This window comes from Chiloscyllium punctatum, chromosome 28 (genome assembly GCF_047496795.1).
Source record: "Chiloscyllium punctatum isolate Juve2018m chromosome 28, sChiPun1.3, whole genome shotgun sequence".
NCBI classification, from domain to species: domain Eukaryota; kingdom Metazoa; phylum Chordata; class Chondrichthyes; order Orectolobiformes; family Hemiscylliidae; genus Chiloscyllium; species Chiloscyllium punctatum.
In genome coordinates this window covers 92,680-228,904 of record NC_092766.1, presented here as the reverse complement: position 1 = coordinate 228,904, position 136,225 = coordinate 92,680, and positions in this window count along the sequence as shown.

Below are 136,225 nucleotides of genomic sequence, written 5' to 3'. Positions count from 1 at the left end.
GTCGGTGTGAGTATCTGTGTGTGTGAGTGTGAATGTGAGTGTGTCTCTGTCTGTGTCACTGTGAGTATCTGTGTGTGTGAGTGTGAATGTGAGTGTGTCTCTGTGTCAATGTGAGTATCTGTGTGTGTGTGAGTGTGAATGTGAGTGTGTCTCTGTCTGTGTCAATGTGAGTATCTGTGTGTGTGAGTGTGAATGTGAGTGTGTCTCTGTCTGTGTCAATGTGAGTATCTGCGTGTGTGAGTGTGAATGTGAGTGTGTCTCTGTGTGTGTCAACGTGAGTATCTGTGTGTGTGAGTGTGAATGTGAGTGTGTCACTGTCTGTGTCGGTGTGAGTATCTGTGTGTGTGTGAGTGAGAATGTGAGTGTGTCTCTGTGTCAATGTGAGTATCTGTGTGTGTGTGAGTGTGAATGTGAGTGTGTCTCTGTCTGTCTGTGTCAATGTGAGTATCTGTGTGTGTGAGTGTGAATGTGAGTGTGTCTCTGTCCGTTTCGATGTGAGTATCTGTGTGAGTGAGCGTGAATGTGAGTGTGTCTCTGTCTGTGTCGATGTGAGTATCTGTGTGTGTGTGAGTGTGAATGTGAGTGTGTCTCTGTCGGTGTCAATGTGAGTATCTGTGTGTGTGAGTGTGAATGTGAGTGTGTCTCTGTCTGTCTATGTCAATGTGAGTATCTGTGTGTGTGAGTGTGAATGTGAGTGTGTCTCTGTCTGTGTCGATGTGAGTATCTGTGTGTGTGTGAGTGTGAATGTGAGTGTGTCTCTGTCTGTGCCGGTGTGAGTATCTGTGTGTGAGTGTGAATGTGAGTGTGTCTCTGTCTGTGTCGGTGTGAGTATCTGTGTGTGTGAGTGTGAATGTGAGTGTGTCTCTGCCTGTGTCGGTGTGAGTATCTGTGTGTGTGAGTGTGAATGTGAGTGTGTCTCTGTCTGTCTGTGTCAATGTGAGTGTCTGTGTGTGTGAGTGTGAATGTGAGTGTTTTTCTGTCTGTGTCAATGTGAGTATCTGTGTGTGTGAGTGTGAATGTGAGTGTGTTTCTGTCTGTGTCAATGTGAGTATCTGTGTGTGTGAGTGTGAATGTGAGTGAGTCTCTGTCTGTCTGTGTCAATGTGAGTATCTGTGTGTGTGAGTGTGAATGTGAGTGTGTCTCTGTCTGTGTCAATGTGAGTATCTGTGTGTGTGAGTGTGAATGTGAGTGTGTCTCTGTCTGTGTCAATGTGAGTATCTGTGTGTGTGAGTGTGAATGTGAGTGTGTCTCTGTCTGTGTCAACGTGAGTATCTGTGTGTGTGAGTGTGAATGTGAGTGTGTCTCTGTCTTGTGTCGGTGTGAGTATCTGTGTGTGTGAGTGTGAATGTGAGTGTGTCTCTGTCTGTCTGTGTCGGTGTGAGTATCTGTGTGTGTGAGTGTGAATGTGAGTGTGTCTCTGTCTGTGTCAATGTGAGTATCTGTGTGTGTGAGTGTGAATGTGAGTGTGTCTCTGTATCAATGTGAGTATCTGTGTGTGTGAGTGTGAATGTGAGTGTGTCTCTGTCTGTCTGTGTCAATGTGAGTATCTGTGTGTGTGAGTGTGAATGTGAGTGTGTCTCTGTCTGTGTCAATGTGAGTATCTGTGTGTGTGAGTGTGAATGTGAGTGTGTCTCTGTCTGTGTCGATGTGAGTATCTGTGTGTGTGAGTGTGAACGTGAGTGTCTCTGTCTGTGTCAATGTGAGTATCTGTGTGTGTGTGAGTGTGAATGTGAGTGTGTCTCTGTCTGTGTCGGTGTGAGTATCTGTGTGTGTGAGTGTGAATGTGAGTGTGTCTCTGTCTGTGTCAATGTGAGTATCTGTGTGTGTGAGTGTGAATGTGAGTGTGTCTCTGTGTCAATGTGAGTATCTGTGTGTGTGTGAGTGTGAATGTGAGTGTGTCTCTGTCTGTGTCAATGTGAGTATCTGTGTCTGTGAGTGTGAATGTGAGTGTGTCTCTGTCTGTGTCAATGTGAGTATCTGTGTGTGTGAGTGTGAATGTGAGTGTGTCTCTGTCTGTGTCAACGTGAGTATCTGTGTGTGTGAGTGTGAATGTGAGTGTGTCTCTGTCTGTATCGGTGTGAGTATCTGTGTGTGTGTGAGTGTGAATGTGAGTGTGTCTCTGTGTCAATGTGAGTATCTGTGTGTGTGAGTGTGAATGTGAGTGTGTCTCTGTCTGTCTGTGTCAATGTGAGTATCTGTGTGTGTGAGTGTGAATGTGAGTGTGTCTCTGTCCGTTTCGATGTGAGTATATGTGTGAGTGAGCGTGAATGTGAGTGTGTCTCTGTCTGTGTCGATGTGAGTATCTGTGTGTGTGTGAGTGTGAATGTGAGTGTGTCTCTGTGTCAATGTGAGTATCTGTGTGTGTGAGTGTGAATGTGAGTGTGTCTCTGTCTGTGTCAATGTGAGTATCTGTGTGTGTGAGTGTGTCTCTGTCTGTGTCGATGTGAGTATCTGTGTGTGTGTGAGTGTGAATGTGAGTGTGTCTCTGTCTGTGCCGGTGTGAGTATCTGTGTGTGAGTGTGAATGTGAGTGTGTCTCTGTCTGTGTCGGTGTGAGTATCTGTGTGTGTGAGTGTGAATGTGAGTGTGTCTCTGCCTGTGTCGGTGTGAGTATCTGTGTGTGTGAGTTTGAATGTGAGTGTGTCTCTGTCTGTCTGTGTCAATGTGAGTGTCTGTGTGTGTGAGTGTGAATGTGAGTGTGTTTCTGTCTGTGTCAATGTGAGTATCTGTGTGTGTGAGTGTGAATGTGAGTGTGTCTCTGTCTGTGTCAATGTGAGTATCTGTGTGTGTGAGAGTGAATGTGAGTGTGTCTCTCTCTGTCTGTGTCAATGTGAGTATCTGTGTGTGTGAGTGTGAATGTGAGTGTGTCTCTGTCTGTGTCAATGTGAGTATCTGTGTGTGTGAGTGTGAATGTGAGTGTGTCTCTGTCTGTGTCGATGTGAGTATCTGTGTGTGTGAGTGTGAATGTGAGTGTCTCTGTCTGTGTCAATGTGAGTATCTGTGTGTGTGTGAGTGTGAATGTGAGTGTGTCTCTGTCTGTGTCGGTGTGAGTATCTGTGTGTGTGAGTGTGAATGTGAGTGTGTCTCTGTCTGTGTCAATGTGAGTATCTGTGTGTGTGTGAGTGTGAATGTGAGTGTGTCTCTGTGTCAATGTGAGTATCTGTGTGTGTGTGAGTGTGAATGTGAGTGTGTCTCTGTCTGTGTCAATGTGAGTATCTGTGTGTGTGAGTGTGAATGTGAGTGTGTCTCTGTCGGTGTCAATGTGAGTATCTGTGTGTGTGAGTGTGAATGTGAGTGTGTCTCTGTGTGTCTGTGTCAATGTGAGTATCTGTGTGTGTGAGTGTGAATGTGAGTGTGTCTCTGTCTGTGTCAATGTGAGTATCTGTGTGTGTGTGAGTGTGAATGTGAGTGTGTCTCTGTCTGTGTCGATGTGAGTATCTGTGTGTGTGAGTGTGAACGTGAGTGTCTCTGTCTGTGTCAATGTGAGTATCTGTGTGTGTGTGAGTGTGAATGTGAGTGTGTCTCTGTCTGTGTCAATGTGAGTATCTGTGTGTGTGAGTGTGAATGTGAGTGTGTCTCTGTCTGTGTCACTGAGTATCTGTGTGTGTGAGTGTGAATGTGAGTGTGTCTCTGTGTCAATGTGAGTATCTGTGTGTGTGTGAGTGTGAATGTGAGTGTGTCTCTGTCTGTGTCAATGTGAGTATCTGTGTGTGTGAGTGTGAATGTGAGTGTGTCTCTGTCTGTGTCAATGTGAGTATCTGTGTGTGTGAGTGTGAATGTGAGTGTGTCTCTGTCTGTGTCAACGTGAGTATCTGTGTGTGTGAGTGTGAATGTGAGTGTGTCACTGTCTGTGTCAGTGTGAGTATCTGTGTGTGTGTGAGTGTGAATGTGAGTGTGTCTCTGTGTCAATGTGAGTATCTGTGTGTGTGAGTGTGAATGTGAGTGTGTCTCTGTCTGTCTGTGTCAATGTGAGTATCTGTGTGTGTGAGTGTGAATGTGAGTGTGTCTCTGTCCGTTTCGATGTGAGTATCTGTGTGAGTGAGCGTGAATGTGAGTGTGTCTCTGTCTGTGTCGATGTGAGTATCTGTGTGTGTGTGAGTGTGAATGTGAGTGTGTCTCTGTCGGTGTCAATGTGAGTATCTGTGTGTGTGAGTGTGAATGTGAGTGTGTCTCTGTCTGTGTCAATGTGAGTATCTGTGTGTGTGAGTGTGAATGTGAGTGTGTCTCTGTCTGTGTCGATGTGAGTATCTGTGTGTGTGTGAGTGTGAATGTGAGTGTGTCTCTGTCTGTGCCGGTGTGAGTATCTGTGTGTGAGTGTGAATGTGAGTGTGTCTCTGTCTGTGTCGGTGTGAGTATCTGTGTGTGTGAGTGTGAATGTGAGTGTGTCTCTGCCTGTGTCGGTGTGAGTATCTGTGTGTGTGAGTGTGAATGTGAGTGTGTCTCTGTCTGTCTGTGTCAATGTGAGTATCTGTGTGTGTGAGTGTGAATGTGAGTGTGTCTCTGTCTGTGTCGATGTGAGTATCTGTGTGTGTGAGTGTGAACGTGAGTGTCTCTGTCTGTGTCAATGTGAGTATCTGTGTGTGTGTGAGTGTGAATGTGAGTGTGTCTCTGTCTGTGTCGGTGTGAGTATCTGTGTGTGTGAGTGTGAATGTGAGTGTGTCTCTGTCAGTGTCATTATGAGTATCTGTGTGTGTGAGTGTGAATGTGAGTGTGTCTCTGTGTCAATGTGAGTATCTGTGTGTGTGTGAGTGTGAATGTGAGTGTGTCTCTGTCTGTGTCAATGTGAGTATCTGTGTGTGTGAGTGTGAATGTGAGTGTGTCTCTGTCTGTGTCAATGTGAGTATCTGTGTGTGTGAGTGTGAATGTGAGTGTGTCTCTGTCTGTGTCAACGTGAGTATCTGTGTGTGTGAGTGTGAATGTGAGTGTGTCTCTGTCTGTATCGGTGTGAGTATCTGTGTGTGTGTGAGTGTGAATGTGAGTGTGTCTCTGTGTCAATGTGAGTATCTGTGTGTGTGAGTGTGAATGTGAGTGTGTCTCTGTCTGTCTGTGTCAATGTGAGTATCTGTGTGTGTGAGTGTGAATGTGAGTGTGTCTCTGTCCGTTTCGATGTGAGTATCTGTGTGAGTGAGCGTGAATGTGAGTGTGTCTCTGTCTGTGTCAATGTGAGTATCTGTGTGTGTGTGAGTGTGAATGTGAGTGTGTCTCTGTGTCAATGTGAGTATCTGTGTGTGTGAGTGTGAATGTGAGTGTGTCTCTGTCTGTGTCAATGTGAGTATCTGTGTGTGTGAGTGTGAATGTGAGTGTGTCTCTGTCTGTGTCGATGTGAGTATCTGTGTGTGTGTGAGTGTGAATGTGAGTGTGTCTCTGTCTGTGCCGGTGTGAGTATCTGTGTGTGAGTGTGAATGTGAGTGTGTCTCTGTCTGTGTCGGTGTGAGTATCTGTGTGTGTGAGTGTGAATGTGAGTGTGTCTCTGCCTGTGTCGGTGTGAGTATCTGTGTGTGTGAGTTTGAATGTGAGTGTGTCTCTGTCTGTCTGTGTCAATGTGAGTGTCTGTGTGTGTGAGTGTGAATGTGAGTGTGTTTCTGTCTGTGTCAATGTGAGTATCTGTGTGTGTGAGTGTGAATGTGAGTGTGTCTCTGTCTGTGTCAATGTGAGTATCTGTGTGTGTGAGAGTGAATGTGAGTGTGTCTCTCTCTGTCTGTGTCAATGTGAGTATCTGTGTGTGTGAGTGTGAATGTGAGTGTGTCTCTGTCTGTGTCAATGTGAGTATCTGTGTGTGTGACTGTGAATGTGAGTGTGTCTCTGTCTGTGTCGATGTGAGTATCTGTGTGTGTGAGTGTGAATGTGAGTGTCTCTGTCTGTGTCAATGTGAGTATCTGTGTGTGTGTGAGTGTGAATGTGAGTGTGTCTCTGTCTGTGTCGGTGTGAGTATCTGTGTGTGTGAGTGTGAATGTGAGTGTGTCTCTGTCTGTGTCATTGTGAGTATCTGTGTGTGTGTGAGTGTTAATGTGAGTGTGTCTCTGTGTCAATGTGAGTATCTGTGTGTGTGTGAGTGTGAATGTGAGTGTGTCTCTGTCTGTGTCAATGTGAGTATCTGTGTGTGTGAGTGTGAATGTGAGTGTGTCTCTGTCGGTGTCAATGTGAGTATCTGTGTGTGTGAGTGTGAATGTGAGTGTGTCTCTGTGTGTCTGTGTCAATGTGAGTATCTGTGTGTGTGAGTGTGAATGTGAGTGTGTCTCTGTCTGTGTCAATGTGAGTATCTGTGTGTGTGAGTGTGAATGTGCGTGTGTCTCTGTCTGTGTCAATGTGAGTATCTGTGTGTGTGAGTGTGAACGTGAGTGTCTCTGTCTGTGTCAATGTGAGTATCTGTGTGTGTGTGAGTGTGAATGTGAGTGTGTCTCTGTCTGTGTCGGTGTGAGTATCTGTGTGTGTGAGTGTGAATGTGAGTGTGTCTCTGTCTGTGTCACTGTGAGTATCTGTGTGTGTGAGTGTGAATGTGAGTGTGTCTCTGTGTCAATGTGAGTATCTGTGTGTGTGTGAGTGTGAATGTGAGTGTGTCTCTGTCTGTGTCAATGTGAGTATCTGTGTGTGTGAGTGTGAATGTGAGTGTGTCTCTGTCTGTGTCAATGTGAGTATCTGCGTGTGTGAGTGTGAATGTGAGTGTGTCTCTGTGTGTGTCAACGTGAGTATCTGTGTGTGTGAGTGTGAATGTAAGTGTGTCACTGTCTGTGTCGGTGTGAGTATCTGTGTGTGTGTGAGTGAGAATGTGAGTGTGTCTCTGTGTCAATGTGAGTATCTGTGTGTGTGTGAGTGTGAATGTGAGTGTGTCTCTGTCTGTCTGTGTCAATGTGAGTATCTGTGTGTGTGAGTGTGAATGTGAGTGTATCTCTGTCCGTTTCGATGTGAGTATCTGTGTGAGTGAGCGTGAATGTGAGTGTGTCTCTGTCTGTGTCGATGTGAGTATCTGTGTGTGTGTGAGTGTGAATGTGAGTGTGTCTCTGTCGGTGTCAATGTGAGTATCTGTGTGTGTGAGTGTGAATGTGAGTGTGTCTCTGTCTGTCTATGTCAATGTGAGTATCTGTGTGTGTGAGTGTGAATGTGAGTGTGTCTCTGTCTGTGTCGATGTGAGTATCTGTGTGTGTGTGAGTGTGAATGTGAGTGTGTCTCTGTCTGTGCCGGTGTGAGTATCTGTGTGTGAGTGTGAATGTGAGTGTGTCTCTGTCTGTGTCGGTGTGAGTATCTGTGTGTGTGAGTGTGAATGTGAGTGTGTCTCTGCCTGTGTCGGTGTGAGTATCTGTGTGTGTGAGTGTGAATGTGAGTGTGTCTCTGTCTGTCTGTGTCAATGTGAGTGTCTGTGTGTGTGAGTGTGAATGTGAGTGTTTTTCTGTCTGTGTCAATGTGAGTATCTGTGTGTGTGAGTGTGAATGTGAGTGTGTTTCTGTCTGTGTCAATGTGAGTATCTGTGTGTGTGAGTGTGAATGTGAGTGAGTCTCTGTCTGTCTGTGTCAATGTGAGTATCTGTGTGTGTGAGTGTGAATGTGAGTGTGTCTCTGTCTGTGTCGATGTGAGTATCTGTGTGTGTGAGTGTGAATGTGAGTGTGTCTCTGTCTGTGTCAATGTGAGTATCTGTGTGTGTGTGAGTGTGAATGTGAGTGTGTCTCTGTCTGTGTCGGTGTGAGTATCTGTGTGTGTGAGTGTGAATGTGAGTGTGTCTCTGTCTGTGTCAATGTGAGTATCTGTGTGTGTGTGAGTGTGAATGTGAGTGTGTCTCTGTGTCAATGTGAGTATCTGTGTGTGTGTGAGTGTGAATGTGAGTGTGTCTCTGTCTGTGTCAATGTGAGTATCTGTGTGTGTGAGTGTGAATGTGAGTGTGTCTCTGTCTGTGTCGATGTGAGTATCTGTGTGTGTGAGTGTGAATGTGAGTGTGTCTCTGTCTGTGTCAATGTCAGTATCTGTGTGTGAGAGTATGAATGTGAGTGTGTCTCTGTCTGTGTTGATGTGAGTATCTGTATGTGTGAGTGTGAATGTGAGTGTGTCTCTGTGTTGGTGTGAGTATCTGTGTGTGTGAGTGTGATGTGAGTGTGTCTCTGTGTGTGTCGATGTGAGTATCTGTGTGTGTGTCAGTGTGATGTGAGTGTGTCTCTGTCTGTGTCGATGTGAGTATCTGTGTGTGTGTGAGTGTGAATGTGAGTGTGTCTCTGTCTGTGTCGGTGTGAGTATCTGTGTGTGTGAGTGTGAATGTGAGTGTGTCTCTGTCTGTGTCGATGTGAGTATCTTTGTGTGTGAGTGTGAATGTGAGTGTGTCTCTGTCTGTGTCAATGTGAGTATCTGTGTGTGTGAGTGTGAATGTGAGTGTCTCTCTGTCTGTGTCGATGTGAGTATCTGTGTGTGTGATTGTGAATTTGAGTGTCTCTGTCTGTGTCAATGTGAGTATCTGTGTGTGTGTGAGTGTGAATGTGAGTGTGTCTCTGTCTGGGTCGGTGTGAGTATCTGTGTGTATGAGTGTGAATGTGAGTGTGTCTCTGTTTGTGTCAATGTGAGTATCTGTGTGTGTGAGTGTGAATGTGAGTGTGTCTCTGTGTCAATGTGAGTATCTGTGTGTGTGTGAGTGTGAATGTGAGTGTGTCTCTGTCTGTGTCAATGTGAGTATCTGTGTGTGTGAGTGTGAATGTGAGTGTGTCTCTGTCTGTGTCGATGTGAGTAGCTGTGTGTGTGAGTGTGAATGTGAGTGTGTCTCTGTCTGTGTCGATGTGAGTATCTGTGTGTGTGAGTGTGAATGTGAGTGTGTCACTGTCTGTGTTGATGTGAGTATCTGTATGTGTGAGTGTGAATGTGAGTGTGTCTCTGTGTCGGTGTGAGTATCTGTGTGTGTGAGTGTGAATGTGAGTGTGTCTCTGTCGGTGTCAATGTGAGTATCTGTGTGTGTGTGTGTGTGAATGTGAGTGTGTCTCGGTCTGTGTCAACGTGAGTATCTTGTGTGTGAGTGTGAATGTGAGTGTGTCTCTGTCTGTGTCGGTGTGAGTATCTGTGTGTGTGTGAGTGTGAATGTGAGTGTGTCTCTGTGTCAATGTGAGTATCTGTGTGTGTGAGTGTGAATGTGAGTGTGTCTCTGTCTGTCTGTGTGAATGTGAGTATCTGTGTGTGTGACTGTGATTGTGAGTGTGTCTCTGTCCGTTTCTATGTGAGTATCTGTGTGTGTGAGTGTGAATGTGAGTGTGTCTCTGTCTGTGTCAATGTGAGTATCTGTGTGTGTGAGTGTGAATGTGAGTGTGTCTCTGTCTGTGTCGATGTGAGTATCTGTGTGTGTGTGAGTGTGAATGTGAGTGTGTCTCTGTCTGTGCCGGTGTGAGTATCTGTGTGTGAGTGTGAATGTGAGTGTGTCTCTGTCTGTGTCGGTGTGAGTATCTGTGTGTGTGAGTGTGAATGTGAGTGTGTCTCTGCCTGTGTCGGTGTGAGTATCTGTGTGTGTGAGTGTGAATGTGAGTGTGTCTCTGTCTGTCTGTGTCAATGTGAGTGTCTGTGTGTGTGAGTGTGAATGTGAGTGTGTCTCTGTCGGTGTCAATGTGAGTATCTGTGTGTGTGTGTGTGAATGTGAGTGTGTCTCGGTCTGTGTCAACGTGAGTATCTTGTGTGTGAGTGTGAATGTGAGTGTGTCTCTGTCTGTGTCGGTGTGAGTATCTGTGTGTGTGTGAGTGTGAATGTGAGTGTGTCTCTGTGTCAATGTGAGTATCTGTGTGTGTGAGTGTGAATGTGAGTGTGTCTCTGTCTGTGTCAATGTGAGTATCTGTGTGTGTGAGTGTGAATGTGAGTGTGTCTCTGTCTGTGCCGGTGTGAGTATCTGTGTGTGAGTGTGAATGTGAGTGTGTCTCTGTCTGTGTCGGTGTGAGTATCTGTGTGTGTGAGTGTGAATGTGAGTGTGTCTCTGCCTGTGTCGGTGTGAGTATCTGTGTGTGTGAGTGTGAATGTGAGTGTGTCTCTGTCTGTCTGTGTCAATGTGAGTGTCTGTGTGTGTGAGTGTGAATGTGAGTGTGTTTCTGTCTGTGTCAATGTGAGTATCTGTGTGTGTGAGTGTGAATGTGAGTGTGTCTCTGTCTGTGTCAATGTGAGTATCTGTGTGTGTGAGTGTGAATGTGAGTGTGTCTCTGTCTGTCTGTGTCAATGTGAGTATCTGTGTGTGTGAGTGTGAATGTGAGTGTGTCTCTGTCTGTGTCAATGTGAGTATCTGTGTGTGTGAGTGTGAATGTGAGTGTGTCTCTGTCTGTCTGTGTCAATGTGAGTATCTGTGTGTGTGAGTGTGAATGTGAGTGTGTCTCTGTCTGTGTCAATGTGAGTATCTGTGTGTGTGAGTGTGAATGTGAGTGTGTCTCTGTCTGTGTCGATGTGAGTATCTGTGTGTGTGAGTGTGAATGTGAGTGTCTCTGTCTGTGTCAATGTGAGTATCTGTGTGTGTGTGAGTGTGAATGTGAGTGTTTCTCTGTCTGTGTCGATGTGAGTATCTGTGTGTATGAGTGTGAATGTGAGTGTGTCTCTGTCTGTGTCAATGTGAGTATCTGTGTGTGTGTGAGTGTGAATGTGAGTGTGTCTCTGTGTCAATGTGAGTATCTGTGTGTGTGAGTGTGAATGTGAGTGTGTCTCTGTCTGTCTGTGTCAATGTGAGTATCTGTGTGTGTGAGTGTGAATGTGAGTGTGTCTCTGTCTGTGTCAATGTGAGTATCTGTGTGTGTGAGTGTGAATGTGAGTGTGTCTCTGTCTGTGTCGATGTGAGTATCTGTGTGTGTGAGTGTGAACGTGAGTGTCTCTGTCTGTGTCAATGTGAGTATCTGCGTGTGTGTGAGTGTGAATGTGAGTGTGTCTCTGTCTGTGTCGGTGTGAGTATCTGTGTGTGTGAGTGTGAATGTGAGTGTGTCTCTGTCTGTGTCAATGTGAGTATCTGTGTGTGTGTGAGTGTGAATGTGAGTGTGTCTCTGTGTCAATGTGAGTATCTGTGTGTGCGTGAGTGTGAATGTGAGTGTGTCTCTGTCTGTGTCAATGTGAGTATCTGTGTGTGTGAGTGTGAATGTGAGTGTGTCTCTGTCTGTGTCAATGTGAGTATCTGTGTGTGTGAGTGTGAATGTGAGTGTGTCTCTGTCTGTGTCGGTGTGAGTATCTGTGTGTGTGAGTGTGAATGTGAGTGTGTCTCTGTCTGTGTCGGTGTGAGTATCTGTGTGTGTGTGAGTGTGAATGTGAGTGTGTCTCTGTGTCAATGTGAGTAACTGTGTGTGTGAGTGTGAATGTGAGTGTGTCTCTGTCTGTCTGTGTCAATGTCAGTATCTGTGTGTGTGAGTGTGAATGTGCGTGTGTCTCTGTCTGTTTCGATGTGAGTATCTGTGTGAGTGAGTGTGAATGTGAGTGTGTCTCTGTCTGTCTGTGTCAATGTGAGTATCTGTGTGTGTGAGTGTGAATGTGAGTGTGTCTCTGTCGGTGTCAATGTGAGTATCTGTGTGTGTGAGTGTGAATGTGAGTGTGTTTCTGTCTGTGTCAATGTGAGTATCTGTGTGTGTGAGTGTGAATGTGAGTGTGTCTCTGTCTGTGTCGATGTGAGTATCTGTGTGTGTGTGAGTGTGAATGTGAGTGTGTCTCTGTCTGTGCCGGTGTGAGTATCTGTGTGTGAGTGTGAATGTGAGTGTGTCTCTGTCTGTGTCGGTGTGAGTATCTGTGTGTGTGAGTGTGAATGTGAGTGTGTCTCTGCCTGTGTCGGTGTGAGTATCTGTGTGTGTGAGTGTGAATGTGAGTGTGTCTCTGTCTGTGTCAATGTGAGTGTCTGTGTGTGTGAGTGTGAATGTGAGTGTGTCTCTGTCTGTGTCAATGTGAGTATCTGTGTGTGTGAGTGTGAATGTGAGTGTGTCTCTGTCGGTGTCAATGTGAGTATCTGTGTGTGTGAGTGTGAATGTGAGTGTGTCTCTGTCTGTCTGTGTCAATGTGAGTGTCTGTGTGTGTGAGTGTGAATGTGAGTGTGTCTCTGTGTCAATGTGAGTATCTGTGTGTGTGAGTGTGAATGTGAGTGTGTCTCTGTCTGTGTCGATGTGAGTATCTGTGTGTGTGAGTGTGAATGTGAGTGTCTCTCTGTCTGTGTCGATGTGAGTATCTGTGTGTGTGATTGTGAATTTGAGTGTCTCTGTCTGTGTCAATGTGAGTATCTGTGTGTGTGTGAGTGTGAATGTGAGTGTGTCTCTGTCTGGGTCGGTGTGAGTATCTGTGTGTATGAGTGTGAATGTGAGTGTGTCTCTGTTTGTGTCAATGTGAGTATCTGTGTGTGTGAGTGTGAATGTGAGTGTGTCTCTGTGTCAATGTGAGTATCTGTGTGTGTGTGAGTGTGAATGTGAGTGTGTCTCTGTCTGTGTCAATGTGAGTATCTGTGTGTGTGAGTGTGAATGTGAGTGTGTCTCTGTCTGTGTCGATGTGAGTAGCTGTGTGTGTGAGTGTGAATGTGAGTGTGTCTCTGTCTGTGTCGATGTGAGTATCTGTGTGTGTGAGTGTGAATGTGAGTGTGTCACTGTCTGTGTTGATGTGAGTATCTGTATGTGTGAGTGTGAATGTGAGTGTGTCTCTGTGTCGGTGTGAGTATCTGTGTGTGTGAGTGTGAATGTGAGTGTGTCTCTGTCGGTGTCAATGTGAGTATCTGTGTGTGTGTGTGTGTGAATGTGAGTGTGTCTCGGTCTGTGTCAACGTGAGTATCTTGTGTGTGAGTGTGAATGTGAGTGTGTCTCTGTCTGTGTCGGTGTGAGTATCTGTGTGTGTGTGAGTGTGAATGTGAGTGTGTCTCTGTGTCAATGTGAGTATCTGTGTGTGTGAGTGTGAATGTGAGTGTGTCTCTGTCTGTCTGTGTGAATGTGAGTATCTGTGTGTGTGACTGTGATTGTGAGTGTGTCTCTGTCCGTTTCTATGTGAGTATCTGTGTGTGTGAGTGTGAATGTGAGTGTGTCTCTGTCTGTGTCAATGTGAGTATCTGTGTGTGTGAGTGTGAATGTGAGTGTGTCTCTGTCTGTGTCGATGTGAGTATCTGTGTGTGTGTGAGTGTGAATGTGAGTGTGTCTCTGTCTGTGCCGGTGTGAGTATCTGTGTGTGAGTGTGAATGTGAGTGTGTCTCTGTCTGTGTCGGTGTGAGTATCTGTGTGTGTGAGTGTGAATGTGAGTGTGTCTCTGCCTGTGTCGGTGTGAGTATCTGTGTGTGTGAGTGTGAATGTGAGTGTGTCTCTGTCTGTCTGTGTCAATGTGAGTGTCTGTGTGTGTGAGTGTGAATGTGAGTGTGTCTCTGTCGGTGTCAATGTGAGTATCTGTGTGTGTGTGTGTGAATGTGAGTGTGTCTCGGTCTGTGTCAACGTGAGTATCTTGTGTGTGAGTGTGAATGTGAGTGTGTCTCTGTCTGTGTCGGTGTGAGTATCTGTGTGTGTGTGAGTGTGAATGTGAGTGTGTCTCTGTGTCAATGTGAGTATCTGTGTGTGTGAGTGTGAATGTGAGTGTGTCTCTGTCTGTGTCAATGTGAGTATCTGTGTGTGTGAGTGTGAATGTGAGTGTGTCTCTGTCTGTGCCGGTGTGAGTATCTGTGTGTGAGTGTGAATGTGAGTGTGTCTCTGTCTGTGTCGGTGTGAGTATCTGTGTGTGTGAGTGTGAATGTGAGTGTGTCTCTGCCTGTGTCGGTGTGAGTATCTGTGTGTGTGAGTGTGAATGTGAGTGTGTCTCTGTCTGTCTGTGTCAATGTGAGTGTCTGTGTGTGTGAGTGTGAATGTGAGTGTGTTTCTGTCTGTGTCAATGTGAGTATCTGTGTGTGTGAGTGTGAATGTGAGTGTGTCTCTGTCTGTGTCAATGTGAGTATCTGTGTGTGTGAGTGTGAATGTGAGTGTGTCTCTGTCTGTCTGTGTCAATGTGAGTATCTGTGTGTGTGAGTGTGAATGTGAGTGTGTCTCTGTCTGTGTCAATGTGAGTATCTGTGTGTGTGAGTGTGAATGTGAGTGTGTCTCTGTCTGTCTGTGTCAATGTGAGTATCTGTGTGTGTGAGTGTGAATGTGAGTGTGTCTCTGTCTGTGTCAATGTGAGTATCTGTGTGTGTGAGTGTGAATGTGAGTGTGTCTCTGTCTGTGTCGATGTGAGTATCTGTGTGTGTGAGTGTGAATGTGAGTGTCTCTGTCTGTGTCAATGTGAGTATCTGTGTGTGTGTGAGTGTGAATGTGAGTGTTTCTCTGTCTGTGTCGATGTGAGTATCTGTGTGTATGAGTGTGAATGTGAGTGTGTCTCTGTCTGTGTCAATGTGAGTATCTGTGTGTGTGTGAGTGTGAATGTGAGTGTGTCTCTGTGTCAATGTGAGTATCTGTGTGTGTGAGTGTGAATGTGAGTGTGTCTCTGTCTGTCTGTGTCAATGTGAGTATCTGTGTGTGTGAGTGTGAATGTGAGTGTGTCTCTGTCTGTGTCAATGTGAGTATCTGTGTGTGTGAGTGTGAATGTGAGTGTGTCTCTGTCTGTGTCGATGTGAGTATCTGTGTGTGTGAGTGTGAACGTGAGTGTCTCTGTCTGTGTCAATGTGAGTATCTGCGTGTGTGTGAGTGTGAATGTGAGTGTGTCTCTGTCTGTGTCGGTGTGAGTATCTGTGTGTGTGAGTGTGAATGTGAGTGTGTCTCTGTCTGTGTCAATGTGAGTATCTGTGTGTGTGTGAGTGTGAATGTGAGTGTGTCTCTGTGTCAATGTGAGTATCTGTGTGTGCGTGAGTGTGAATGTGAGTGTGTCTCTGTCTGTGTCAATGTGAGTATCTGTGTGTGTGAGTGTGAATGTGAGTGTGTCTCTGTCTGTGTCAATGTGAGTATCTGTGTGTGTGAGTGTGAATGTGAGTGTGTCTCTGTCTGTGTCGGTGTGAGTATCTGTGTGTGTGAGTGTGAATGTGAGTGTGTCTCTGTCTGTGTCGGTGTGAGTATCTGTGTGTGTGTGAGTGTGAATGTGAGTGTGTCTCTGTGTCAATGTGAGTAACTGTGTGTGTGAGTGTGAATGTGAGTGTGTCTCTGTCTGTCTGTGTCAATGTCAGTATCTGTGTGTGTGAGTGTGAATGTGCGTGTGTCTCTGTCTGTTTCGATGTGAGTATCTGTGTGAGTGAGTGTGAATGTGAGTGTGTCTCTGTCTGTCTGTGTCAATGTGAGTATCTGTGTGTGTGAGTGTGAATGTGAGTGTGTCTCTGTCGGTGTCAATGTGAGTATCTGTGTGTGTGAGTGTGAATGTGAGTGTGTTTCTGTCTGTGTCAATGTGAGTATCTGTGTGTGTGAGTGTGAATGTGAGTGTGTCTCTGTCTGTGTCGATGTGAGTATCTGTGTGTGTGTGAGTGTGAATGTGAGTGTGTCTCTGTCTGTGCCGGTGTGAGTATCTGTGTGTGAGTGTGAATGTGAGTGTGTCTCTGTCTGTGTCGGTGTGAGTATCTGTGTGTGTGAGTGTGAATGTGAGTGTGTCTCTGCCTGTGTCGGTGTGAGTATCTGTGTGTGTGAGTGTGAATGTGAGTGTGTCTCTGTCTGTGTCAATGTGAGTGTCTGTGTGTGTGAGTGTGAATGTGAGTGTGTCTCTGTCTGTGTCAATGTGAGTATCTGTGTGTGTGAGTGTGAATGTGAGTGTGTCTCTGTCGGTGTCAATGTGAGTATCTGTGTGTGTGAGTGTGAATGTGAGTGTGTCTCTGTCTGTCTGTGTCAATGTGAGTGTCTGTGTGTGTGAGTGTGAATGTGAGTGTGTCTCTGTGTCAATGTGAGTATCTGTGTGTGTGAGTGTGAATGTGAGTGTGTCTCTGTCTGTGTCGATGTGAGTATCTGTGTGTGTGAGTGTGAATGTGAGTGTCTCTGTCTGTGTCAATGTGAGTATCTGTGTGTGTGTGAGTGTGAATGTGAGTGTGTCTCTGTCTGCTTCGGTGTGAGTATCTGTGTGTGTGAGTGTGAATGTGAGTGTGTCTCTGTCTGTGTCAATGTGAGTATCTGTGTGTGTGTGAGTGTGAATGTGAGTGTGTCTCTGTGTCAATGTGAGTATCTGTGTGTGTGTGAGTGTGAATGTGAGTGTGTCTCTGTCTGTGTCGGTGTGAGTATCTGTGTGTGTGAGTGTGAATGTGAGTGTGTCTCTGTCTGTGTCGATGTGAGTATCTGTGTGTGTGAGTGTGAATGTGAGTGTGTCTCTGTCTGTGTCAATGTGAGTATCTGTGTGTGAGAGTATGAATGTGAGTGTGTCTCTGTCTGTGTTGATGTGAGTATCTGTATGTGTGAGTGTGAATGTGAGTGTGTCTCTGTGTTGGTGTGAGTATCTGTGTGTGTGAGTGTGATGTGAGTGTGTCTCTGTGTGTGTCGATGTGAGTATCTGTGTGTGTGTGAGTGTGATGTGAGTGTGTCTCTGTCTGTGTCGATGTGAGTATCTGTGTGTGTGTGAGTGTGAATGTGAGTGTGTCTCTGTCTGTGTCGGTGTGAGTATCTGTGTGTGTGAGTGTGAATGTGAGTGTGTCTCTGTCTGTGTCGATGTGAGTATCTTTGTGTGTGAGTGTGAATGTGAGTGTGTCTCTGTCTGTCTGTGTCAATCTGAGTGTCTGTGTGTTTGAGTGTGAATGTGAGTGTGTCTCTGTCTGTGTCAATGTGAGTATCTGTGTGTGTGAGTATGAATGTGAGTGTGTCTCTGTCTGTGTCAATGTGAGTATCTGTGTGTGTGAGTGTGAATGTGAGTGTGTCTCTGTCTGTCTGTGTCAATGTGAGTATCTGTGTGTGTGAGTGTGTCTCTGTCTGTGTCAATGTGAGTATCTGTGTGTGTGAGTGTGAATGTGAGTGTCTCTCTTTCTGTGTCGATGTGAGTATCTGTGTGTGTGATTGTGAATTTGAGTGTCTCTGTCTGTGTCAATGTGTGTATCTGTGTGTGTGTGAGTGTGAATGTGAGTGTGTCTCTGTCTGGGTCGGTGTGAGTATCTGTGTGTATGAGTGTGAATGTGAGTGTGTCTCTGTTTGTGTCAATGTGAGTATCTGTGTGTGTGAGTGTGAATGTGAGTGTGTCTCTGTGTCAATGTGAGTATCTGTGTGTGTGTGAGTGTGAATGTGAGTGTCTCTCTGTCTGTGTCAATGTGAGTATCTGTGTGTGTGAGTGTGAATGTGAGTGTGTCTCTGTCTGTCTGTGTCAATGTGAGTATCTGTGTGTGTGAGTGTGAATGTGAGTGTGTCTCTGTCCGTTTCGATGTGAGTATCTGTGTGAGTGAGCGTGAATGTGAGTGTGTCACTGTCTGTGTCGATGTGAGTATCTGTGTGTGTGTGAGTGTGAATGTGAGTGTGTCTCTGTCGGTGTCAATGTGAGTATCTGTGTGTGTGAGTGTGAATGTGAGTGTGTCTCTGTCTGTGTCAATGTGAGTATCTGTGTGTGTGAGTGTGAATGTGAGTGTGTCTCTGTCTGTGTCGATGTGAGTATCTGTGTGTGTGTGAGTGTGAATGTGAGTGTGTCTCTGTCTGTGCCGGTGTGAGTATCTGTGTGTGAGTGTGAATGTGAGTGTGTCCCTGTCTGTGTCGGTGTGAGTATCTGTGTGTGTGAGTGTGAATGTGAGTGTGTCTCTGCCTGTGTCGGTGTGAGTATCTGTGTGTGTGAGTGTGAATGTGAGTGTGTCTCTGTCTGTCTGTGTCAATGTGAGTATCTGTGTGTGTGAGTGTGAATGTGAGTGTGTCTCTGTCTGTGTCGATGTGAGTATCTGTGTGTGTGAGTGTGAACGTGAGTGTCTCTGTCTGTGTCAATGTGAGTATCTGTGTGTGTGTGAGTGTGAATGTGAGTGTGTCTCTGTCTGTGTCGGTGTGAGTATCTGTGTGTGTGAGTGTGAATGTGAGTGTGTCTCTGTCTGTGTCAATGTGAGTATCTGTGTGTGTGAGTGTGAATGTGAGTGTGTCTCTGTGTCAATGTGAGTATCTGTGTGTGTGTGAGTGTGAATGTGAGTGTGTCTCTGTCTGTGTCAATGTGAGTATCTGTGTGTGTGAGTGTGAATGTGAGTGTGTCTCTGTCTGTGTCAATGTGAGTATCTGTGTGTGTGAGTGTGAATGTGAGTGTGTCTCTGTCTGTGTCAACGTGAGTATCTGTGTGTGTGAGTGTGAATGTGAGTGTGTCTCTGTCTGTATCGGTGTGAGTATCTGTGTGTGTGTGAGTGTGAATGTGAGTGTGTATCTGTGTCAATGTGAGTATCTGTGTGTGTGAGTGTGAATGTGAGTGTGTCTCTGTCTGTCTGTGTCAATGTGAGTATCTGTGTGTGTGAGTGTGAATGTGAGTGTGTCTCTGTCCGTTTCGATGTGAGTATCTGTGTGAGTGAGCGTGAATGTGAGTGTGTCTCTGTCTGTGTCGATGTGAGTATCTGTGTGTGTGTGAGTGTGAATGTGAGTGTGTCTCTGTGTCAATGTGAGTATCTGTGTGTGTGAGTGTGAATGTGAGTGTGTCTCTGTCTGTGTCAATGTGAGTATCTGTGTGTGTGAGTGTGAATGTGAGTGTGTCTCTGTCTGTGTCGATGTGAGTATCTGTGTGTGTGTGAGTGTGAATGTGAGTGTGTCTCTGTCTGTGCCGGTGTGAGTATCTGTGTGTGAGTGTGAATGTGAGTGTGTCTCTGTCTGTGTCGGTGTGAGTATCTGTGTGTGTGAGTGTGAATGTGAGTGTGTCTCTGCCTGTGTCGGTGTGAGTATCTGTGTGTGTGAGTTTGAATGTGAGTGTGTCTCTGTCTGTCTGTGTCAATGTGAGTGTCTGTGTGTGTGAGTGTGAATGTGAGTGTGTTTCTGTCTGTGTCAATGTGAGTATCTGTGTGTGTGAGTGTGAATGTGAGTGTGTCTCTGTCTGTGTCAATGTGAGTATCTGTGTGTGTGAGAGTGAATGTGAGTGTGTCTCTCTCTGTCTGTGTCAATGTGAGTATCTGTGTGTGTGAGTGTGAATGTGAGTGTGTCTCTGTCTGTGTCAATGTGAGTATCTGTGTGTGTGAGTGTGAATGTGAGTGTGTCTCTGTCTGTGTCGATGTGAGTATCTGTGTGTGTGAGTGTGAATGTGAGTGTCTCTGTCTGTGTCAATGTGAGTATCTGTGTGTGTGTGAGTGTGAATGTGAGTGTGTCTCTGTCTGTGTCGGTGTGAGTATCTGTGTGTGTGAGTGTGAATGTGAGTGTGTCTCTGTCTGTGTCATTGTGAGTATCTGTGTGTGTGTGAGTGTGAATGTGAGTGTGTCTCTGTGTCAATGTGAGTATCTGTGTGTGTGTGAGTGTGAATGTGAGTGTGTCTCTGTCTGTGTCAATGTGAGTATCTGTGTGTGTGAGTGTGAATGTGAGTGTGTCTCTGTCGGTGTCAATGTGAGTATCTGTGTGTGTGAGTGTGAATGTGAGTGTGTCTCTGTGTGTCTGTGTCAATGTGAGTATCTGTGTGTGTGAGTGTGAATGTGAGTGTGTCTCTGTCTGTGTCAATGTGAATATCTGTGTGTGTGAGTGTGAATGTGCGTGTGTCTCTGTCTGTGTCAATGTGAGTATCTGTGTGTGTGAGTGTGAACGTGAGTGTCTCTGTCTGTGTCAATGTGAGTATCTGTGTGTGTGTGAGTGTGAATGTGAGTGTGTCTCTGTCTGTGTCGGTGTGAGTATCTGTGTGTGTGAGTGTGAATGTGAGTGTGTCTCTGTCTGTGTCACTGTGAGTATCTGTGTGTGTGAGTGTGAATGTGAGTGTGTCTCTGTGTCAATGTGAGTATCTGTGTGTGTGTGAGTGTGAATGTGAGTGTGTCTCTGTCTGTGTCAATGTGAGTATCTGTGTGTGTGAGTGTGAATGTGAGTGTGTCTCTGTCTGTGTCAATGTGAGTATCTGCGTGTGTGAGTGTGAATGTGAGTGTGTCTCTGTGTGTGTCAACGTGAGTATCTGTGTGTGTGAGTGTGAATGTGAGTGTGTCACTGTCTGTGTCGGTGTGAGTATCTGTGTGTGTGTGAGTGTGAATGTGAGTGTGTCTCTGTGTCAATGTGAGTACCTGTGTGTGTGTGAGTGTGAATGTGAGTGTGTCTCTGTCTGTCTGTGTCAATGTGAGTATCTGTGTGTGTGAGTGTGAGTGTGAGTGTGACTCTGTCCGTTTCGATGTGAGTATCTGTGTGAGTGAGCGTGAATGTGAGTGTGTCTCTGTCTGTGTCGATGTGAGTATCTGTGTGTGTGTGAGTGTGAATGTGAGTGTGTCTCTGTCGGTGTCAATGTGAGTATCTGTGTGTGTGAGTGTGAATGTGAGTGTGTCTCTGTCTGTGTCAATGTGAGTATCTGTGTGTGTGAGTGTGAATGTGAGTGTGTCTCTGTCTGTGTCGATGTGAGTATCTGTGTGTGTGTGAGTGTGAATGTGAGTGTGTCTCTGTCTGTGCCGGTGTAGTATCTGTGTGTGAGTGTGAATGTGAGTGTGTCTCTGTCTGTGTCGGTGTGAGTATCTGTGTGTGTGAGTGTGAATGTGAGTGTGTCTCTGCCTGTGTCGGTGTGAGTATCTGTGTGTGTGAGTGTGAATGTGAGTGTGTATCTGTCTGTCTGTGTCAATGTGAGTGTCTGTGTGTGTGAGTGTGAATGTGAGTGTTTTTCTGTCTGTGTCAATGTGAGTATCTGTGTGTGTGAGTGTGAATGTGAGTGTGTTTCTGTCTGTGTCAATGTGAGTATCTGTGTGTGTGAGTGTGAATGTGAGTGAGTCTCTGTCTGTCTGTGTCAATGTGAGTATCTGTGTGTGTGTGAGTGTGAATGTGAGTGTGTCTCTGTCTGTGTCAATGTGAGTATCTGTGTGTGTGAGTGTGAATGTGAGTGTGTCTCTGTCTGTGTCGATGTGAGTATCTGTGTGTGTGAGTGTGAATGTGAGTGTGTCTCTGTCTGTCTGTGTCAATGTGAGTATCTGTGTGTGAGAGTATGAATGTGAGTGTGTCTCTGTCTGTGTTGATGTGAGTATCTGTATGTGTGAGTGTGAATGTGAGTGTGTCTCTGTGTCAATGTTAGTATCTGTGTGTGTGAGTGTGATGTGAGTGTGTCTCTGTGTGTGTCGATGTGAGTATCTGTGTGTGTGTCAGTGTGATGTGAGTGTGTCTCTGTCTGTGTCGATGTGAGTATCTGTGTGTGTGTGAGTGTGAATGTGAGTGTGTCTCTGTCTGTGTCGGTGTGAGTATCTGTGTGTGTGAGTGTGAATGTGAGTGTGTCTCTGTCTGTGTCGATGTGAGTATCTTTGTGTGTGAGTGTGAATGTGAGTGTGTCTATGTCTGTGTCAATGTGAGTATCTGTGTGTGTGAGTGTGAATGTGAGTGTCTCTCTGTCTGTGTCGATGTGAGTATCTGTGTGTGTGAGTGTGAATTTGAGTGTCTCTGTCTGTGTCAATGTGAGTATCTGTGTGTGTGTGAGTGTGAATGTGAGTGTGTCTCTGTCTGGGTCGGTGTGAGTATCTGTGTGTATGAGTGTGAATGTGAGTGTGTCTCTGTTTGTGTCAATGTGAGTATCTGTGTGTGTGAGTGTGAATGTGAGTGTGTCTCTGTGTCAATGTGAGTATCTGTGTGTGTGTGAGTGTGAATGTGAGTGTGTCTCTGTCTGTGTCAATGTGAGTATCTGTGTGTGTGAGTGTGAATGTGAGTGTGTCTCTGTCTGTGTCGATGTGAGTAGCTGTGTGTGTGAGTGTGAATGTGAGTGTGTCTCTGTCTGTGTCGATGTGAGTATCTGTGTGTGTGAGTGTGAATGTGAGTGTGTCACTGTCTGTGTTGATGTGAGTATCTGTATGTGTGAGTGTGAATGTGAGTGTGTCTCTGTGTCGGTGTGAGTATCTGTGTGTGTGAGTGTGAATGTGAGTGTGTCTCTGTCGGTGTCAATGTGAGTATCTGTGTGTGTGTGTGTGAATGTGAGTGTGTCTCGGTCTGTGTCAACGTGAGTATCTTGTGTGTGAGTGTGAATGTGAGTGTGTCTCTGTCTGTGTCGGTGTGAGTATCTGTGTGTGTGTGAGTGTGAATGTGAGTGTGTCTCTGTGTCAATGTGAGTATCTGTGTGTGTGAGTGTGAATGTGAGTGTGTCTCTGTCTGTCTGTGTGAATGTGAGTATCTGTGTGTGTGACTGTGATTGTGAATGTGTCTCTGTCCGTTTCGATGTGAGTATCTGTGTGTGTGAGTGTGAATGTGAGTGTGTCTCTGTCTGTGTCAATGTGAGTATCTGTGTGTGTGAGTGTGAATGTGAGTGTGTCTCTGTCTGTGTCGATGTGAGTATCTGTGTGTGTGTGAGTGTGAATGTGAGTGTGTCTCTGTCGGTGCCGGTGTGAGTATCTGTGTGTGAGTGTGAATGTGAGTGTGTCTCTGTCTGTGTCGGTGTGAGTATCTGTGTGTGTGAGTGTGAATGTGAGTGTGTCTCTGCCTGTGTTGGTGTGAGTATCTGTGTGTGTGAGTGTGAATGTGAGTGTGTCTCTGTCTGTCTGTGTCAATGTGAGTGTCTGTGTGTGTGAGTGTGAATGTGAGTGTGTCTCTGTCGGTGTCAATGTGAGTATCTGTGTGTGTGTGTGTGAATGTGAGTGTGTCTCGGTCTGTGTCAACGTGAGTATCTTGTGTGTGAGTGTGAATGTGAGTGTGTCTCTGTCTGTGTCGGTGTGAGTATCTGTGTGTGTGTGAGTGTGAATGTGAGTGTGTCTCTGTGTCAATGTGAGTATCTGTGTGTGTGAGTGTGAATGTGAGTGTGTCTCTGTCTGTGTCAATGTGAGTATCTGTGTGTGTGAGTGTGAATGTGAGTGTGTCTCTGTCTGTGCCGGTGTGAGTATCTGTGTGTGAGTGTGAATGTGAGTGTGTCTCTGTCTGTGTCGGTGTGAGTATCTGTGTGTGTGAGTGTGAATGTGAGTGTGTCTCTGCCTGTGTCGGTGTGAGTATCTGTGTGTGTGAGTGTGAATGTGAGTGTGTCTCTGTCTGTCTGTGTCAATGTGAGTGTCTGTGTGTGTGAGTGTGAATGTGAGTGTGTTTCTGTCTGTGTCAATGTGAGTATCTGTGTGTGTGAGTGTGAATGTGAGTGTGTCTCTGTCTGTGTCAATGTGAGTATCTGTGTGTGTGAGTGTGAATGTGAGTGTGTCTCTGTCTGTCTGTGTCAATGTGAGTATCTGTGTGTGTGAGTGTGAATGTGAGTGTGTCTCTGTCTGTGTCAATGTGAGTATCTGTGTGTGTGAGTGTGAATGTGAGTGTGTCTCTGTCTGTGTCGATGTGAGTATCTGTGTGTGTGAGTGTGAATGTGAGTGTCTCTGTCTGTGTCAATGTGAGTATCTGTGTGTGTGTGAGTGTGAATGTGAGTGTTTCTCTGTCTGTGTCGATGTGAGTATCTGTGTGTATGAGTGTGAATGTGAGTGTGTCTCTGTCTGTGTCAATGTGAGTATCTGTGTGTGTGTGAGTGTGAATGTGAGTGTGTCTCTGTGTCAATGTGAGTATCTGTGTGTGTGAGTGTGAATGTGAGTGTGTCTCTGTCTGTCTGTGTCAATGTGAGTATCTGTGTGTGTGAGTGTGAATGTGAGTGTGTCTCTGTCTGTGTCAATGTGAGTATCTGTGTGTGTGAGTGTGAATGTGAGTGTGTCTCTGTCTGTGTCGATGTGAGTATCTGTGTGTGTGAGTGTGAACGTGAGTGTCTCTGTCTGTGTCAATGTGAGTATCTGCGTGTGTGTGAGTGTGAATGTGAGTCTGTCTCTGTCTGTGTCGGTGTGAGTATCTGTGTGTGTGAGTGTGAATGTGAGTGTGTCTCTGTCTGTGTCAATGTGAGTATCTGTGTGTGTGTGAGTGTGAATGTGAGTGTGTCTCTGTGTCAATGTGAGTATCTGTGTGTGTGTGAGTGTGAATGTGAGTGCGTCTCTGTCTGTGTCAATGTGAGTATCTGTGTGTGTGAGTGTGAATGTGAGTGTGTCTCTGTCTGTGTCAATGTGAGTATCTGTGAGTGTGAGTGTGAATGTGAGTGTGTCTCTGTCTGTGTCGGTGTGAGTATCTGTGTGTGTGAGTGTGAATGTGAGTGTGTCTCTGTCTGTGTCGGTGTGAGTATCTGTGTGTGTGTGAGTGTGAATGTGAGTGTGTCTCTGTGTCAATGTGAGTAACTGTGTGTGTGAGTGTGAATGTGAGTGTGTCTCTGTCTGTCTGTGTCAATGTGAGTATCTGTGTGTGTGAGTGTGAATGTGAGTGTGTCTCTGTCTGTTTCGATGTGGGTATCTGTGTGAGTGAGTGTGAATGTGAGTGTGTCTCTGTCTGTCTGTGTCAATGTGAGTATCTGTGTGTGTGAGTGTGAATGTGAGTGTGTCTCTGTCGGTGTCAATGTGAGTATCTGTGTGTGTGAGTGTGAATGTGAGTGTGTCTCTGTCTGTGTCAATGTGTGTATCTGTGTGTGTGAGTGTGAATGTGAGTGTGTCTCTGTCTGTGTCGATGTGAGTATCAGTGTGTGTGTGAGTGTGAATGTGAGTGTGTCTCTGTCTGTGCCGGTGTGAGTATCTGTGTGTGAGTGTGAATGTGAGTGTGTCTCTGTCTGTGTCGGTGTGAGTATCTGTGTGTGTGAGTGTGAATGTGAGTGTGTCTCTGCCTGTGTCGGTGTGAGTATCTGTGTGTGTGAGTGTGAATGTGAGTGTGTCTCTGTCTGTGTCAATGTGAGTGTCTGTGTGTGTGAGTGTGAATGTGAGTGTGTCTCTGTCTGTGTCAATGTGAGTATCTGTGTGTGTGAGTGTGAATGTGAGTGTGTCTCTGTCCGTGTCAATGTGAGTATCTGTGTGTGTGAGTGTGAATGTGAGTGTGTCTCTGTCTGTCTGTGTCAATGTGAGTGTCTGTGTGTGTGAGTGTGAATGTGAGTGTGTCTCTGTGTCAATGTGAGTATCTGTGTGTGTGAGTGTGAATGTGAGTGTGTCTCTGTCTGTGTCGATGTGAGTATCTGTGTGTGTGAGTGTGAATGTGAGTGTCTCTGTCTGTGTCAATGTGAGTATCTGTGTGTGTGTGAGTGTGAATGTGAGTGTGTCTCTGTCTGTGTCGGTGTGAGTATCTGTGTGTGTGAGTGTGAATGTGAGTGTGTCTCTGCCTGTGTCGGTGTGAGTATCTGTGTGTGTGAGTGTGAATGTGAGTGTGTCTCTGTCTGTGTCAATGTGAGTATCTTGTGTGTGAGTGTGAATGTGAGTGTGTCTCTGTCTGGGTCGGTGTGAGTATCTGTGTGTGTGTGAGTGTGAATGTGAGTGTGTCTCTGTGTCAATGTGAGTATCTGTGTGTGTGAGTGTGAATGTGAGTGTGTCTCTGTCTGTCTGTGTGAATGTGAGTATCTGTGTGTGTGACTGTGATTGTGAATGTGTCTCTGTCCGTTTCGATGTGAGTATCTGTGTGTGTGAGTGTGAATGTGAGTGTGTCTCTGTCTGTGTCAATGTGAGTATCTGTGTGTGTGAGTGTGAATGTGAGTGTGTCTCTGTCTGTGTCGATGTGAGTATCTGTGTGTGTGTGAGTGTGAATGTGAGTGTGTCTCTGTCTGTGCCGGTGTGAGTATCTGTGTGTGAGTGTGAATGTGAGTGTGTCTCTGTCTGTGTCGGTGTGAGTATCTGTGTGTGTGAGTGTGAATGTGAGTGTGTCTCTGCCTGTGTCGGTGTGAGTATCTGTGTGTGTGAGTGTGAATGTGAGTGTGTCTCTGTCTGTCTGTGTCAATGTGAGTGTCTGTGTGTGTGAGTGTGAATGTGAGTGTGTCTCTGTCGGTGTCAATGTGAGTATCTGTGTGTGTGAGTGTGAATGTGAGTGTGTCTCGGTCTGTGTCAACGTGAGTATCTTGTGTGTGAGTGTGAATGTGAGTGTGTCTCTGTCTGTGTCGGTGTGAGTATCTGTGTGTGTGTGAGTGTGAATGTGAGTGTGTCTCTGTGTCAATGTGAGTATCTGTGTGTGTGAGTGTGAATGTGAGTGTGTCTCTGTCTGTCTGTGTGAATGTGAGTATCTGTGTGTGTGACTGTGATTGTGAATGTGTCTCTGTCCGTTTCGATGTGAGTATCTGTGTGTGTGAGTGTGAATGTGAGTGTGTCTCTGTCTGTGTCAATGTGAGTATCTGTGTGTGTGAGTGTGAATGTGAGTGTGTCTCTGTCTGTGTCGATGTGAGTATCTGTGTGTGTGTGAGTGTGAATGTGAGTGTGTCTCTGTCTGTGCCGGTGTGAGTATCTGTGTGTGAGTGTGAATGTGAGTGTGTCTCTGTCTGTGTCGGTGTGAGTATCTGTGTGTGTGAGTGTGAATGTGAGTGTGTCTCTGCCTGTGTCGGTGTGAGTATCTGTGTGTGTGAGTGTGAATGTGAGTGTGTCTCTGTCTGTCTGTGTCAATGTGAGTGTCTGTGTGTGTGAGTGTGAATGTGAGTGTGTTTCTGTCTGTGTCAATGTGAGTATCTGTGTGTGTGAGTGTGAATGTGAGTGTGTCTCTGTCTGTGTCAATGTGAGTATCTGTGTGTGTGAGTGTGAATGTGAGTGTGTCTCTGTCTGTCTGTGTCAATGTGAGTATCTGTGTGTGTGAGTGTGAATGTGAGTGTGTCTCTGTCTGTGTCAATGTGAGTATCTGTGTGTGTGAGTGTGAATGTGAGTGTGTCTCTGTCTGTGTCGATGTGAGTATCTGTGTGTGTGAGTGTGAATGTGAGTGTCTCTGTCTGTGTCAATGTGAGTATCTGTGTGTGTGTGAGTGTGAATGTGAGTGTTTCTCTGTCTGTGTCGGTGTGAGTATCTGTGTGTATGAGTGTGAATGTGAGTGTGTCTCTGTCTGTGTCAATGTGAGTATCTGTGTGTGTGTGAGTGTGAATGTGAGTGTGTCTCTGTGTCAATGTGAGTATCTGTGTGTGTGAGTGTGAATGTGAGTGTGTCTCTGTCTGTCTGTGTCAATGTGAGTATCTGTGTGTGAGTGTGAATGTGAGTGTGTCTCTGTCTGTGTCAATGTGAGTATCTGTGTGTGTGAGTGTGAATGTGACTGTGTCTCTGTCTGTGTCGATGTGAGTATCTGTGTGTGTGAGTGTGAACGTGAGTGTCTCTGTCTGTGTCAATGTGAGTATCTGCGTGTGTGTGAGTGTGAATGTGAGTGTGTCTCTGTCTGTGCCGGTGTGAGTATCTGTGTGTGAGTGTGAATGTGAGTGTGTCTCTGTCTGTGTCGGTGTGAGTATCTGTGTGTGTGAGTGTGAATGTGAGTGTGTCTCTGCCTGTGTCGGTGTGAGTATCTGTGTGTGTGAGTGTGAATGTGAGTGTGTCTCTGTCTGTGTCAATGTGAGTATCTTGTGTGTGAGTGTGAATGTGAGTGTGTCTCTGTCTGTGTCGGTGTGAGTATCTGTGTGTGTGTGAGTGTGAATGTGAGTGTGTCTCTGTGTCAATGTGAGTATCTGTGTGTGTGAGTGTGAATGTGAGTGTGTCTCTGTCTGTCTGTGTGAATGTGAGTATCTGTGTGTGTGACTGTGATTGTGAATGTGTCTCTGTCCGTTTCGATGTGAGTATCTGTGTGTGTGAGTGTGAATGTGAGTGTGTCTCTGTCTGTGTCAATGTGAGTATCTGTGTGTGTGAGTGTGAATGTGAGTGTGTCTCTGTCTGTGTCGATGTGAGTATCTGTGTGTGTGTGAGTGTGAATGTGAGTGTGTCTCTGTCTGTGCCGGTGTGAGTATCTGTGTGTGAGTGTGAATGTGAGTGTGTCTCTGTCTGTGTCGGTGTGAGTATCTGTGTGTGTGAGTGTGAATGTGAGTGTGTCTCTGCCTGTGTCGGTGTGAGTATCTGTGTGTGTGAGTGTGAATGTGAGTGTGTCTCTGTCTGTCTGTGTCAATGTGAGTGTCTGTGTGTGTGAGTGTGAATGTGAGTGTGTCTCTGTCGGTGTCAATGTGAGTATCTGTGTGTGTGTGTGTGAATGTGAGTGTGTCTCGGTCTGTGTCAACGTGAGTATCTTGTGTGTGAGTGTGAATGTGAGTGTGTCTCTGTCTGTGTCGGTGTGAGTATCTGTGTGTGTGTGAGTGTGAATGTGAGTGTGTCTCTGTGTCAATGTGAGTATCTGTGTGTGTGAGTGTGAATGTGAGTGTGTCTCTGTCTGTCTGTGTGAATGTGAGTATCTGTGTGTGTGACTGTGATTGTGAATGTGTCTCTGTCCGTTTCGATGTGAGTATCTGTGTGTGTGAGTGTGAATGTGAGTGTGTCTCTGTCTGTGTCAATGTGAGTATCTGTGTGTGTGAGTGTGAATGTGAGTGTGTCTCTGTCTGTGTCGATGTGAGTATCTGTGTGTGTGTGAGTGTGAATGTGAGTGTGTCTCTGTCTGTGCCGGTGTGAGTATCTGTGTGTGAGTGTGAATGTGAGTGTGTCTCTGTCTGTGTCGGTGTGAGTATCTGTGTGTGTGAGTGTGAATGTGAGTGTGTCTCTGCCTGTGTCGGTGTGAGTATCTGTGTGTGTGAGTGTGAATGTGAGTGTGTCTCTGTCTGTCTGTGTCAATGTGAGTGTCTGTGTGTGTGAGTGTGAATGTGAGTGTGTTTCTGTCTGTGTCAATGTGAGTATCTGTGTGTGTGAGTGTGAATGTGAGTGTGTCTCTGTCTGTGTCAATGTGAGTATCTGTGTGTGTGAGTGTGAATGTGAGTGTGTCTCTGTCTGTCTGTTTCAATGTGAGTATCTGTGTGTGTGAGTGTGAATGTGAGTGTGTCTCTGTCTGTGTCAATGTGAGTATCTGTGTGTGTGAGTGTGAATGTGAGTGTGTCTCTGTCTGTGTCGATGTGAGTATCTGTGTGTGTGAGTGTGAATGTGAGTGTCTCTGTCTGTGTCAATGTGAGTATCTGTGTGTGTGTGAGTATGAATGTGAGGGTTTCTCTGTCTGTGTCGGTGTGAGTATCTGTGTGTATGAGTGTGAATGTGAGTGTGTCTCTGTCTGTGTCAATGTGAGTATCTGTGTGTGTGTGAGTGTGAATGTGAGTGTGTCTCTGTGTCAATGTGAGTATCTGTGTGTGTGAGTGTGAATGTGAGTGTGTCTCTGTCTGTCTGTGTCAATGTGAGTATCTGTGTGTGAGTGTGAATGTGAGTGTGTCTCTGTCTGTGTCAATGTGAGTATCTGTGTGTGTGAGTGTGAATGTGAGTGTGTCTCTGTCTGTGTCGATGTGAGTATCTGTGTGTGTGAGTGTGAACGTGAGTGTCTCTGTCTGTGTCAATGTGAGTATCTGCGTGTGTGTGAGTGTGAATGTGAGTGTGTCTCTGTCTGTGTCGTTGTGAGTATCTGTGTGTGTGAGTGTGAATGTGAGTGTGTCTCTGTCTGTGTCAATGTGAGTATCTGTGTGTGTGAGTGTGAATGTGAGTGTGTCTCTGTCTGTCTGTGTCAATGTGAGTATCTGTGTGTGTGAGTGTGAATGTGAGTGTGTCTCTGTCTGTGTCAATGTGAGTATCTGTGTGTGTGAGTGTGAATGTGAGTGTGTCTCTGTGTCAATGTGAGTATCTGTGTGTGTGTGAGTGTGAATGTGAGTGTGTCTCTGTCTGTGTCAATGTGAGTATCTGTGTGTGTGAGTGTGAATGTGAGTGTGTCTCTGTCTGTGTCGGTGTGAGTATCTGTGTGTGTGAGTGTGAATGTGAGTGTGTCTCTGTCTGTGTCAATGTGAGTATCTGTGTGTGTGTGAGTGTGAATGTGAGTGTGTCTCTGTGTCAATGTGAGTATCTGTGTGTGTGTGAGTGTGAATGTGAGTGTGTCTCTGTCTGTGTCAATGTGAGTATCTGTGTGTGTGAGTGTGAATGTGAGTGTGTCTCTGTCTGTGTCAATGTGAGTATCTGTGTGTGTGAGTGTGAATGTGAGTGTGTCTCTGTCTGTGTCGGTGTGAGTATCTGTGTGTGTGAGTGTGAATGTGAGTGTGTCTCTGTCTGTGTCGGTGTGAGTATCTGTGTGTGTGTGAGTGTGAATGTGAGTGTGTCTCTGTGTCAATGTGAGTAACTGTGTGTGTGAGTGTGAATGTGAGTGTGTCTCTGTCTGTCTGTGTCAATGTGAGTATCTGTGTGTGTGAGTGTGAATGTGCGTGTGTCTCTGTCTGTTTCGATGTGAGTATCTGTGTGAGTGAGTGTGAATGTGAGTGTGTCTCTGTCTGTCTGTGTCAATGTGAGTATCTGTGTGTGTGAGTGTGAATGTGAGTGTGTCTCTGTCGGTGTCAATGTGAGTATCTGTGTGTGTGAGTGTGAATGTGAGTGTGTCTCTGTCTGTGTCAATGTGAGTATCTGTGTGTGTGAGTGTGAATGTGAGTGTGTCTCTGTCTGTGTCAATGTGAGTATCTGTGTGTGTGAGTGTGAATGTGAGTGTGTCTCTGTCTGTCTGTGTCAATGTGAGTATCTGTGTGTGTGAGTGTGAATGTGAGTGTGTCTCTGTCTGTGTCAATGTGAGTATCTGTGTGTGTGAGTGTGAATGTGAGTGTGTCTCTGTGTCAATGTGAGTATCTGTGTGTGTGTGAGTGTGAATGTGAGTGTGTCTCTGTCTGTGTCAATGTGAGTATCTGTGTGTGTGAGTGTGAATGTGAGTGTGTCTCTGTCTGTGTCGGTGTGAGTATCTGTGTGTGTGAGTGTGAATGTGAGTGTGTCTCTGTCTGTGTCAATGTGAGTATCTGTGTGTGTGTGAGTGTGAATGTGAGTGTGTCTCTGTGTCAATGTGAGTATCTGTGTGTGTGTGAGTGTGAATGTGAGTGTGTCTCTGTCTGTGTCAATGTGAGTATCTGTGTGTGTGAGTGTGAATGTGAGTGTGTCTCTGTCTGTGTCAATGTGAGTATCTGTGTGTGTGAGTGTGAATGTGAGTGTGTCTCTGTCTGTGTCGGTGTGAGTATCTGTGTGTGTGAGTGTGAATGTGAGTGTGTCTCTGTCTGTGTCGGTGTGAGTATCTGTGTGTGTGTGAGTGTGAATGTGAGTGTGTCTCTGTGTCAATGTGAGTAACTGTGTGTGTGAGTGTGAATGTGAGTGTGTCTCTGTCTGTCTGTGTCAATGTGAGTATCTGTGTGTGTGAGTGTGAATGTGCGTGTGTCTCTGTCTGTTTCGATGTGAGTATCTGTGTGTGAGAATATGAATGTGAGTGTGTCTCTGTCTGTGTTGATGTGAGTATCTGTATGTGTGAGTGTGAATGTGAGTGTGTCTCTGTGTTGGTGTGAGTATCTGTGTGTGTGAGTGTGATGTGAGTGTGTCTCTGTGTGTGTCGATGTGAGTATCTGTGTGTGTGTGAGTGTGATGTGAGTGTGTCTCTGTCTGTGTCGATGTGAGTATCTGTGTGTGTGTCAGTGTGAATGTGAGTGTGTCTCTGTCTGTGTCGGTGTGAGTATCTGTGTGTGTGAGTGTGAATGTGAGTGTGTCTCTGTCTGTGTCGATGTGAGTATCTTTGTGTGTGAGTGTGAATGTGAGTGTGTCTCTGTCTGTCTGTGTCAATGTGAGTGTCTGTGTGTTTGAGTGTGAATGTGAGTGTGTCTCTGTCTGTGTCAATGTGAGTATCTGTGTGTGTGAGTATGAATGTGAGTGTGTCTCTGTCTGTGTCAATGTGAGTATCTGTGTGTGTGAGTGTGAATGTGAGTGTGTCTCTGTCTGTCTGTGTCAATGTGAGTATCTGTGTGTGTGAGTGTGTCTCTGTCTGTGTCAATGTGAGTATCTGTGTGTGTGACTGTGAATGTGAGTGTCTCTCTGTCTGTGTCGATGTGAGTATCTGTGTGTGTGATTGTGAATTTGAGTGTCTCTGTCTGTGTCAATGTGAGTATCTGTGTGTGTGTGAGTGTGAATGTGAGTGTGTCTCTGTTTGTGTCAATGTGAGTATCTGTGTGTGTGAGTGTGAATGTGAGTGTGTCTCTGTGTCAATGTGAGTATCTGTGTGTGTGTGAGTGTGAATGTGAGTGTGTCTCTGTCTGTGTCAATGTGAGTATCTGTGTGTGTGAGTGTGAATGTGAGTGTGTCTCTGTCTGTGTCGATGTGAGTAGCTGTGTGTGTGAGTGTGAATGTGAGTGTGTCTCTGTGTCAATGTGAGTATCTGTGTGTGTGAGTGTGAATGTGAGTGTGTCTCTGTCTGTCTGTGTCAATGTGAGTATCTGTGTGTGAGTGTGAATGTGAGTGTGTCTCTGTCTGTGTCAATGTGAGTATCTGTGTGTGTGAGTGTGAATGTGAGTGTGTCTCTGTCTGTGTCGATGTGAGTATCTGTGTGTGTGAGTGTGAACGTGAGTGTCTCTGTCTGTGTCAATGTGAGTATCTGCGTGTGTGTGAGTGTGAATGTGAGTGTGTCTCTGTCTGTGTCGTTGTGAGTATCTGTGTGTGTGAGTGTGAATGTGAGTGTGTCTCTGTCTGTGTCAATGTGAGTATCTGTGTGTGTGAGTGTGAATGTGAGTGTGTCTCTGTGTCAATGTGAGTATCTGTGTGTGTGTGAGTGTGAATGTGAGTGTGTCTCTGTCTGTGTCAATGTGAGTATCTGTGTGTGTGAGTGTGAATGTGAGTGTGTCTCTGTCTGTGTCAATGTGAGTATCTGTGTGTGTGAGTGTGAATGTGAGTGTGTCTCTGTCTGTGTCGGTGTGAGTATCTGTGTGTGTGAGTGTGAATGTGAGTGTGTCTCTGTCTGTGTCGGTGTGAGTATCTGTGTGTGTGTGAGTGTGAATGTGAGTGTGTCTCTGTGTCAATGTGAGTAACTGTGTGTGTGAGTGTGAATGTGAGTGTGTCTCTGTCTGTCTGTGTCAATGTGAGTATCTGTGTGTGTGAGTGTGAATGTGCGTGTGTCTCTGTCTGTTTCGATGTGAGTATCTGTGTGAGTGAGTGTGAATGTGAGTGTGTCTCTGTCTGTCTGTGTCAATGTGAGTATCTGTGTGTGTGTGTGTGAATGTGAGTATGTCTCTGTCGGTGTCAATGTGAGTATCTGTGTGTGTGAGTGTGAATGTGAGTGTGTCTCTGTCTGTGTCAATGTGAGTATCTGTGTGTGTGAGTGTGAATGTGAGTGTGTCTCTGTCTGTGTCGATGTGAGTATCTGTGTGTGTGTGAGTGTGAATGTGAGTGTGTCTCTGTCTGTGCCGGTGTGAGTATCTGTGTGTGAGTGTGAATGTGAGTGTGTCTCTGTCTGTGTCGGTGTGAGTATCTGTGTGTGTGAGTGTGAATGTGAGTGTGTCTCTGCCTGTGTCGGTGTGAGTATCTGTGTGTGTGAGTGTGAATGTGAGTGTGTCTCTGTCTGTGTCAATGTGAGTGTCTGTGTGTGTGAGTGTGAATGTGAGTGTGCCTCTGTCTGTGTCAATGTGAGTATCTGTGTGTGTGAGTGTGAATGTGAGTGTGTCTCTGTCTGTGTCAATGTGAGTATCTGTGTGTGTGAGTGTGAATGTGAGTGTGTCTCTGTCTGTCTGTGTCAATGTGAGTGTCTGTGTGTGTGAGTGTGAATGTGAGTGTGTCTCTGTGTCAATGTGAGTATCTGTGTGTGTGTGAGTGTGAATGTGAGTGTGTCTCTGTCTGTGTCAATGTGAGTATCTGTGTGTGTGAGTGTGAATGTGAGTGTGTCTCTGTCTGTGTCGATGTGAGTATCTGTGTGTGTGAGTGTGAATGTGAGTGTGTCTCTGTGTCAATGTGAGTATCTGTGTGTGTGTGAGTGTGAATGTGAGTGTGTCTCTGTCTGTCTGTGTCAATGTGAGTATCTGTGTGTGTGAGTGTGAATGTGCGTGTGTCTCTGTCTGTGTCGTTGTGAGTAGCTGTGTGTGTGAGTGTGAATGTGAGTGTGTCTCTGTCTGTGTCAATGTGAGTATCTGTGTGTGTGAGTGTGAATGTGAGTGTGTCACTGTCTGTGTTGATGTGAGTATCTGTATGTGTGAGTGTGAATGTGAGTGTGTCTCTGTGTCGGTGTGAGTATCTGTGTGTGTGAGTGTGATGTGAGTGTGTCTCTGTGTGTGTCGATGTGAGTATCTGTGTGTGTGTGAGTGTGATGTGAGTGTATCTCTGTCTGTGTCGATGTGAGTATCTGTGTGTGTGTGAGTGTGAATGTGAGTGTGTCTCTGTCTGTGTCGGTGTGAGTATCTGTGTGTGTGAGTGTGAATGTGAGTGTGTCTCTGTGAGTGTCGATGTGAGTATCTGTGTGTGTGTGAGTGTGAATGTGAGTGTGTCTCTGTCTGTGTCGATGTGAGTATCTGTGTGTGTGAGTGTGAATGTGAGTGTGTCTCTGTCTGTGTCGGTGTGAGTATCTGTGTGTGTGAGTGTGAATGTGAGTGTGTCTCTGTCTGTGTCAATGTGAGTATCTGTGCGTGTGAGTGTGAATGAAAGTGTGTCCCTGTCTGTCTGTGTCAATGTGAGTATCTTTGTGTGTGTGAGTGTGAATGTGAGTGTGTCTCTGTCTGTGTCGGTGTGAGTATCTGTGTGTGTGTGAGTGTGAATGTGAGTGTGTCTCTGTGTCGGTGTGAGTATCTGTGTGTGTGAGTGTGAATGTGAGTGTGTCTCTGCCTGTGTCGGTGTGAGTATCTGTGTGTGTGAGTGTGAATGTGAGTGTGTCTCTGTCTGTGTCAATGTGAGTGTCTGTGTGTGTGAGTGGGAATGTGAGTGTGTCTCTGTCTGTGTCAATGTGAGTATCTGTGTGTGTGAGTGTGAATGTGAGTGTGTCTCTGTCTGTGTCAATGTGAGTATCTGTGTGTGTGAGTGTGAATGTGAGTGTGTCTCTGTCTGTCTGTGTCAATGTGAGTGTCTGTGTGTGTGAGTGTGAATGTGAGTGTGTCTCTGTGTCAATGTGAGTATCTGTGTGTGTGAGTGTGAATGTGAGTGTGTCTCTGTCTATGTCGATGTGAGTATCTGTGTGTGTGAGTGTGAATGTGAGAGTCTCTGTCTGTGTCAATGTGAGTATCTGTGTGTGTGTGAGTGTGAATGTGAGTGTGTCTCTGTCTGTGTCGGTGTGAGTATCTGTGTGTGTGAGTGTGAATGTGAGTGTGTCTCTGTCTGTGTCAATGTGAGTATCTGTGTGTGTGTGAGTGTGAATGTGAGTGTGTCTCTGTGTCAATGTGAGTATCTGTGTGTGTGTGAGTGTGAATGTGAGTGTGTCTCTGTCTGTGTCAATGTGAGTATCTGTGTGTGTGAGTGTGAATGTGAGTGTGTCTCTGTCTGTGTCGATGTGAGTATCTGTGTGTATGAGTGTGAATGTCAGTGTGTCTCTGTCTGTGTCAATGTGAGTATCTGTGTGTGAGAGTATGAATGTGAGTGTGTCTCTGTCTGTGTTGATGTGAGTATCTGTATGTGTGAGTGTGAATGTGAGTGTGTCTCTGTGTTGGTGTGAGTATCTGTGTGTGTGAGTGTGATGTGAGTGTGTCTCTGTGTGTGTCGATGTGAGTATCTGTGTGTATGTGAGTGTGATGTGAGTGTGTCTCTGTCTGTGTCGATGTGAGTATCTGTGTGTGTGTGAGTGTGAATGTGAGTGTGTCTCTGTCTGTCTGTGTCAATGTGAGTGTCTGTGTGTTTGAGTGTGAATGTGAGTGTGTCTCTGTCTGTGTCAATGTGAGTATCTGTGTGTGTGAGTATGAATGTGAGTGTGCCTCTGTCTGTGTCAATGTGAGTATCTGTGTGTGTGAGTATGAATGTGAGTGTGTCTCTGTCTGTGTCAATGTGAGTATCTGTGTGTGTGAGTGTGAATGTGAGTGTGTCTCTGTCTGTCTGTGTCAATGTGAGTATCTGTGTGTGTGAGTGTGTCTCTGTCTGTGTCAATGTGAGTATCTGTGTGTGTGAGTGTGAATGTGAGTGTCTCTCTGTCTGTGTCGATGTGAGTATCTGTGTGTGTGATTGTGAATTTGAGTGTCTCTGTCTGTGTCAATGTGAGTATCTGTGTGTGTGTGAGTGTGAATGTGAGTGTGTCTCTGTCTGGGTCGGTGTGAGATTCTGTGTGTATGAGTGTGAATGTGAGTGTGTCTCTGTTTGTGTCAATGTGAGTATCTGTGTGTGTGAGTGTGAATGTGAGTGTGTCTCTGTGTCAATGTGAGTATCTGTGTGTGTGTGAGTGTGAATGTGAGTGTGTCTCTGTCTGTGTCAATGTGAGTATCTGTGTGTGTGAGTGTGAATGTGAGTGTGTCTCTGTCTGTGTCGATGTGAGTAGCTGTGTGTGTGAGTGTGAATGTGAGTGTGTCTCTGTCTGTGTCGATGTGAGTATCTGTGTGTGTGAGTGTGAATGTGAGTGTGTCACTGTCTGTGTTGATGTGAGTTTCTGTATGTGTGAGTGTGAATGTGAGTGTGTCTCTGTGTCGGTGTGAGTATCTGTGTGTGTGAATGTGAGTGTGTCTCTGTCGGTGTCAATGTGAGTATCTGTGTGTGTGTGTGAATGTGAGTGTGTCTCGGTCTGTGTCAACGTGAGTATCTTGTGTGTGAGTGTGAATGTGAGTGTGTCTCTGTCTGTGTCGGTGTGAGTATCTGTGTGTGTGTGAGTGTGAATGTGAGTGTGTCTCTGTGTCAATGTGAGTATCTGTGTGTGTGAGTGTGAATGTGAGTGTGTCTCTGTCTGTCTGTGTGAATGTGAGTATCTGTGTGTGTGACTGTGATTGTGAATGTGTCTCTGTCCGTTTCGATGTGAGTATCTGTGTGTGTGAGTGTGAATGTGAGTGTGTCTCTGTCTGTGTCAATGTGAGTATCTGTGTGTGTGAGTGTGAATGTGAGTGTGTCTCTGTCTGTGTCGATGTGAGTATCTGTGTGTGTGTGAGTGTGAATGTGAGTGTGTCTCTGTCTGTGCCGGTGTGAGTATCTGTGTGTGAGTGTGAATGTGAGTGTGTCTCTGTCTGTGTCGGTGTGAGTATCTGTGTGTGTGAGTGTGAATGTGAGTGTGTCTCTGCCTGTGTCGGTGTGAGTATCTGTGTGTGTGAGTGTGAATGTGAGTGTGTCTCTGTCTGTCTGTGTCAATGTGAGTGTCTGTGTGTGTGAGTGTGAATGTGAGTGTGTCTCTGTCGGTGTCAATGTGAGTATCTGTGTGTGTGTGTGTGAATGTGAGTGTGTCTCGGTCTGTGTCAACGTGAGTATCTTGTGTGTGAGTGTGAATGTGAGTGTGTCTCTGTCTGTGTCGGTGTGAGTATCTGTGTGTGTGTGAGTGTGAATGTGAGTGTGTCTCTGTGTCAATGTGAGTATCTGTGTGTGTGAGTGTGAATGTGAGTGTGTCTCTGTCTGTCTGTGTGAATGTGAGTATCTGTGTGTGTGACTGTGATTGTGAATGTGTCTCTGTCCGTTTCGATGTGAGTATCTGTGTGTGTGAGTGTGAATGTGAGTGTGTCTCTGTCTGTGTCAATGTGAGTATCTGTGTGTGTGAGTGTGAATGTGAGTGTGTCTCTGTCTGTGTCGATGTGAGTATCTGTGTGTGTGTGAGTGTGAATGTGAGTGTGTCTCTGTCTGTGCCGGTGTGAGTATCTGTGTGTGAGTGTGAATGTGAGTGTGTCTCTGTCTGTGTCGGTGTGAGTATCTGTGTGTGTGAGTGTGAATGTGAGTGTGTCTCTGCCTGTGTCGGTGTGAGTATCTGTGTGTGTGAGTGTGAATGTGAGTGTGTCTCTGTCTGTCTGTGTCAATGTGAGTGTCTGTGTGTGTGAGTGTGAATGTGAGTGTGTTTCTGTCTGTGTCAATGTGAGTATCTGTGTGTGTGAGTGTGAATGTGAGTGTGTCTCTGTCTGTGTCAATGTGAGTATCTGTGTGTGTGAGTGTGAATGTGAGTGTGTCTCTGTCTGTCTGTGTCAATGTGGGTATCTGTGTGTGTGAGTGTGAATGTGAGTGTGTCTCTGTCTGTGTCAATGTGAGTATCTGTGTGTGTGAGTGTGAATGTGAGTGTGTCTCTGTCTGTGTCGATGTGAGTATCTGTGTGTGTGAGTGTGAATGTGAGTGTCTCTGTCTGTGTCAATGTGAGTATCTGTGTGTGTGTGAGTGTGAATGTGAGTGTTTCTCTGTCTGTGTCGGTGTGAGTATCTGTGTGTATGAGTGTGAATGTGAGTGTGTCTCTGTCTGTGTCAATGTGAGTATCTGTGTGTGTGTGAGTGTGAATGTGAGTGTGTCTCTGTATCAATGTGAGTACCTGTGTGTGTGAGTGTGAATGTGAGTGTGTCTCTGTCTGTCTGTGTCAATGTGAGTATCTGTGTGTGTGAGTGTGAATGTGAGTGTGTCTGTCTGTGTCAATGTGAGTATCTGTGTGTGTGAGTGTGAATGTGAGTGTGTCTCTGTCTGTGTCGATGTGAGTATCTGTGTGTGTGAGTGTGAACGTGAGTGTCTCTGTCTGTGTCAATGTGAGTATCTGCGTGTGTGTGAGTGTGAATGTGAGTGTGTCTCTGTCTGTGTCGTTGTGAGTATCTGTGTGTGTGAGTGTGAATGTGAGTGTGTCTCTGTCTGTGTCAATGTGAGTATCTGTGTGTGTGAGTGTGAATGTGAGTGTGTCTCTGTGTCAATGTGAGTATCTGTGTGTGTGTGAGTGTGAATGTGAGTGTGTCTCTGTCTGTGTCAATGTGAGTATCTGTGTGTGTGAGTGTGAATGTGAGTGTGTCTCTGTCTGTGTCAATGTGAGTATCTGTGTGTGTGAGTGTGAATGTGAGTGTGTCTCTGTCTGTGTCGGTGTGAGTATCTGTGTGTGTGAGTGTGAATGTGAGTGTGTCTCTGTCTGTGTCGGTGTGAGTATCTGTGTGTGTGTGAGTGTGAATGTGAGTGTGTCTCTGTGTCAATGTGAGTAACTGTGTGTGTGAGTGTGAATGTGAGTGTGTCTCTGTCTGTCTGTGTCAATGTGAGTATCTGTGTGTGTGAGTGTGAATGTGCGTGTGTCTCTGTCTGTTTCGATGTGAGTATCTGTGTGAGTGAGTGTGAATGTGAGTGTGTCTCTGTCTGTCTGTGTCAATGTGAGTATCTGTGTGTGTGAGTGTGAATGTGAGTGTGTCTCTGTCGGTGTCAATGTGAGTATCTGTGTGTGTGAGTGTGAATGTGAGTGTGTCTCTGTCTGTGTCAATGTGAGTATCTGTGTGTGTGAGTGTGAATGTGAGTGTGTCTCTGTCTGTGTCGATGTGAGTATCAGTGTGTGTGTGAGTGTGAATGTGAGTGTGTCTCTGTCTGTGCCGGTGTGAGTATCTGTGTGTGAGTGTGAATGTGAGTGTGTCTCTGTCTGTGTCGGTGTGAGTATCTGTGTGTGTGAGTGTGAATGTGAGTGTGTCTCTGCCTGTGTCGGTGTGAGTATCTGTGTGTGTGAGTGTGAATGTGAGTGTGTCTCTGTCTGTGTCAATGTGAGTGTCTGTGTGTGTGAGTGTGAATGTGAGTGTGTCTCTGTCTGTGTCAATGTGAGTATCTGTGTGTGTGAGTGTGAATGTGAGTGTGTCTCTGTCTGTGTCAATGTGAGTATCTGTGTGTGTGAGTGTGAATGTGAGTGTGTCTCTGTCTGTCTGTGTCAATGTGAGTGTCTGTGTGTGTGTGTGAATGTGAGTGTGTCTCTGTGTCAATGTGAGTATCTGTGTGTGTGTGAGTGTGAATGTGAGTGTGTCTCTGTCTGTGTCAATGTGAGTATCTGTGTGTGTGAGTGTGAATGTGAGTGTGTCTCTGTCTGTGTCGATGTGAGTATCTGTGTGTATGAGTGTGAATGTGAGTGTGTCTCTGTGTCAATGTGAGTATCTGTGTGTGTGTGAGTGTGAATGTGAGTGTGTCTCTGTCTGTGTCAAAGTGAGTATCTGTGTGTGTGAGTGTGAATGTGCGTGTGTCTCTGTCTGTGTCGTTGTGAGTAGCTGTGTGTGTGAGTGTGAATGTGAGTGTGTCTCTGTCTGTGTCAATGTGAGTATCTGTGTGTGTGAGTGTGAATGTGAGTGTGTCACTGTCTGTGTTGATGTGAGTATCTGTATGTGTGAGTGTGAATGTGAGTGTGCCTCTGTGTCGGTGTGAGTATCTGTGTGTGTGAGTGTGATGTGAGTGTGTCTCTGTCTGTGTCGATGTGAGTATCTGTGTGTGTGTGAGTGTGAATGTGAGTGTGTCTCTGTCTGTGTCGGTGTGAGTATCTGTGTGTGTGAGTGTGAATGTGAGTGTGTCTCTGTGAGTGTCGATGTGAGTATCTGTGTGTGTGTGAGTGTGAATGTGAGTGTGTCTCTGTCTGTGTCGGTGTGAGTATCTGTGTGTGTGAGTGTGAATGTGAGTGTGTCTCTGTCTGTGTCAATGTGAGTATCTGTGTGTGTGTGAGTGTGAATGTGAGTGTGTCTCTGTGTCAATGTGAGTATCTGTGTGTGTGTGAGTGTGAATGTGAGTGTGTCTCTGTCTGTGTCAATGTGAGTATCTGTGTGTGTGAGTGTGAATGTGAGTGTGTCTCTGTCTGTGTCGATGTGAGTATCTGTGTGTGTGAGTGTGAATGTGAGTGTGTCTCTGTCTGTGTCAATGTGAGTATCTGTGTGTGAGAGTATGAATGTGAGTGTGTCTCTGTCTGTGTTGATGTGAGTATCTGTATGTGTGAGTGTGAATGTGAGTGTGTCTCTGTGTTGGTGTGAGTATCTGTGTGTGTGAGTGTGATGTGAGTGTGTCTCTGTGTGTGTCGATGTGAGTATCTGTGTGTGTGTGAGTGTGATGTGAGTGTGTCTCTGTCTGTGTCGATGTGAGTATCTGTGTGTGTGTGAGTGTGAATGTGAGTGTGTCTCTGTCTGTGTCGGTGTGAGTATCTGTGTGTGTGAGTGTGAATGTGAGTGTGTCTCTGTCTGTGTCGATGTGAGTATCTTTGTGTGTGAGTGTGAATGTGAGTGTGTCTCTGTCTGTCTGTGTCAATGTGAGTGTCTGTGTGTTTGAGTGTGAATGTGAGTGTGTCTCTGTCTGTGTCAATGTGAGTATCTGTGTGTGTGAGTATGAATGTGAGTGTGTCTCTGTCTGTGTCAATGTGAGTATCTGTGTGTGTGTGTGTGTTTGTGAGTGTGTCTCTGTCTGTCTGTGTCAATGTGAGTATCTGTGTGTGTGAGTGTGTCTCTGTCTGTGTCAATGTGAGTATCTGTGTGTGTGAGTGTGAATGTGAGTGTCTCTCTGTCTGTGTCGATGTGAGTATCTGTGTGTGTGATTGTGAATTTGAGTGTCTCTGTCTGTGTCAATGTGAGTATCTGTGTGTGTGTGAGTGTGAATGTGAGTGTGTCTCTGTCTGGGTCGGTGTGAGTATCTGTGTGTATGAGTGTGAATGTGAGTGTGTCTCTGTTTGTGTCAATGTGAGTATCTGTGTGTGTGAGTGTGAATGTGAGTGTGTCTCTGTGTCAATGTGAGTATCTGTGTGTGTGTGAGTGTGAATGTGAGTGTGTCTCTGTCTGTGTCGATGTGAGTATCTGTGTGTGTGAGTGTGAATGTGAGTGTGTCTCTGTCTGTGTCGATGTGAGTAGCTGTGTGTGTGAGTGTGAATGTGAGTGTGTCTCTGTGTCAATGTGAGTATCTGTGTGAGTGAGTGTGAATGTGAGTGTGTCTCTGTCTGTCTGTGTCAATGTGAGTATCTGTGTGTGAGTGTGAATGTGAGTGTGTCTCTGTCTGTGTCAATGTGAGAATCTGTGTGTGTGAGTGTGAATGTGAGTGTGTCTCTGTCTGTGTCGATGTGAGTATCTGTGTGTGTGAGTGTGAACGTGAGTGTCTCTGTCTGTGTCAATGTGAGTATCTGCGTGTGTGTGAGTGTGAATGTGAGTGTGTCTCTGTCTGTGTCGTTGTGAGTATCTGTGTGTGTGAGTGTGAATGTGAGTGTGTCTCTGTCTGTGTCAATGTGAGTATCTGTGTGTGTGAGTGTGAATGTGAGTGTGTCTCTGTGTCAATGTGAGTATCTGTGTGTGTGTGAGTGTGAATGTGAGTGTGTCTCTGTGTCAATGTGAGTATCTGTGTGTGTGAGTGTGAATGTGAGTGTGTCTCTGTCTGTGTCAATGTGAGTATCTGTGTGTGTGAGTGTGAATGTGAGTGTGTCTCTGTCTGTGTCGATGTGAGTAGCTGTGTGTGTGAGTGTGAATGTGAGTGTGTCTCTGTGTCAATGTGAGTATCTGTGTGAGTGAGTGTGAATGTGAGTGTGTCTCTGTCTGTCTGTGTCAATGTGAGTATCTGTGTGTGAGTGTGAATGTGAGTGTGTCTCTGTCTGTGTCAATGTGAGAATCTGTGTGTGTGAGTGTGAATGTGAGTGTGTCTCTGTCTGTGTCGGTGTGAGTATCTGTGTGTGTGAGTGTGAATGTGAGTGTGTCTCTGTCTGTGTCGGTGTGAGTATCTGTGTGTGTGTGAGTGTGAATGTGAGTGTGTCTCTGTGTCAATGTGAGTAACTGTGTGTGTGAGTGTGAATGTGAGTGTGTCTCTGTCTGTCTGTGTCAATGTGAGTATCTGTGTGTGTGAGTGTGAATGTGCGTGTGTCTCTGTCTGTTTCGATGTGAGTATCTGTGTGAGTGAGTGTGAATGTGAGTGTGTCTCTGTCTGTCTGTGTCAATGTGAGTATCTGTGTGTGTGAGTGTGAATGTGAGTATGTCTCTGTCGGTGTCAATGTGAGTATCTGTGTGTGTGAGTGTGAATGTGAGTGTGTCTCTGTCTGTGTCAATGTGAGTATCTGTGTGTGTGAGTTTGAATGTGAGTGTGTCTCTGTCTGTGTCGATGTGAGTATCTGTGTGTGTGTGAGTGTGAATGTGAGTGTGTCTCTGTCTGTGCCGGTGTGAGTATCTGTGTGTGAGTGTGAATGTGAGTGTGTCTCTGTCTGTGTCGGTGTGAGTATCTGTGTGTGTGAGTGTGAATGTGAGTGTGTCTCTGCCTGTGTCGGTGTGAGTATCTGTGTGTGTGAGTGTGAATGTGAGTGTGTCTCTGTCTGTGTCAATGTGAGTGTCTGTGTGTGTGAGTGTGAATGTGAGTGTGTCTCTGTCTGTGTCAATGTGAGTATCTGTGTGTGTGAGTGTGAATGTGAGTGTGTCTCTGTCTGTGTCAATGTGAGTATCTGTGTGTGTGAGTGTGAATGTGAGTGTGTCTCTGTCTGTCTGTGTCAATGTGAGTGTCTGTGTGTGTGAGTGTGAATGTGAGTGTGTCTCTGTGTCAATGTGAGTATCTGTGTGTGTGTGAGTGTGAATGTGAGTGTGTCTCTGTCTGTGTCAATGTGAGTATCTGTGTGTGTGAGTGTGAATGTGAGTGTGTCTCTGTCTGTGTCGATGTGAGTATCTGTGTGTGTGAGTGTGAATGTGAGTGTGTCTCTGTGTCAATGTGAGTATCTGTGTGTGTGTGAGTGTGAATGTGAGTGTGTCTCTGTCTGTCTGTGTCAATGTGAGTATCTGTGTGTGTGAGTGTGAATGTGCGTGTGTCTCTGTCTGTGTCGTTGTGAGTAGCTGTGTGTGTGAGTGTGAATGTGAGTGTGTCTCTGTCTGTGTCAATGTGAGTATCTGTGTGTGTGAGTGTGAATGTGAGTGTGTCACTGTCTGTGTTGATGTGAGTATCTGTATGTGTGAGTGTGAATGTGAGTGTGTCTCTGTGTCGGTGTGAGTATCTGTGTGTGTGAGTGTGATGTGAGTGTGTCTCTGTGTGTGTCGATGTGAGTATCTGTGTGTGTGTGAGTGTGATGTGAGTGTGTCTCTGTCTGTGTCGATGTGAGTATCTGTGTGTGTGTGAGTGTGAATGTGAGTGTGTCTCTGTCTGTGTCGGTGTGAGTATCTGTGTGTGTGAGTGTGAATGTGAGTGTGTCTCTGTGAGTGTCGATGTGAGTATCTGTGTGTGTGTGAGTGTGAATGTGAGTGTGTCTCTGTCTGTGTCGATGTGAGTATCTGTGTGTGTGAGTGTGAATGTGAGTGTGTCTCTGTCTGTGTCGGTGTGAGTATCTGTGTGTGTGAGTGTGAATGTGAGTGTGTCTCTGTCTGTGTCAATGTGAGTATCTGTGTGTGTGAGTGTGAATGTAAGTGTGTCTCTGTCTGTCTGTGTCAATGTGAGTATCTGTGTGTGTGTGAGTGTGAATGTGAGTGTGTCTCTGTCTGTGTCGGTGTGAGTATCTGTGTGTGTGTGAGTGTGAATGTGAGTGTGTCTCTGTGTCGGTGTGAGTATCTGTGTGTGTGAGTGTGAATGTGAGTGTGTCTCTGCCTGTGTCGGTGTGAGTATCTGTGTGTGTGAGTGTGAATGTGAGTGTGTCTCTGTCTGTGTCAATGTGAGTGTCTGTGTGTGTGAGTGTGAATGTGAGTGTGTCTCTGTCTGTGTCAATGTGAGTATCTGTGTGTGTGAGTGTGAATGTGAGTGTGTCTCTGTCTGTGTCAATGTGAGTATCTGTGTGTGTGAGTGTGAATGTGAGTGTGTCTCTGTCTGTCTGTGTCAATGTGAGTGTCTGTGTGTGTGAGTGTGAATGTGAGTGTGTCTCTGTGTCAATGTGAGTATCTGTGTGTGTGAGTGTGAATGTGAGTGTGTCTCTGTCTGTGTCGATGTGAGTATCTGTGTGTGTGAGTGTGAATGTGAGAGTCTCTGTCTGTGTCAATGTGAGTATCTGTGTGTGTGTGAGTGTGAATGTGAGTGTGTCTCTGTCTGTGTCGGTGTGAGTATCTGTGTGTGTGAGTGTGAATGTGAGTGTGTCTCTGTCTGTGTCAATGTGAGTATCTGTGTGTGTGTGAGTGTGTCTCTGTGTCAATGTGAGTATCTGTGTGTGTGTGAGTGTGAATGTGAGTGTGTCTCTGTCTGTGTCAATGTGAGTATCTGTGTGTGTGAGTGTGAATGTGAGTGTGTCTCTGTCTGTGTCGATGTGAGTATCTGTGTGTATGAGTGTGAATGTGAGTGTGTCTCTGTCTGTGTCAATGTGAGTATCTGTGTGTGAGAGTATGAATGTGAGTGTGTCTCTGTCTGTGTTGATGTGAGTATCTGTATGTGTGAGTGTGAATGTGAGTGTGTCTCTGTGTTGGTGTGAGTATCTGTGTGTGTGAGTGTGATGTGAGTGTGTCTCTGTGTGTGTCGATGTGAGTATCTGTGTGTGTGTGAGTGTGATGTGAGTGTGTCTCTGTCTGTGTCGATGTGAGTATCTGTGTGTGTGTGAGTGTGAATGTGAGTGTGTCTCTGTCTGTCTGTGTCAATGTGAGTGTCTGTGTGTTTGAGTGTGAATGTGAGTGTGTCTCTGTCTGTGTCAATGTGAGTATCTGTGTGTGTGAGTATGAATGTGAGTGTGCCTCTGTCTGTGTCAATGTGAGTATCTGTGTGTGTGAGTATGAATGTGAGTGTGTCTCTGTCTGTGTCAATGTGAGTATCTGTGTGTGTGAGTGTGAATGTGAGTGTGTCTCTGTCTGTCTGTGTCAATGTGAGTATCTGTGTGTGTGAGTGTGTCTCTGTCTGTGTCAATGTGAGTATCTGTGTGTGTGAGTGTGAATGTGAGTGTCTCTCTGTCTGTGTCGATGTGAGTATCTGTGTGTGTGATTGTGAATTTGAGTGTCTCTGTCTGTGTTAATGTGAGTATCTGTGTGTGTGTGAGTGTGAATGTGAGTGTGTCTCTGTCTGGGTCGGTGTGAGATTCTGTGTGTATGAGTGTGAATGTGAGTGTGTCTCTGTTTGTGTCAATGTGAGTATCTGTGTGTGTGAGTGTGAATGTGAGTGTGTCTCTGTGTCAATGTGAGTATCTGTGTGTGTGTGAGTGTGAATGTGAGTGTGTCTCTGTCTGTGTCAATGTGAGTATCTGTGTGTGTGAGTGTGAATGTGAGTGTGTCTCTGTCTGTGTCGATGTGAGTAGCTGTGTGTGTGAGTGTGAATGTGAGTGTGTCTCTGTCTGTGTCGATGTGAGTATCTGTGTGTGTGAGTGTGAATGTGAGTGTGTCACTGTCTGTGTTGATGTGAGTTTCTGTATGCGTGAGTGTGAATGTGAGTGTGTCTCTGTGTCGGTGTGAGTATCTGTGTGTGTGAATGTGAGTGTGTCTCTGTCGGTGTCAATGTGAGTATCTGTGTGTGTGTGTGTGAATGTGAGTGTGTCTCGGAATGTGTCAACGTGAGTATCTTGTGTGTGAGTGTGAATGTGAGTGTGTCTCTGTCTGTGTCGGTGTGAGTATCTGTGTGTGTGTGAGTGTGAATGTGAGTGTGTCTCTGTGTCAATGTGAGTATCTGTGTGTGTGAGTGTGAATGTGAGTGTGTCTCTGTCTGTCTGTGTGAATGTGAGTATCTGTGTGTGTGACTGTGATTGTGAATGTGTCTCTGTCCGTTTCGATGTGAGTATCTGTGTGTGTGAGTGTGAATGTGAGTGTGTCTCTGTCTGTGTCAATGTGAGTATCTGTGTGTGTGAGTGTGAATGTGAGTGTGTCTCTGTCTGTGTCGATGTGAGTATCTGTGTGTGTGTGAGTGTGAATGTGAGTGTGTCTCTGTCTGTGCCGGTGTGAGTATCTGTGTGTGAGTGTGAATGTGAGTGTGTCTCTGTCTGTGTCGGTGTGAGTATCTGTGTGTGTGAGTGTGAATGTGAGTGTGTCTCTGCCTGTGTCGGTGTGAGTATCTGTGTGTGTGAGTGTGAATGTGAGTGTGTCTCTGTCTGTCTGTGTCAATGTGAGTGTCTGTGTGTGTGAGTGTGAATGTGAGTGTGTCTCTGTCGGTGTCAATGTGAGTATCTGTGTGTGTGTGTGTGAATGTGAGTGTGTCTCGGTCTGTGTCAACGTGAGTATCTTGTGTGTGAGTGTGAATGTGAGTGTGTCTCTGTCTGTGTCGGTGTGAGTATCTGTGTGTGTGTGAGTGTGAATGTGAGTGTGTCTCTGTGTCAATGTGAGTATCTGTGTGTGTGAGTGTGAATGTGAGTGTGTCTCTGTCTGTCTGTGTGAATGTGAGTATCTGTGTGTGTGACTGTGATTGTGAATGTGTCTCTGTCCGTTTCGATGTGAGTATCTGTGTGTGTGAGTGTGAATGTGAGTGTGTCTGTCTGTGTCAATGTGAGTATCTGTGTGTGTGAGTGTGAATGTGAGTGTGTCTCTGTCTGTGTCGATGTGAGTATCTGTGTGTGTGTGAGTGTGAATGTGAGTGTTTCTCTGTCTGTGTCGGTGTGAGTATCTGTGTGTATGAGTGTGAATGTGAGTGTGTCTCTGTCTGTGTCAATGTGAGTATCTGTGTGTGTGTGAGTGTGAATGTGAGTGTGTCTCTGTATCAATGTGAGTACCTGTGTGTGTGAGTGTGAATGTGAGTGTGTCTCTGTCTGTCTGTGTCAATGTGAGTATCTGTGTGTGTGAGTGTGAATGTGAGTGTGTCTGTCTGTGTCAATGTGAGTATCTGTGTGTGTGAGTGTGAATGTGAGTGTGTCTCTGTCTGTGTCGATGTGAGTATCTGTGTGTGTGAGTGTGAACGTGAGTGTCTCTGTCTGTGTCAATGTGAGTATCTGCGTGTGTGTGAGTGTGAATGTGAGTGTGTCTCTGTCTGTGTCGTTGTGAGTATCTGTGTGTGTGAGTGTGAATGTGAGTGTGTCTCTGTCTGTGTCAATGTGAGTATCTGTGTGTGTGAGTGTGAATGTGAGTGTGTCTCTGTGTCAATGTGAGTATCTGTGTGTGTGTGAGTGTGAATGTGAGTGTGTCTCTGTCTGTGTCAATGTGAGTATCTGTGTGTGTGAGTGTGAATGTGAGTGTGTCTCTGTCTGTGTCAATGTGAGTATCTGTGTGTGTGAGTGTGAATGTGAGTGTGTCTCTGTCTGTGTCGGTGTGAGTATCTGTGTGTGTGAGTGTGAATGTGAGTGTGTCTCTGTCTGTGTCGGTGTGAGTATCTGTGTGTGTGTGAGTGTGAATGTGAGTGTGTCTCTGTGTCAATGTGAGTAACTGTGTGTGTGAGTGTGAATGTGAGTGTGTCTCTGTCTGTCTGTGTCAATGTGAGTATCTGTGTGTGTGAGTGTGAATGTGCGTGTGTCTCTGTCTGTTTCGATGTGAGTATCTGTGTGAGTGAGTGTGAATGTGAGTGTGTCTCTGTCTGTCTGTGTCAATGTGAGTATCTGTGTGTGTGAGTGTGAATGTGAGTGTGTCTCTGTCGGTGTCAATGTGAGTATCTGTGTGTGTGAGTGTGAATGTGAGTGTGTCTCTGTCTGTGTCAATGTGAGTATCTGTGTGTGTGTGTGTGAATGTGAGTGTGTCTCTGTCTGTGTCGATGTGAGTATCAGTGTGTGTGTGAGTGTGAATGTGAGTGTGTCTCTGTCTGTGCCGGTGTGAGTATCTGTGTGTGAGTGTGAATGTGAGTGTGTCTCTGTCTGTGTCGGTGTGAGTATCTGTGTGTGTGAGTGTGAATGTGAGTGTGTCTCTGCCTGTGTCGGTGTGAGTATCTGTGTGTGTGAGTGTGAATGTGAGTGTGTCTCTGTCTGTGTCAATGTGAGTGTCTGTGTGTGTGAGTGTGAATGTGAGTGTGTCTCTGTCTGTGTCAATGTGAGTATCTGTGTGTGTGAGTGTGAATGTGAGTGTGTCTCTGTCTGTGTCAATGTGAGTATCTGTGTGTGTGAGTGTGAATGTGAGTGTGTCTCTGTCTGTCTGTGTCAATGTGAGTGTCTGTGTGTGTGAGTGTGAATGTGAGTGTGTCTCTGTGTCAATGTGAGTATCTGTGTGTGTGTGAGTGTGAATGTGAGTGTGTCTCTGTCTGTGTCAATGTGAGTATCTGTGTGTGTGAGTGTGAATGTGAGTGTGTCTCTGTCTGTGTCGATGTGAGTATCTGTGTGTATGAGTGTGAATGTGAGTGTGTCTCTGTGTCAATGTGAGTATCTGTGTGTGTGTGAGTGTGAATGTGAGTGTGTCTCTGTCTGTGTCAAAGTGAGTATCTGTGTGTGTGAGTGTGAATGTGCGTGTGTCTCTGTCTGTGTCGTTGTGAGTAGCTGTGTGTGTGAGTGTGAATGTGAGTGTGTCTCTGTCTGTGTCAATGTGAGTATCTGTGTGTGTGAGTGTGAATGTGAGTGTGTCACTGTCTGTGTTGATGTGAGTATCTGTATGTGTGAGTGTGAATGTGAGTGTGCCTCTGTGTCGGTGTGAGTATCTGTGTGTGTGAGTGTGATGTGAGTGTGTCTCTGTCTGTGTCGATGTGAGTATCTGTGTGTGTGTGAGTGTGAATGTGAGTGTGTCTCTGTCTGTGTCGGTGTGAGTATCTGTGTGTGTGAGTGTGAATGTGAGTGTGTCTCTGTGAGTGTCGATGTGAGTATCTGTGTGTGTGTGAGTGTGAATGTGAGTGTGTCTCTGTCTGTGTCGGTGTGAGTATCTGTGTGTGTGAGTGTGAATGTGAGTGTGTCTCTGTCTGTGTCAATGTGAGTATCTGTGTGTGTGTGAGTGTGAATGTGAGTGTGTCTCTGTGTCAATGTGAGTATCTGTGTGTGTGTGAGTGTGAATGTGAGTGTGTCTCTGTCTGTGTCAATGTGAGTATCTGTGTGTGTGAGTGTGAATGTGAGTGTGTCTCTGTCTGTGTCGATGTGAGTATCTGTGTGTGTGAGTGTGAATGTGAGTGTGTCTCTGTCTGTGTCAATGTGAGTATCTGTGTGTGAGAGTATGAATGTGAGTGTGTCTCTGTCTGTGTTGATGTGAGTATCTGTATGTGTGAGTGTGAATGTGAGTGTGTCTCTGTGTTGGTGTGAGTATCTGTGTGTGTGAGTGTGATGTGAGTGTGTCTCTGTGTGTGTCGATGTGAGTATCTGTGTGTGTGTGAGTGTGATGTGAGTGTGTCTCTGTCTGTGTCGATGTGAGTATCTGTGTGTGTGTGAGTGTGAATGTGAGTGTGTCTCTGTCTGTGTCGGTGTGAGTATCTGTGTGTGTGAGTGTGAATGTGAGTGTGTCTCTGTCTGTGTCGATGTGAGTATCTTTGTGTGTGAGTGTGAATGTGAGTGTGTCTCTGTCTGTCTGTGTCAATGTGAGTGTCTGTGTGTTTGAGTGTGAATGTGAGTGTGTCTCTGTCTGTGTCAATGTGAGTATCTGTGTGTGTGAGTATGAATGTGAGTGTGTCTCTGTCTGTGTCAATGTGAGTATCTGTGTGTGTGTGTGTGTTTGTGAGTGTGTCTCTGTCTGTCTGTGTCAATGTGAGTATCTGTGTGTGTGAGTGTGTCTCTGTCTGTGTCAATGTGAGTATCTGTGTGTGTGAGTGTGAATGTGAGTGTCTCTCTGTCTGTGTCGATGTGAGTATCTGTGTGTGTGATTGTGAATTTGAGTGTCTCTGTCTGTGTCAATGTGAGTATCTGTGTGTGTGTGAGTGTGAATGTGAGTGTGTCTCTGTCTGGGTCGGTGTGAGTATCTGTGTGTATGAGTGTGAATGTGAGTGTGTCTCTGTTTGTGTCAATGTGAGTATCTGTGTGTGTGAGTGTGAATGTGAGTGTGTCTCTGTGTCAATGTGAGTATCTGTGTGTGTGTGAGTGTGAATGTGAGTGTGTCTCTGTCTGTGTCGATGTGAGTATCTGTGTGTGTGAGTGTGAATGTGAGTGTGACTCTGTCTGTGTCAATGTGAGTATCTGTGTGTGTGAGTGTGAATGTGAGTGTGTCACTGTCTGTGTTGATGTGAGTATCTGTATGTGTGAGTGTGAATGTGAGTGTGCCTCTGTGTCGGTGTGAGTATCTGTGTGTGTGAGTGTGATGTGAGTGTGTCTCTGTCTGTGTCGATGTGAGTATCTGTGTGTGTGTGAGTGTGAATGTGAGTGTGTCTCTGTCTGTGTCGGTGTGAGTATCTGTGTGTGTGAGTGTGAATGTGAGTGTGTCTCTGTGAGTGTCGATGTGAGTATCTGTGTGTGTGTGAGTGTGAATGTGAGTGTGTCTCTGTCTGTGTCGGTGTGAGTATCTGTGTGTGTGAGTGTGAATGTGAGTGTGTCTCTGTCTGTGTCAATGTGAGTATCTGTGTGTGTGTGAGTGTGAATGTGAGTGTGTCTCTGTGTCAATGTGAGTATCTGTGTGTGTGTGAGTGTGAATGTGAGTGTGTCTCTGTCTGTGTCAATGTGAGTATCTGTGTGTGTGAGTGTGAATGTGAGTGTGTCTCTGTCTGTGTCGATGTGAGTATCTGTGTGTGTGAGTGTGAATGTGAGTGTGTCTCTGTCTGTGTCAATGTGAGTATCTGTGTGTGAGAGTATGAATGTGAGTGTGTCTCTGTCTGTGTTGATGTGAGTATCTGTATGTGTGAGTGTGAATGTGAGTGTGTCTCTGTGTTGGTGTGAGTATCTGTGTGTGTGAGTGTGATGTGAGTGTGTCTCTGTGTGTGTCGATGTGAGTATCTGTGTGTGTGTGAGTGTGATGTGAGTGTGTCTCTGTCTGTGTCGATGTGAGTATCTGTGTGTGTGTGAGTGTGAATGTGAGTGTGTCTCTGTCTGTGTCGGTGTGAGTATCTGTGTGTGTGAGTGTGAATGTGAGTGTGTCTCTGTCTGTGTCGATGTGAGTATCTTTGTGTGTGAGTGTGAATGTGAGTGTGTCTCTGTCTGTCTGTGTCAATGTGAGTGTCTGTGTGTTTGAGTGTGAATGTGAGTGTGTCTCTGTCTGTGTCAATGTGAGTATCTGTGTGTGTGAGTATGAATGTGAGTGTGTCTCTGTCTGTGTCAATGTGAGTATCTGTGTGTGTGTGTGTGTTTGTGAGTGTGTCTCTGTCTGTCTGTGTCAATGTGAGTATCTGTGTGTGTGAGTGTGTCTCTGTCTGTGTCAATGTGAGTATCTGTATGTGTGAGTGTGAATGTGAGTGTGCCTCTGTGTCGGTGTGAGTATCTGTGTGTGTGAGTGTGATGTGAGTGTGTCTCTGTCTGTGTCGATGTGAGTATCTGTGTGTGTGTGAGTGTGAATGTGAGTGTGTCTCTGTCTGTGTCGGTGTGAGTATCTGTGTGTGTGAGTGTGAATGTGAGTGTGTCTCTGTGAGTGTCGATGTGAGTATCTGTGTGTGTGTGAGTGTGAATGTGAGTGTGTCTCTGTCTGTGTCGGTGTGAGTATCTGTGTGTGTGAGTGTGAATGTGAGTGTGTCTCTGTCTGTGTCAATGTGAGTATCTGTGTGTGTGTGAGTGTGAATGTGAGTGTGTCTCTGTGTCAATGTGAGTATCTGTGTGTGTGTGAGTGTGAATGTGAGTGTGTCTCTGTCTGTGTCAATGTGAGTATCTGTGTGTGTGAGTGTGAATGTGAGTGTGTCTCTGTCTGTGTCGATGTGAGTATCTGTGTGTGTGAGTGTGAATGTGAGTGTGTCTCTGTCTGTGTCAATGTGAGTATCTGTGTGTGAGAGTATGAATGTGAGTGTGTCTCTGTCTGTGTTGATGTGAGTATCTGTATGTGTGAGTGTGAACGTGAGTGTGTCTCTGTGTTGGTGTGAGTATCTGTGTGTGTGAGTGTGATGTGAGTGTGTCTCTGTGTGTGTCGATGTGAGTATCTGTGTGTGTGTGAGTGTGATGTGAGTGTGTCTCTGTCTGTGTCGATGTGAGTATCTGTGTGTGTGTGAGTGTGAATGTGAGTGTGTCTCTGTCTGTGTCGGTGTGAGTATCTGTGTGTGTGAGTGTGAATGTGAGTGTGTCTCTGTCTGTGTCGATGTGAGTATCTTTGTGTGTGAGTGTGAATGTGAGTGTGTCTCTGTCTGTCTGTGTCAATGTGAGTGTCTGTGTGTTTGAGTGTGAATGTGAGTGTGTCTCTGTCTGTGTCAATGTGAGTATCTGTGTGTGTGAGTATGAATGTGAGTGTGTCTCTGTCTGTGTCAATGTGAGTATCTGTGTGTGTGTGTGTGTTTGTGAGTGTGTCTCTGTCTGTCTGTGTCAATGTGAGTATCTGTGTGTGTGAGTGTGTCTCTGTCTGTGTCAATGTGAGTATCTGTGTGTGTGTGAGTGTGAATGTGAGTGTGTCTCTGTCTGGGTCGGTGTGAGTATCTGTGTGTATGAGTGTGAATGTGAGTGTGTCTCTGTTTGTGTCAATGTGAGTATCTGTGTGTGTGAGTGTGAATGTGAGTGTGTCTCTGTGTCAATGTGAGTATCTGTGTGTGTGTGAGTGTGAATGTGAGTGTGTCTCTGTCTGTGTCGATGTGAGTATCTGTGTGTGTGAGTGTGAATGTGAGTGTGTCTCTGTCTGTGTCAATGTGAGTATCTGTGTGTGTGAGTGTGAATGTGAGTGTGTCACTGTCTGTGTTGATGTGAGTATCTGTATGTGTGAGTGTGAATGTGAGTGTGCCTCTGTGTCGGTGTGAGTATCTGTGTGTGTGAGTGTGATGTGAGTGTGTCTCTGTCTGTGTCGATGTGAGTATCTGTGTGTGTGTGAGTGTGAATGTGAGTGTGTCTCTGTCTGTGTCGGTGTGAGTATCTGTGTGTGTGAGTGTGAATGTGAGTGTGTCTCTGTGAGTGTCGATGTGAGTATCTGTGTGTGTGTGAGTGTGAATGTGAGTGTGTCTCTGTCTGTGTCGGTGTGAGTATCTGTGTGTGTGAGTGTGAATGTGAGTGTGTCTCTGTCTGTGTCAATGTGAGTATCTGTGTGTGTGTGAGTGTGAATGTGAGTGTGTCTCTGTGTCAATGTGAGTATCTGTGTGTGTGTGAGTGTGAATGTGAGTGTGTCTCTGTCTGTGTCAATGTGAGTATCTGTGTGTGTGAGTGTGAATGTGAGTGTGTCTCTGTCTGTGTCGATGTGAGTATCTGTGTGTGTGAGTGTGAATGTGAGTGTGTCTCTGTCTGTGTCAATGTGAGTATCTGTGTGTGAGAGTATGAATGTGAGTGTGTCTCTGTCTGTGTTGATGTGAGTATCTGTATGTGTGAGTGTGAATGTGAGTGTGTCTCTGTGTTGGTGTGAGTATCTGTGTGTGTGAGTGTGATGTGAGTGTGTCTCTGTGTGTGTCGATGTGAGTATCTGTGTGTGTGTGAGTGTGATGTGAGTGTGTCTCTGTCTGTGTCGATGTGAGTATCTGTGTGTGTGTGAGTGTGAATGTGAGTGTGTCTCTGTCTGTGTCGGTGTGAGTATCTGTGTGTGTGAGTGTGAATGTGAGTGTGTCTCTGTCTGTGTCGATGTGAGTATCTTTGTGTGTGAGTGTGAATGTGAGTGTGTCTCTGTCTGTCTGTGTCAATGTGAGTGTCTGTGTGTTTGAGTGTGAATGTGAGTGTGTCTCTGTCTGTGTCAATGTGAGTATCTGTGTGTGTGAGTATGAATGTGAGTGTGTCTCTGTCTGTGTCAATGTGAGTATCTGTGTGTGTGTGTGTGTTTGTGAGTGTGTCTCTGTCTGTCTGTGTCAATGTGAGTATCTGTGTGTGTGAGTGTGTCTCTGTCTGTGTCAATGTGAGTATCTGTGTGTGTGAGTGTGAATGTGAGTGTCTCTCTGTCTGTGTCGATGTGAGTATCTGTGTGTGTGATTGTGAATTTGAGTGTCTCTGTCTGTGTCAATGTGAGTATCTGTGTGTGTGTGAGTGTGAATGTGAGTGTGTCTCTGTCTGGGTCGGTGTGAGTATCTGTGTGTATGAGTGTGAATGTGAGTGTGTCTCTGTTTGTGTCAATGTGAGTATCTGTGTGTGTGAGTGTGAATGTGAGTGTGTCTCTGTGTCAATGTGAGTATCTGTGTGTGTGTGAGTGTGAATGTGAGTGTGTCTCTGTCTGTGTCGATGTGAGTATCTGTGTGTGTGAGTGTGAATGTGAGTGTGTCTCTGTCTGTGTCGATGTGAGTAGCTGTGTGTGTGAGTGTGAATGTGAGTGTGTCTCTGTGTCAATGTGAGTATCTGTGTGAGTGAGTGTGAATGTGAGTGTGTCTCTGTCTGTCTGTGTCAATGTGAGTATCTGTGTGTGAGTGTGAATGTGAGTGTGTCTCTGTCTGTGTCAATGTGAGAATCTGTGTGTGTGAGTGTGAATGTGAGTGTGTCTCTGTCTGTGTCGATGTGAGTATCTGTGTGTGTGAGTGTGAACGTGAGTGTCTCTGTCTGTGTCAATGTGAGTATCTGCGTGTGTGTGAGTGTGAATGTGAGTGTGTCTCTGTCTGTGTCGTTGTGAGTATCTGTGTGTGTGAGTGTGAATGTGAGTGTGTCTCTGTCTGTGTCAATGTGAGTATCTGTGTGTGTGAGTGTGAATGTGAGTGTGTCTCTGTGTCAATGTGAGTATCTGTGTGTGTGTGAGTGTGAATGTGAGTGTGTCTCTGTGTCAATGTGAGTATCTGTGTGTGTGAGTGTGAATGTGAGTGTGTCTCTGTCTGTGTCAATGTGAGTATCTGTGTGTGTGAGTGTGAATGTGAGTGTGTCTCTGTCTGTGTCGGTGTGAGTATCTGTGTGTGTGAGTGTGAATGTGAGTGTGTCTCTGTCTGTGTCGGTGTGAGTATCTGTGTGTGTGTGAGTGTGAATGTGAGTGTGTCTCTGTGTCAATGTGAGTAACTGTGTGTGTGAGTGTGAATGTGAGTGTGTCTCTGTCTGTCTGTGTCAATGTGAGTATCTGTGTGTGTGAGTGTGAATGTGCGTGTGTCTCTGTCTGTTTCGATGTGAGTATCTGTGTGAGTGAGTGTGAATGTGAGTGTGTCTCTGTCTGTCTGTGTCAATGTGAGTATCTGTGTGTGTGAGTGTGAATGTGAGTATGTCTCTGTCGGTGTCAATGTGAGTATCTGTGTGTGTGAGTGTGAATGTGAGTGTGTCTCTGTCTGTGTCAATGTGAGTATCTGTGTGTGTGAGTTTGAATGTGAGTGTGTCTCTGTCTGTGTCGATGTGAGTATCTGTGTGTGTGTGAGTGTGAATGTGAGTGTGTCTCTGTCTGTGCCGGTGTGAGTATCTGTGTGTGAGTGTGAATGTGAGTGTGTCTCTGTCTGTGTCGGTGTGAGTATCTGTGTGTGTGAGTGTGAATGTGAGTGTGTCTCTGCCTGTGTCGGTGTGAGTATCTGTGTGTGTGAGTGTGAATGTGAGTGTGTCTCTGTCTGTGTCAATGTGAGTGTCTGTGTGTGTGAGTGTGAATGTGAGTGTGTCTCTGTCTGTGTCAATGTGAGTATCTGTGTGTGTGAGTGTGAATGTGAGTGTGTCTCTGTCTGTGTCAATGTGAGTATCTGTGTGTGTGAGTGTGAATGTGAGTGTGTCTCTGTCTGTCTGTGTCAATGTGAGTGTCTGTGTGTGTGAGTGTGAATGTGAGTGTGTCTCTGTGTCAATGTGAGTATCTGTGTGTGTGTGAGTGTGAATGTGAGTGTGTCTCTGTCTGTGTCAATGTGAGTATCTGTGTGTGTGAGTGTGAATGTGAGTGTGTCTCTGTCTGTGTCGATGTGAGTATCTGTGTGTGTGAGTGTGAATGTGAGTGTGTCTCTGTGTCAATGTGAGTATCTGTGTGTGTGTGAGTGTGAATGTGAGTGTGTCTCTGTCTGTCTGTGTCAATGTGAGTATCTGTGTGTGTGAGTGTGAATGTGCGTGTGTCTCTGTCTGTGTCGTTGTGAGTAGCTGTGTGTGTGAGTGTGAATGTGAGTGTGTCTCTGTCTGTGTCAATGTGAGTATCTGTGTGTGTGAGTGTGAATGTGAGTGTGTCACTGTCTGTGTTGATGTGAGTATCTGTATGTGTGAGTGTGAATGTGAGTGTGTCTCTGTGTCGGTGTGAGTATCTGTGTGTGTGAGTGTGATGTGAGTGTGTCTCTGTGTGTGTCGATGTGAGTATCTGTGTGTGTGTGAGTGTGATGTGAGTGTGTCTCTGTCTGTGTCGATGTGAGTATCTGTGTGTGTGTGAGTGTGAATGTGAGTGTGTCTCTGTCTGTGTCGGTGTGAGTATCTGTGTGTGTGAGTGTGAATGTGAGTGTGTCTCTGTGAGTGTCGATGTGAGTATCTGTGTGTGTGTGAGTGTGAATGTGAGTGTGTCTCTGTAAGTGTCGATGTGAGTATCTGTGTGTGTGAGTGTGAATGTGAGTGTGTCTCTGTCTGTGTCGGTGTGAGTATCTGTGTGTGTGAGTGTGAATGTGAGTGTGTCTCTGTCTGTGTCAATGTGAGTATCTGTGTGTGTGAGTGTGAATGTAAGTGTGTCTCTGTCTGTCTGTGTCAATGTGAGTATCTGTGTGTGTGTGAGTGTGAATGTGAGTGTGTCTCTGTCTGTGTCGGTGTGAGTATCTGTGTGTGTGTGAGTGTGAATGTGAGTGTGTCTCTGTGTCGGTGTGAGTATCTGTGTGTGTGAGTGTGAATGTGAGTGTGTCTCTGCCTGTGTCGGTGTGAGTATCTGTGTGTGTGAGTGTGAATGTGAGTGTGTCTCTGTCTGTGTCAATGTGAGTGTCTGTGTGTGTGAGTGTGAATGTGAGTGTGTCTCTGTCTGTGTCAATGTGAGTATCTGTGTGTGTGAGTGTGAATGTGAGTGTGTCTCTGTCTGTGTCAATGTGAGTATCTGTGTGTGTGAGTGTGAATGTGAGTGTGTCTCTGTCTGTCTGTGTCAATGTGAGTGTCTGTGTGTGTGAGTGTGAATGTGAGTGTGTCTCTGTGTCAATGTGAGTATCTGTGTGTGTGAGTGTGAATGTGAGTGTGTCTCTGTCTGTGTCGATGTGAGTATCTGTGTGTGTGAGTGTGAATGTGAGAGTCTCTGTCTGTGTCAATGTGAGTATCTGTGTGTGTGTGAGTGTGAATGTGAGTGTGTCTCTGTCTGTGTCGGTGTGAGTATCTGTGTGTGTGAGTGTGAATGTGAGTGTGTCTCTGTCTGTGTCAATGTGAGTATCTGTGTGTGTGTGAGTGTGAATGTGAGTGTGTCTCTGTGTCAATGTGAGTATCTGTGTGTGTGTGAGTGTGAATGTGAGTGTGTCTCTGTCTGTGTCAATGTGAGTATCTGTGTGTGTGAGTGTGAATGTGAGTGTGTCTCTGTCTGTGTCGATGTGAGTATCTGTGTGTATGAGTGTGAATGTGAGTGTGTCTCTGTCTGTGTCAATGTGAGTATCTGTGTGTGAGAGTATGAATGTGAGTGTGTCTCTGTCTGTGTTGATGTGAGTATCTGTATGTGTGAGTGTGAATGTGAGTGTGTCTCTGTGTTGGTGTGAGTATCTGTGTGTGTGAGTGTGATGTGAGTGTGTCTCTGTGTGTGTCGATGTGAGTATCTGTGTGTGTGTGAGTGTGATGTGAGTGTGTCTCTGTCTGTGTCGATGTGAGTATCTGTGTGTGTGTGAGTGTGAATGTGAGTGTGTCTCTGTCTGTCTGTGTCAATGTGAGTGTCTGTGTGTTTGAGTGTGAATGTGAGTGTGTCTCTGTCTGTGTCAATGTGAGTATCTGTGTGTGTGAGTATGAATGTGAGTGTGTCTCTGTCTGTGTCAATGTGAGTATCTGTGTGTGTGAGTATGAATGTGAGTGTGTCTCTGTCTGTGTCAATGTGAGTATCTGTGTGTGTGAGTGTGAATGTGAGTGTGTCTCTGTCTGTCTGTGTCAATGTGAGTATCTGTGTGTGTGAGTGTGTCTCTGTCTGTGTCAATGTGAGTATCTGTGTGTGTGAGTGTGAATGTGAGTGTCTCTCTGTCTGTGTCGATGTGAGTATCTGTGTGTGTGATTGTGAATTTGAGTGTCTCTGTCTGTGTCAATGTGAGTATCTGTGTGTGTGTGAGTGTGAATGTGAGTGTGTCTCTGTCTGGGTCGGTGTGAGATTCTGTGTGTATGAGTGTGAATGTGAGTGTGTCTCTGTTTGTGTCAATGTGAGTATCTGTGTGTGTGAGTGTGAATGTGAGTGTGTCTCTGTGTCAATGTGAGTATCTGTGTGTGTGTGAGTGTGAATGTGAGTGTGTCTCTGTCTGTGTCAATGTGAGTATCTGTGTGTGTGAGTGTGAATGTGAGTGTGTCTCTGTCTGTGTCGATGTGAGTAGCTGTGTGTGTGAGTGTGAATGTGAGTGTGTCTCTGTCTGTGTCGATGTGAGTATCTGTGTGTGTGAGTGTGAATGTGAGTGTGTCACTGTCTGTGTTGATGTGAGTTTCTGTATGTGTGAGTGTGAATGTGAGTGTGTCTCTGTGTCGGTGTGAGTATCTGTGTGTGTGAGTGTGAATGTGAGTGTGTCTCTGTCGGTGTCAATGTGACTATCTGTGTGTGTGTGTGTGAATGTGAGTGTGTCTCGGTCTGTGTCAACGTGAGTATCTTGTGTGTGAGTGTGAATGTGAGTGTGTCTCTGTCTGTGTCGGTGTGAGTATCTGTGTGTGTGTGAGTGTGAATGTGAGTGTGTCTCTGTGTCAATGTGAGTATCTGTGTGTGTGAGTGTGAATGTGAGTGTGTCTCTGTCTGTCTGTGTGAATGTGAGTATCTGTGTGTGTGACTGTGATTGTGAATGTGTCTCTGTCCGTTTCGATGTGAGTATCTGTGTGTGTGAGTGTGAATGTGAGTGTGTCTCTGTCTGTGTCAATGTGAGTATCTGTGTGTGTGAGTGTGAATGTGAGTGTGTCTCTGTCTGTGTCGATGTGAGTATCTGTGTGTGTGTGAGTGTGAATGTGAGTGTGTCTCTGTCTGTGCCGGTGTGAGTATCTGTGTGTGAGTGTGAATGTGAGTGTGTCTCTGTCTGTGTCGGTGTGAGTATCTGTGTGTGTGAGTGTGAATGTGAGTGTGTCTCTGCCTGTGTCGGTGTGAGTATCTGTGTGTGTGAGTGTGAATGTGAGTGTGTCTCTGTCTGTCTGTGTCAATGTGAGTGTCTGTGTGTGTGAGTGTGAATGTGAGTGTGTCTCTGTCGGTGTCAATGTGAGTATCTGTGTGTGTGTGTGTGAATGTGAGTGTGTCTCGGTCTGTGTCAACGTGAGTATCTTGTGTGTGAGTGTGAATGTGAGTGTGTCTCTGTCTGTGTCGGTGTGAGTATCTGTGTGTGTGTGAGTGTGAATGTGAGTGTGTCTCTGTGTCAATGTGAGTATCTGTGTGTGTGAGTGTGAATGTGAGTGTGTCTCTGTCTGTCTGTGTGAATGTGAGTATCTGTGTGTGTGACTGTGATTGTGAATGTGTCTCTGTCCGTTTCGATATGAGTATCTGTGTGTGTGAGTGTGAATGTGAGTGTGTCTCTGTCTGTGTCAATGTGAGTATCTGTGTGTGTGAGTGTGAATGTGAGTGTGTCTCTGTCTGTGTCGATGTGAGTATCTGTGTGTGTGTGAGTGTGAATGTGAGTGTGTCTCTGTCTGTGCCGGTGTGAATATCTGTGTGTGAGTGTGAATGTGAGTGTGTCTCTGTCTGTGTCGGTGTGAGTATCTGTGTGTGTGAGTGTGAATGTGAGTGTGTCTCTGCCTGTGTCGGTGTGAGTATCTGTGTGTGTGAGTGTGAATGTGAGTGTATTCTCTGTCTGTCTGTGTCAATGTGAGTGTCTGTGTGTGTGAGTGTGAATGTGAGTGTGTTTCTGTCTGTGTCAATGTGAGTATCTGTGTGTGTGAGTGTGAATGTGAGTGTGTCTCTGTCTGTGTCAATGTGAGTATCTGTGTGTGTGAGTGTGAATGTGAGTGTGTCTCTGTCTGTCTGTGTCAATGTGAGTATCTGTGTGTGTGAGTGTGAATGTGAGTGTGTCTCTGTCTGTGTCAATGTGAGTATCTGTGTGTGTGAGTGTGAATGTGAGTGTGTCTCTGTGTCAATGTGAGTATCTGTGTGTGTGTGAGTGTGAATGTGAGTGTGTCTCTGTCTGTGTCAATGTGAGTATCTGTGTGTGTGAGTGTGAATGTGAGTGTGTCTCTGTCTGTGTCAATGTGAGTATCTGTGTGTGTGAGTGTGAATGTGAGTGTGTCTCTGTCTGTGTCGGTGTGAGTATCTGTGTGTGTGAGTGTGAATGTGAGTGTGTCTCTGTCTGTGTCGGTGTGAGTATCTGTGTGTGTGTGAGTGTGAATGTGAGTGTGTCTCTGTGTCAATGTGAGTAACTGTGTGTGTGAGTGTGAATGTGAGTGTGTCTCTGTCTGTCTGTGTCAATGTGAGTATCTGTGTGTGTGAGTGTGAATGTGCGTGTGTCTCTGTCTGTTTCGATGTGAGTATCTGTGTGAGTGAGTGTGAATGTGAGTGTGTCTCTGTCTGTCTGTGTCAATGTGAGTATCTGTGTGTGTGAGTGTGAATGTGAGTGTGTCTCTGTCGGTGTCAATGTGAGTATCTGTGTGTGTGAGTGTGAATGTGAGTGTGTCTCTGTCTGTGTCAATGTGAGTATCTGTGTGTGTGTGTGTGAATGTGAGTGTGTCTCTGTCTGTGTCGATGTGAGTATCAGTGTGTGTGTGAGTGTGAATGTGAGTGTGTCTCTGTCTGTGCCGGTGTGAGTATCTGTGTGTGAGTGTGAATGTGAGTGTGTCTCTGTCTGTGTCGGTGTGAGTATCTGTGTGTGTGAGTGTGAATGTGAGTGTGTCTCTGCCTGTGTCGGTGTGAGTATCTGTGTGTGTGAGTGTGAATGTGAGTGTGTCTCTGTCTGTGTCAATGTGAGTGTCTGTGTGTGTGAGTGTGAATGTGAGTGTGTCTCTGTCTGTGTCAATGTGAGTATCTGTGTGTGTGAGTGTGAATGTGAGTGTGTCTCTGTCTGTGTCAATGTGAGTATCTGTGTGTGTGAGTGTGAATGTGAGTGTGTCTCTGTCTGTCTGTGTCAATGTGAGTGTCTGTGTGTGTGAGTGTGAATGTGAGTGTGTCTCTGTGTCAATGTGAGTATCTGTGTGTGTGTGAGTGTGAATGTGAGTGTGTCTCTGTCTGTGTCAATGTGAGTATCTGTGTGTGTGAGTGTGAATGTGAGTGTGTCTCTGTCTGTGTCGATGTGAGTATCTGTGTGTATGAGTGTGAATGTGAGTGTGTCTCTGTGTCAATGTGAGTATCTGTGTGTGTGTGAGTGTGAATGTGAGTGTGTCTCTGTCTGTGTCAAAGTGAGTATCTGTGTGTGTGAGTGTGAATGTGCGTGTGTCTCTGTCTGTGTCGTTGTGAGTAGCTGTGTGTGTGAGTGTGAATGTGAGTGTGTCTCTGTCTGTGTCAATGTGAGTATCTGTGTGTGTGAGTGTGAATGTGAGTGTGTCACTGTCTGTGTTGATGTGAGTATCTGTATGTGTGAGTGTGAATGTGAGTGTGCCTCTGTGTCGGTGTGAGTATCTGTGTGTGTGAGTGTGATGTGAGTGTGTCTCTGTCTGTGTCGATGTGAGTATCTGTGTGTGTGTGAGTGTGAATGTGAGTGTGTCTCTGTCTGTGTCGGTGTGAGTATCTGTGTGTGTGAGTGTGAATGTGAGTGTGTCTCTGTGAGTGTCGATGTGAGTATCTGTGTGTGTGTGAGTGTGAATGTGAGTGTGTCTCTGTCTGTGTCGGTGTGAGTATCTGTGTGTGTGAGTGTGAATGTGAGTGTGTCTCTGTCTGTGTCAATGTGAGTATCTGTGTGTGTGTGAGTGTGAATGTGAGTGTGTCTCTGTGTCAATGTGAGTATCTGTGTGTGTGTGAGTGTGAATGTGAGTGTGTCTCTGTCTGTGTCAATGTGAGTATCTGTGTGTGTGAGTGTGAATGTGAGTGTGTCTCTGTCTGTGTCGATGTGAGTATCTGTGTGTGTGAGTGTGAATGTGAGTGTGTCTCTGTCTGTGTCAATGTGAGTATCTGTGTGTGAGAGTATGAATGTGAGTGTGTCTCTGTCTGTGTTGATGTGAGTATCTGTATGTGTGAGTGTGAATGTGAGTGTGTCTCTGTGTTGGTGTGAGTATCTGTGTGTGTGAGTGTGATGTGAGTGTGTCTCTGTGTGTGTCGATGTGAGTATCTGTGTGTGTGTGAGTGTGATGTGAGTGTGTCTCTGTCTGTGTCGATGTGAGTATCTGTGTGTGTGTGAGTGTGAATGTGAGTGTGTCTCTGTCTGTGTCGGTGTGAGTATCTGTGTGTGTGAGTGTGAATGTGAGTGTGTCTCTGTCTGTGTCGATGTGAGTATCTTTGTGTGTGAGTGTGAATGTGAGTGTGTCTCTGTCTGTCTGTGTCAATGTGAGTGTCTGTGTGTTTGAGTGTGAATGTGAGTGTGTCTCTGTCTGTGTCAATGTGAGTATCTGTGTGTGTGAGTATGAATGTGAGTGTGTCTCTGTCTGTGTCAATGTGAGTATCTGTGTGTGTGTGTGTGTTTGTGAGTGTGTCTCTGTCTGTCTGTGTCAATGTGAGTATCTGTGTGTGTGAGTGTGTCTCTGTCTGTGTCAATGTGAGTATCTGTGTGTGTGAGTGTGAATGTGAGTGTCTCTCTGTCGGTGTCGATGTGAGTATCTGTGTGTGTGATTGTGAATTTGAGTGTCTCTGTCTGTGTCAATGTGAGTATCTGTGTGTGTGTGAGTGTGAATGTGAGTGTGTCTCTGTCTGGGTCGGTGTGAGTATCTGTGTGTATGAGTGTGAATGTGAGTGTGTCTCTGTTTGTGTCAATGTGAGTATCTGTGTGTGTGAGTGTGAATGTGAGTGTGTCTCTGTGTCAATGTGAGTATCTGTGTGTGTGTGAGTGTGAATGTGAGTGTGTCTCTGTCTGTGTCGATGTGAGTATCTGTGTGTGTGAGTGTGAATGTGAGTGTGTCTCTGTCTGTGTCAATGTGAGTATCTGTGTGTGTGAGTGTGAATGTGAGTGTGTCACTGTCTGTGTTGATGTGAGTATCTGTATGTGTGAGTGTGAATGTGAGTGTGCCTCTGTGTCGGTGTGAGTATCTGTGTGTGTGAGTGTGATGTGAGTGTGTCTCTGTCTGTGTCGATGTGAGTATCTGTGTGTGTGTGAGTGTGAATGTGAGTGTGTCTCTGTCTGTGTCGGTGTGAGTATCTGTGTGTGTGAGTGTGAATGTGAGTGTGTCTCTGTGAGTGTCGATGTGAGTATCTGTGTGTGTGTGAGTGTGAATGTGAGTGTGTCTCTGTCTGTGTCGGTGTGAGTATCTGTGTGTGTGAGTGTGAATGTGAGTGTGTCTCTGTCTGTGTCAATGTGAGTATCTGTGTGTGTGTGAGTGTGAATGTGAGTGTGTCTCTGTGTCAATGTGAGTATCTGTGTGTGTGTGAGTGTGAATGTGAGTGTGTCTCTGTCTGTGTCAATGTGAGTATCTGTGTGTGTGAGTGTGAATGTGAGTGTGTCTCTGTCTGTGTCGATGTGAGTATCTGTGTGTGTGAGTGTGAATGTGAGTGTGTCTCTGTCTGTGTCAATGTGAGTATCTGTGTGTGAGAGTATGAATGTGAGTGTGTCTCTGTCTGTGTTGATGTGAGTATCTGTATGTGTGAGTGTGAATGTGAGTGTGTCTCTGTGTTGGTGTGAGTATCTGTGTGTGTGAGTGTGATGTGAGTGTGTCTCTGTGTGTGTCGATGTGAGTATCTGTGTGTGTGTGAGTGTGATGTGAGTGTGTCTCTGTCTGTGTCGATGTGAGTATCTGTGTGTGTGTGAGTGTGAATGTGAGTGTGTCTCTGTCTGTGTCGGTGTGAGTATCTGTGTGTGTGAGTGTGAATGTGAGTGTGTCTCTGTCTGTGTCGATGTGAGTATCTTTGTGTGTGAGTGTGAATGTGAGTGTGTCTCTGTCTGTCTGTGTCAATGTGAGTGTCTGTGTGTTTGAGTGTGAATGTGAGTGTGTCTCTGTCTGTGTCAATGTGAGTATCTGTGTGTGTGAGTATGAATGTGAGTGTGTCTCTGTCTGTGTCAATGTGAGTATCTGTGTGTGTGTGTGTGTTTGTGAGTGTGTCTCTGTCTGTCTGTGTCAATGTGAGTATCTGTGTGTGTGAGTGTGTCTCTGTCTGTGTCAATGTGAGTATCTGTATGTGTGAGTGTGAATGTGAGTGTGCCTCTGTGTCGGTGTGAGTATCTGTGTGTGTGAGTGTGATGTGAGTGTGTCTCTGTCTGTGTCGATGTGAGTATCTGTGTGTGTGTGAGTGTGAATGTGAGTGTGTCTCTGTCTGTGTCGGTGTGAGTATCTGTGTGTGTGAGTGTGAATGTGAGTGTGTCTCTGTGAGTGTCGATGTGAGTATCTGTGTGTGTGTGAGTGTGAATGTGAGTGTGTCTCTGTCTGTGTCGGTGTGAGTATCTGTGTGTGTGAGTGTGAATGTGAGTGTGTCTCTGTCTGTGTCAATGTGAGTATCTGTGTGTGTGTGAGTGTGAATGTGAGTGTGTCTCTGTGTCAATGTGAGTATCTGTGTGTGTGTGAGTGTGAATGTGAGTGTGTCTCTGTCTGTGTCAATGTGAGTATCTGTGTGTGTGAGTGTGAATGTGAGTGTGTCTCTGTCTGTGTCGATGTGAGTATCTGTGTGTGTGAGTGTGAATGTGAGTGTGTCTCTGTCTGTGTCAATGTGAGTATCTGTGTGTGAGAGTATGAATGTGAGTGTGTCTCTGTCTGTGTTGATGTGAGTATCTGTATGTGTGAGTGTGAATGTGAGTGTGTCTCTGTGTTGGTGTGAGTATCTGTGTGTGTGAGTGTGATGTGAGTGTGTCTCTGTGTGTGTCGATGTGAGTATCTGTGTGTGTGTGAGTGTGATGTGAGTGTGTCTCTGTCTGTGTCGATGTGAGTATCTGTGTGTGTGTGAGTGTGAATGTGAGTGTGTCTCTGTCTGTGTCGGTGTGAGTATCTGTGTGTGTGAGTGTGAATGTGAGTGTGTCTCTGTCTGTGTCGATGTGAGTATCTTTGTGTGTGAGTGTGAATGTGAGTGTGTCTCTGTCTGTCTGTGTCAATGTGAGTGTCTGTGTGTTTGAGTGTGAATGTGAGTGTGTCTCTGTCTGTGTCAATGTGAGTATCTGTGTGTGTGAGTATGAATGTGAGTGTGTCTCTGTCTGTGTCAATGTGAGTATCTGTGTGTGTGTGTGTGTTTGTGAGTGTGTCTCTGTCTGTCTGTGTCAATGTGAGTATCTGTGTGTGTGAGTGTGTCTCTGTCTGTGTCAATGTGAGTATCTGTGTGTGTGAGTGTGAATATGAGTGTCTCTCTGTCTGTGTCGATGTGAGTATCTGTGTGTGTGATTGTGAATTTGAGTGTCTCTGTCTGTGTCAATGTGAGTATCTGTGTGTGTGTGAGTGTGAATGTGAGTGTGTCTCTGTCTGGGTCGGTGTGAGTATCTGTGTGTATGAGTGTGAATGTGAGTGTGTCTCTGTTTGTGTCAATGTGAGTATCTGTGTGTGTGAGTGTGAATGTGAGTGTGTCTCTGTGTCAATGTGAGTATCTGTGTGTGTGTGAGTGTGAATGTGAGTGTGTCTCTGTCTGTGTCGATGTGAGTATCTGTGTGTGTGAGTGTGAATGTGAGTGTGTCTCTGTCTGTGTCAATGTGAGTATCTGTGTGTGTGAGTGTGAATGTGAGTGTGTCACTGTCTGTGTTGATGTGAGTATCTGTATGTGTGAGTGTGAATGTGAGTGTGCCTCTGTGTCGGTGTGAGTATCTGTGTGTGTGAGTGTGATGTGAGTGTGTCTCTGTCTGTGTCGATGTGAGTATCTGTGTGTGTGTGAGTGTGAATGTGAGTGTGTCTCTGTCTGTGTCGGTGTGAGTATCTGTGTGTGTGAGTGTGAATGTGAGTGTGTCTCTGTGAGTGTCGATGTGAGTATCTGTGTGTGTGTGAGTGTGAATGTGAGTGTGTCTCTGTCTGTGTCGGTGTGAGTATCTGTGTGTGTGAGTGTGAATGTGAGTGTGTCTCTGTCTGTGTCAATGTGAGTATCTGTGTGTGTGTGAGTGTGAATGTGAGTGTGTCTCTGTGTCAATGTGAGTATCTGTGTGTGTGTGAGTGTGAATGTGAGTGTGTCTCTGTCTGTGTCAATGTGAGTATCTGTGTGTGTGAGTGTGAATGTGAGTGTGTCTCTGTCTGTGTCGATGTGAGTATCTGTGTGTGTGAGTGTGAATGTGAGTGTGTCTCTGTCTGTGTCAATGTGAGTATCTGTGTGTGAGAGTATGAATGTGAGTGTGTCTCTGTCTGTGTTGATGTGAGTATCTGTATGTGTGAGTGTGAATGTGAGTGTGTCTCTGTGTTGGTGTGAGTATCTGTGTGTGTGAGTGTGATGTGAGTGTGTCTCTGTGTGTGTCGATGTGAGTATCTGTGTGTGTGTGAGTGTGATGTGAGTGTGTCTCTGTCTGTGTCGATGTGAGTATCTGTGTGTGTGTGAGTGTGAATGTGAGTGTGTCTCTGTCTGTGTCGGTGTGAGTATCTGTGTGTGTGAGTGTGAATGTGAGTGTGTCTCTGTCTGTGTCGATGTGAGTATCTTTGTGTGTGAGTGTGAATGTGAGTGTGTCTCTGTCTGTCTGTGTCAATGTGAGTGTCTGTGTGTTTGAGTGTGAATGTGAGTGTGTCTCTGTCTGTGTCAATGTGAGTATCTGTGTGTGTGAGTATGAATGTGAGTGTGTCTCTGTCTGTGTCAATGTGAGTATCTGTGTGTGTGTGTGTGTTTGTGAGTGTGTCTCTGTCTGTCTGTGTCAATGTGAGTATCTGTGTGTGTGAGTGTGTCTCTGTCTGTGTCAATGTGAGTATCTGTGTGTGTGAGTGTGAATGTGAGTGTCTCTCTGTCTGTGTCGATGTGAGTATCTGTGTGTGTGATTGTGAATTTGAGTGTCTCTGTCTGTGTCAATGTGAGTATCTGTGTGTGTGTGAGTGTGAATGTGAGTGTGTCTCTGTCTGGGTCGGTGTGAGTATCTGTGTGTATGAGTGTGAATGTGAGTGTGTCTCTGTTTGTGTCAATGTGAGTATCTGTGTGTGTGAGTGTGAATGTGAGTGTGTCTCTGTGTCAATGTGAGTATCTGTGTCTGTGTGAGTGTGAATGTGAGTGTGTCTCTGTCTGTGTCGATGTGAGTATCTGTGTGTGTGAGTGTGAATGTGAGTGTGTCTCTGTCTGTGTCGATGTGAGTAGCTGTGTGTGTGAGTGTGAATGTGAGTGTGTCTCTGTGTCAATGTGAGTATCTGTGTGAGTGAGTGTGAATGTGAGTGTGTCTCTGTCTGTCTGTGTCAATGTGAGTATCTGTGTGTGAGTGTGAATGTGAGTGTGTCTCTGTCTGTGTCAATGTGAGAATCTGTGTGTGTGAGTGTGAATGTAAGTGTGCCTCTGTGTCGGTGTGAGTATCTGTGTGTGTGAGTGTGATGTGAGTGTGTCTCTGTCTGTGTCGATGTGAGTATCTGTGTGTGTGTGAGTGTGAATGTGAGTGTGTCTCTGTCTGTGTCGGTGTGAGTATCTGTGTGTGTGAGTGTGAATGTGAGTGTGTGTCTGTGAGTGTCGATGTGAGTATCTGTGTGTGTGTGAGTGTGAATGTGAGTGTGTCTCTGTCTGTGTCGGTGTGAGTATCTGTGTGTGTGAGTGTGAATGTGAGTGTGTCTCTGTCTGTGTCAATGTGAGTATCTGTGTGTGTGTGAGTGTGAATGTGAGTGTGTCTCTGTGTCAATGTGAGTATCTGTGTGTGTGTGAGTGTGAATGTGAGTGTGTCTCTGTCTGTGTCAATGTGAGTATCTGTGTGTGTGAGTGTGAATGTGAGTGTGTCTCTGTCTGTGTCGATGTGAGTATCTGTGTGTGTGAGTGTGAATGTGAGTGTGTCTCTGTCTGTGTCAATGTGAGTATCTGTGTGTGAGAGTATGAATGTGAGTGTGTCTCTGTCTGTGTTGATGTGAGTATCTGTATGTGTGAGTGTGAATGTGAGTGTGTCTCTGTGTTGGTGTGAGTATCTGTGTGTGTGAGTGTGATGTGAGTGTGTCTCTGTGTGTGTCGATGTGAGTATCTGTGTGTGTGTGAGTGTGATGTGAGTGTGTCTCTGTCTGTGTCGATGTGAGTATCTGTGTGTGTGTGAGTGTGAATGTGAGTGTGTCTCTGTCTGTGTCGGTGTGAGTATCTGTGTGTGTGAGTGTGAATGTGAGTGTGTCTCTGTCTGTGTCGATGTGAGTATCTTTGTGTGTGAGTGTGAATGTGAGTGTGTCTCTGTCTGTCTGTGTCAATGTGAGTGTCTGTGTGTTTGAGTGTGAATGTGAGTGTGTCTCTGTCTGTGTCAATGTGAGTATCTGTGTGTGTGAGTATGAATGTGAGTGTGTCTCTGTCTGTGTCAATGTGAGTATCTGTGTGTGTGTGTGTGTTTGTGAGTGTGTCTCTGTCTGTCTGTGTCAATGTGAGTATCTGTGTGTGTGAGTGTGTCTCTGTCTGTGTCAATGTGAGTATCTGTGTGTGTGAGTGTGAATATGAGTGTCTCTCTGTCTGTGTCGATGTGAGTATCTGTGTGTGTGATTGTGAATTTGAGTGTCTCTGTCTGTGTCAATGTGAGTATCTGTGTGTGTGTGAGTGTGAATGTGAGTGTGTCTCTGTCTGGGTCGGTGTGAGTATCTGTGTGTATGAGTGTGAATGTGAGTGTGTCTCTGTTTGTGTCAATGTGAGTATCTGTGTGTGTGAGTGTGAATGTGAGTGTGTCTCTGTGTCAATGTGAGTATCTGTGTGTGTGTGAGTGTGAATGTGAGTGTGTCTCTGTCTGTGTCGATGTGAGTATCTGTGTGTGTGAGTGTGAATGTGAGTGTGTCTCTGTCTGTGTCAATGTGAGTATCTGTGTGTGTGAGTGTGAATGTGAGTGTGTCACTGTCTGTGTTGATGTGAGTATCTGTATGTGTGAGTGTGAATGTGAGTGTGCCTCTGTGTCGGTGTGAGTATCTGTGTGTGTGAGTGTGATGTGAGTGTGTCTCTGTCTGTGTCGATGTGAGTATCTGTGTGTGTGTGAGTGTGAATGTGAGTGTGTCTCTGTCTGTGTCGGTGTGAGTATCTGTGTGTGTGAGTGTGAATGTGAGTGTGTCTCTGTGAGTGTCGATGTGAGTATCTGTGTGTGTGTGAGTGTGAATGTGAGTGTGTCTCTGTCTGTGTCGGTGTGAGTATCTGTGTGTGTGAGTGTGAATGTGAGTGTGTCTCTGTCTGTGTCAATGTGAGTATCTGTGTGTGTGTGAGTGTGAATGTGAGTGTGTCTCTGTGTCAATGTGAGTATCTGTGTGTGTGTGAGTGTGAATGTGAGTGTGTCTCTGTCTGTGTCAATGTGAGTATCTGTGTGTGTGAGTGTGAATGTGAGTGTGTCTCTGTCTGTGTCGATGTGAGTATCTGTGTGTGTGAGTGTGAATGTGAGTGTGTCTCTGTCTGTGTCAATGTGAGTATCTGTGTGTGAGAGTATGAATGTGAGTGTGTCTCTGTCTGTGTTGATGTGAGTATCTGTATGTGTGAGTGTGAATGTGAGTGTGTCTCTGTGTTGGTGTGAGTATCTGTGTGTGTGAGTGTGATGTGAGTGTGTCTCTGTGTGTGTCGATGTGAGTATCTGTGTGTGTGTGAGTGTGATGTGAGTGTGTCTCTGTCTGTGTCGATGTGAGTATCTGTGTGTGTGTGAGTGTGAATGTGAGTGTGTCTCTGTCTGTGTCGGTGTGAGTATCTGTGTGTGTGAGTGTGAATGTGAGTGTGTCTCTGTCTGTGTCGATGTGAGTATCTTTGTGTGTGAGTGTGAATGTGAGTGTGTCTCTGTCTGTCTGTGTCAATGTGAGTGTCTGTGTGTTTGAGTGTGAATGTGAGTGTGTCTCTGTCTGTGTCAATGTGAGTATCTGTGTGTGTGAGTATGAATGTGAGTGTGTCTCTGTCTGTGTCAATGTGAGTATCTGTGTGTGTGTGTGTGTTTGTGAGTGTGTCTCTGTCTGTCTGTGTCAATGTGAGTATCTGTGTGTGTGAGTGTGTCTCTGTCTGTGTCAATGTGAGTATCTGTGTGTGTGAGTGTGAATGTGAGTGTCTCTCTGTCTGTGTCGATGTGAGTATCTGTGTGTGTGATTGTGAATTTGAGTGTCTCTGTCTGTGTCAATGTGAGTATCTGTGTGTGTGTGAGTGTGAATGTGAGTGTGTCTCTGTCTGGGTCGGTGTGAGTATCTGTGTGTATGAGTGTGAATGTGAGTGTGTCTCTGTTTGTGTCAATGTGAGTATCTGTGTGTGTGAGTGTGAATGTGAGTGTGTCTCTGTGTCAATGTGAGTATCTGTGTCTGTGTGAGTGTGAATGTGAGTGTGTCTCTGTCTGTGTCGATGTGAGTATCTGTGTGTGTGAGTGTGAATGTGAGTGTGTCTCTGTCTGTGTCGATGTGAGTAGCTGTGTGTGTGAGTGTGAATGTGAGTGTGTCTCTGTGTCAATGTGAGTATCTGTGTGAGTGAGTGTGAATGTGAGTGTGTCTCTGTCTGTCTGTGTCAATGTGAGTATCTGTGTGTGAGTGTGAATGTGAGTGTGTCTCTGTCTGTGTCAATGTGAGAATCTGTGTGTGTGAGTGTGAATGTGAGTGTGTCTCTGTCTGTGTCGATGTGAGTATCTGTGTGTGTGAGTGTGAACGTGAGTGTCTCTGTCTGTGTCAATGTGAGTATCTGCGTGTGTGTGAGTGTGAATGTGAGTGTGTCTCTGTCTGTGTCGTTGTGAGTATCTGTGTGTGTGAGTGTGAATGTGAGTGTGTCTCTGTCTGTGTCAATGTGAGTATCTGTGTGTGTGAGTGTGAATGTGAGTGTGTCTCTGTGTCAATGTGAGTATCTGTGTGTGTGTGAGTGTGAATGTGAGTGTGTCTCTGTGTCAATGTGAGTATCTGTGTGTGTGAGTGTGAATGTGAGTGTGTCTCTGTCTGTGTCAATGTGAGTATCTGTGTGTGTGAGTGTGAATGTGAGTGTGTCTCTGTCTGTGTCGGTGTGAGTATCTGTGTGTGTGAGTGTGAATGTGAGTGTGTCTCTGTCTGTGTCGGTGTGAGTATCTGTGTGTGTGTGAGTGTGAATGTGAGTGTGTCTCTGTGTCAATGTGAGTAACTGTGTGTGTGAGTGTGAATGTGAGTGTGTCTCTGTCTGTCTGTGTCAATGTGAGTATCTGTGTGTGTGAGTGTGAATGTGCGTGTGTCTCTGTCTGTTTCGATGTGAGTATCTGTGTGAGTGAGTGTGAATGTGAGTGTGTCTCTGTCTGTCTGTGTCAATGTGAGTATCTGTGTGTGTGAGTGTGAATGTGAGTATGTCTCTGTCGGTGTCAATGTGAGTATCTGTGTGTGTGAGTGTGAATGTGAGTGTGTCTCTGTCTGTGTCAATGTGAGTATCTGTGTGTGTGAGTTTGAATGTGAGTGTGTCTCTGTCTGTGTCGATGTGAGTATCTGTGTGTGTGTGAGTGTGAATGTGAGTGTGTCTCTGTCTGTGCCGGTGTGAGTATCTGTGTGTGAGTGTGAATGTGAGTGTGTCTCTGTCTGTGTCGGTGTGAGTATCTGTGTGTGTGAGTGTGAATGTGAGTGTGTCTCTGCCTGTGTCGGTGTGAGTATCTGTGTGTGTGAGTGTGAATGTGAGTGTGTCTCTGTCTGTGTCAATGTGAGTGTCTGTGTGTGTGAGTGTGAATGTGAGTGTGTCTCTGTCTGTGTCAATGTGAGTATCTGTGTGTGTGAGTGTGAATGTGAGTGTGTCTCTGTCTGTGTCAATGTGAGTATCTGTGTGTGTGAGTGTGAATGTGAGTGTGTCTCTGTCTGTCTGTGTCAATGTGAGTGTCTGTGTGTGTGAGTGTGAATGTGAGTGTGTCTCTGTGTCAATGTGAGTATCTGTGTGTGTGTGAGTGTGAATGTGAGTGTGTCTCTGTCTGTGTCAATGTGAGTATCTGTGTGTGTGAGTGTGAATGTGAGTGTGTCTCTGTCTGTGTCGATGTGAGTATCTGTGTGTGTGAGTGTGAATGTGAGTGTGTCTCTGTGTCAATGTGAGTATCTGTGTGTGTGTGAGTGTGAATGTGAGTGTGTCTCTGTCTGTCTGTGTCAATGTGAGTATCTGTGTGTGTGAGTGTGAATGTGCGTGTGTCTCTGTCTGTGTCGTTGTGAGTAGCTGTGTGTGTGAGTGTGAATGTGAGTGTGTCTCTGTCTGTGTCAATGTGAGTATCTGTGTGTGTGAGTGTGAATGTGAGTGTGTCACTGTCTGTGTTGATGTGAGTATCTGTATGTGTGAGTGTGAATGTGAGTGTGTCTCTGTGTCGGTGTGAGTATCTGTGTGTGTGAGTGTGATGTGAGTGTGTCTCTGTGTGTGTCGATGTGAGTATCTGTGTGTGTGTGAGTGTGATGTGAGTGTGTCTCTGTCTGTGTCGATGTGAGTATCTGTGTGTGTGTGAGTGTGAATGTGAGTGTGTCTCTGTCTGTGTCGGTGTGAGTATCTGTGTGTGTGAGTGTGAATGTGAGTGTGTCTCTGTGAGTGTCGATGTGAGTATCTGTGTGTGTGTGAGTGTGAATGTGAGTGTGTCTCTGTAAGTGTCGATGTGAGTATCTGTGTGTGTGAGTGTGAATGTGAGTGTGTCTCTGTCTGTGTCGGTGTGAGTATCTGTGTGTGTGAGTGTGAATGTGAGTGTGTCTCTGTCTGTGTCAATGTGAGTATCTGTGTGTGTGAGTGTGAATGTAAGTGTGTCTCTGTCTGTCTGTGTCAATGTGAGTATCTGTGTGTGTGTGAGTGTGAATGTGATTGTGTCTCTGTCTGTGTCGGTGTGAGTATCTGTGTGTGTGTGAGTGTGAATGTGAGTGTGTCTCTGTGTCGGTGTGAGTATCTGTGTGTGTGAGTGTGAATGTGAGTGTGTCTCTGCCTGTGTCGGTGTGAGTATCTGTGTGTGTGAGTGTGAATGTGAGTGTGTCTCTGTCTGTGTCAATGTGAGTGTCTGTGTGTGTGAGTGTGAATGTGAGTGTGTCTCTGTCTGTGTCAATGTGAGTATCTGTGTGTGTGAGTGTGAATGTGAGTGTGTCTCTGTCTGTGTCAATGTGAGTATCTGTGTGTGTGAGTGTGAATGTGAGTGTGTCTCTGTCTGTCTGTGTCAATGTGAGTGTCTGTGTGTGTGAGTGTGAATGTGAGTGTGTCTCTGTGTCAATGTGAGTATCTGTGTGTGTGAGTGTGAATGTGAGTGTGTCTCTGTCTGTGTCGATGTGAGTATCTGTGTGTGTGAGTGTGAATGTGAGAGTCTCTGTCTGTGTCAATGTGAGTATCTGTGTGTGTGTGAGTGTGAATGTGAGTGTGTCTCTGTCTGTGTCGGTGTGAGTATCTGTGTGTGTGAGTGTGAATGTGAGTGTGTCTCTGTCTGTGTCAATGTGAGTATCTGTGTGTGTGTGAGTGTGAATGTGAGTGTGTCTCTGTGTCAATGTGAGTATCTGTGTGTGTGTGAGTGTGAATGTGAGTGTGTCTCTGTCTGTGTCAATGTGAGTATCTGTGTGTGTGAGTGTGAATGTGAGTGTGTCTCTGTCTGTGTCGATGTGAGTATCTGTGTGTATGAGTGTGAATGTGAGTGTGTCTCTGTCTGTGTCAATGTGAGTATCTGTGTGTGAGAGTATGAATGTGAGTGCGTCTCTGTCTGTGTTGATGTGAGTATCTGTATGTGTGAGTGTGAATGTGAGTGTGTCTCTGTGTTGGTGTGAGTATCTGTGTGTGTGAGTGTGATGTGAGTGTGTCTCTGTGTGTGTCGATGTGAGTATCTGTGTGTGTGTGAGTGTGATGTGAGTGTGTCTCTGTCTGTGTCGATGTGAGTATCTGTGTGTGTGTGAGTGTGAATGTGAGTGTGTCTCTGTCTGTCTGTGTCAATGTGAGTGTCTGTGTGTTTGAGTGTGAATGTGAGTGTGTCTCTGTCTGTGTCAATGTGAGTATCTGTGTGTGTGAGTATGAATGTGAGTGTGTCTCTGTCTGTGTCAATGTGAGTATCTGTGTGTGTGAGTATGAATGTGAGTGTGTCTCTGTCTGTGTCAATGTGAGTATCTGTGTGTGTGAGTGTGAATGTGAGTGTGTCTCTGTCTGTCTGTGTCAATGTGAGTATCTGTGTGTGTGAGTGTGTCTCTGTCTGTGTCAATGTGAGTATCTGTGTGTGTGAGTGTGAATGTGAGTGTCTCTCTGTCTGTGTCGATGTGAGTATCTGTGTGTGTGATTGTGAATTTGAGTGTCTCTGTCTGTGTCAATGTGAGTATCTGTGTGTGTGTGAGTGTGAATGTGAGTGTGTCTCTGTCTGGGTCGGTGTGAGATTCTGTGTGTATGAGTGTGAATGTGAGTGTGTCTCTGTTTGTGTCAATGTGAGTATCTGTGTGTGTGAGTGTGAATGTGAGTGTGTCTCTGTGTCAATGTGAGTATCTGTGTGTGTGTGAGTGTGAATGTGAGTGTGTCTCTGTCTGTGTCAATGTGAGTATCTGTGTGTGTGAGTGTGAATGTGAGTGTGTCTCTGTCTGTGTCGATGTGAGTAGCTGTGTGTGTGAGTGTGAATGTGAGTGTGTCTCTGTCTGTGTCGATGTGAGTATCTGTGTGTGTGAGTGTGAATGTGAGTGTGTCACTGTCTGTGTTGATGTGAGTTTCTGTATGTGTGAGTGTGAATGTGAGTGTGTCTCTGTGTCGGTGTGAGTATCTGTGTGTGTGAGTGTGAATGTGAGTGTGTCTCTGTCGGTGTCAATGTGAGTATCTGTGTGTGTGTGTGTGAATGTGAGTGTGTCTCGGTCTGTGTCAACGTGAGTATCTTGTGTGTGAGTGTGAATGTGAGTGTGTCTCTGTCTGTGTCGGTGTGAGTATCTGTGTGTGTGTGAGTGTGAATGTGAGTGTGTCTCTGTGTCAATGTGAGTATCTGTGTGTGTGAGTGTGAATGTGAGTGTGTCTCTGTCTGTCTGTGTGAATGTGAGTATCTGTGTGTGTGACTGTGATTGTGAATGTGTCTCTGTCCGTTTCGATGTGAGTATCTGTGTGTGTGAGTGTGAATGTGAGTGTGTCTCTGTCTGTGTCAATGTGAGTATCTGTGTGTGTGAGTGTGAATGTGAGTGTGTCTCTGTCTGTGTCGATGTGAGTATCTGTGTGTGTGTGAGTGTGAATGTGAGTGTGTCTCTGTCTGTGCCGGTGTGAGTATCTGTGTGTGAGTGTGAATGTGAGTGTGTCTCTGTCTGTGTCGGTGTGAGTATCTGTGTGTGTGAGTGTGAATGTGAGTGTGTCTCTGCCTGTGTCGGTGTGAGTATCTGTGTGTGTGAGTGTGAATGTGAGTGTGTCTCTGTCTGTCTGTGTCAATGTGAGTGTCTGTGTGTGTGAGTGTGAATGTGAGTGTGTCTCTGTCGGTGTCAATGTGAGTATCTGTGTGTGTGTGTGTGAATGTGAGTGTGTCTCGGTCTGTGTCAACGTGAGTATCTTGTGTGTGAGTGTGAATGTGAGTGTGTCTCTGTCTGTGTCGGTGTGAGTATCTGTGTGTGTGTGAGTGTGAATGTGAGTGTGTCTCTGTGTCAATGTGAGTATCTGTGTGTGTGAGTGTGAATGTGAGTGTGTCTCTGTCTGTCTGTGTGAATGTGAGTATCTGTGTGTGTGACTGTGATTGTGAATGTGTCTCTGTCCGTTTCGATATGAGTATCTGTGTGTGTGAGTGTGAATGTGAGTGTGTCTCTGTCTGTGTCAATGTGAGTATCTGTGTGTGTGAGTGTGAATGTGAGTGTGTCTCTGTCTGTGTCGATGTGAGTATCTGTGTGTGTGTGAGTGTGAATGTGAGTGTGTCTCTGTCTGTGCCGGTGTGAGTATCTGTGTGTGAGTGTGAATGTGAGTGTGTCTCTGTCTGTGTCGGTGTGAGTATCTGTGTGTGTGAGTGTGAATGTGAGTGTGTCTCTGCCTGTGTCGGTGTGAGTATCTGTGTGTGTGAGTGTGAATGTGAGTGTGTCTCTGTCTGTCTGTGTCAATGTGAGTGTCTGTGTGTGTGAGTGTGAATGTGAGTGTGTTTCTGTCTGTGTCAATGTGAGTATCTGTGTGTGTGAGTGTGAATGTGAGTGTGTCTCTGTCTGTGTCAATGTGAGTATCTGTGTGTGTGAGTGTGAATGTGAGTGTGTCTCTGTCTGTCTGTGTCAATGTGAGTATCTGTGTGTGTGAGTGTGAATGTGAGTGTGTCTCTGTCTGTGTCAATGTGAGTATCTGTGTGTGTGAGTGTGAATGTGAGTGTGTCTCTGTCTGTGTCGATGTGAGTATCTGTGTGTGTGAGTGTGAATGTGAGTGTCTCTGTCTGTGTCAATGTGAGTATCTGTGTGTGTGTGAGTGTGAATGTGAGTGTTTCTCTGTCTGTGTCGGTGTGAGTATCTGTGTGTATGAGTGTGAATGTGAGTGTGTCTCTGTCTGTGTCAATGTGAGTATCTGTGTGTGTGTGAGTGTGAATGTGAGTGTGTCTCTGTATCAATGTGAGTATCTGTGTGTGTGAGTGTGAATGTGAGTGTGTCTCTGTCTGTCTGTGTCAATGTGAGTATCTGTGTGTGTGAGTGTGAATGTGAGTGTGTCTGTCTGTGTCAATGTGAGTATCTGTGTGTGTGAGTGTGAATGTGAGTGTGTCTCTGTCTGTGTCGATGTGAGTATCTGTGTGTGTGAGTGTGAACGTGAGTGTCTCTGTCTGTGTCAATGTGAGTATCTGCGTGTGTGTGAGTGTGAATGTGAGTGTGTCTCTGTCTGTGTCGTTGTGAGTATCTGTGTGTGTGAGTGTGAATGTGAGTGTGTCTCTGTCTGTGTCAATGTGAGTATCTGTGTGTGTGAGTGTGAATGTGAGTGTGTCTCTGTGTCAATGTGAGTATCTGTGTGTGTGTGAGTGTGAATGTGAGTGTGTCTCTGTCTGTGTCAATGTGAGTATCTGTGTGTGTGAGTGTGAATGTGAGTGTGTCTCTGTCTGTGTCAATGTGAGTATCTGTGTGTGTGAGTGTGAATGTGAGTGTGTCTCTGTCTGTGTCGGTGTGAGTATCTGTGTGTGTGAGTGTGAATGTGAGTGTGTCTCTGTCTGTGTCGGTGTGAGTATCTGTGTGTGTGTGAGTGTGAATGTGAGTGTGTCTCTGTGTCAATGTGAGTAACTGTGTGTGTGAGTGTGAATGTGAGTGTGTCTCTGTCTGCCTGTGTCAATGTGAGTATCTGTGTGTGTGAGTGTGAATGTGCGTGTGTCTCTGTCTGTTTCGATGTGAGTATCTGTGTGAGTGAGTGTGAATGTGAGTGTGTCTCTGTCTGTCTGTGTCAATGTGAGTATCTGTGTGTGTGAGTGTGAATGTGACTGTGTCTCTGTCGGTGTCAATGTGAGTATCTGTGTGTGTGAGTGTGAATGTGAGTGTGTCTCTGTCTGTGTCAATGTGAGTATCTGTGTGTGTGAGTGTGAATGTGAGTGTGTCTCTGTCTGTGTCGATGTGAGTATCAGTGTGTGTGTGAGTGTGAATGTGAGTGTGTCTCTGTCTGTGCCGGTGTGAGTATCTGTGTGTGAGTGTGAATGTGAGTGTGTCTCTGTCTGTGTCGGTGTGAGTATCTGTGTGTGTGAGTGTGAATGTGAGTGTGTCTCTGCCTGTGTCGGTGTGAGTATCTGTGTGTGTGAGTGTGAATGTGAGTGTGTCTCTGTCTGTGTCAATGTGAGAGTCTGTGTGTGTGAGTGTGAATGTGAGTGTGTCTCTGTCTGTGTCAATGTGAGTATCTGTGTGTGTGAGTGTGAATGTGAGTGTGTCTCTGTCTGTGTCAATGTGAGTATCTGTGTGTGTGAGTGTGAATGTGAGTGTGTCTCTGTCTGTCTGTGTCAATGTGAGTGTCTGTGTGTGTGAGTGTGAATGTGAGTGTGTCTCTGTGTCAATGTGAGTATCTGTGTGTGTGTGAGTGTGAATGTGAGTGTGTCTCTGTCTGTGTCAATGTGAGTATCTGTGTGTGTGAGTGTGAATGTGAGTGTGTCTCTGTCTGTGTCGATGTGAGTATCTGTGTGTGTGAGTGTGAATGTGAGTGTGTCTCTGTGTCAATGTGAGTATCTGTGTGTGTGTGAGTGTGAATGTGAGTGTGTCTCTGTCTGTGTCAATGTGAGTATCTGTGTGTGTGAGTGTGAATGTGCGTGTGTCTCTGTCTGTGTCGTTGTGAGTAGCTGTGTGTGTGAGTGTGAATGTGAGTGTGTCTCTGTCTGTGTCAATGTGAGTATCTGTGTGTGTGAGTGTGAATGTGAGTGTGTCACTGTCTGTGTTGATGTGAGTATCTGTATGTGTGAGTGTGAATGTGAGTGTGCCTCTGTGTCGGTGTGAGTATCTGTGTGTGTGAGTGTGATGTGAGTGTGTCTCTGTCTGTGTCGATGTGAGTATCTGTGTGTGTGTGAGTGTGAATGTGAGTGTGTCTCTGTCTGTGTCGGTGTGAGTATCTGTGTGTGTGAGTGTGAATGTGAGTGTGTCTCTGTGAGTGTCGATGTGAGTATCTGTGTGTGTGTGAGTGTGAATGTGAGTGTGTCTCTGTCTGTGTCGGTGTGAGTATCTGTGTGTGTGAGTGTGAATGTGAGTGTGTCTCTGTCTGTGTCAATGTGAGTATCTGTGTGTGTGAGTGTGAATGTAAGTGTGTCTCTGTCTGTCTGTGTCAATGTGAGTATCTGTGTGTGTGTGAGTGTGAATGTGTGTGTGTCTCTGTCTGTGTCGGTGTGAGTATCTGTGTGTGTGTGAGTGTGAATGTGAGTGTGTCTCTGTGTCGGTGTGAGTATCTGTGTGTGTGAGTGTGAATGTGAGTGTGTCTCTGTCTGTGTCAATGTGAGTATCTGTGTGTGTGTGAGTGTGAATGTGAGTGTGTCTCTGTGTCGGTGCGAGTATCTGTGTGTGTGAGTGTGAATGTGAGTGTGTCTCTGTCTGTGTCAATGTGAGTATCTGTGTGTGTGTGAGTGTGAATGTGAGTGTGTCTCTGTCTGTCTATGTCGATGTGAGTATCTGTGTGTGAGTGTGAATGTAAGTGTGTCTCTGTGTCAATGTGAGTATCTGTGTGCGTGAGTGTGAATGTGAGTGTGTCTCTGTCTGTGTCAATGTGAGTATCTGTGTGTGTGTGAGTGTGAATGTGAGTGTGTCTCTGTGTCAATGTGAGTATCTGTGTGTGTGAGTGTGAATGTGAGTGTGTCTCTGTGTCGATGTGAGTATCTGTGTGTGTGTGAGTGTGAATGTGAGTGTGTCTCTTTCTGTGTTGATGTGAGTATCTGTGTGTGTGTGAGTGTGAATGTGAGTGTGTCTCTGTCTGTCTGTGTCAATGTGAGTGTCTGTGTGTGTGAGTGTGAATGTGAGTGTGTCTCTGTCTGTGTTGATGTGAGTATCTGTGTGTGTGAGTGTGAATGTGAGTGTGTCTCTTTCTGTCTGTGTCAATGTGAGTATCTGTGTGTGTGAGTGTGAATGTGAGTGTGTCTCTGTCTGTGTCGATGTGAGTATCTGTGTGTGTGAGTGTGAATGTGAGTGTGTCTCTGTCTGTGTCGATGTGAGTATCTGTGTGTGTGAGTGTGAATGTGAGTGTGTCTCTGTCTGTGTCGATGTGAGTATCTGTGTGTGTGTGAGTGTGAATGTGAGTGTGTCTCTGTCTGTGTCGATGTGAGTATCTGTGTGTGTGAGTGTGAATGTGAGTGTGTCTCTGTCTGTGTCGGTGTGAGTACCTGTGTGTGTGAGTGTGAATGTGAGTGTGTCTCTGTCTGTGTCAATGTGAGTATCTGTGTGTGTGTGAGTGTGAATGTAAGTGTGTCTCTGTCTGTCTGTGTCAATGTGAGTATCTGTGTGTGTGTGAGTGTGAATGTGAGTGTGTCTCTGTCTGTGTCGGTGTGAGTATCTGTGTGTGTGTGAGTGTGAATGTGAGTGTGTCTCTGTGTCGGTGTGAGTATCTGTGTGTGTGAGTGTGAATGTGAGTGTGTCTCTGTCTGTGTCGATGTGAGTATCTGTGTGTGTGTGAGTGTGAATGTGAGTGTGTCTCTGTGTCGGTGCGAGTATCTGTGTGTGTGAGTGTGAATGTGAGTGTGTCTCTGTCTGTGTCAATGTGAGTATCTGTGTGTGTGAGTGTGAATGTGAGTGTGTCTCTGTCTGTGTCGATGTGAGTATCTGTGTGTGTGAGTGTGAATGTGAGTGTGTCTCTGTCTGTCTGTGTCAATGTGAGTGTCTGTGTGTGTGAGTGTGAATGTGAGTGTGTCTCTGTCTGTGTCAATGTGAGTATCTGTGTGTGTGAGTGTGAATGTGAGTGTGTCTCTGTCTGTGTCAATGTGAGTATCTGTGTGTGTGAGTGTGAATGTGAGTGTGTCTCTGTCTGTGTCGATGTGAGTATCTGTGTGTGTGATTGTGAATGTGAGTGTCTCTGTCTGTGTCAATGTGAGTATCTGTGTGTGTGTGAGTGTGAATGTGAGTGTGTCTCTGTCTGGGTCGGTGTGAGTATCTGTGTGTATGAGTGTGAATGTGAGTGTGTCTCTGTCTGTGTCAATGTGAGTATCTGTGTGTGTGAGTGTGAATGTGAGTGTGTCTCTGTGTCAATGTGAGTATCTGTGTGTGTGTGAGTGTGAATGTGAGTGTGTCTCTGTCTGTGTCAATGTGAGTATCTGTGTGTGTGAGTGTGAATGTGCGTGTGTCTCTGTCTGTGTCGATGTGAGTAGCTGTGTGTGTGAGTGTGAATGTGAGTGTGTCTCTGTCTGTGTCAATGTGAGTATCTGTGTGTGTGAGTGTGAATGTGAGTGTGTCACTGTCTGTGTTGATGTGAGTATCTGTATGTGTGAGTGTGAATGTGAGTGTGTCTCTGTGTCGGTGTGAGTATCTGTGTGTGTGAGTGTGATGTGAGTGTGTCTCTGTGTGTGTCGATGTGAGTATCTGTGTGTGTGTGAGTGTGATGTGAGTGTGTCTCTGTCTGTGTCGATGTGAGTATCTGTGTGTGTGTGAGTGTGAATGTGAGTGTGTCTCTGTCTGTGTCGGTGTGAGTATCTGTGTGTGTGAGTGTGAATGTGAGTGTGTCTCTGTCTGTGTCGATGTGAGTATCTGTGTGTGTGTGAGTGTGAATGTGAGTGTGTCTCTGTCTGTGTCGATGTGAGTATCTGTGTGTGTGAGTGTGAATGTGAGTGTGTCTCTGTCTGTGTCGGTGTGAGTATCTGTGTGTGTGAGTGTGAATGTGAGTGTGTCTCTGTCTGTGTCAATGTGAGTATCTGTGTGTGTGTGAGTGTGAATGTAAGTGTGTCTCTGTCTGTCTGTGTCAATGTGAGTATCTGTGTGTGTGTGAGTGTGAATGTGAGTGTGTCTCTGTCTGTGTCGGTGTGAGTATCTGTGTGTGTGTGAGTGTGAATGTGAGTGTGTCTCTGTGTCGGTGTGAGTATCTGTGTGTGTGAGTGTGAATGTGAGTGTGTCTCTGTCTGTGTCGATGTGAGTATCTGTGTGTGTGTGAGTGTGAATGTGAGTGTGTCTCTGTGTCGGTGCGAGTATCTGTGTGTGTGAGTGTGAATGTGAATGTGTCTCTGTCTGTGTCAATGTGAGTATCTGTGTGTGTGTGAGTGTGAATGTGAGTGTGTCTCTGTGTCAATGTGAGTACCTGTGTGTGTGAGTGTGAATGTGAGTGTGTCTCTGTGTCGATGTGAGTATCTGTGTGTGTGTGAGTGTGAATGTGAGTGTGTCTCTGTCTGTGTTGATGTGAGTATCTGTGTGTGTGTGAGTGTGAATGTGAGTGTGTCTCTGTCTGTCTGTGTCAATGTGAGTGTCTGTGTGTGTGAGTGTGAATGTGAGTGTGTCTCTGTCTGTGTTGATGTGAGTATCTGTGTGTGTGTGAGTGTGAATGTGAGTGTGTCTCTGTCTGTCAGTGTCAATGTGAGTGTCTGTGTGTGTGAGTGTGAATGTAAGTGTGTCTCTGTGTCAATGTGAGTATCTGTGTGTGTGAGTGTGAATGTGAGTGTGTCTCTGTCTGTGTCAATGTGAGTATCTGTGTGTGTGTGAGTGTGAATGTGAGTGTGTCTCTGTGTCAATGTGAGTACCTGTGTGTGTGAGTGTGAATGTGAGTGTGTCTCTGTGTCGATGTGAGTATCTGTGTGTGTGTGAGTGTGAATGTGAGTGTGTCTCTGTCTGTGTTGATGTGAGTATCTGTGTGTGTGTGAGTGTGAATGTGAGTGTGTCTCTGTCTGTCTGTGTCAATGTGAGTGTCTGTGTGTGTGAGTGTGAATGTGAGTGTGTCTCTGTCTGTGTTGATGTGAGTATCTGTGTGTGTGTGTGAATGTGAGTGTGTCTCTGTCTGTCTGTGTCAATGTGAGTATCTGTGTGTGTGAGTGTGAATGTGAGTGTGTCTCTGTCTGTGTCGATGTGAGTATCTGTGTGTGTGAGTGTGAATGTGAGTGTGTCTCTGTCTGTGTCAATGTGATATCTGTGTGTGTGAGTGTGAATGTGAGTGTGTCTCTGTGTGTGTCGATGTGAGTATCTGTGTGTGTGTGAATGTGAGTGTGTCTCTGTCTGTGTCGATGTGAGTATCTGTGTGTGTGTGAGTGTGAATGTGAGTGTGTCTCGGTGTCAATGTGAGTATCTGTGTGTGTGTGAGTGTGAATGTGAGTGTGTCTCTATCTGTGTCAATGTGAGTATCTGTGTGTGAGAGTGTGAATGTGAGTGTGTCTCTGTCTGTGTCGATGTGAGTATCTGTGTGTGTGAGTGTGAATGTGAGTGTGTCTCTGTCTGTGTCAATGTGAGTATCTGTGTGTGAGAGTGTGAATGTGAGTGTGTCTCTGTCTGTGTTGATGTGAGTATCTGTATGTGTGAGTGTGAATGTGAGTGTGTCTCTGTGTTGGTGTGAGTATCTGTGTGTGTGAGTGTGATGTGAGTGTGTCTCTGTGTGTGTCGATGTGAGTATCTGTGTGTGTGTGAGTGTGATGTGAGTGTGTCTCTGTCTGTGTCGATGTGAGTATCTGTGTGTGTGTGAGTGTGAATGTGAGTGTGTCTCTGTCTGTGTCGGTGTGAGTATCTGTCTGTGTGAGTGTGAATGTGAGTGTGTCTCTGTCTGTGTCGATGTGAGTATCTGTGTGTGTGAGTATGAATGTGAGTGTGTCTCTGTCTGTCTGTGTCAATGTGAGTGTCTGTGTGTTTGAGTGTGAATGTGAGTGTGTCTCTGTCTGTGTCAATGTGAGTATCTGTGTGTGTGAGTGTGAATGTGAGTGTGTCTCTGTCTGTGTCAATGTGAGTATCTGTGTGTGTGAGTGTGAATGTGAGTGTGTCTCTGTCTGTCTGTGTCAATGTGAGTATCTGTGTGTGTGAGTGTGAATGTGAGTGTGTCTCTGTCTGTGTCAATGTGAGTATCTGTGTGTGAGAGTGTGAATGTGAGTGTGTCTCTGTCTGTGTCGATGTGAGTATCTGTGTGTGTGAGTGTGAATGTGAGTGTGTCTCTGTCTGTGTCGATGTGAGTATCTGTGTGTGTGAGTGTGAATGTGAGTGTGTCTCTGTCTGTCTGTGTCAATGTGAGTGTCTGTGTGTGTGAGTGTGAATGTGAGTGTGTCTCTGTCTGTGTCAATGTGAGTATCTGTGTGTGTGAGTGTGAATGTGAGTGTGTCTCTGTCTGTGTCAATGTGAGTATCTGTGTGTGTGAGTGTGAATGTGAGTGTGTCTCTGTCTGTCTGTGTCAATGTGAGTATCTGTGTGTGTGAGTGTGAATGTGAGTGTGTCTCTGTTTATGTCAATGTGAGTATCTGTGTGTGTGAGTGTGAATGTGAGTGTGTCTCTGTCTGTGTCGATGTGAGTATCTGTGTGTGTGATTGTGAACGTGAGTGTCTCTGTCTGTGTCAATGTGAGTATCTGTGTGTGTGTGAGTGTGTTTCTGTCTGTGTCGGTGTGAGTATCTGTGTGTATGAGTGTGAATGTGAGTGTGTCTCTGTCTGTGTCAATGTGAGTATCTGTGTGTGTGAGTGTGAATGTGAGTGTGTCTCTGTGTCAATGTGAGTATCTGTGTGTGTGAGTGTGAATGTGAGTGTGTCTCTGTCTGTGTCGATGTGAGTATCTGTGTGTGTGAGTGTGAATGTGAGTGTGTCTCTGTCTGTGTCAATGTGAGTATCTGTGTGTGTGAGTGTGAATGTGAGTGTGTCACTGTCTGTGTTGATGTGAGTATCTGTATGTGTGAGTGTGAATGTGAGTGTGTCTCTGTGTCGGTGTGAGTATCTGTGTGTGTGAGTGTGATGTGAGTGTGTCTCTGTCTGTGTCGATGTGAGTATCTGTGTGTGTGTGAGTGTGATGTGAGTGTGTCTCTGTCTGTGTCGATGTGAGTATCTGTGTGTGTGAGTGTGAATGTGAGTGTGTCTCTGTCTGTGTCGATGTGAGTATCTGTGTGTGTGAGTGTGAATGTGAGTGTGTCTCTGTCTGTGTCAATGTGATATCTGTGTGTGTGAGTGTGAATGTGAGTGTGTCTCTGTGTGTGTCGATGTGAGTATCTGTGTGTGTGTGAATGTGAGTGTGTCTCTGTCTGTGTCGATGTGAGTATCTGTGTGTGTGTGAGTGTGAATGTGAGTGTGTCTCGGTGTCAATGTGAGTATCTGTGTGTGTGTGAGTGTGAATGTGAGTGTGTCTCTATCTGTGTCAATGTGAGTATCTGTGTGTGAGAGTGTGAATGTGAGTGTGTCTCTGTCTGTGTCGATGTGAGTATCTGTGTGTGTGAGTGTGAATGTGAGTGTGTCTCTGTCTGTGTCAATGTGAGTATCTGTGTGTGAGAGTGTGAATGTGAGTGTGTCTCTGTCTGTGTTGATGTGAGTATCTGTATGTGTGAGTGTGAATGTGAGTGTGTCTCTGTGTTGGTGTGAGTATCTGTGTGTGTGAGTGTGATGTGAGTGTGTCTCTGTGTGTGTCGATGTGAGTATCTGTGTGTGTGTGAGTGTGATGTGAGTGTGTCTCTGTCTGTGTCGATGTGAGTATCTGTGTGTGTGTGAGTGTGAATGTGAGTGTGTCTCTGTCTGTGTCGGTGTGAGTATCTGTCTGTGTGAGTGTGAATGTGAGTGTGTCTCTGTCTGTGTCGATGTGAGTATCTGTGTGTGTGAGTATGAATGTGAGTGTGTCTCTGTCTGTCTGTGTCAATGTGAGTGTCTGTGTGTGTGAGTGTGAATGTGAGTGTGTCTCTGTCTGTGTCAATGTGAGTATCTGTGTGTGTGAGTGTGAATGTGAGTGTGTCTCTGTCTGTGTCAATGTGAGTATCTGTGTGTGTGAGTGTGAATGTGAGTGTGTCTCTGTCTGTCTGTGTCAATGTGAGTATCTGTGTGTGTGAGTGTGAATGTGAGTGTGTCTCTGTCTGTGTCAATGTGAGTATCTGTGTGTGAGAGTGTGAATGTGAGTGTGTCTCTGTCTGTGTCGATGTGAGTATCTGTGTGTGTGAGTGTGAATGTGAGTGTGTCTCTGTCTGTGTCGATGTGAGTATCTGTGTGTGTGAGTGTGAATGTGAGTGTGTCTCTGTCTGTCTGTGTCAATGTGAGTGTCTGTGTGTGTGAGTGTGAATGTGAGTGTGTCTCTGTCTGTGTCAATGTGAGTATCTGTGTGTGTGAGTGTGAATGTGAGTGTGTCTCTGTCTGTGTCAATGTGAGTATCTGTGTGTGTGAGTGTGAATGTGAGTGTGTCTCTGTCTGTCTGTGTCAATGTGAGTATCTGTGTGTGTGAGTGTGAATGTGAGTGTGTCTCTGTTTATGTCAATGTGAGTATCTGTGTGTGTGAGTGTGAATGTGAGTGTGTCTCTGTCTGTGTCGATGTGAGTATCTGTGTGTGTGATTGTGAACGTGAGTGTCTCTGTCTGTGTCAATGTGAGTATCTGTGTGTGTGTGAGTGTGTTTCTGTCTGTGTCGGTGTGAGTATCTGTGTGTATGAGTGTGAATGTGAGTGTGTCTCTGTCTGTGTCAATGTGAGTATCTGTGTGTGTGAGTGTGAATGTGAGTGTGTCTCTGTGTCAATGTGAGTATCTGTGTGTGTGAGTGTGAATGTGAGTGTGTCTCTGTCTGTGTCGATGTGAGTATCTGTGTGTGTGAGTGTGAATGTGAGTGTGTCTCTGTCTGTGTCAATGTGAGTATCTGTGTGTGTGAGTGTGAATGTGAGTGTGTCACTGTCTGTGTTGATGTGAGTATCTGTATGTGTGAGTGTGAATGTGAGTGTGTCTCTGTGTCGGTGTGAGTATCTGTGTGTGTGAGTGTGATGTGAGTGTGTCTCTGTCTGTGTCGATGTGAGTATCTGTGTGTGTGTGAGTGTGATGTGAGTGTGTCTCTGTCTGTGTCGATGTGAGTATCTGTGTGTGTGTGAGTGTGAATGTGAGTGTGTCTCTGTCTGTGTCGGTGTGAGTATCTGTGTGTGTGAGTGTGAATGTGAGTGTGTCTCTGTGTGTGTCGATGTGAGTATCTGTGTGTGTGTGAGTGTGAATGTGAGTGTGTCTCTGTCTGTGTCGATGTGAGTATCTGTGTGTGTGTGAGTGTGAATGTGAGTGTGTCTCTGTGTCAATGTGAGTATCTGTGTGTGTGAGTGTGAATGTGAGTGTGTCTCTGTCTGTGTCAATGTGAGTATCTGTGTGTGTGAGTGTGAATGTAAGTGTGTCTCTGTCTGTCTGTGTCAATGTGAGTATCTGTGTGTGTGTGAGTGTGAATGTGAGTGTGTCTCTGTCTGTGTCGGTGTGAGTATCTGTGTGTGTGTGAGTGTGAATGTGAGTGTGTCTCTGTGTCGGTGTGAGTATCTGTGTGTGTGAGTGTGAATGTGAGTGTGTCTCTGTCTGTGTCGATGTGAGTATCTGTGTGTGTGAGTGTGAATGTGAGTGTGTCACTGTCTGTGTTGATGTGAGTATCTGTATGTGTGAGTGTGAATGTGAGTGTGTCTCTGTGTCGGTGTGAGTATCTGTGTGTGTGAGTGTGATGTGAGTGTGTCTCTGTGTGTGTCGATGTGAGTATCTGTGTGTGTGTGAGTGTGATGTGAGTGTGTCTCTGTCTGTGTCGATGTCAGTATCTGTGTGTGTGTGAGTGTGAATGTGAGTGTGTCTCTGTCTGTGTCGGTGTGAGTATCTGTGTGTGTGAGTGTGAATGTGAGTGTGTCTCTGTGTGTGTCGATGTGAGTATCTGTGTGTGTGAGTGTGAATGTGAGTGTGTCTCTGTCTGTCTGTGTCAATGTGAGTGTCTGTGTGTGTGAGTGTGAATGTGAGTGTGTCTCTGTCTGTGTCAATGTGAGTATCTGTGTGTGTGAGTGTGAATGTGAGTGTGTCTCTGTCTGTGTCAATGTGAGTATCTGTGTGTGTGAGTGTGAATGTGAGTGTGTCTCTGTCTGTCTGTGTCAATGTGAGTATCTGTGTGTGTGAGTGTGAATGTGAGTGTGTCTCTGTTTATGTCAATGTGAGTATCTGTGTGTGTGAGTGTGAATGTGAGTGTGTCTCTGTCTGTGTCGATGTGAGTATCTGTGTGTGTGATTGTGAATGTGAGTGTCTCTGTCTGTGTCAATGTGAGTATCTGTGTGTGTGTGAGTGTGTTTCTGTCTGTGTCGGTGTGAGTATCTGTGTGTATGAGTGTGAATGTGAGTGTGTCTCTGTCTGTGTCAATGTGAGTATCTGTGTGTGTGAGTGTGAATGTGAGTGTGTCTCTGTGTCAATGTGAGTATCTGTGTGTGTGAGTGTGAATGTGAGTGTGTCTCTGTCTGTGTCGATGTGAGTATCTCTGTGTGTGAGTGTGAATGTGAGTGTGTCTCTGTCTGTGTCAATGTGAGTATCTGTGTGTGTGAGTGTGAATGTGAGTGTGTCTCTGTCTGTGTTGATGTGAGTATCTGTATGTGTGAGTGTGAATGTGAGTGTGTCTCTGTGTCGGTGTGAGTATCTGTGTGTGTGAGTGTGATGTGAGTGTGTCTCTGTGTGTGTCGATGTGAGTATCTGTGTGCGTGTGAGTGTGATGTGAGTGTGTCTCTGTCTGTGTCGATGTGAGTATCTGTGTGTGTGTGAGTGTGAATGTGAGTGTGTCTCTGTCTGTGTCGGTGTGAGTATCTGTGTGTGTGAGTGTGAATGTGAGTGTGTCTCTGTGTGTGTCGATGTGAGTATCTCTGTGTGTGTGAGTGTGAATGTGAGTGTGTCTCTGTCTGTGTCGATGTGAGTATCTGTGTGTGTGTGAGTGTGAATGTGAGTGTGTCTCTGTGTCAATGTGAGTATCTGTGTGTGTGAGTGTGAATGTGAGTGTGTCTCTGTCTGTCTGTGTCAATGTGAGTATCTGTGTGTGTGAGTGTGAATGTGAGTGTGTCTCTGTCTGTGTCAATGTGAGTATCTGTGTGTGTGAGTGTGAATGTGAGTGTGTCTCTGTCTGTGTCGATGTGAGTATCTGTGTGTGTGAGTGTGAACCTGAGTGTCTCTGTCTGTGTCGGTGTGAGTATCTGTGTGTGTGAGTGTGAATGTGAGTGTGTCTCTGTGTGTGTCGATGTGAGTATCTGTGTGTGTGAGTGTGAATGTGAGTGTGTCTCTGTCTGTCTGTGTCAATGTGAGTATCTGTGTGTGTGAGTGTGAATGTGAGTGTGTCTCTGTCTGTGTCAATGTGAGTATCTGTGTGTGTGAGTGTGAATGTGAGTGTGTCTCTGTCTGTGTCGATTTGAGTATCTGTGTGTGTGAGTGTGAATGTGAGTGTGTCTCTGTCTGTGTCAATGTGAGTATCTGTGTGTGTGAGTGTGAATGTAAGTGTGTGTCTGTCTGTCTGTGTCAATGTGAGTATCTGTGTGTGTGTGAGTGTGAATGTGAGTGTGTCTCTGTCTGTGTCGGTGTGAGTATCTGTGTGTGTGTGAGTGTGAATGTGAGTGTGTCTCTGTGTCGGTGTGAGTATCTGTGTGTGTGAGTGTGAATGTGAGTGTGTCTCTGTCTGTGTCGATGTGAGTATCTGTGTGTGTGTGAGTGTGAATGTGAGTGTGTCACTGTCTGTGTTGATGTGAGTATCTGTATGTGTGAGTGTGAATGTGAGTGTGTCTCTGTGTCGGTGTGAGTATCTGTGTGTGTGAGTGTGATGTGAGTGTGTCTCTGTGTGTGTCGATGTGAGTATCTGTGTGTGTGTGAGTGTGATGTGAGTGTGTCTCTGTCTGTGTCGATGTCAGTATCTGTGTGTGTGTGAGTGTGAATGTGAGTGTGTCTCTGTCTGTGTCGGTGTGAGTATCTGTGTGTGTGAGTGTGAATGTGAGTGTGTCTCTGTGTGTGTCGATGTGAGTATCTCTGTGTGTGTGAGTGTGATGTGAGTGTGTCTCTGTCTGTGTCGATGTGAGTATCTGTGTGTGTGTGAGTGTGAATGTGAGTGTGTCTCTGTCTGTGTCGGTGTGAGTATCTGTGTGTGTGAGTGTGAATGTGAGTGTGTCTCTGTCTGTGTCAATGTGAGTATCTGTGTGTGTGTGAGTGTGAATGTGAGTGTGTCTCTGTCTGTCTGTGTCAATGTGAGTATCTGTGTGTGTGAGTGTGAATGTGAGTGTGTCTCTGTTTATGTCAATGTGAGTATCTGTGTGTGTGAGTGTGAATGTGAGTGTGTCTCTGTCTGTGTCGATGTGAGTATCTGTGTGTGTGATTGTGAATGTGAGTGTCTCTGTCTGTGTCAATGTGAGTATCTGTGTGTGTGTGAGTGTGTTTCTGTCTGTGTCGGTGTGAGTATCTGTGTGTATGAGTGTGAATGTGAGTGTGTCTCTGTCTGTGTCAATGTGAGTATCTGTGTGTGTGAGTGTGAATGTGAGTGTGTCTCTGTGTCAATGTGAGTATCTGTGTGTGTGAGTGTGAATGTGAGTGTGTCTCTGTCTGTGTCGATGTGAGTATCTGTGTGTGTGAGTGTGAATGTGAGTGTGTCTCTGTCTGTGTCAATGTGAGTATCTGTGTGTGTGAGTGTGAATGTGAGTGTGTCACTGTCTGTGTTGATGTGAGTATCTGTATGTGTGAGTGTGAATGTGAGTGTGTCTCTGCCTGTGTCGGTGTGAGTATCTGTGTGTGTGAGTGTGAATGTGAGTGTGTCTCTGTCTGTCTGTGTCAATGTGAGTGTCTGTGTGTGTGAGTGTGAATGTGAGTGTGTTTCTGTCTGTGTCAATGTGAGTATCTGTGTGTGTGAGTGTGAATGTGAGTGTGTCTCTGTCTGTGTCAATGTGAGTATCTGTGTGTGTGAGTGTGAATGTGAGTGTGTCTCTGTCTGTCTGTGTCAATGTGAGTATCTGTGTGTGTGAGTGTGAATGTGAGTGTGTCTCTGTCTGTGTCAATGTGAGTATCTGTGTGTGTGAGTGTGAATGTGAGTGTGTCTCTGTCTGTGTCGATGTGAGTATCTGTGTGTGTGAGTGTGAATGTGAGTGTCTCTGTCTGTGTCAATGTGAGTATCTGTGTGTGTGTGAGTGTGAATGTGAGTGTTTCTCTGTCTGTGTCGGTGTGAGTATCTGTGTGTATGAGTGTGAATGTGAGTGTGTCTCTGTCTGTGTCAATGTGAGTATCTGTGTGTGTGTGAGTGTGAATGTGAGTGTGTCTCTGTATCAATGTGAGTATCTGTGTGTGTGAGTGTGAATGTGAGTGTGTCTCTGTCTGTCTGTGTCAATGTGAGTATCTGTGTGTGTGAGTGTGAATGTGAGTGTGTCTGTCTGTGTCAATGTGAGTATCTGTGTGTGTGAGTGTGAATGTGAGTGTGTCTCTGTCTGTGTCGATGTGAGTATCTGTGTGTGTGAGTGTGAACGTGAGTGTCTCTGTCTGTGTCAATGTGAGTATCTGCGTGTGTGTGAGTGTGAATGTGAGTGTGTCTCTGTCTGTGTCGTTGTGAGTATCTGTGTGTGTGAGTGTGAATGTGAGTGTGTCTCTGTCTGTGTCAATGTGAGTATCTGTGTGTGTGAGTGTGAATGTGAGTGTGTCTCTGTGTCAATGTGAGTATCTGTGTGAGTGTGAATGTGAGTGTGTCTCTGTCTGTGTCAATGTGAGTATCTGTGTGTGTGAGTGTGAATGTGAGTGTGTCTCTGTCTGTGTCAATGTGAGTATCTGTGTGTGTGAGTGTGAATGTGAGTGTGTCTCTGTCTGTGTCGGTGTGAGTATCTGTGTGTGTGAGTGTGAATGTGAGTGTGTCTCTGTCTGTGTCGGTGTGAGTATCTGTGTGTGTGTGAGTGTGAATGTGAGTGTGTCTCTGTGTCAATGTGAGTAACTGTGTGTGTGAGTGTGAATGTGAGTGTGTCTCTGTCTGCCTGTGTCAATGTGAGTATCTGTGTGTGTGAGTGTGAATGTGCGTGTGTCTCTGTCTGTTTCGATGTGAGTATCTGTGTGAGTGAGTGTGAATGTGAGTGTGTCTCTGTCTGTCTGTGTCAATGTGAGTATCTGTGTGTGTGAGTGTGAATGTGAGTGTGTCTCTGTCGGTGTCAATGTGAGTATCTGTGTGTGTGAGTGTGAATGTGAGTGTGTCTCTGTCTGTGTCAATGTGAGTATCTGTGTGTGTGAGTGTGAATGTGAGTGTGTCTCTGTCTGTGTCGATGTGAGTATCAGTGTGTGTGTGAGTGTGAATGTGAGTGTGTCTCTGTCTGTGCCGGTGTGAGTATCTGTGTGTGAGTGTGAATGTGAGTGTGTCTCTGTCTGTGTCGGTGTGAGTATCTGTGTGTGTGAGTGTGAATGTGAGTGTGTCTCTGCCTGTGTCGGTGTGAGTATCTGTGTGTGTGAGTGTGAATGTGAGTGTGTCTCTGTCTGTGTCAATGTGAGTGTCTGTGTGTGTGAGTGTGAATGTGAGTGTGTCTCTGCCTGTGTCGGTGTGAGTATCTGTGTGTGTGAGTGTGAATGTGAGTGTGTCTCTGTCTGTGTCAATGTGAGTATCTGTGTGTGTGAGTGTGAATGTGAGTGTGTCTCTGTCTGTCTGTGTCAATGTGAGTGTCTGTGTGTGTGAGTGTGAATGTGAGTGTGTCTCTGTGTCAATGTGAGTATCTGTGTGTGTGTGAGTGTGAATGTGAGTGTGTCTCTGTCTGTGTCAATGTGAGTATCTGTGTGTGTGAGTGTGAATGTGAGTGTGTCTCTGTCTGTGTCGATGTGAGTATCTGTGTGTGTGAGTGTGAATGTGAGTGTGTCTCTGTGTCAATGTGAGTATCTGTGTGTGTGTGAGTGTGAATGTGAGTGTGTCTCTGTCTGTGTCAATGTGAGTATCTGTGTGTGTGAGTGTGAATGTGCGTGTGTCTCTGTCTGTGTCGTTGTGAGTAGCTGTGTGTGTGAGTGTGAATGTGAGTGTGTCTCTGTCTGTGTCAATGTGAGTATCTGTGTGTGTGAGTGTGAATGTGAGTGTGTCACTGTCTGTGTTGATGTGAGTATCTGTATGTGTGAGTGTGAATGTGAGTGTGCCTCTGTGTCGGTGTGAGTATCTGTGTGTGTGAGTGTGATGTGAGTGTGTCTCTGTCTGTGTCGATGTGAGTATCTGTGTGTGTGTGAGTGTGAATGTGAGTGTGTCTCTGTCTGTGTCGGTGTGAGTATCTGTGTGTGTGAGTGTGAATGTGAGTGTGTCTCTGTGAGTGTCGATGTGAGTATCTGTGTGTGTGTGAGTGTGAATGTGAGTGTGTCTCTGTCTGTGTCAATGTGAGTATCTGTGTGTGTGAGTGTGAATGTGAGTGTGTCTCTGTCTGTGTCGGTGTGAGTATCTGTGTGTGTGAGTGTGAATGTGAGTGTGTCTCTGTCTGTGTCAATGTGAGTATCTGTGTGTGTGAGTGTGAATGTAAGTGTGTCTCTGTCTGTCTGTGTCAATGTGAGTATCTGTGTGTGTGTGAGTGTGAATGTGTGTGTGTCTCTGTCTGTGTCGGTGTGAGTATCTGTGTGTGTGTGAGTGTGAATGTGAGTGTGTCTCTGTGTCGGTGTGAGTATCTGTGTGTGTGAGTGTGAATGTGAGTGTGTCTCTGTCTGTGTCAATGTGAGTATCTGTGTGTGTGTGAGTGTGAATGTGAGTGTGTCTCTGTGTCGGTGCGAGTATCTGTGTGTGTGAGTGTGAATGTGAGTGTGTCTCTGTCTGTGTCAATGTGAGTATCTGTGTGTGTGTGAGTGTGAATGTGAGTGTGTCTCTGTCTGTCTATGTCGATGTGAGTATCTGTGTGTGAGTGTGAATGTAAGTGTGTCTCTGTGTCAATGTGAGTATCTGTGTGTGTGAGTGTGAATGTGAGTGTGTCTCTGTCTGTGTCAATGTGAGTATCTGTGTGTGTGTGAGTGTGAATGTGAGTGTGTCTCTGTGTCAATGTGAGTATCTGTGTGTGTGAGTGTGAATGTGAGTGTGTATCTGTGTCGATGTGTGTATCTGTGTGTGTGTGAGTGTGAATGTGAGTGTGTCTCTTTCTGTGTTGATGTGAGTATCTGTGTGTGTGTGAGTGTGAATGTGAGTGTGTCTCTGTCTGTCTGTGTCAATGTGAGTGTCTGTGTGTGTGAGTGTGAATGTGAGTGTGTCTCTGTCTGTGTTGATGTGAGTATCTGTGTGTGTGAGTGTGAATGTGAGTGTGTCTCTGTCTGTCTGTGTCAATGTGAGTATCTGTGTGTGTGAGTGTGAATGTGAGTGTGTCTCTGTCTGTGTCGATGTGAGTATCTGTGTGTGTGAGTGTGAATGTGAGTGTGTCTCTGTCTGTGTCGATGTGAGTATCTGTGTGTGTGAGTGTGAATGTGAGTGTGTCTCTGTCTGTGTCGATGTGAGTATCTGTGTGTGTGTGAGTGTGAATGTGAGTGTGTCTCTGTCTGTGTCGATGTGAGTATCTGTGTGTGTGAGTGTGAATGTGAGTGTGTCTCTGTCTGTGTCGGTGTGAGTACCTGTGTGTGTGAGTGTGAATGTGAGTGTGTCTCTGTCTGTGTCAATGTGAGTATCTGTGTGTGTGTGAGTGTGAATGTAAGTGTGTCTCTGTGTCGGTGTGAGTATCTGTGTGTGTGAGTGTGAATGTGAGTGTGTCTCTGTCTGTGTCAATGTGAGTATCTGTGTGTGTGTGAGTGTGAATGTGAGTGTGTCTCTGTCTGTGTCAATGTGAGTATCTGTGTGTGTGAGTGTGAATGTGAGTGTGTCTCTGTCTGTGTCAATGTGAGTATCTGTGTGTGTGAGTGTGAATGTGAGTGTGTCTCTGTCTGTGTCGGTGTGAGTATCTGTGTGTGTGAGTGTGAATGTGAGTGTGTCTCTGTCTGTGTCAATGTGAGTATCTGTGTGTGTGAGTGTGAATGTAAGTGTGTCTCTGTCTGTCTGTGTCAATGTGAGTGTCTGTGTGTGTGTGAGTGTGAATGTGTGTGTGTCTCTGTCTGTGTCGGTGTGAGTATCTGTGTGTGTGTGAGTGTGAATGTGAGTGTGTCTCTGTGTCGGTGTGAGTATCTGTGTGTGTGAGTGTGAATGTGAGTGTGTCTCTGTCTGTGTCAATGTGAGTATCTGTGTGTGTGTGAGTGTGAATGTGAGTGTGTCTCTGTGTCGGTGCGAGTATCTGTGTGTGTGAGTGTGAATGTGAGTGTGTCTCTGTCTGTGTCAATGTGAGTATCTGTGTGTGTGTGAGTGTGAATGTGAGTGTGTCTCTGTCTGTCTATGTCGATGTGAGTATCTGTGTGTGAGTGTGAATGTAAGTGTGTCTCTGTGTCAATGTGAGTATCTGTGTGTGTGAGTGTGAATGTGAGTGTGTCTCTGTCTGTGTCAATGTGAGTATCTGTGTGTGTGTGAGTGTGAATGTGAGTGTGTCTCTGTGTCAATGTGAGTATCTGTGTGTGTGAGTGTGAATGTGAGTGTGTATCTGTGTCGATGTGTGTATCTGTGTGTGTGTGAGTGTGAATGTGAGTGTGTCTCTGTCTGTCTGTGTCAATGTGAGTGTCTGTGTGTGTGAGTGTGAATGTGAGTGTGTCTCTGTCTGTGTTGATGTGAGTATCTGTGTGTGTGAGTGTGAATGTGAGTGTGTCTCTGTCTGTCTGTGTCAATGTGAGTATCTGTGTGTGTGAGTGTGAATGTGAGTGTGTCTCTGTCTGTGTCGATGTGAGTATCTGTGTGTGTGAGTGTGAATGTGAGTGTGTCTCTGTCTGTGTCGATGTGAGTATCTGTGTGTGTGAGTGTGAATGTGAGTGTGTCTCTGTCTGTGTCGATGTGAGTATCTGTGTGTGTGTGAGTGTGAATGTGAGTGTGTCTCTGTCTGTGTCGATGTGAGTATCTGTGTGTGTGAGTGTGAATGTGAGTGTGTCTCTGTCTGTGTCGGTGTGAGTACCTGTGTGTGTGAGTGTGAATGTGAGTGTGTCTCTGTCTGTGTCAATGTGAGTATCTGTGTGTGTGTGAGTGTGAATGTAAGTGTGTCTCTGTCTGTCTGTGTCAATGTGAGTATCTGTGTGTGTGTGAGTGTGAATGTGAGTGTGTCTCTGTCTGTGTCGGTGTGAGTATCTGTGTGTGTGTGAGTGTGAATGTGAGTGTGTCTCTGTGTCAATGTGAGTATCTGTGTGTGTGAGTGTGAATGTGAGTGTGTCTCTGTCTGTCTGTGTGAATGTGAGTATCTGTGTGTGTGACTGTGATTGTGAATGTGTCTCTGTCCGTTTCGATATGAGTATCTGTGTGTGTGAGTGTGAATGTGAGTGTGTCTCTGTGTCGGTGTGAGTATCTGTGTGTGTGAGTGTGAATGTGAGTGTGTCTCTGTCTGTGTCGATGTGAGTATCTGTGTGTGTGTGAGTGTGAATGTGAGTGTGTCTCTGTGTCGGTGCGAGTATCTGTGTGTGTGAGTGTGAATGTGAGTGTGTCTCTGTCTGTGTCAATGTGAGTATCTGTGTGTGTGAGTGTGAATGTGAGTGTGTCTCTGTCTGTGTCGATGTGAGTATCTGTGTGTGTGAGTGTGAATGTGAGTGTGTCTCTGTCTGTCTGTGTCAATGTGAGTGTCTGTGTGTGTGAGTGTGAATGTGAGTGTGTCTCTGTCTGTGTCAATGTGAGTATCTGTGTGTGTGAGTGTGAATGTGAGTGTGTCTCTGTCTGGGTCAATGTGAGTATCTGTGTGTGTGAGTGTGAATGTGACTGTGTCTCTGTCTGTCTGTGTCAATGTGAGTATCTGTGTGTGTGAGTGTGTCTCTGTCTGTGTCAATGTGAGTATCTGTGTGTGTGAGTGTGAATGTGAGTGTGTCTCTGTCTGTGTCGATGTGAGTATCTGTGTGTGTGATTGTGAATGTGAGTGTCTCTGTCTGTGTCAATGTGAGTATCTGTGTGTGTGTGAGTGTGAATGTGAGTGTGTCTCTGTCTGGGTCGGTGTGAGTATCTGTGTGTATGAGTGTGAATGTGAGTGTGTCTCTGTCTGTGTCAATGTGAGTATCTGTGTGTGTGAGTGTGAATGTGAGTGTGTCTCTGTGTCAATGTGAGTATCTGTGTGTGTGTGAGTGTGAATGTGAGTGTGTCTCTGTCTGTGTCAATGTGAGTATCTGTGTGTGTGAGTGTGAATGTGCGTGTGTCTCTGTCTGTGTCGATGTGAGTAGCTGTGTGTGTGAGTGTGAATGTGAGTGTGTCTCTGTCTGTGTCAATGTGAGTATCTGTGTGTGTGAGTGTGAATGTGAGTGTGTCACTGTCTGTGTTGATGTGAGTATCTGTATGTGTGAGTGTGAATGTGAGTGTGTCTCTGTGTCGGTGTGAGTACCTGTGTGTGTGAGTGTGATGTGAGTGTGTCTCTGTGTGTGTCGATGTGAGTATCTGTGTGTGTGTGAGTGTGATGTGAGTGTGTCTCTGTCTGTGTCGATGTGAGTATCTGTGTGTGTGTGAGTGTGAATGTGAGTGTGTCTCTGTCTGTGTCGGTGTGAGTATCTGTGTGTGTGAGTGTGAATGTGAGTGTGTCTCTGTCTGTGTCGATGTGAGTATCTGTGTGTGTGTGAGTGTGAATGTGAGTGTGTCTCTGTCGGTGTCGATGTGAGTATCTGTGTGTGTGAGTGTGAATGTGAGTGTGTCTCTGTCTGTGTCGGTGTGAGTATCTGTGTGTGTGAGTGTGAATGTGAGTGTGTCTCTGTCTGTGTCAATGTGAGTATCTGTGTGTGTGTGAGTGTGAATGTAAGTGTGTCTCTGTCTGTCTGTGTCAATGTGAGTATCTGTGTGTGTGTGAGTGTGAATGTGAGTGTGTCTCTGTCTGTGTCGGTGTGAGTATCTGTGTGTGTGTGAGTGTGAATGTGAGTGTGTCTCTGTGTCGGTGTGAGTATCTGTGTGTGTGAGTGTGAATGTGAGTGTGTCTCTGTCTGTGTCGATGTGAGTATCTGTGTGTGTGTGAGTGTGAATGTGAGTGTGTCTCTGTGTCGGTGCGAGTATCTGTGTGTGTGAGTGTGAATGTGAATGTGTCTCTGTCTGTGTCAATGTGAGTATCTGTGTGTGTGTGAGTGTGAATGTGAGTGTGTCTCTGTGTCAATGTGAGTACCTGTGTGTGTGAGTGTGAATGTGAGTGTGTCTCTGTGTCGATGTGAGTATCTGTGTGTGTGTGAGTGTGAATGTGAGTGTGTCTCTGTCTGTGTTGATGTGAGTATCTGTGTGTGTGTGAGTGTGAATGTGAGTGTGTCTCTGTCTGTCTGTGTCAATGTGAGTGTCTGTGTGTGTGAGTGTGAATGTGAGTGTGTCTCTGTCTGTGTTGATGTGAGTATCTGTGTGTGTGTGAGTGTGAATGTGAGTGTGTCTCTGTCTGTCTGTGTCAATGTGAGTGTCTGTGTGTGTGAGTGTGAATGTAAGTGTGTCTCTGTGTCAATGTGAGTATCTGTGTGTGTGAGTGTGAATGTGAGTGTGTCTCTGTCTGTGTCAATGTGAGTATCTGTGTGTGTGTGAGTGTGAATGTGAGTGTGTCTCTGTGTCAATGTGAGTACCTGTGTGTGTGAGTGTGAATGTGAGTGTGTCTCTGTGTCGATGTGAGTATCTGTGTGTGTGTGAGTGTGAATGTGAGTGTGTCTCTGTCTGTGTTGATGTGAGTATCTGTGTGTGTGTGAGTGTGAATGTGAGTGTGTCTCTGTCTGTCTGTGTCAATGTGAGTGTCTGTGTGTGTGAGTGTGAATGTGAGTGTGTCTCTGTCTGTGTTGATGTGAGTATCTGTGTGTGTGTGTGAATGTGAGTGTGTCTCTGTCTGTCTGTGTCAATGTGAGTATCTGTGTGTGTGAGTGTGAATGTGAGTGTGTCTCTGTCTGTGTCGATGTGAGTATCTGTGTGTGTGAGTGTGAATGTGAGTGTGTCTCTGTCTGTGTCAATGTGATATCTGTGTGTGTGAGTGTGAATGTGAGTGTGTCTCTGTGTGTGTCGATGTGAGTATCTGTGTGTGTGTGAATGTGAGTGTGTCTCTGTCTGTGTCGATGTGAGTATCTGTGTGTGTGTGAGTGTGAATGTGAGTGTGTCTCGGTGTCAATGTGAGTATCTGTGTGTGTGTGAGTGTGAATGTGAGTGTGTCTCTATCTGTGTCAATGTGAGTATCTGTGTGTGAGAGTGTGAATGTGAGTGTGTCTCTGTCTGTGTCGATGTGAGTATCTGTGTGTGTGAGTGTGAATGTGAGTGTGTCTCTGTCTGTGTCAATGTGAGTATCTGTGTGTGAGAGTGTGAATGTGAGTGTGTCTCTGTCTGTGTTGATGTGAGTATCTGTATGTGTGAGTGTGAATGTGAGTGTGTCTCTGTGTTGGTGTGAGTATCTGTGTGTGTGAGTGTGATGTGAGTGTGTCTCTGTGTGTGTCGATGTGAGTATCTGTGTGTGTGTGAGTGTGATGTGAGTGTGTCTCTGTCTGTGTCGATGTGAGTATCTGTGTGTGTGTGAGTGTGAATGTGAGTGTGTCTCTGTCTGTGTCGGTGTGAGTATCTGTCTGTGTGAGTGTGAATGTGAGTGTGTCTCTGTCTGTGTCGATGTGAGTATCTGTGTGTGTGAGTATGAATGTGAGTGTGTCTCTGTCTGTCTGTGTCAATGTGAGTGTCTGTGTGTGTGAGTGTGAATGTGAGTGTGTCTCTGTCTGTGTCAATGTGAGTATCTGTGTGTGTGAGTGTGAATGTGAGTGTGTCTCTGTCTGTGTCAATGTGAGTATCTGTGTGTGTGAGTGTGAATGTGAGTGTGTCTCTGTCTGTCTGTGTCAATGTGAGTATCTGTGTGTGTGAGTGTGAATGTGAGTGTGTCTCTGTCTGTGTCAATGTGAGTATCTGTGTGTGAGAGTGTGAATGTGAGTGTGTCTCTGTCTGTGTCGATGTGAGTATCTGTGTGTGTGAGTGTGAATGTGAGTGTGTCTCTGTCTGTGTCGATGTGAGTATCTGTGTGTGTGAGTGTGAATGTGAGTGTGTCTCTGTCTGTCTGTGTCAATGTGAGTGTCTGTGTGTGTGAGTGTGAATGTGAGTGTGTCTCTGTCTGTGTCAATGTGAGTATCTGTGTGTGTGAGTGTGAATGTGAGTGTGTCTCTGTCTGTGTCAATGTGAGTATCTGTGTGTGTGAGTGTGAATGTGAGTGTGTCTCTGTCTGTCTGTGTCAATGTGAGTATCTGTGTGTGTGAGTGTGAATGTGAGTGTGTCTCTGTTTATGTCAATGTGAGTATCTGTGTGTGTGAGTGTGAATGTGAGTGTGTCTCTGTCTGTGTCGATGTGAGTATCTGTGTGTGTGATTGTGAACGTGAGTGTCTCTGTCTGTGTCAATGTGAGTATCTGTGTGTGTGTGAGTGTGTTTCTGTCTGTGTCGGTGTGAGTATCTGTGTGTATGAGTGTGAATGTGAGTGTGTCTCTGTCTGTGTCAATGTGAGTATCTGTGTGTGTGAGTGTGAATGTGAGTGTGTCTCTGTGTCAATGTGAGTATCTGTGTGTGTGAGTGTGAATGTGAGTGTGTCTCTGTCTGTGTCGATGTGAGTATCTGTGTGTGTGAGTGTGAATGTGAGTGTGTCTCTGTCTGTGTCAATGTGAGTATCTGTGTGTGTGAGTGTGAATGTGAGTGTGTCACTGTCTGTGTTGATGTGAGTATCTGTATGTGTGAGTGTGAATGTGAGTGTGTCTCTGTGTCGGTGTGAGTATCTGTGTGTGTGAGTGTGATGTGAGTGTGTCTCTGTCTGTGTCGATGTGAGTATCTGTGTGTGTGTGAGTGTGATGTGAGTGTGTCTCTGTCTGTGTCGATGTGAGTATCTGTGTGTGTGTGAGTGTGAATGTGAGTGTGTCTCTGTCTGTGTCGGTGTGAGTATCTGTGTGTGTGAGTGTGAATGTGAGTGTGTCTCTGTGTGTGTCGATGTGAGTATCTGTGTGTGTGTGAGTGTGAATGTGAGTGTGTCTCTGTCTGTGTCGATGTGAGTATCTGTGTGTGTGTGAGTGTGAATGTGAGTGTGTCTCTGTGTCAATGTGAGTATCTGTGTGTGTGAGTGTGAATGTGAGTGTGTCTCTGTCTGTGTCAATGTGAGTATCTGTGTGTGTGAGTGTGAATGTAAGTGTGTCTCTGTCTGTCTGTGTCAATGTGAGTATCTGTGTGTGTGTGAGTGTGAATGTGAGTGTGTCTCTGTCTGTGTCGGTGTGAGTATCTGTGTGTGTGTGAGTGTGAATGTGAGTGTGTCTCTGTGTCGGTGTGAGTATCTGTGTGTGTGAGTGTGAATGTGAGTGTGTCTCTGTCTGTGTCGATGTGAGTATCTGTGTGTGTGAGTGTGAATGTGAGTGTGTCACTGTCTGTGTTGATGTGAGTATCTGTATGTGTGAGTGTGAATGTGAGTGTGTCTCTGTGTGTGTCGATGTGAGTATCTGTGTGTGTGTGAGTGTGATGTGAGTGTGTCTCTGTCTGTGTCGATGTCAGTATCTGTGTGTGTGTGAGTGTGAATGTGAGTGTGTCTCTGTCTGTGTCGGTGTGAGTATCTGTGTGTGTGAGTGTGAATGTGAGTGTGTCTCTGTGTGTGTCGATGTGAGTATCTGTGTGTGTGAGTGTGAATGTGAGTGTGTCTCTGTCTGTCTGTGTCAATGTGAGTGTCTGTGTGTGTGAGTGTGAATGTGAGTGTGTCTCTGTCTGTGTCAATGTGAGTATCTGTGTGTGTGAGTGTGAATGTGAGTGTGTCTCTGTCTGTGTCAATGTGAGTATCTGTGTGTGTGAGTGTGAATGTGAGTGTGTCTCTGTCTGTCTGTGTCAATGTGAGTATCTGTGTGTGTGAGTGTGAATGTGAGTGTGTCTCTGTTTATGTCAATGTGAGTATCTGTGTGTGTGAGTGTGAATGTGAGTGTGTCTCTGTCTGTGTCGATGTGAGTATCTGTGTGTGTGATTGTGAATGTGAGTGTCTCTGTCTGTGTCAATGTGAGTATCTGTGTGTGTGTGAGTGTGTTTCTGTCTGTGTCGGTGTGAGTATCTGTGTGTATGAGTGTGAATGTGAGTGTGTCTCTGTCTGTGTCAATGTGAGTATCTGTGTGTGTGAGTGTGAATGTGAGTGTGTCTCTGTGTCAATGTGAGTATCTGTGTGTGTGAGTGTGAATGTGAGTGTGTCTCTGTCTGTGTCGATGTGAGTATCTCTGTGTGTGAGTGTGAATGTGAGTGTGTCTCTGTCTGTGTCAATGTGAGTATCTGTGTGTGTGAGTGTGAATGTGAGTGTGTCTCTGTCTGTGTTGATGTGAGTATCTGTATGTGTGAGTGTGAATGTGAGTGTGTCTCTGTGTCGGTGTGAGTATCTGTGTGTGTGAGTGTGATGTGAGTGTGTCTCTGTGTGTGTCGATGTGAGTATCTGTGTGCGTGTGAGTGTGATGTGAGTGTGTCTCTGTCTGTGTCGATGTGAGTATCTGTGTGTGTGTGAGTGTGAATGTGAGTGTGTCTCTGTCTGTGTCGGTGTGAGTATCTGTGTGTGTGAGTGTGAATGTGAGTGTGTCTCTGTGTGTGTCGATGTGAGTATCTCTGTTTGTGTGAGTGTGAATGTGAGTGTGTCTCTGTCTGTGTCGATGTGAGTATCTGTGTGTGTGTGAGTGTGAATGTGAGTGTGTCTCTGTGTCAATGTGAGTATCTGTGTGTGTGAGTGTGAATGTGAGTGTGTCTCTGTCTGTCTGTGTCAATGTGAGTATCTGTGTGTGTGAGTGTGAATGTGAGTGTGTCTCTGTCTGTGTCAATGTGAGTATCTGTGTGTGTGAGTGTGAATGTGAGTGTGTCTCTGTCTGTGTCGATGTGAGTATCTGTGTGTGTGAGTGTGAACCTGAGTGTCTCTGTCTGTGTCGGTGTGAGTATCTGTGTGTGTGAGTGTGAATGTGAGTGTGTCTCTGTCTGTGTCAATGTGAGTATCTGTGTGTGTGAGTGTGAATGTGAGTGTGTCTCTGTCTGTGTCGATGTGAGTATCTGTGTGTGTGAGTGTGAATGTGAGTGTGTCTCTGTCTGTGTCAATGTGAGTATCTGTGTGTGTGAGTGTGAATGTAAGTGTGTCTCTGTCTGTCTGTGTCAATGTGAGTATCTGTGTGTGTGTGAGTGTGAATGTGAGTGTGTCTCTGTCTGTGTCGGTGTGAGTATCTGTGTGTGTGTGAGTGTGAATGTGAGTGTGTCTCTGTGTCGGTGTGAGTATCTGTGTGTGTGAGTGTGAATGTGAGTGTGTCTCTGTCTGTGTCGCTGTGAGTATCTGTGTGTGTGAGTGTGAATGTGAGTGTGTCACTGTCTGTGTTGATGTGAGTATCTGTATGTGTGAGTGTGAATGTGAGTGTGTCTCTGTGTCGGTGTGAGTATCTGTGTGTGTGAGTGTGATGTGAGTGTGTCTCTGTGTGTGTCGATGTGAGTATCTGTGTGTGTGTGAGTGTGATGTGAGTGTGTCTCTGTCTGTGTCGATGTCAGTATCTGTGTGTGTGTGAGTGTGAATGTGAGTGTGTCTCTGTCTGTGTCGGTGTGAGTATCTGTGTGTGTGAGTGTGAATGTGAGTGTGTCTCTGTGTGTGTCGATGTGAGTATCTCTGTGTGTGTGAGTGTGATGTGAGTGTGTCTCTGTCTGTGTCGATGTGAGTATCTGTGTGTGTGTGAGTGTGAATGTGAGTGTGTCTCTGTCTGTGTCGGTGTGAGTATCTGTCTGTGTGAGTGTGAATGTGAGTGTGTCTCTGTCTGTGTCGATGTGAGTATCTGTGTGTGTGAGTGTGAATGTGAGTGTGTCTCTGTCTGTCTGTGTCAATGTGAGTGTATGTGTGTGTGAGTGTGAATGTGAGTGTGTCTCTGTCTGTGTCAATGTGAGTATCTGTGTGTGTGAGTGTGAATGTGAGTGTGTCTCTGTCTGTGTCAATGTGAGTATCTGTGTGTGTGAGTGTGAATGTGAGTGTGTCTCTGTCTGTCTGTGTCAATGTGAGTATCTGTGTGTGTGAGTGTGAATGTGAGTGTGTCTCTGTCTGTGTCAATGTGAGTATCTGTGTGTGAGAGTGTGAATGTGAGTGTGTCTCTGTCTGTGTCGATGTGAGTATCTGTGTGTGTGAGTGTGAATGTGAGTGTGTCTCTGTCTGTGTCGATGTGAGCATCTGTGTGTGTGAGTGTGAATGTGAGTGTGTCTCTGTCTGTCTGTGTCAATGTGAGTGTCTGTGTGTGTGAGTGTGAATGTGAGTGTGTCTCTGTCTGTCTGTGTCAATGTGAGTATCTGTGTGTGTGAGTGTGAATGTGAGTGTGTCTCTGTTTATGTCAATGTGAGTATCTGTGTGTGTGAGTGTGAATGTGAGTGTGTCTCTGTCTGTGTCGATGTGAGTATCTGTGTGTGTGATTGTGAATGTGAGTGTCTCTGTCTGTGTCAATGTGAGTATCTGTGTGTGTGTGAGTGTGTTTCTGTCTGTGTCGGTGTGAGTATCTGTGTGTATGAGTGTGAATGTGAGTGTGTCTCTGTCTGTGTCAATGTGAGTATCTGTGTGTGTGAGTGTGAATGTGAGTGTGTCTCTGTGTCAATGTGAGTATCTGTGTGTGTGAGTGTGAATGTGAGTGTGTCTCTGTCTGTGTCGATGTGAGTATCTGTGTGTGTGAGTGTGAATGTGAGTGTGTCTCTGTCTGTGTCAATGTGAGTATCTGTGTGTGTGAGTGTGAATGTGAGTGTGTCACTGTCTGTGTTGATGTGAGTATCTGTATGTGTGAGTGTGAATGTGAGTGTGTCTCTGTGTCGGTGTGAGTATCTGTGTGTGTGAGTGTGATGTGAGTGTGTCTCTGTCTGTGTCGATGTGAGTATCTGTGTGTGTGTGAGTGTGATGTGAGTGTGTCTCTGTCTGTGTCGATGTGAGTATCTGTGTGTGTGTGAGTGTGAATGTGAGTGTGTCTCTGTCTGTGTCGGTGTGAGTATCTGTGTGTGTGAGTGTGAATGTGAGTGTGTCTCTGTGTGTGTCGATGTGAGTATCTGTGTGTGTGTGAGTGTGAATGTGAGTGTGTCTCTGTCTGTGTCGATGTGAGTATCTGTGTGTGTGTGAGTGTGAATGTGAGTGTGTCTCTGTCTGTGTCAATGTGAGTATCTGTGTGTGTGAGTGTGAATGTGAGTGTGTCTCTGTCTGTGTCAATGTGAGTATCTGTGTGTGTGAGTGTGAATGTAAGTGTGTCCCTGTCTGTCTGTGTCAATGTGAGTATCTGTGTGTGTGTGAGTGTGAATGTGAGTGTGTCTCTTTCTGTGTCGGTGTGAGTATCTGTGTGTGTGTGAGTGTGAATGTGAGTGTGTCTCTGTGTCGGTGTGAGTATCTGTGTGTGAGTGTGAATGTGAGTGTGTCTCTGTCTGTGTCGATGTGAGTATCTGTGTGTGTGTGAGTGTGAATGTGAGTGTGTCACTGTCTGTGTTGATGTGAGTATCTGTATGTGTGAGTGTGAATGTGAGTGTGTCTCTGTGTCGGTGTGAGTATCTGTGTGTGTGAGTGTGATGTGAGTGTGTCTCTGTGTGTGTCGATGTGAGTATCTGTGTGTGTGTGAGTGTGATGTGAGTGTGTCTCTGTCTGTGTCGATGTCAGTATCTGTGTGTGTGTGAGTGTGAATGTGAGTGTGTCTCTGTCTGTGTCGGTGTGAGTATCTGTGTGTGTGAGTGTGAATGTGAGTGTGTCGATGTGAGTATCTGTGTGTGTGAGTGTGAATGTGAGTGTGTCTCTGTCTGTCTGTGTCAATGTGAGTGTCTGTGTGTGTGAGTGTGAATGTGAGTGTGTCTCTGTCTGTGTCAATGTGAGTATCTGTGTGTGTGAGTGTGAATGTGAGTGTGTCTCTGTCTGTGTCAATGTGAGTATCTGTGTGTGTGAGTGTGAATGTGATTGTGTCTCTGTCTGTCTGTGTCAATGTGAGTATCTGTGTGTGTGAGTGTGAATGTGAGTGTGTCTCTGTTTATGTCAATGTGAGTATCTGTGTGTGTGAGTGTGAATGTGAGTGTGTCTCTGTCTGTGTCGATGTGAATATCTGTGTGTGTGATTGTGAATGTGAGTGTCTCTGTCTGTGTCAATGTGAGTATCTGTGTGTGTGTGAGTGTGTTTCTGTCTGTGTCGGTGTGAGTATCTGTGTGTATGAGTGTGAATGTGAGTGTGTCTCTGTCTGTGTCAATGTGAGTATCTGTGTGTGTGAGTGTGAATGTGAGTGTGTCTCTGTCTGTGTCGATGTGAGTATCTCTGTGTGTGAGTGTGAATGTGAGTGTGTCTCTGTCTGTGTCAATGTGAGTATCTGTGTGTGTGAGTGTGAATGTGAGTGTGTCTCTGTCTGTGTTGATGTGAGTATCTGTATGTGTGAGTGTGAATGTGAGTGTGTCTCTGTGTCGGTGTGAGTATCTGTGTGTGTGAGTGTGATGTGAGTGTGTCTCTGTCTGTGTCGATGTGAGTATCTGTGTGCGTGTGAGTGTGATGTGAGTGTGTCTCTGTCTGTGTCGATGTGAGTATCTGTGTGTGTGTGAGTGTGAATGTGAGTGTGTCTCTGTCTGTGTCGGTGTGAGTATCTGTGTGTGTGAGTGTGAATGTGAGTGTGTCTCTGTGTGTGTCGATGTGAGTATCTGTGTGTGTGTGAGTGTGAATGTGAGTGTGTCTCTGTCTGTGTCGATGTGAGTATCTGTGTGTGTGTGAGTGTGAATGTGAGTGTGTCTCTGTGTCAATGTGAGTATCTGTGTGTGTGAGTGCGAATGTGAGTGTGTCTCTGTCTGTCTGTGTCAATGTGAGTATCTGTGTGTGTGAGTGTGAATGTGAGTGTGTCTCTGTCTGTGTCAATGTGAGTATCTGTGTGTGTGAGTGTGAATGTGAGTGTGTCTCTGTCTGTGTCGATGTGAGTATCTGTGTGTGTGAGTGTGAACGTGAGTGTCTCTGTCTGTGTCGGTGTGAGTATCTGTGTGTGTGAGTGTGAATGTGAGTGTGTCTCTGTGTGTGTCGATGTGAGTATCTGTGTGTGTGAGTGTGAATGTGAGTGTGTCTCTGTCTGTCTGTGTCAATGTGAGTATCTGTGTGTGTGAGTGTGACTGTGAGTGTGTCTCTGTCTGTGTCAATGTGAGTATCTGTGTGTGTGAGTGTGAATGTGAGTGTGTCTCTGTCTGTGTCGATGTGAGTATCTGTGTGTGTGAGTGTGAATGTAAGTGTGTCTCTGTCTGTCTGTGTCAATGTGAGTATCTGTGTGTGTGTGAGTGTGAATGTGAGTGTGTCTCTGTCTGTGTCGGTGTGAGTATCTGTGTGTGTGTGAGTGTGAATGTGAGTGTGTCTCTGTGTCGGTGTGAGTATCTGTGTGTGTGAGTGTGAATGTGAGTGTGTCTCTGTCTGTGTCGATGTGAGTATCTGTGTGTGTGTGAGTGTGAATGTGAGTGTGTCACTGTCTGTGTTGATGTGAGTATCTGTATGTGTGAGTGTGAATGTGAGTGTGTCTCTGTGTCGGTGTGAGTATCTGTGTGTGTGAGTGTGATGTGAGTGTGTCTCTGTGTGTGTCGATGTGAGTATCTGTGTGTGTGTGAGTGTGATGTGAGTGTGTCTCTGTCTGTGTCGATGTCAGTATCTGTGTGTGTGTGAGTGTGAATGTGAGTGTGTCTCTGTCTGTGTCGGTGTGAGTATCTGTGTGTGTGAGTGTGAATGTGAGTGTGTCTCTGTGTGTGTCGATGTGAGTATCTGTGTGTGTGTGAGTGTGAATGTGAGTGTGTCTCTGTCTGTGTCGATGTGAGTATCTGTGTGTGTGTGAGTGTGAATGTGAGTGTGTCTCTGTGTCAATGTGAGTATCTGTGTGTGTGAGTGTGAATGTGAATGTGTCTCTGTCTGTGTCAATGTGAGTATCTGTGTGTGTGAGTGTGAATGTAAGTGTGTCTCTGTCTGTCTGTGTCAATGTGAGTATCTGTGTGTGTGAGAGTGTGAATGTGAGTGTGTCTCTGTCTGTGTCGGTGTGAGTATCTGTGTGTGTGTGAGTGTGAATGTGAGTGTGTCTCTGTGTCGGTGTGAGTATCTGTGTGTGTGAGTGTGAATGTGAGTGTGTCTCTGTCTGTGTCGATGTGAGTATCTGTGTGTGTGTGAGTGTGAATGTGAGTGTGTCTCTGTGTCGGTGCGAGTATCAGTGTGTGTGAGTGTGAATGTGAGTGTGTCTCTGTCTGTGTCAATGTGAGTATCTGTGTGTGTGAGTGTGAATGTGAGTGTGTCTCTGTCTGTGTCGATGTGAGTATCTGTGTGTGTGAGTGTGAATGTGAGTGTCTCTGTCTGTGTCAATGTGAGTATCTGTGTGTGTGTGAGTGTGAATGTGAGTGTTTCTCTGTCTGTGTCGGTGTGAGTATCTGTGTGTGTGAGTGTGAATGTGAGTGTGTCTCTGTCTGTCTGTGTCGATGTGAGTATCTGTGTGTGAGTGTGAATGTGAGTGTGTCTCTGTGTCAATGTGAGTATCTGTGTGTGTGAGTGTGAATGTGAGTGTGTCTCTGTGTCGATGTGAGTATCTGTGTGTGTGTGAGTGTGAATGTGAGTGTGTCTCTGTCTGTGTTGATGTGAGTATCTGTGTGTGTGTGAGTGTGAATGTGAGTGTGTCTCTGTCTGTGTCAATGTGAGTATCTGTGTGTGTGTGAGTGTGAATGTGAGTGTGTCTCTGTCTGTGTTGATGTGAGTATCTGTGTGTGTGTGTGAATGTGAGTGTGTCTCTGTCTGTCTGTGTCAATGTGAGTATCTGTGTGTGTGAGTGTGAATGTGAGTGTGTCTCTGTCTGTGTCGATGTGAGTATCTGTGTGTGAGTGTGAATGTGAGTGTGTCTCTGTCTGTGTCGATGTGAGTATCTGTGTGTGTGAGTGTGAATGTGAGTGTGTCTCTGTCTGTGTCGGTATGAGTATCTGTGTGTGTGAGTGTGAATGTGAGTGTGTCTCTGTCTGTGTCAATGTGATATCTGTGTGTGTGAGTGTGAATGTGAGTGTGTCTCTGTGTGTGTCGATGTGAGTATCTGTGTGTGTGTGTGTGTGTGAATGTGAGTGTGTCTCTGTGTCGATGTGAGTATCTGTGTGTGTGTGAGTGTGAATGTGAGTGTATCTCTGTGTCGATGTGAGTATCTGTGTGTGTGTGAGTGTGAATGTGAGTGTGTCTCTGTCTGTGTCGATGTGAGTATCTGTGTGTGTGAGTGTAAATGTGAGTGTGTCTCTGTGTGTATCGATGTGTGTATCTGTGTGTGTGAGTGTGAATGTGAGTGTGTCTCTGTCTGTGTTGATGTGAGTATCTGTGTGTGTGTGAGTGTGAATGTGAGTGTGTCTCTGTCTGTGTCAATGTGAATATCTGTGTGTGTGTGAGTGTGAATGTGAGTGTGTCTCTGTCTGTGTCGATGTGAGTATCTGTGTGTGAGTGTGAATGTGAGTGTGTCTCTGTCTGTGTCAATGTGAGTATCTGTGTGTGTGTGAGTGTGAATGTGAGTGTGTCTCTGTCTGTGTCGATGTGAGTATCTGTGTGTGTGTGAGTGTGAATGCGAGTGTGTCTCTGTCTGTGTCGGTGTGAGTATCTGTGTGTGTGTGAGTGTGAATGTGAGTGTGTCTCTGTGTCGGTGTGAGTATCTGTGTGTGTGAGTGTGAATGTGAGTGTGTCTCTGTCTGTGTCGATGTGTGTATCTGTGTGTGTGAGTGTGAATGTGAGTGTGTCTCTGTCTGTGTCAATGTGATATCTGTGTGTGTGTGAGTGTGAATGTGAGTGTGTCTCTGTCTGTGTCAATGTGATATCTGTGTGTGTGAGCGTGAATGTGAGTGTGTCTCTGTGTCGGTGTGAGTATCTGTGTGTGTGAGTGTGAATGTGAGTGTGTCTCTGTCTGTGTCGATGTGAGTATCTGTGTGTGTGTGAGTGTGAATGTGAGTGTGTCTCTGTCTGTGTCAATGTGAGTATCTGTGTGTGTGAGTGTGAATGTGAGTGTGTCTCTGTCTGTGTCGATGTGAGTATCTGTGTGTGTGAGTGTGAATGTGAGTGTGTCTCTGTGTGTGTCGATGTGAGTATCTGTGTGTGTGTGAGTGTGAATGTGAGTGTGTCTCTGTCTGTGTCGATGTGAGTATCTGTGTGTGTGTGAGTGTGAATGTGAGTGTGTCTCTGTGTCAATGTGAGTATCTGTGTGTGTGAGTGTGAATGTGAGTGTTTCTCTGTCTGTGTCAATGTGAGTATCTGTGTGTGTGAGTGTGAATGTAAGTGTGTCTCTGTCTGTCTGTGTCAATGTGAGTATCTGTGTGTGTGTGAGTGTGAATGTGAGTGTGTCTCTGTCTGTGTCGGTGTGAGTATCTGTGTGTGTGTGAGTGTGAATGTGAGTGTGTCTCTGTGTCGGTGTGAGTATCTGTGTGTGTGAGTGTGAATGTGAGTGTGTCTCTGTCTGTGTCGATGTGAGTATCTGTGTGTGTGTGAGTGTGAATGTGAGTGTGTCACTGTCTGTGTTGATGTGAGTATCTGTATGTGTGAGTGTGAATGTGAGTGTGTCTCTGTGTCGGTGTGAGTATCTGTGTGTGTGAGTGTGATGTGAGTGTGTCTCTGTGTGTGTCGATGTGAGTATCTGTGTGTGTGTGAGTGTGATGTGAGTGTGTCTCTGTCTGTGTCGATGTCAGTATCTGTGTGTGTGTGAGTGTGAATGTGAGTGTGTCTCTGTCTGTGTCGGTGTGAGTATCTGTGTGTGTGAGTGTGAATGTGAGTGTGTCTCTGTGTGTGTCGATGTGAGTATCTGTGTGTGTGTGAGTGTGAATGTGAGTGTGTCTCTGTCTGTGTCGATGTGAGTATCTGTGTGTGTGTGAGTGTGAATGTGAGTGTGTCTCTGTGTCAATGTGAGTATCTGTGTGTGTGAGTGTGAATGTGAGTGTGTCTCTGTCTGTGTCAATGTGAGTATCTGTGTGTGTGAGTGTGAATGTAAGTGTGTCTCTGTCTGTCTGTGTCAATGTGAGTATCTGTGTGTGTGTGAGTGTGAATGTGAGTGTGTCTCTGTCTGTGTCGGTGTGAGTATCTGTGTGTGTGTGAGTGTGAATGTGAGTGTGTCTCTGTGTCGGTGTGAGTATCTGTGTGTGTGAGTGTGAATGTGAGTGTGTCTCTGTCTGTGTCGATGTGAGTATCTGTGTGTGTGTGAGTGTGAATGTGAGTGTGTCTCTGTCTGTGTCGGTGTGAGTATCTGTGTGTGTGAGTGTGAATGTGAGTGTGTCTCTGTGTGTGTCGATGTGAGTATCTGTGTGTGTGTGAGTGTGATGTGAGTGTGTCTCTGTCTGTGTCGATGTGAGTATCTGTGTGTGTGTGAGTGTGAATGTGAGTGTGTCTCTGTCTGTGTCGGTGTGAGTATCTGTCTGTGTGAGTGTGAATGTGAGTGTGTCTCTGTCTGTGTCGATGTGAGTATCTGTGTGTGTGAGTGTGAATGTGAGTGTGTCTCTGTCTGTCTGTGTCAATGTGAGTGTATGTGTGTGTGAGTGTGAATGTGAGTGTGTCTCTGTCTGTGTCAATGTGAGTATCTGTGTGTGTGAGTGTGAATGTGAGTGTGTCTCTGTCTGTGTCAATGTGAGTATCTGTGTGTGTGAGTGTGAATGTGAGTGTGTCTCTGTCTGTCTGTGTCAATGTGAGTATCTGTGTGTGTGAGTGTGAATGTGAGTGTGTCTCTGTCTGTGTCAATGTGAGTATCTGTGTGTGAGAGTGTGAATGTGAGTGTGTCTCTGTCTGTGTCGATGTGAGTATCTGTTTGTGTGAGTGTGAATGTGAGTGTGTCTCTGTCTGTGTCGATGTGAGCATCTGTGTGTGTGAGTGTGAATGTGAGTGTGTCTCTGTCTGTCTGTGTCAATGTGAGTGTCTGTGTGTGTGAGTGTGAATGTGAGTGTGTCTCTGTCTGTGTCAATGTGAGTATCTGTGTGTGTGAGTGTGAATGTGAGTGTGTCTCTGTCTGTGTCAATGTGAGTATCTGTGTGTGTGAGTGTGAATGTGAGTGTGTCTCTGTCTGTCTGTGTCAATGTGAGTATCTGTGTGTGTGAGTGTGAATGTGAGTGTGTCTCTGTTTATGTCAATGTGAGTATCTGTGTGTGTGAGTGTGAATGTGAGTGTGTCTCTGTCTGTGTCGATGTGAGTATCTGTGTGTGTGATTGTGAATGTGAGTGTCTCTGTCTGTGTCAATGTGAGTATCTGTGTGTGTGTGAGTGTGTTTCTGTCTGTGTCGGTGTGAGTATCTGTGTGTATGAGTGTGAATGTGAGTGTGTCTCTGTCTGTGTCAATGTGAGTATCTGTGTGTGTGAGTGTGAATGTGAGTGTGTCTCTGTGTCAATGTGAGTATCTGTGTGTGTGAGTGTGAATGTGAGTGTGTCTCTGTCTGTGTCGATGTGAGTATCTGTGTGTGTGAGTGTGAATGTGAGTGTGTCTCTGTCTGTGTCAATGTGAGTATCTGTGTGTGTGAGTGTGAATGTGAGTGTGTCACTGTCTGTGTTGATGTGAGTATCTGTATGTGTGAGTGTGAATGTGAGTGTGTCTCTGTGTCGGTGTGAGTATCTGTGTGTGTGAGTGTGATGTGAGTGTGTCTCTGTCTGTGTCGATGTGAGTATCTGTGTGTGTGTGAGTGTGATGTGAGTGTGTCTCTGTCTGTGTCGATGTGAGTATCTGTGTGTGTGTGAGTGTGAATGTGAGTGTGTCTCTGTCTGTGTCGGTGTGAGTATCTGTGTGTGTGAGTGTGAATGTGAGTGTGTCTCTGTGTGTGTCGATGTGAGTATCTGTGTGTGTGTGAGTGTGAATGTGAGTGTGTCTCTGTCTGTGTCGATGTGAGTATCTGTGTGTGTGTGAGTGTGAATGTGAGTGTGTCTCTGTCTGTGTCAATGTGAGTATCTGTGTGTGTGAGTGTGAATGTGAGTGTGTCTCTGTCTGTGTCAATGTGAGTATCTGTGTGTGTGAGTGTGAATGTAAGTGTGTCTCTGTCTGTCTGTGTCAATGTGAGTATCTGTGTGTGTGTGAGTGTGAATGTGAGTGTGTCTCTTTCTGTGTCGGTGTGAGTATCTGTGTGTGTGTGAGTGTGAATGTGAGTGTGTCTCTGTGTCGGTGTGAGTATCTGTGTGTGTGAGTGTGAATGTGAGTGTGTCTCTGTCTGTGTCGATGTGAGTATCTGTGTGTGTGTGAGTGTGAATGTGAGTGTGTCACTGTCTGTGTTGATGTGAGTATCTGTATGTGTGAGTGTGAATGTGAGTGTGTCTCTGTGTCGGTGTGAGTATCTGTGTGTGTGAGTGTGATGTGAGTGTGTCTCTGTGTGTGTCGATGTGAGTATCTGTGTGTGTGTGAGTGTGATGTGAGTGTGTCTCTGTCTGTGTCGATGTCAGTATCTGTGTGTGTGTGAGTGTGAATGTGAGTGTGTCTCTGTCTGTGTCGGTGTGAGTATCTGTGTGTGTGAGTGTGAATGTGAGTGTGTCGATGTGAGTATCTGTGTGTGTGAGTGTGAATGTGAGTGTGTCTCTGTCTGTCTGTGTCAATGTGAGTGTCTGTGTGTGTGAGTGTGAATGTGAGTGTGTCTCTGTCTGTGTCAATGTGAGTATCTGTGTGTGTGAGTGTGAATGTGAGTGTGTCTCTGTCTGTGTCAATGTGAGTATCTGTGTGTGTGAGTGTGAATGTGAGTGTGTCTCTGTCTGTCTGTGTCAATGTGAGTATCTGTGTGTGTGAGTGTGAATGTGAGTGTGTCTCTGTTTATGTCAATGTGAGTATCTGTGTGTGTGAGTGTGAATGTGAGTGTGTCTCTGTCTGTGTCGATGTGAGTATCTGTGTGTGTGATTGTGAATGTGAGTGTCTCTGTCTGTGTCAATGTGAGTATCTGTGTGTGTGTGAGTGTGTTTCTGTCTGTGTCGGTGTGAGTATCTGTGTGTATGAGTGTGAATGTGAGTGTGTCTCTGTCTGTGTCAATGTGAGTATCTGTGTGTGTGAGTGTGAATGTGAGTGTGTCTCTGTGTCAATGTGAGTATCTGTGTGTGTGAGTGTGAATGTGAGTGTGTCTCTGTGTCGATGTGAGTATCTGTGTGTGTGTGAGTGTGAATGTGAGTGTGTCTCTGTCTGTGTTGATGTGAGTATCTGTGTGTGTGTGAGTGTGAATGTGAGTGTGTCTCTGTCTGTGTCAATGTGAGTATCTGTGTGTGTGTGAGTGTGAATGTGAGTGTGTCTCTGTCTGTGTTGATGTGAGTATCTGTGTGTGTGTGTGAATGTGAGTGTGTCTCTGTCTGTCTGTGTCAATGTGAGTATCTGTGTGTGTGAGTGTGAATGTGAGTGTGTCTCTGTCTGTGTCGATGTGAGTATCTGTGTGTGAGTGTGAATGTGAGTGTGTCTCTGTCTGTGTCGATGTGAGTATCTGTGTGTGTGAGTGTGAATGTGAGTGTGTCTCTGTCTGTGTCGGTATGAGTATCTGTGTGTGTGAGTGTGAATGTGAGTGTGTCTCTGTCTGTGTCAATGTGATATCTGTGTGTGTGAGTGTGAATGTGAGTGTGTCTCTGTGTGTGTCGATGTGAGTATCTGTGTGTGTGTGTGTGTGTGAATGTGAGTGTGTCTCTGTGTCGATGTGAGTATCTGTGTGTGTGTGAGTGTGAATGTGAGTGTATCTCTGTGTCGATGTGAGTATCTGTGTGTGTGTGAGTGTGAATGTGAGTGTGTCTCTGTCTGTGTCGATGTGAGTATCTGTGTGTGTGAGTGTAAATGTGAGTGTCTCTCTGTGTGTATCGATGTGTGTATCTGTGTGTGTGAGTGTGAATGTGAGTGTGTCTCTGTCTGTGTTGATGTGAGTATCTGTGTGTGTGTGAGTGTGAATGTGAGTGTGTCTCTGTCTGTGTCAATGTGAATATCTGTGTGTGTGTGAGTGTGAATGTGAGTGTGTCTCTGTCTGTGTCGATGTGAGTATCTGTGTGTGAGTGTGAATGTGAGTGTGTCTCTGTCTGTGTCAATGTGAGTATCTGTGTGTGTGTGAGTGTGAATGTGAGTGTGTCTCTGTCTGTGTCGATGTGAGTATCTGTGTGTGTGTGAGTGTGAATGCGAGTGTGTCTCTGTCTGTGTCGGTGTGAGTATCTGTGTGTGTGTGAGTGTGAATGTGAGTGTGTCTCTGTGTCGGTGTGAGTATCTGTGTGTGTGAGTGTGAATGTGAGTGTGTCTCTGTCTGTGTCGATGTGTGTATCTGTGTGTGTGAGTGTGAATGTGAGTGTGTCTCTGTCTGTGTCAATGTGATATCTGTGTGTGTGTGAGTGTGAATGTGAGTGTGTCTCTGTCTGTGTCAATGTGATATCTGTGTGTGTGAGCGTGAATGTGAGTGTGTCTCTGTGTCGGTGTGAGTATCTGTGTGTGTGAGTGTGAATGTGAGTGTGTCTCTGTCTGTGTCGATGTGAGTATCTGTGTGTGTGTGAGTGTGAATGTGAGTGTGTCTCTGTCTGTGTCAATGTGAGTATCTGTGTGTGTGAGTGTGAATGTGAGTGTGTCTCTGTCTGTGTCGATGTGAGTATCTGTGTGTGTGAGTGTGAATGTGAGTGTGTCTCTGTGTGTGTCGATGTGAGTATCTGTGTGTGTGTGAGTGTGAATGTGAGTGTGTCTCTGTCTGTGTCGATGTGAGTATCTGTGTGTGTGTGAGTGTGAATGTGAGTGTGTCTCTGTGTCAATGTGAGTATCTGTGTGTGTGAGTGTGAATGTGAGTGTTTCTCTGTCTGTGTCAATGTGAGTATCTGTGTGTGTGAGTGTGAATGTAAGTGTGTCTCTGTCTGTCTGTGTCAATGTGAGTATCTGTGTGTGTGTGAGTGTGAATGTGAGTGTGTCTCTGTCTGTGTCGGTGTGAGTATCTGTGTGTGTGTGAGTGTGAATGTGAGTGTGTCTCTGTGTCGGTGTGAGTATCTGTGTGTGTGAGTGTGAATGTGAGTGTGTCTCTGTCTGTGTCGATGTGAGTATCTGTGTGTGTGTGAGTGTGAATGTGAGTGTGTCACTGTCTGTGTTGATGTGAGTATCTGTATGTGTGAGTGTGAATGTGAGTGTGTCTCTGTGTCGGTGTGAGTATCTGTGTGTGTGAGTGTGATGTGAGTGTGTCTCTGTGTGTGTCGATGTGAGTATCTGTGTGTGTGTGAGTGTGATGTGAGTGTGTCTCTGTCTGTGTCGATGTCAGTATCTGTGTGTGTGTGAGTGTGAATGTGAGTGTGTCTCTGTCTGTGTCGGTGTGAGTATCTGTGTGTGTGAGTGTGAATGTGAGTGTGTCTCTGTGTGTGTCGATGTGAGTATCTGTGTGTGTGTGAGTGTGAATGTGAGTGTGTCTCTGTCTGTGTCGATGTGAGTATCTGTGTGTGTGTGAGTGTGAATGTGAGTGTGTCTCTGTGTCAATGTGAGTATCTGTGTGTGTGAGTGTGAATGTGAGTGTGTCTCTGTCTGTGTCAATGTGAGTATCTGTGTGTGTGAGTGTGAATGTAAGTGTGTCTCTGTCTGTCTGTGTCAATGTGAGTATCTGTGTGTGTGTGAGTGTGAATGTGAGTGTGTCTCTGTCTGTGTCGGTGTGAGTATCTGTGTGTGTGTGAGTGTGAATGTGAGTGTGTCTCTGTGTCGGTGTGAGTATCTGTGTGTGTGAGTGTGAATGTGAGTGTGTCTCTGTCTGTGTCGATGTGAGTATCTGTGTGTGCGTGAGTGTGAATGTGAGTGTGTCTCTGTCTGTGTCGGTGTGAGTATCTGTGTGTGTGAGTGTGAATGTGAGTGTGTCTCTGTGTGTGTCGATGTGAGTATCTGTGTGTGTGTGAGTGTGATGTGAGTGTGTCTCTGTCTGTGTCGATGTGAGTATCTGTGTGTGTGTGAGTGTGAATGTGAGTGTGTCTCTGTCTGTGTCGGTGTGAGTATCTGTCTGTGTGAGTGTGAATGTGAGTGTGTCTCTGTCTGTGTCGATGTGAGTATCTGTGTGTGTGAGTGTGAATGTGAGTGTGTCTCTGTCTGTCTGTGTCAATGTGAGTGTATGTGTGTGTGAGTGTGAATGTGAGTGTGTCTCTGTCTGTGTCAATGTGAGTATCTGTGTGTGTGAGTGTGAATGTGAGTGTGTCTCTGTCTGTGTCAATGTGAGTATCTGTGTGTGTGAGTGTGAATGTGAGTGTGTCTCTGTCTGTCTGTGTCAATGTGAGTATCTGTGTGTGTGAGTGTGAATGTGAGTGTGTCTCTGTCTGTGTCAATGTGAGTATCTGTGTGTGAGAGTGTGAATGTGAGTGTGTCTCTGTCTGTGTCGATGTGAGTATCTGTTTGTGTGAGTGTGAATGTGAGTGTGTCTCTGTCTGTGTCGATGTGAGCATCTGTGTGTGTGAGTGTGAATGTGAGTGTGTCTCTGTCTGTCTGTGTCAATGTGAGTGTCTGTGTGTGTGAGTGTGAATGTGAGTGTGTCTCTGTCTGTGTCAATGTGAGTATCTGTGTGTGTGAGTGTGAATGTGAGTGTGTCTCTGTCTGTGTCAATGTGAGTATCTGTGTGTGTGAGTGTGAATGTGAGTGTGTCTCTGTCTGTCTGTGTCAATGTGAGTATCTGTGTGTGTGAGTGTGAATGTGAGTGTGTCTCTGTTTATGTCAATGTGAGTATCTGTGTGTGTGAGTGTGAATGTGAGTGTGTCTCTGTCTGTGTCGATGTGAGTATCTGTGTGTGTGATTGTGAATGTGAGTGTCTCTGTCTGTGTCAATGTGAGTATCTGTGTGTGTGTGAGTGTGTTTCTGTCTGTGTCGGTGTGAGTATCTGTGTGTATGAGTGTGAATGTGAGTGTGTCTCTGTCTGTGTCAATGTGAGTATCTGTGTGTGTGAGTGTGAATGTGAGTGTGTCTCTGTGTCAATGTGAGTATCTGTGTGTGTGAGTGTGAATGTGAGTGTGTCTCTGTCTGTGTCGATGTGAGTATCTGTGTGTGTGAGTGTGAATGTGAGTGTGTCTCTGTCTGTGTCAATGTGAGTATCTGTGTGTGTGAGTGTGAATGTGAGTGTGTCACTGTCTGTGTTGATGTGAGTATCTGTATGTGTGAGTGTGAATGTGAGTGTGTCTCTGTGTCGGTGTGAGTATCTGTGTGTGTGAGTGTGATGTGAGTGTGTCTCTGTCTGTGTCGATGTGAGTATCTGTGTGTGTGTGAGTGTGATGTGAGTGTGTCTCTGTCTGTGTCGATGTGAGTATCTGTGTGTGTGTGAGTGTGAATGTGAGTGTGTCTCTGTCTGTGTCGGTGTGAGTATCTGTGTGTGTGAGTGTGAATGTGAGTGTGTCTCTGTGTGTGTCGATGTGAGTATCTGTGTGTGTGTGAGTGTGAATGTGAGTGTGTCTCTGTCTGTGTCGATGTGAGTATCTGTGTGTGTGTGAGTGTGAATGTGAGTGTGTCTCTGTCTGTGTCAATGTGAGTATCTGTGTGTGTGAGTGTGAATGTGAGTGTGTCTCTGTCTGTGTCAATGTGAGTATCTGTGTGTGTGAGTGTGAATGTAAGTGTGTCTCTGTCTGTCTGTGTCAATGTGAGTATCTGTGTGTGTGTGAGTGTGAATGTGAGTGTGTCTCTTTCTGTGTCGGTGTGAGTATCTGTGTGTGTGTGAGTGTGAATGTGAGTGTGTCTCTGTGTCGGTGTGAGTATCTGTGTGTGTGAGTGTGAATGTGAGTGTGTCTCTGTCTGTGTCGATGTGAGTATCTGTGTGTGTGTGAGTGTGAATGTGAGTGTGTCACTGTCTGTGTTGATGTGAGTATCTGTATGTGTGAGTGTGAATGTGAGTGTGTCTCTGTGTCGGTGTGAGTATCTGTGTGTGTGAGTGTGATGTGAGTGTGTCTCTGTGTGTGTCGATGTGAGTATCTGTGTGTGTGTGAGTGTGATGTGAGTGTGTCTCTGTCTGTGTCGATGTCAGTATCTGTGTGTGTGTGAGTGTGAATGTGAGTGTGTCTCTGTCTGTGTCGGTGTGAGTATCTGTGTGTGTGAGTGTGAATGTGAGTGTGTCGATGTGAGTATCTGTGTGTGTGAGTGTGAATGTGAGTGTGTCTCTGTCTGTCTGTGTCAATGTGAGTGTCTGTGTGTGTGAGTGTGAATGTGAGTGTGTCTCTGTCTGTGTCAATGTGAGTATCTGTGTGTGTGAGTGTGAATGTGAGTGTGTCTCTGTCTGTGTCAATGTGAGTATCTGTGTGTGTGAGTGTGAATGTGAGTGTGTCTCTGTCTGTCTGTGTCAATGTGAGTATCTGTGTGTGTGAGTGTGAATGTGAGTGTGTCTCTGTTTATGTCAATGTGAGTATCTGTGTGTGTGAGTGTGAATGTGAGTGTGTCTCTGTCTGTGTCGATGTGAATATCTGTGTGTGTGATTGTGAATGTGAGTGTCTCTGTCTGTGTCAATGTGAGTATCTGTGTGTGTGTGAGTGTGTTTCTGTCTGTGTCGGTGTGAGTATCTGTGTGTATGAGTGTGAATGTGAGTGTGTCTCTGTCTGTGTCAATGTGAGTATCTGTGTGTGTGAGTGTGAATGTGAGTGTCTCTGTGTCAATGTGAGTATCTGTGTGTGTGAGTGTGAATGTGAGTGTGTCTCTGTCTGTGTCGATGTGAGTATCTCTGTGTGTGAGTGTGAATGTGAGTGTGTCTCTGTGTGTGTCGATGTGAGTATCTGTGTGTGTGTGAGTGTGAATGTGAGTGTGTCTCTGTCTGTGTCGATGTGAGTATCTGTGTGTGTGTGAGTGTGAATGTGAGTGTGTCTCTGTCTGTGTCAATGTGAGTATCTGTGTGTGTGAGTGTGAATGTGAGTGTGTCTCTGTCTGTGTCAATGTGAGTATCTGTGTGTGTGAGTGTGAATATAAGTGTGTCTCTGTCTGTCTGTGTCAATGTGAGTATCTGTGTGTGTGTGAGTGTGAATGTGAGTGTGTCTCTTTCTGTGTCGGTGTGAGTATCTGTGTGTGTGTGAGTGTGAATGTGAGTGTGTCTCTGTGTCGGTGTGAGTATCTGTGTGTGAGTGTGAATGTGAGTGTGTCTCTGTCTGTGTCGAAGTGAGTATCTGTGTGTGTGTGAGTGTGAATGTGAGTGTGTCACTGTCTGTGTTGATGTGAGTATCTGTATGTGTGATTGTGAATGTGAGTGTGTCTCTGTGTCGGTGTGAGTATCTGTGTGTGTGAGTGTGATGTGAGTGTGTCTCTGTGTGTGTCGATGTGAGTATCTGTGTGTGTGTGAGTGTGATGTGAGTGTGTCTCTGTCTGTGTCGATGTCAGTATCTGTGTGTGTGTGAGTGTGAATGTGAGTGTGTCTCTGTCTGTGTCGGTGTGAGTATCTGTGTGTGTGAGTGTGAATGTGAGTGTGTCGATGTGAGTATCTGTGTGTGTGAGTGTGAATGTGAGTGTGTCTCTGTCTGTCTGTGTCAATGTGAGTGTCTGTGTGTGTGAGTGTGAATGTGAGTGTGTCTCTGTCTGTGTCAATGTGAGTATCTGTGTGTGTGAGTGTGAATGTGAGTGTGTCTCTGTCTGTGTCAATGTGAGTATCTGTGTGTGTGAGTGTGAATGTGATTGTGTCTCTGTCTGTCTGTGTCAATGTGAGTATCTGTGTGTGTGAGTGTGAATGTGAGTGTGTCTCTGTTTATGTCAATGTGAGTATCTGTGTGTGTGAGTGTGAATGTGAGTGTGTCTCTGTCTGTGTCGATGTGAATATCTGTGTGTGTGATTGTGAATGTGAGTGTCTCTGTCTGTGTCAATGTGAGTATCTGTGTGTGTGTGAGTGTGTTTCTGTCTGTGTCGGTGTGAGTATCTGTGTGTATGAGTGTGAATGTGAGTGTGTCTCTGTCTGTGTCAATGTGAGTATCTGTGTGTGTGAGTGTGAATGTGAGTGTGTCTCTGTGTCAATGTGAGTATCTGTGTGTGTGAGTGTGAATGTGAGTGTGTCTCTGTCTGTGTCGATGTGAGTATCTCTGTGTGTGAGTGTGAATGTGAGTGTGTCTCTGTCTGTGTCAATGTGAGTATCTGTGTGTGTGAGTGTGAATGTGAGTGTGTCTCTGTCTGTGTTGATGTGAGTATCTGTATGTGTGAGTGTGAATGTGAGTGTGTCTCTGTGTCGGTGTGAGTATCTGTGTGTGTGAGTGTGATGTGAGTGTGTCTCTGTCTGTGTCGATGTGAGTATCTGTGTGCGTGTGAGTGTGATGTGAGTGTGTCTCTGTCTGTGTCGATGTGAGTATCTGTGTGTGTGTGAGTGTGAATGTGAGTGTGTCTCTGTCTGTGTCGGTGTGAGTATCTGTGTGTGTGAGTGTGAATGTGAGTGTGTCTCTGTGTGTGTCGATGTGAGTATCTGTGTGTGTGTGAGTGTGAATGTGAGTGTGTCTCTGTCTGTGTCGATGTGAGTATCTGTGTGTGTGTGAGTGTGAATGTGAGTGTGTCTCTGTGTCAATGTGAGTATCTGTGTGTGTGAGTGCGAATGTGAGTGTGTCTCTGTCTGTCTGTGTCAATGTGAGTATCTGTGTGTGTGAGTGTGAATGTGAGTGTGTCTCTGTCTGTGTCAATGTGAGTATCTGTGTGTGTGAGTGTGAATGTGAGTGTGTCTCTGTCTGTGTCGATGTGAGTATCTGTGTGTGTGAGTGTGAACGTGAGTGTCTCTGTCTGTGTCGGTGTGAGTATCTGTGTGTGTGAGTGTGAATGTGAGTGTGTCTCTGTGTGTGTCGATGTGAGTATCTGTGTGTGTGAGTGTGAATGTGAGTGTGTCTCTGTCTGTCTGTGTCAATGTGAGTATCTGTGTGTGTGAGTGTGACTGTGAGTGTGTCTCTGTCTGTGTCAATGTGAGTATCTGTGTGTGTGAGTGTGAATGTGAGTGTGTCTCTGTCTGTGTCGATGTGAGTATCTGTGTGTGTGAGTGTGAATGTGAGTGTGTCTCTGTCTGTCTGTGTCAATGTGAGTATCTGTGTGTGTGTGAGTGTGAATGTGAGTGTGTCTCTGTCTGTGTCGGTGTGAGTATCTGTGTGTGTGTGAGTGTGAATGTGAGTGTGTCTCTGTGTCGGTGTGAGTATCTGTGTGTGTGAGTGTGAATGTGAGTGTGTCTCTGTCTGTGTCGATGTGAGTATCTGTGTGTGTGTGAGTGTGAATGTGAGTGTGTCACTGTCTGTGTTGATGTGTGTATCTGTATGTGTGAGTGTGAATGTGAGTGTGTCTCTGTGTCGGTGTGAGTATCTGTGTGTGTGAGTGTGATGTGAGTGTGTCTCTGTGTGTGTCGATGTGAGTATCTGTGTGTGTGTGAGTGTGATGTGAGTGTGTCTCTGTCTGTGTCGATGTCAGTATCTGTGTGTGTGTGAGTGTGAATGTGAGTGTGTCTCTGTCTGTGTCGGTGTGAGTATCTGTGTGTGTGAGTGTGAATGTGAGTGTGTCTCTGTGTGTGTCGATGTGAGTATCTGTGTGTGTGTGAGTGTGAATGTGAGTGTGTCTCTGTCTGTGTCGATGTGAGTATCTGTGTGTGTGTGAGTGTGAATGTGAGTGTGTCTCTGTGTCAATGTGAGTATCTGTGTGTGTGAGTGTGAATGTGAATGTGTCTCTGTCTGTGTCAATGTGAGTATCTGTGTGTGTGAGTGTGAATGTAAGTATGTCTCTGTCTGTCTGTGTCAATGTGAGTATCTGTGTGTGTGAGAGTGTGAATGTGAGTGTGTCTCTGTCTGTGTCGGTGTGAGTATCTGTGTGTGTGTGAGTGTGAATGTGAGTGTGTCTCTGTGTCGGTGTGAGTATCTGTGTGTGTGAGTGTGAATGTGAGTGTGTCTCTGTCTGTGTCGATGTGAGTATCTGTGTGTGTGTGAGTGTGAATGTGAGTGTGTCTCTGTGTCGGTGCGAGTATCAGTGTGTGTGAGTGTGAATGTGAGTGTGTCTCTGTCTGTGTCAATGTGAGTATCTGTGTGTGTGAGTGTGAATGTGAGTGTGTCTCTGTCTGTGTCGATGTGAGTATCTGTGTGTGTGAGTGTGAATGTGAGTGTCTCTGTCTGTGTCAATGTGAGTATCTGTGTGTGTGTGAGTGTGAATGTGAGTGTTTCTCTGTCTGTGTCGGTGTGAGTATCTGTGTGTGTGAGTGTGAATGTGAGTGTGTCTCTGTCTGTCTGTGTCGATGTGAGTATCTGTGTGTGAGTGTGAATGTGAGTGTGTCTCTGTGTCAATGTGAGTATCTGTGTGTGTGAGTGTGAATGTGAGTGTGTCTCTGTGTCGATGTGAGTATCTGTGTGTGTGTGAGTGTGAATGTGAGTGTGTCTCTGTCTGTGTTGATGTGAGTATCTGTGTGTGTGTGAGTGTGAATGTGAGTGTGTCTCTGTCTGTGTCAATGTGAGTATCTGTGTGTGTGTGAGTGTGAATGTGAGTGTGTCTCTGTCTGTGTTGATGTGAGTATCTGTGTGTGTGTGTGAATGTGAGTGTGTCTCTGTCTGTCTGTGTCAATGTGAGTATCTGTGTGTGTGAGTGTGAATGTGAGTGTGTCTCTGTCTGTGTCGATGTGAGTATCTGTGTGTGAGTGTGAATGTGAGTGTGTCTCTGTCTGTGTCGATGTGAGTATCTGTGTGTGTGAGTGTGAATGTGAGTGTGTCTCTGTCTGTGTCGGTATGAGTATCTGTGTGTGTGAGTGTGAATGTGAGTGTGTCTCTGTCTGTGTCAATGTGATATCTGTGTGTGTGAGTGTGAATGTGAGTGTGTCTCTGTGTGTGTCGATGTGAGTATCTGTGTGTGTGTGTGTGTGTGAATGTGAGTGTGTCTCTGTGTCGATGTGAGTATCTGTGTGTGTGTGAGTGTGAATGTGAGTGTATCTCTGTGTCGATGTGAGTATCTGTGTGTGTGTGAGTGTGAATGTGAGTGTGTCTCTGTCTGTGTCGATGTGAGTATCTGTGTGTGTGAGTGTAAATGTGAGTGTGTCTCTGTGTGTATCGATGTGTGTATCTGTGTGTGTGAGTGTGAATGTGAGTGTGTCTCTGTCTGTGTTGATGTGAGTATCTGTGTGTGTGTGAGTGTGAATGTCAGTGTGTCTCTGTCTGTGTCAATGTGAATATCTGTGTGTGTGTGAGTGTGAATGTGAGTGTGTCTCTGTCTGTGTCGATGTGAGTATCTGTGTGTGAGTGTGAATGTGAGTGTGTCTCTGTCTGTGTCAATGTGAGTATCTGTGTGTGTGTGAGTGTGAATGTGAGTGTGTCTCTGTCTGTGTCGATGTGAGTATCTGTGTGTGTGTGAGTGTGAATGCGAGTGTGTCTCTGTCTGTGTCGGTGTGAGTATCTGTGTGTGTGTGAGTGTGAATGTGAGTGTGTCTCTGTGTCGGTGTGAGTATCTGTGTGTGTGAGTGTGAATGTGAGTGTGTCTCTGTCTGTGTCGATGTGTGTATCTGTGTGTGTGAGTGTGAATGTGAGTGTGTCTCTGTCTGTGTCAATGTGATATCTGTGTGTGTGTGAGTGTGAATGTGAGTGTGTCTCTGTCTGTGTCAATGTGATATCTGTGTGTGTGAGCGTGAATGTGAGTGTGTCTCTGTGTCGGTGTGAGTATCTGTGTGTGTGAGTGTGAATGTGAGTGTGTCTCTGTCTGTGTCGATGTGAGTATCTGTGTGTGTGTGAGTGTGAATGTGAGTGTGTCTCTGTCTGTGTCAATGTGAGTATCTGTGTGTGTGAGTGTGAATGTGAGTGTGTCTCTGTCTGTGTCGATGTGAGTATCTGTGTGTGTGAGTGTGAATGTGAGTGTGTCTCTGTGTGTGTCGATGTGAGTATCTGTGTGTGTGTGAGTGTGAATGTGAGTGTGTCTCTGTCTGTGTCGATGTGAGTATCTGTGTGTGTGTGAGTGTGAATGTGAGTGTGTCTCTGTGTCAATGTGAGTATCTGTGTGTGTGAGTGTGAATGTGAGTGTTTCTCTGTCTGTGTCAATGTGAGTATCTGTGTGTGTGAGTGTGAATGTAAGTGTGTCTCTGTCTGTCTGTGTCAATGTGAGTATCTGTGTGTGTGTGAGTGTGAATGTGAGTGTGTCTCTGTCTGTGTCGGTGTGAGTATCTGTGTGTGTGTGAGTGTGAATGTGAGTGTGTCTCTGTGTCGGTGTGAGTATCTGTGTGTGTGAGTGTGAATGTGAGTGTGTCTCTGTCTGTGTCGATGTGAGTATCTGTGTGTGTGTGAGTGTGAATGTGAGTGTGTCACTGTCTGTGTTGATGTGAGTATCTGTATGTGTGAGTGTGAATGTGAGTGTGTCTCTGTGTCGGTGTGAGTATCTGTGTGTGTGAGTGTGATGTGAGTGTGTCTCTGTGTGTGTCGATGTGAGTATCTGTGTGTGTGTGAGTGTGATGTGAGTGTGTCTCTGTCTGTGTCGATGTCAGTATCTGTGTGTGTGTGAGTGTGAATGTGAGTGTGTCTCTGTCTGTGTCGGTGTGAGTATCTGTGTGTGTGAGTGTGAATGTGAGTGTGTCTCTGTCTGTGTCGATGTGAGTATCTGTGTGTGTGTGAGTGTGAATGTGAGTGTGTCTCTGTGTCAATGTGAGTATCTGTGTGTGTGAGTGTGAATGTGAGTGTGTCTCTGTCTGTGTCAATGTGAGTATCTGTGTGTGTGAGTGTGAATGTAAGTGTGTCTCTGTCTGTCTGTGTCAATGTGAGTATCTGTGTGTGTGTGAGTGTGAATGTGAGTGTGTCTCTGTCTGTGTCGGTGTGAGTATCTGTGTGTGTGTGAGTGTGAATGTGAGTGTGTCTCTGTGTCGGTGTGAGTATCTGTGTGTGTGAGTGTGAATGTGAGTGTGTCTCTGTCTGTGTCGATGTGAGTATCTGTGTGTGTGTGAGTGTGAATGTGAGTGTGTCTCTGTCTGTGTCGGTGTGAGTATCTGTGTGTGTGAGTGTGAATGTGAGTGTGTCTCTGTGTGTGTCGATGTGAGTATCTGTGTGTGTGTGAGTGTGATGTGAGTGTGTCTCTGTCTGTGTCGATGTGAGTATCTGTGTGTGTGTGAGTGTGAATGTGAGTGTGTCTCTGTCTGTGTCGGTGTGAGTATCTGTCTGTGTGAGTGTGAATGTGAGTGTGTCTCTGTCTGTGTCGATGTGAGTATCTGTGTGTGTGAGTGTGAATGTGAGTGTGTCTCTGTCTGTCTGTGTCAATGTGAGTGTATGTGTGTGTGAGTGTGAATGTGAGTGTGTCTCTGTCTGTGTCAATGTGAGTATCTGTGTGTGTGAGTGTGAATGTGAGTGTGTCTCTGTCTGTGTCAATGTGAGTATCTGTGTGTGTGAGTGTGAATGTGAGTGTGTCTCTGTCTGTCTGTGTCAATGTGAGTATCTGTGTGTGTGAGTGTGAATGTGAGTGTGTCTCTGTCTGTGTCAATGTGAGTATCTGTGTGTGAGAGTGTGAATGTGAGTGTGTCTCTGTCTGTGTCGATGTGAGTATCTGTTTGTGTGAGTGTGAATGTGAGTGTGTCTCTGTCTGTGTCGATGTGAGCATCTGTGTGTGTGAGTGTGAATGTGAGTGTGTCTCTGTCTGTCTGTGTCAATGTGAGTGTCTGTGTGTGTGAGTGTGAATGTGAGTGTGTCTCTGTCTGTGTCAATGTGAGTATCTGTGTGTGTGAGTGTGAATGTGAGTGTGTCTCTGTCTGTGTCAATGTGAGTATCTGTGTGTGTGAGTGTGAATGTGAGTGTGTCTCTGTCTGTCTGTGTCAATGTGAGTATCTGTGTGTGTGAGTGTGAATGTGAGTGTGTCTCTGTTTATGTCAATGTGAGTATCTGTGTGTGTGAGTGTGAATGTGAGTGTGTCTCTGTCTGTGTCGATGTGAGTATCTGTGTGTGTGATTGTGAATGTGAGTGTCTCTGTCTGTGTCAATGTGAGTATCTGTGTGTGTGTGAGTGTGTTTCTGTCTGTGTCGGTGTGAGTATCTGTGTGTATGAGTGTGAATGTGAGTGTGTCTCTGTCTGTGTCAATGTGAGTATCTGTGTGTGTGAGTGTGAATGTGAGTGTGTCTCTGTGTCAATGTGAGTATCTGTGTGTGTGAGTGTGAATGTGAGTGTGTCTCTGTCTGTGTCGATGTGAGTATCTGTGTGTGTGAGTGTGAATGTGAGTGTGTCTCTGTCTGTGTCAATGTGAGTATCTGTGTGTGTGAGTGTGAATGTGAGTGTGTCACTGTCTGTGTTGATGTGAGTATCTGTATGTGTGAGTGTGAATGTGAGTGTGTCTCTGTGTCGGTGTGAGTATCTGTGTGTGTGAGTGTGATGTGAGTGTGTCTCTGTCTGTGTCGATGTGAGTATCTGTGTGTGTGTGAGTGTGATGTGAGTGTGTCTCTGTCTGTGTCGATGTGAGTATCTGTGTGTGTGTGAGTGTGAATGTGAGTGTGTCTCTGTCTGTGTCGGTGTGAGTATCTGTGTGTGTGAGTGTGAATGTGAGTGTGTCTCTGTGTGTGTCGATGTGAGTATCAGTGTGTGTGTGAGTGTGAATGTGAGTGTGTCTCTGTCTGTGTCGATGTGAGTATCTGTGTGTGTGTGAGTGTGAATGTGAGTGTGTCTCTGTCTGTGTCAATGTGAGTATCTGTGTGTGTGAGTGTGAATGTGAGTGTGTCTCTGTCTGTGTCAATGTGAGTATCTGTGTGTGTGAGTGTGAATGTAAGTGTGTCTCTGTCTGTCTGTGTCAATGTGAGTATCTGTGTGTGTGTGAGTGTGAATGTGAGTGTGTCTCTTTCTGTGTCGGTGTGAGTATCTGTGTGTGTGTGAGTGTGAATGTGAGTGTGTCTCTGTGTCGGTGTGAGTATCTGTGTGTGTGAGTGTGAATGTGAGTGTGTCTCTGTCTGTGTCGATGTGAGTATCTGTGTGTGTGTGAGTGTGAATGTGAGTGTGTCACTGTCTGTGTTGATGTGAGTATCTGTATGTGTGAGTGTGAATGTGAGTGTGTCTCTGTGTCGGTGTGAGTATCTGTGTGTGTGAGTGTGATGTGAGTGTGTCTCTGTGTGTGTCGATGTGAGTATCTGTGTGTGTGTGAGTGTGATGTGAGTGTGTCTCTGTCTGTGTCGATGTCAGTATCTGTGTGTGTGTGAGTGTGAATGTGAGTGTGTCTCTGTCTGTGTCGGTGTGAGTATCTGTGTGTGTGAGTGTGAATGTGAGTGTGTCGATGTGAGTATCTGTGTGTGTGAGTGTGAATGTGAGTGTGTCTCTGTCTGTCTGTGTCAATGTGAGTGTCTGTGTGTGTGAGTGTGAATGTGAGTGTGTCTCTGTCTGTGTCAATGTGAGTATCTGTGTGTGTGAGTGTGAATGTGAGTGTGTCTCTGTCTGTGTCAATGTGAGTATCTGTGTGTGTGAGTGTGAATGTGAGTGTGTCTCTGTCTGTCTGTGTCAATGTGAGTATCTGTGTGTGTGAGTGTGAATGTGAGTGTGTCTCTGTTTATGTCAATGTGAGTATCTGTGTGTGTGAGTGTGAATGTGAGTGTGTCTCTGTCTGTGTCGATGTGAATATCTGTGTGTGTGATTGTGAATGTGAGTGTCTCTGTCTGTGTCAATGTGAGTATCTGTGTGTGTGTGAGTGTGTTTCTGTCTGTGTCGGTGTGAGTATCTGTGTGTATGAGTGTGAATGTGAGTGTGTCTCTGTCTGTGTCAATGTGAGTATCTGTGTGTGTGAGTGTGAATGTGAGTGTCTCTGTGTCAATGTGAGTATCTGTGTGTGTGAGTGTGAATGTGAGTGTGTCTCTGTCTGTGTCGATGTGAGTATCTCTGTGTGTGAGTGTGAATGTGAGTGTGTCTCTGTCTGTGTCAATGTGAGTATCTGTGTGTGTGAGTGTGAATGTGAGTGTGTCTCTGTCTGTGTTGATGTGAGTATCTGTATGTGTGAGTGTGAATGTGAGTGTGTCTCTGTGTCGGTGTGAGTATCTGTGTGTGTGAGTGTGATGTGAGTGTGTCTCTGTGTGTGTCGATGTGAGTATCTGTGTGCGTGTGAGTGTGATGTGAGTGTGTCTCTGTCTGTGTCGATGTGAGTATCTGTGTGTGTGTGAGTGTGAATGTGAGTGTGTCTCTGTCTGTGTCGGTGTGAGTATCTGTGTGTGTGAGTGTGAATGTGAGTGTGTCTCTGTGTGTGTCGATGTGAGTATCTGTGTGTGTGTGAGTGTGAATGTGAGTGTGTCTCTGTCTGTGTCGATGTGAGTATCTGTGTGTGTGTGAGTGTGAATGTGAGTGTGTCTCTGTGTCAATGTGAGTATCTGTGTGTGTGAGTGCGAATGTGAGTGTGTCTCTGTCTGTCTGTGTCAATGTGAGTATCTGTGTGTGTGAGTGTGAATGTGAGTGTGTCTCTGTCTGTGTCAATGTGAGTATCTGTGTGTGTGAGTGTGAATGTGAGTGTGTCTCTGTCTGTGTCGATGTGAGTATCTGTGTGTGTGAGTGTTAACGTGAGTGTCTCTGTCTGTGTCGGTGTGAGTATCTGTGTGTGTGAGTGTGAATGTGAGTGTGTCTCTGTGTGTGTCGATGTGAGTATCTGTGTGTGTGAGTGTGAATGTGAGTGTGTCTCTGTCTGTCTGTGTCAATGTGAGTATCTGTGTGTGTGAGTGTGACTGTGAGTGTGTCTCTGTCTGTGTCAATGTGAGTATCTGTGTGTGTGAGTGTGAATGTGAGTGTGTCTCTGTCTGTGTCGATGTGAGTATCTGTGTGTGTGAGTGTGAATGTGAGTGTGTCTCTGTCTGTCTGTGTCAATGTGAGTATCTGTGTGTGTGTGAGTGTGAATGTGAGTGTGTCTCTGTCTGTGTCGGTGTGAGTATCTGTGTGTGTGTGAGTGTGAATGTGAGTGTGTCTCTGTGTCGGTGTGAGTATCTGTGTGTGTGAGTGTGAATGTGAGTGTGTCTCTGTCTGTGTCGATGTGAGTATCTGTGTGTGTGTGAGTGTGAATGTGAGTGTGTCACTGTCTGTGTTGATGTGAGTATCTGTATGTGTGAGTGTGAATGTGAGTGTGTCTCTGTGTCGGTGTGAGTATCTGTGTGTGTGAGTGTGATGTGAGTGTGTCTCTGTGTGTGTCGATGTGAGTATCTGTGTGTCTGTGAGTGTGATGTGAGTGTGTCTCTGTCTGTGTCGATGTCAGTATCTGTGTGTGTGTGAGTGTGAATGTGAGTGTGTCTCTGTCTGTGTCGGTGTGAGTATCTGTGTGTGTGAGTGTGAATGTGAGTGTGTCTCTGTGTGTGTCGATGTGAGTATCTGTGTGTGTGTGAGTGTGAATGTGAGTGTGTCTCTGTCTGTGTCGATGTGAGTATCTGTGTGTGTGTGAGTGTGAATGTGAGTGTGTCTCTGTGTCAATGTGAGTATCTGTGTGTGTGAGTGTGAATGTGAATGTGTCTCTGTCTGTGTCAATGTGAGTATCTGTGTGTGTGAGTGTGAATGTAAGTGTGTCTCTGTCTGTCTGTGTCAATGTGAGTATCTGTGTGTGTGAGAGTGTGAATGTGAGTGTGTCTCTGTCTGTGTCGGTGTGAGTATCTGTGTGTGTGTGAGTGTGAATGTGAGTGTGTCTCTGTGTCGGTGTGAGTATCTGTGTGTGTGAGTGTGAATGTGAGTGTGTCTCTGTCTGTGTCGATGTGAGTATCTGTGTGTGTGTGAGTGTGAATGTGAGTGTGTCTCTGTGTCGGTGCGAATATCAGTGTGTGTGAGTGTGAATGTGAGTGTGTCTCTGTCTGTGTCAATGTGAGTATCTGTGTGTGTGTGAGTGTGAATGTGAGTGTGTCTCTGTCTGTCTGTGTCGATGTGAGTATCTGTGTGTGAGTGTGAATGTGAGTGTGTCTCTGTGTCAATGTGAGTATCTGTGTGTGTGAGTGTGAATGTGAGTGTGTCTCTGTGTCGATGTGAGTATCTGTGTGTGTGTGAGTGTGAATGTGAGTGTGTCTCTGTCTGTGTTGATGTGAGTATCTGTGTGTGTGTGAGTGTGAATGTGAGTGTGTCTCTGTCTGTGTCGATGTGAGTATCTGTGTGTGTGTGAGTGTGAATGTGAGTGTGTCTCTGTCTGTGTTGATGTGAGTATCTGTGTGTGTGTGTGAATGTGAGTGTGTCTCTGTCTGTCTGTGTCAATGTGAGTATCTGTGTGTGTGAGTGTGAATGTGAGTGTGTCTCTGTCTGTGTCGATGTGAGTATCTGTGTGTGAGTGTGAATGTGAGTGTGTCTCTGTCTGTGTCGATGTGAGTATCTGTGTGTGTGAGTGTGAATGTGAGTGTGTCTCTGTCTGTGTCGGTATGAGTATCTGTGTGTGTGTGAGTGTGAATGTGAGTGTGTCTCTGTCTGTGTCAATGTGATATCTGTGTGTGTGAGTGTGAATGTGAGTGTGTCTCTGTGTGTGTCGATGTGAGTAATCTGTGTGTGTGTGTGTGTGTGAATGTGAGTGTGTCTCTGTGTCGATGTGAGTATCTGTGTGTGTGTGAGTGTGAATGTGAGTGTATCTCTGTGTCGATGTGAGTATCTGTGTGTGTGTGAGTGTGAATGTGAGTGTGTCTCTGTCTGTGTCGATGTGAGTATCTGTGTGTGTGAGTGTAAATGTGAGTGTGTCTCTGTGTGTATCGATGTGTGTATCTGTGTGTGTGAGTGTGAATGTGAGTGTGTCTCTGTCTGTGTTGATGTGAGTATCTGTGTGTGTGTGAGTGTGAATGTGAGTGTGTCTCTGTCTGTGTCAATGTGAATATCTGTGTGTGTGTGAGTGTGAATGTGAGTGTGTCTCTGTCTGTGTCGATGTGAGTATCTGTGTGTGAGTGTGAATGTGAGTGTGTCTCTGTCTGTGTCAATGTGAGTATCTGTGTGTGTGTGAGTGTGAATGTGAGTGTGTCTCTGTCTGTGTCGATGTGAGTATCTGTGTGTGTGTGAGTGTGAATGCGAGTGTGTCTCTGTCTGTGTCGGTGTGAGTATCTGTGTGTGTGTGAGTGTGAATGTGAGTGTGTCTCTGTGTCGGTGTGAGTATCTGTGTGTGTGAGTGTGAATGTGAGTGTGTCTCTGTCTGTGTCGATGTGTGTATCTGTGTGTGTGAGTGTGAATGTGAGTGTGTCTCTGTCTGTGTCAATGTGATATCTGTGTGTGTGTGAGTGTGAATGTGAGTGTGTCTCTGTCTGTGTCAATGTGATATCTGTGTGTGTGAGCGTGAATGTGAGTGTGTCTCTGTGTCGGTGTGAGTATCTGTGTGTGTGAGTGTGAATGTGAGTGTGTCTCTGTCTGTGTCGATGTGAGTATCTGTGTGTGTGTGAGTGTGAATGTGAGTGTGTCTCTGTCTGTGTCAATGTGAGTATCTGTGTGTGTGAGTGTGAATGTGAGTGTGTCTCTGTCTGTGTCGATGTGAGTATCTGTGTGTGTGAGTGTGAATGTGAGTGTGTCTCTGTGTGTGTCGATGTGAGTATCTGTGTGTGTGTGAGTGTGAATGTGAGTGTGTCTCTGTCTGTGTCGATGTGAGTATCTGTGTGTGTGTGAGTGTGAATGTGAGTGTGTCTCTGTGTCAATGTGAGTATCTGTGTGTGTGAGTGTGAATGTGAGTGTTTCTCTGTCTGTGTCAATGTGAGTATCTGTGTGTGTGAGTGTGAATGTAAGTGTGTCTCTGTCTGTCTGTGTCAATGTGAGTATCTGTGTGTGTGTGAGTGTGAATGTGAGTGTGTCTCTGTCTGTGTCGGTGTGAGTATCTGTGTGTGTGTGAGTGTGAATGTGAGTGTGTCTCTGTGTCGGTGTGAGTATCTGTGTGTGTGAGTGTGAATGTGAGTGTGTCTCTGTCTGTGTCGATGTGAGTATCTGTGTGTGTGTGAGTGTGAATGTGAGTGTGTCACTGTCTGTGTTGATGTGAGTATCTGTATGTGTGAGTGTGAATGTGAGTGTGTCTCTGTGTCGGTGTGAGTATCTGTGTGTGTGAGTGTGATGTGAGTGTGTCTCTGTGTGTGTCGATGTGAGTATCTGTGTGTGTGTGAGTGTGATGTGAGTGTGTCTCTGTCTGTGTCGATGTCAGTATCTGTGTGTGTGTGAGTGTGAATGTGAGTGTGTCTCTGTCTGTGTCGATGTGAGTATCTGTGTGTGTGTGAGTGTGAATGTGAGTGTGTCTCTGTGTCGGTGCGAGTATCAGTGTGTGTGAGTGTGAATGTGAGTGTGTCTCTGTCTGTGTCGATGTGAGTATCTGTGTGTGTGTGAGTGTGAATGTGAGTGTGTCTCTGTGTCAATGTGAGTATCTGTGTGTGTGAGTGTGAATGTGAGTGTGTCTCTGTCTGTGTCAATGTGAGTATCTGTGTGTGTGAGTGTGAATGTAAGTGTGTCTCTGTCTGTCTGTGTCAATGTGAGTATCTGTGTGTGTGTGAGTGTGAATGTGAGTGTGTCTCTGTCTGTGTCGGTGTGAGTATCTGTGTGTGTGTGAGTGTGAATGTGAGTGTGTCTCTGTGTCGGTGTGAGTATCTGTGTGTGTGAGTGTGAATGTGAGTGTGTCTCTGTCTGTGTCGATGTGAGTATCTGTGTGTGTGTGAGTGTGAATGTGAGTGTGTCTCTGTGTCGGTGCGAGTATCTGTGTGTGTGAGTGTGAATGTGAGTGTGTCTCTGTCTGTGTCAATGTGAGTATCTGTGTGTGTGTGAGTGTGAATTTGAGTGTGTCTCTGTCTGTCTGTGTCGATGTGAGTATCTGTGTGTGAGTGTGAATGTAAGTGTGTCTCTGTGTCAATGTGAGTATCTGTGTGTGTGAGTGTGAATGTGAGTGTGTCTCTGTCTGTGTCGATGTGAGTGTGTGTGTGTGAGTGTGAATGTGAGTGTGTCTCTGTGTCAATGTGAGTATCTGTGTGTGAGTGTGAATGTGAGTGTGTCTCTGTGTCGATGTGAGTATCTGTGTGTGTGTGAGTGTGAATGTGAGTGTGTCTCTGTCTGTGTTGATGTGAGTATCTGTGTGTGTGTGAGTGTGAATGTGAGTGTGTCTCTGTCTGTGTCGATGTGAGTATCTGTGTGTGTGTGAGTGTGAATGTGAGTGTGTCTCTGTCTGTGTTGATGTGAGTATCTGTGTGTGTGTGTGAATGTGAGTGTGTCTCTGTCTGTCTGTGTCAATGTGAGTATCTGTGTGTGTGAGTGTGAATGTGAGTGTGTCTCTGTCTGTGTCGATGTGAGTATCTGTGTGTGAGTGTGAATGTGAGTGTGTCTCTGTCTGTGTCAATGTGATATCTGTGTGTGTGAGTGTGAATGTGAGTGTGTCTCTGTGTGTGTCGATGTGAGTATCTGTGTGTGTGTGTGTGAATGTGAGTGTGTCTCTGTCTGTGTCAATGTGAGTATCTGTGTGTGTGTGAGTGTGAATGTGAGTGTATCTCTGTGTCGATGTGAGTATCTGTGTGTGTGTGAGTGTGAATGTGAGTGTGTCTCTGTCTGTGTCGATGTGAGTATCTGTGTGTGTGAGTGTAAATGTGAGTGTGTCTCTGTGTGTATCGGTGTGTGTATCTGTGTGTGTGAGTGTGAATGTGAGTGTGTCTCTGTCTGTGTTGATGTGAGTATCTGTGTGTGTGTGAGTGTGAATGTGAGTGTGTCTCTGTCTGTGTCAATGTGAATATCTGTGTGTGTGTGAGTGTTAAAGTGAGTGTGTCTCTGTCTGTGTCGATGTGAGTATCTGTGTGTGTGTGAGTGTGAATGTGAGTGTGTCTCTGTCTGTGTCAATGTGAGTATCTGTGTGTGTGTGAGTGTGAATGTGAGTGTGTCTCTGTCTGTGTCGATGTGAGTATCTGTGTGTGTGTGAGTGTGAATGCGAGTGTGTCTCTGTCTGTGTCGGTGTGAGTATCTGTGTGTGTGTGAGTGTGAATGTGAGTGTGTCTCTGTGTCGGTGTGAGTATCTGTGTGTGTGAGTGTGAATGTGAGTGTGTCTCTGTCTGTGTCGATGTGTGTATCTGTGTGTGTGAGTGTGAATGTGAGTGTGTCTCTGTCTGTGTCAATGTGATATCTGTGTGTGTGTGAGTGTGAATGTGAGTGTGTCTCTGTCTGTGTCAATGTGATATCTGTGTGTGTGAGCGTGAATGTGAGTGTGTCTCTGTGTCGGTGTGAGTATCTGTGTGTGTGAGTGTGAATGTGAGTGTGTCTCTGTCTGTGTCGATGTCAGTATCTGTGTGTGTGTGAGTGTGAATGTGAGTGTGTCTCTGTCTGTGTCAATGTGAGTATCTGTGTGTGTGAGTGTGAATGTGAGTGTGTCTCTGTCTGTGTCGATGTGAGTATCTGTGTGTGTGTGAGTGTGAATGTGAGTGTGTCTCTGTCTGTGTCGGTGTGAGTATCTGTGTGTGTGTGAGTGTGAATGTGAGTGTGTCTCTGTCTGTGTCGGTGTGAGTATCTGTGTGTGTGAGTGTGAATGTGAGTGTGTCTCTGTCTGTGTCGATGTGAGTATCTGTGTGTGTGAGTGTGAATGTGAGTGTGTCTCTGTCTGTGTCGATGTGAGTATTTGTGTGTGTGAGTGTGAATGTGAGTGTGTCTCTGTCTGTCTGTCTGTGTTGACGTGAGTATCTAGCCTCGATTCTAGCCTCGGGGCAACTGTCTGTGTGCAGTTTGCACATTCTCTCCCCTTGTCTGCGTGGGTTTCCTCCCACAGTCCACAGATTAGATTCGATTAGATTACCTATAGTTAGGAAACAGGCCCTTCGGCCCACAACAAGTCCACACTAACCCTCCAAAGATCGACCCACCCAGACTCATTTCTCTAAACATACCCTTGGCCAATCCACCCTAACCTACACCTCCCTGGGCACTATGGGACAATTTAGCATGGCCAATCCACCCTAACCTGCACATCCCTGGGGCACTACGGGACAATTTAGCATGGCCAATCTACCCTAACCTGCACATCCCTGGGCACTATGGAACAATTTAGCATGGCCAATCCACCCTAACCTGAACACCCCTGCGAACTATGGGATTGAAAGTTGGTTGGCTGACAGGAAACAAAGAGTCGTGATAAACGGCTCTATTTCGGAATGGCAGGCAGTGACCAGTGGGGTACCGCAGGGATCAGCGCTGGGACCGCAGCTTTTTACAACACATGTTAATGATATAGAAGATGGTATTAATAATAACATTAGCAAACTTGCTGATGATACTAAGCTGGGTGGCAGGGTGAAATGTGAGGAGGATGTTAGGAGATTATAGGGTGACTTGGACAAGTTAGGTGAGTGGGCAGATGCATGGCAGATGCAGTTTAATGTGGATAAATGTCTGGTTATTCACTTTGGCGGCAAGAACAGGAAGGCAGATTACTACCTAAATGGAATAAATTTAGGTAAAGGGGCTGTTCAGAGAGATCTGGGTGTTCTTTTACACCAGTCAATGAAGGTAAGCATGCAGGTACAGCAGGTAGTGAAGAAGGCTAATCGCATGCTGGCCTTCATAACAAGAGGGATTGAGTATAGAAGCAAAGAGGTTCTTCTGCAGCTGTGCAGGGCCCTGGTGAGACCACACCTGGAGTACTGTGTACAGTTCTGGTCTCCAAATTTGAGGGAAGACATTCTGGCTATTGAGGGAGTGCAGCGTGGGTTCACGAGGTCAATTCCTGGAATGGCGGGATTACCTTACGCTGAAAGACTGGAATGACTGGGCTTGTATACCCTTGAGTTTAGAAGACTGAGAGGGGATCTGATTAAGACATATAAGATTATTAAAGGATTGGACACTCTGGAGGCAGGAAACATGTTTCCGGTGATGGGTGAGTGCCGAACCAGAGGACACAGCTTACAAATACGGGGTAGACCATTTAGGACAGAGATGACGAGAAACTTCTTCACCCAGAGAGTGGTGGCTGTGTGGAATGTTCTGCCCCAAAGGGCAGTGGAGGCCCAGTCTCTGGATTCATTTAAGAAAGAGTTGGATAGAGCTGTCAAGGATAGTGGAATCAAGGGTTATGGAGATAAGGCAGGAACAGGATACTGATTAAGGATGATCAGCCATGATCATATTGAATGGTGGTGCAGCCTTGAAGGGCAGAATGGCCTACTCCTACACCTATTGTCTATTGTCTATTGTCAATCCACCCTAACCTGCACATCCCTGGGCACTACGGGACAATTTAGCATGGCCAATCCACCCTAACCTGCACATCCCTGGGCACTATGGGACAATTTAGCATGGCCAATCCACCCTAACCTG